Source organism: Pseudochaenichthys georgianus, chromosome 5 (assembly GCF_902827115.2).
Source record: "Pseudochaenichthys georgianus chromosome 5, fPseGeo1.2, whole genome shotgun sequence".
NCBI classification, from domain to species: Eukaryota; Metazoa; Chordata; class Actinopteri; order Perciformes; family Channichthyidae; genus Pseudochaenichthys; species Pseudochaenichthys georgianus.
The window spans coordinates 23,449,549-23,592,272 of NC_047507.1; the positions used below are offsets into that span (position 1 = coordinate 23,449,549).

The 142,724-nt window shown below is 40.1% G+C and overlaps 10 protein-coding genes and 1 pseudogene across 13 annotated transcripts in view; 4 read left to right on the forward strand and 7 right to left on the reverse strand.

Annotated features, from left to right (window-relative positions):
* The first annotated feature begins 998 nt into the window (after nt 1–998).
* Nucleotides 999–22,849, forward strand: kdm5ba (lysine demethylase 5Ba). Of its 2 annotated transcripts, none has more exons than XM_034082590.1 (27): nt 999–1,286; nt 5,858–5,935; nt 6,236–6,358; nt 6,508–6,678; nt 7,122–7,289; nt 7,586–7,679; nt 7,791–7,891; nt 8,002–8,160; nt 8,595–8,714; nt 9,355–9,513; nt 11,263–11,444; nt 11,612–11,774; nt 12,079–12,198; nt 12,497–12,691; nt 12,844–13,025; nt 13,608–13,732; nt 13,999–14,149; nt 15,460–15,580; nt 15,702–16,057; nt 17,210–17,348; nt 17,592–17,771; nt 17,863–18,024; nt 18,988–19,407; nt 19,996–20,086; nt 20,177–20,364; nt 21,018–21,329; nt 21,722–22,849. In XM_034082590.1, the coding sequence occupies exons 1-27, from the start codon at nt 1,134–1,136 to the stop codon at nt 21,857–21,859; spliced, it is 4,551 nt and encodes a 1,516-aa protein (XP_033938481.1). In that variant the 5' UTR covers nt 999–1,133; the 3' UTR covers nt 21,860–22,849. The 2 variants fall into 2 exon arrangements, with proteins under 2 accessions (XP_033938481.1, XP_033938482.1); XM_034082591.1 differs by having other exon boundaries at nt 7,164–7,289.
* Nucleotides 22,850–23,652: 803 nt separating this feature from the next.
* nelfcd (negative elongation factor complex member C/D) lies at nt 23,653–37,484 on the forward strand. Its single transcript, XM_034082489.1, has 15 exons — nt 23,653–23,850; nt 24,859–24,965; nt 25,270–25,379; nt 25,504–25,613; nt 25,921–26,028; nt 27,340–27,492; nt 27,576–27,706; nt 27,834–27,999; nt 28,085–28,219; nt 35,112–35,251; nt 35,807–35,921; nt 36,006–36,101; nt 36,559–36,699; nt 36,815–36,944; nt 37,160–37,484. Exons 1-15 carry the CDS (start codon nt 23,788–23,790, stop codon nt 37,192–37,194), a joined length of 1,740 nt encoding a protein of 579 aa, XP_033938380.1. The 5' UTR covers nt 23,653–23,787; the 3' UTR covers nt 37,195–37,484.
* A 243-nt stretch (nt 37,485–37,727) lies between these two features.
* ctsz (cathepsin Z) lies at nt 37,728–44,310 on the reverse strand. The gene is made up of 6 exons (XM_034082490.1): nt 44,048–44,310; nt 43,298–43,461; nt 42,910–43,089; nt 42,517–42,667; nt 41,448–41,610; nt 37,728–38,421 (listed from the first exon to the last, which is right to left on the reverse strand). Exons 1-6 carry the CDS (start codon nt 44,170–44,172, stop codon nt 38,296–38,298), a joined length of 909 nt encoding a protein of 302 aa, XP_033938381.1. The 5' UTR covers nt 44,173–44,310; the 3' UTR covers nt 37,728–38,295.
* A 1,334-nt stretch (nt 44,311–45,644) lies between these two features.
* Nucleotides 45,645–54,252, reverse strand: LOC117447161 (probable aminopeptidase NPEPL1). Its single transcript, XM_034083814.2, has 11 exons — nt 54,070–54,252; nt 52,247–52,417; nt 52,018–52,107; nt 51,830–51,911; nt 51,529–51,671; nt 51,183–51,260; nt 50,995–51,095; nt 48,689–48,812; nt 48,342–48,518; nt 47,757–47,867; nt 45,645–46,269 (listed from the first exon to the last, which is right to left on the reverse strand). The coding sequence occupies exons 2-11, from the start codon at nt 52,415–52,417 to the stop codon at nt 46,111–46,113; spliced, it is 1,236 nt and encodes a 411-aa protein (XP_033939705.1). The 5' UTR covers nt 54,070–54,252; the 3' UTR covers nt 45,645–46,110.
* Nucleotides 54,253–55,288: 1,036 nt separating this feature from the next.
* Nucleotides 55,289–58,663, reverse strand: LOC117446706 (cathepsin Z-like; annotated as a pseudogene).
* Nucleotides 58,664–60,169: 1,506 nt separating this feature from the next.
* On the reverse strand, nt 60,170–70,272 carry npepl1 (aminopeptidase like 1). The gene is made up of 12 exons (XM_034083747.2): nt 70,035–70,272; nt 68,429–68,614; nt 66,602–66,772; nt 66,373–66,462; nt 66,185–66,266; nt 65,884–66,026; nt 65,539–65,616; nt 65,351–65,451; nt 63,049–63,172; nt 62,702–62,878; nt 62,116–62,226; nt 60,170–60,631 (listed from the first exon to the last, which is right to left on the reverse strand). The coding sequence occupies exons 1-12, from the start codon at nt 70,182–70,184 to the stop codon at nt 60,473–60,475; spliced, it is 1,572 nt and encodes a 523-aa protein (XP_033939638.1). The 5' UTR covers nt 70,185–70,272; the 3' UTR covers nt 60,170–60,472.
* Nucleotides 70,273–76,204: 5,932 nt separating this feature from the next.
* On the reverse strand, nt 76,205–90,609 carry ankrd52b (ankyrin repeat domain 52b). Its single transcript, XM_034083623.2, has 28 exons — nt 90,444–90,609; nt 89,632–89,715; nt 89,133–89,211; nt 88,910–88,980; nt 88,607–88,807; nt 88,339–88,426; nt 88,050–88,192; nt 87,540–87,752; nt 86,739–86,817; nt 86,514–86,628; nt 86,243–86,325; nt 86,016–86,118; nt 81,973–82,044; nt 81,739–81,879; nt 81,541–81,597; nt 81,162–81,273; nt 80,980–81,051; nt 80,683–80,884; nt 80,458–80,545; nt 79,758–79,875; nt 79,432–79,651; nt 79,141–79,228; nt 78,955–79,038; nt 78,327–78,472; nt 77,885–77,967; nt 77,490–77,572; nt 76,997–77,088; nt 76,205–76,905 (listed from the first exon to the last, which is right to left on the reverse strand). The coding sequence occupies exons 1-28, from the start codon at nt 90,468–90,470 to the stop codon at nt 76,715–76,717; spliced, it is 3,135 nt and encodes a 1,044-aa protein (XP_033939514.1). The 5' UTR covers nt 90,471–90,609; the 3' UTR covers nt 76,205–76,714.
* Nucleotides 90,610–91,526: 917 nt separating this feature from the next.
* Nucleotides 91,527–117,984, forward strand: LOC117446652 (natural resistance-associated macrophage protein 2-like). 3 transcript variants are annotated; one of them, XM_034082964.2, is made up of 17 exons: nt 91,527–91,686; nt 97,181–97,265; nt 99,046–99,182; nt 99,890–100,009; nt 100,216–100,335; nt 101,046–101,152; nt 101,251–101,321; nt 101,403–101,470; nt 101,563–101,718; nt 108,081–108,239; nt 108,367–108,453; nt 108,815–108,934; nt 109,015–109,164; nt 109,292–109,365; nt 109,779–109,932; nt 110,613–110,666; nt 115,056–117,984. In XM_034082964.2, the coding sequence occupies exons 2-17, from the start codon at nt 97,232–97,234 to the stop codon at nt 115,116–115,118; spliced, it is 1,674 nt and encodes a 557-aa protein (XP_033938855.1). In that variant the 5' UTR covers nt 91,527–91,686; nt 97,181–97,231; the 3' UTR covers nt 115,119–117,984. The 3 variants fall into 3 exon arrangements, with proteins under 3 accessions (XP_033938855.1, XP_033938856.1, XP_033938857.1); XM_034082965.1 differs by lacking the exons at nt 91,527–91,686; nt 97,181–97,265 and adding an exon at nt 97,956–98,163; XM_034082966.1 differs by lacking the exons at nt 91,527–91,686; nt 97,181–97,265; nt 115,056–117,984 and adding an exon at nt 97,957–98,163 and having other exon boundaries at nt 110,613–114,019.
* Nucleotides 117,985–119,207: 1,223 nt separating this feature from the next.
* Nucleotides 119,208–121,977, forward strand: cnpy2 (canopy FGF signaling regulator 2). Its single transcript, XM_034083049.2, has 6 exons — nt 119,208–119,411; nt 119,606–119,712; nt 119,796–119,911; nt 120,101–120,298; nt 120,470–120,566; nt 120,760–121,977. Exons 2-6 carry the CDS (start codon nt 119,613–119,615, stop codon nt 120,801–120,803), a joined length of 555 nt encoding a protein of 184 aa, XP_033938940.1. The 5' UTR covers nt 119,208–119,411; nt 119,606–119,612; the 3' UTR covers nt 120,804–121,977.
* A 7,223-nt stretch (nt 121,978–129,200) lies between these two features.
* Nucleotides 129,201–135,224, reverse strand: LOC117447357 (EEF1A lysine methyltransferase 3-like). Its single transcript, XM_034084066.1, is given in 4 exon segments — nt 129,201–129,970; nt 131,997–132,110; nt 134,949–134,959; nt 135,061–135,224. Coding segments are annotated over 4 exon segments (687 nt in total). The 3' UTR covers nt 129,201–129,572.
* A 574-nt stretch (nt 135,225–135,798) lies between these two features.
* stx16 (syntaxin 16) overlaps nt 135,799–142,724 on the reverse strand; it is a 9,001-nt gene continuing 2,075 nt past the window's right edge. Inside the window, exons 2-9 of the mRNA XM_034083294.1 lie at nt 140,038–140,049; nt 139,819–139,926; nt 139,492–139,632; nt 139,033–139,195; nt 138,520–138,608; nt 138,044–138,187; nt 137,702–137,782; nt 135,799–137,382 (exon numbers count right to left, since the gene is read on the reverse strand). Coding sequence (XP_033939185.1) covers nt 137,281–137,382; nt 137,702–137,782; nt 138,044–138,187; nt 138,520–138,608; nt 139,033–139,195; nt 139,492–139,632; nt 139,819–139,926; nt 140,038–140,049 — 840 coding nt within the window. The 3' untranslated portion in view covers nt 135,799–137,280. The remainder of the gene's footprint in view (nt 137,383–137,701; nt 137,783–138,043; nt 138,188–138,519; nt 138,609–139,032; nt 139,196–139,491; nt 139,633–139,818; nt 139,927–140,037; nt 140,050–142,724) is intronic.

A 142,724-nucleotide genomic window follows, 5' to 3' on the forward strand; every position in this document is an offset into this window, starting at 1 on the left:
CTGTATTGCTGCTTATTCTTGGCAATTTCTCCGTTGTAAAAAAGACGTTTGATCCCAATCGGACAAACTTAAAGCTAAGTTTAAAATATATTTATATTACAGCACTTGTAATATAATTTTTTTTGTGTGATCCTAATTACCTTTAAATATGTACACTTGACCTTGAAAGACACCTGTCATATGTGCCCATTATAGTCAGTCCAACTCCAAAATCAACCAAGAGGAAGTTCAGACGAAACAGAGAACAGGGACATTCAAATCTGTGGTAGAGCAGAAGAAACAACTGCTGCTCAAATAAAAACAATCTGGGAAGTGTAACTGAATTAATTAAAAATGTGTATGTTTAAAACAGAAACAGCTGAAGTATTAACATATACTGTCTTCTCTACCAATCAACGTGCTCCTCTAGACCATTTAAAAACGAAGTTCCGGTCTGCGCGCATCGATCTAGTGGGTGTGTTTGATTAGGGAACCCATTGTACCGTCTGATACATCTATTATTTCGGTTTAGCCGGGCGGGGTAGGGAAGGGCCGAATACGTATAATCCCTTCTTTTGTGAAACTCAACACAGTACACCTGCGTGCCAGCAGGGTGAACAAATCAAACTCACCCAAAGGAGGGCAATCATCTGATAGGAGACCACGGAACCAATACACTACAATAATCCGTATTTTAAGTATTGTGCCCCCAAAGTGTCTACTGTTAGAGAGCTAACTCTACCTAACTGTATTTAGGATGACATATAAGTACATTTAAATTACGTTCAATGTGTGTTCTCAATAGTATATGACCTACATACATTTAACTGGTTCAAACAGATATCCACGAGCTTTATTTGGGTAGTAAAAACAAATATGCACCTAATCAGCATTAGCATTAGTAATGGTGTATAAACACTATGTTTGCGTGCGATAAAACCACACACTGGGTGTACAATGACAGTAGAATTTGTGTGTCTACTTTTTTGAGCGGATGAACACAGTCTCCGGCTGTCACCTCTCGTCTCCAACTAGATAATTCGTCTTTGAGTTGAATGAGTGGACATGAACTGAAAGACTAGAAATTAATAGCGAGTATACATCAGGCGCTTTTTGAAAACATTTCAGTTTACAGTCATAACAAAGATGCAACGATGACTCAACCACAGCTGAATGAGTTCATTCCCCCTCCGGAGTGCCCTGTTTTTGAGCCCAGCTGGGAGGAATTTGCCGACCCTTTTGCGTACATCAACAAAATACGACCCATTGCAGAGAAAACTGGCATCTGCAAAGTGCGCCCGCCACCGGTGAGTGTTTACACATGTTGACAGTTATTACACTTTTTCTGGCTTTGTGTTTTGCTCTCAGCTGCGGTGGATAATTTAGAAGGCAAAGTTGTGTTTTTAGACAGCTTTCAACATGGCGGATTGCGGCTCCGAGTTAACAGCTAGCCGGAGCTCGGACTGTTGTGTTTGAGACAACCATAGTGAGGCACTCTCATACTAATAATTCGGATGAAGTTTTTAACCCACGAGAAGACAGACATGTGTTTAGTAAAACAGCCGTCTTTCTGGGCACTATTTGTAAAAAATAAATAAAAACGCTGAAGTTTGGCTGTATGTAAATATAATGGAAAGTGTTTACGTTAGTATCAAACGCTTCCTGGACTGGGCGCACGGAAATCGGCTCACCAAGATTCAAACTAATAACGTATCCACTGCTTTTGAACAGTTTGTTGAATGTAAAGCACAACTTTACAAACAGGATTTAATGGATTTAGCCAGTATGAGGTGACCTAGCGATCGTTAATCAGGCCTCTTATAAAGCTGCAGTTGTCTAACGTCACGTACGTGCACGGTGACCCTCTGTGTATGGAGAGACGCGTTGGGCTCCACGGACACTCTGGTTCTTTTAGCTTTATCCCGTCAGAAACACACTTAAATACGGTTATTTTTACACTATTGACAACGTTGTTTTGGGAGATAACTTTCCGAATAACCTTATGATGAAACAACTCCCGGACTTATTATATGTATATATTTTTCCTCCAAATTGAAGCATTATTTTTGCCACATCTCCCTTAAACGAGTGTAATTTTTCCCAGGACAGATAAAGTAATTTCCACAATGGACAGAATTTAAATGATCTCCTTATTTCTGATATTGATGGAACAGGGAAGATGCTTATTCAAGGGTGTGTCCAAGCTTCCACGCAAATTAGATAAAGGGCACATTATACTGAATTCAATTATATAACAGATAATACCTTATTGTTTAATTTTGTCTTTGGTTTTATTGTACAAAGTCTGTCCTTTAAAATATTAAACATGCATATCTAGTAAAAATAAATGTACATGAAAATACAATGCACAATAGAAATTATTTTAAATGAGCACAATGTAATTGCCATGACTGATATCATATTGGCTGGCAATGTTTCAGTTTAAAAACATGAGGGTCCTGTTTGTATGTAGTCTGCCATCAGTTAACATTAGGTTCATCTTTATATAATGAAGTAGCTGTAAAAACTCATTTTGCAGAGTTGAACTGAACTACAACCCACAAAAGGATAGATGAGGGGGACTGCTTGGTGTTTGCTTGTCCAAAAGGAAAACTTGCATTTAAATGCACGGTTGAAAGTGTGCAACTAATGTAAACAAAAGAAGGCTTTGAGCAAAGATTGGAGCTGATAGTCGCTTCACATGGGATAGACGGGAGACCGGGGGGTGCTGGTTTCCTATTTACGGCACTATTTGGACTAGTGCAAAATGTCTTTATAAATACATTTTTGTATTTTTTAAATTGTGCAATTTTTCTTTTTTAATTTTGTATCTTTTAATACTTTTAAATACATGCTTCTTGGGTAATATTAAGCTGTTTGGCTCTTTTCTTGCTGTATCAAATGTACATATCTCCTCTGTGGGACGAATAAAGGGATTCTGATTATCATGAAGAGGTGGCGGAGTTATAGCCTACCACTCCAGCCTGAAAAGCTTTAAAGCCATCACAGCAAGCCGTTTGTGTTCAATGGCATCTTTATGAGGGGTTTTAAAATGAAGGTTCTTAAACTTAATACCATATGGTAAAAAAACAGCATGGCCCAAAAGTTCAAACAAGAGGCCTGCTGCTTCTTCTCCTCCTGAGTGTTTATACTGGTATTAAAAAAACAACTTGTATCAAAAGAAGAGAAAAGAAAATCACAATTTAAAACCTAACCATTTGTCCCACACTGTGTAAGCACCTTTGTCTACCATGTCATGCACCAGCATTTTCTACTGAACATCCAGACCAACATTTGGCTGCAGGGTGGTGTGTGGGCAAAACAAAACCAATAAACGATCTTAAATCCTTCAGCACTGTGCATCTGGGCGCATGAGTGTATTTCTACTAAAGCACATTTGTAGGTGTTTTGAGTTTGTTTTGTGTTTTTATAAAGAGGACGCTGGAGGCTTGTATGGAAAGGTTCACACAGTGTAAATATAACATCCTCTGTGTTTTAGAATTGATCTTGCCTGAGATCTCATTTTCTTTGTTTCCTTTGTCTCTAGCATAAACAAAAATAGTTTGTTTTTTTAAAGGGAAGAAGCCATTACACCACAACCTGTCTTCTATCAGTGATTTCTGCACACTCAGAAAGTGCACAGTATTTCCTCCACGGTTTGCACGGCTCACATTTTGACTGTAGATGTTAGTAGCACATATGCACATGTTTTTTTTTTTTATCTTAGAGCTCTTTGTGGTTCTCTACACACCAACAACAAAATTGCAATTACACTTTTAACTAGTGTGGTTATGCTTATATTTGAAGAACAGTAAAAAAAGAAAAAATTTCCACATGTTTTTAAAGTGATTGTTTTTCTTTTGTGCCAGGGCATTTGTGGTTCTAATCCAGCTTTGTCAACAGACGATAAGGTTGTGTTAATGCGGCCATTGTTGCTCCTACTCTGACCAGCGTTTCCATCGTAAGAAAAAGAGCCTGACCAGACCAGCCCAGTAAATCTTGTGTGCAACATTTTAGGCTTCTAATCACACAGTAACTTGGCATGCAGCAGATGGTCAGTTATAAGAACATGTTGAGTTTAAACAAAAATAACTATATGCCTCTGTTCCCATTAAGATGTACTGTGATGGTTAAAGTCTGAGTGAGATTCAGAGCTGGAGCCCCCTGATTTTGAGGCCACCTCAGTCACATGATCAGTTTAAACATCCAATTTGGCTCGTTCACTTTTCAACACAATGTAATGTCAGTTGGAGTCTGGCTCTAAGATGTGAGCTTGGTGATTTGAATGAAAACTTAATAACATTATTCAGTTACTATACACATGTAATAACACGTTAATGAATCCCCTTAAATGACACTGAACTAAGAGTAAATGAAAGCTTTAAAATGTAATCTAATAAAAGTTATTTCTAATAAACATTGTAGATAAAGGTTTTAGTCATTGCTTTTGAGAAATAATCTAAAATATGTACCTTGCCAACATTGCGGATACGAGCCACTTCAGGTCATCTTATTTGGATTGGTATTTACGATGCGGCCTGGTTTTTTAAATACACCTTCCTGAGCCCAGAATCTGAGCCATTAAATAACCAAACATCCAGTGGAAGGCCATTTAGCCTATTTAGACGTTGGTGTTTTTGAAAACATCTGAAACGGTGTGAAACTGGCGAATGCACCGTCAGCTGAGAATGATTCTTACATGCTGTTTGAAGGGCGAATCCGAAACCTGAAACTTATCTCGGAGATTAACATTTCTGTGTGTGCCACAGTGTCAGAAACGACTGTGTGATGTTGGAGATCTTTGAAGAAATAGCTGGATTATTCAGATTTAACATGATTAGAGTTGTGTTAATACAAACAACAACTCTTTAGCTACCAAAGGAAATAACTAGGTCACCATATACCATTTTCAACTTCCTGACAAGGACACATCTTCTCAGGTTGTTTTGAATTCTTCTGTAAATACTCTCTCTGGTGACCCATCGGCAGGAATGTGGTATCTCACATTCTATGATGTAAAACTGAGATGATCTTGCGGCCTCTCGGGGCCCCCATGCTCACTAGTGTCGCAGGAAGTTGTGGAGTCTAGTGTGAGTTGGTTTGTTTTGATAAATTGTGCAAGCATTTTAACATCAGACCTGTTGCTGTTTAGTCTGTCAGTACGACAGATGACGGGGTTACGTTTGCGTAGTTAGGTCCTTTTCATAAGACAGTCGGCAACAAAAGAATATATATTATTATATGTTTCATGGAATTGCATTCCGTTGACAATTATGTATATGTATTGATAAATAGGACAGTTTCATTGAAAGTCTCCAGTTTTGCCTCTAGTTTTATGTGTGCAATCTAATTGTCAACATTTAATCAACCATTATTAGATTATCCATGTTGCGCAGCATGGTTCCCTGTGCACAGCGTGTTCACACCGACGACACGCTACGACTTCCTGTACGTCTGCCTTTAATAAGAGTCTGTTGGTTTACTAGCTAACTGCACTCTCTTGGATGTGCACTGTGGCTATCGTCTGTTAAGTATTAGATTTTTAAGTATTTTTACAAATATAAAATGAAAGCAACAGCTCAAATATATTTCTCTAAATAAAAAGAAAAGCCTAGTTCTCTGAATAGTTTTATATTTATTTAAGGAAAGGTGTTTTCATGGGACTGTTTAATAAAAACAAATAACTATAATAATACCAGCCTTATCTCGGAAGTAGGTTTGTTTTGAGTGATTTTATTTAAACTACTCATCTCCTTGGGGCCTTGTATCACATGATATACTGTTGATGAACAAATGAAATTACAAAGAATTCTGTTTAAAGATTTGATGTCATCTTTTTGCTTAATAAAATGTTGTTTACCTTTTTGTTTTCTCCCAGCAATGGCAGCCACCATTTGCCTGTGATGTTGACAGACTGAAATTCACACCACGGATACAAAGACTTAATGAATTGGAGGTAAATTCGTTTTTTTAATAATAAATGATATCCACAAAATGCAAACAATTGAATTTGGAGTGAATAAAACAATTGTAATTTTTTCAATTGTATTCTTTCACTTTACATTTTAAGTCATTTCAACAATGTTTCACTCGTTGTATTACATTTACCTTGTTTGGGAATGTTCAAACAATATACAGCTTATAAATATCTTGTAAATATTTGTTATGCTGTATAGATTGTGTGTTGTCCTTGTTGAGAACTACATAAGAACATGTTCAATACGCAATCTTAACTTTTCTTTTTCTCTGCTTTTAGGCTCAGACCAGAGTAAAGCTCAACTTCCTGGATCAAATAGCGAAGTTCTGGGAGCTTCAAGGATGCACCCTGAAAATCCCTCATGTGGAGAGAAAGATTTTGGATCTTTACCAGCTGAATAGGGTGCGTGAAAAGTTGGGCTGGCTTTGAAATCAGGACTCTATAAAGGTGTATTTGTGTATGCAATCACAATGAAGTGTGTGTTTACATGTGGATATAAAACCACCTCTCCCGCATGGAGACTAAATGGGTCATTTCTCTTTTTTTCATAGCTGGTAAATGAGGAGGGAGGCTTCGATGCCGTGTGCAGAGAGCGGCGCTGGACTAAGATATCCGTCAAGATGGGCTTTGCTCCGGGGAAGGCTATCGGCTCTCACCTGCGGGCCCACTATGAGAGGATCCTCTACCCATACAACCTGTTCCAGACTGGAGACAATCAGCCTGTACGTCCCATATCTCTAACTATTCATTCCCAACTCTTTCTCTACCAGCTCAATACACTCAGTATTGGTAAAGTCCACATAATTATACAACATTTCAATCAATCTAGACTAGCCGAAACATCAACACGATTGTGCACCCAAAGCACAGCTATGGGGAAAAATATTGTAGTTGTTGTTTTACATTTTTTAAACTACATTTTATTCTTGTTTTATTTCATTAACATTGATATTTTAAAATAGTTGTCTTATCTTAGTCATGGAAAATAAGAAATATCACAAATATATTTGGTCATAGTTTTTATAACACTGTTTCACAAAGATGCTCTACACTTCCACATGTCTTGCTTAATGAGGTGTATTTAAGGAAATGGTGGGAGGATGTCATATTGATACCTATTATATGTTTCTCAGTGTGCAATTTGTTTTTTCGTTGACCTTAACAGCAGGTTGAAAGAAGTTTCACATCAACCTTTTCCTCCTTGCAGAGAGCCACCCTGACCAACGATACTAAGGATAAGGAGTACACCCCTCACGACCTGCCGCAGCGGCAGTCGGTGCAGCCCCAGGAGACCTGCAGCATCGCTCGCAGAGCCAAACGCATGAAATCAGAAGTGAGTCCCATCTCTCTCTGACACTGTAACTTATGCCGTGCATATAATAGTATGTGTATGATATGCAAATGTGTGTACATCTAGATGTTTAGACACATTTCATATTCAAATGCAACATACACATGGGTAGGCTTTGACAGACAACCATCTGTTTTGAACTTTAATAGTCAAACCTCTTGTTTTCACACCATTGTATAGTCTAAAATAGTATCCCTCATATTTTAAGGATCCTTTAATCAGTGCAAATGTTGTTCTCTCTGTCTGTTTCTCTCTGACTCTCACTGTGACTCCGACAGAGAGGCTGTGTGAAAACCGAACCAGGGGAAGTTTGTGAGAATCGTCCAAATCTCAGGAGGAGGATGGGAACATATGCTGGCAAACATGAACCTGGTGAGAACAAAGCAAGCTGTAATGCTCGGTGTATAGAGGAAAAGAGGTTATTTCTGACAGACTGTGTGGGAGAATCTTAAAGCCTTCATTAATCCGTCCTCTGTGTTTCAGTGCGGATGGCAGTCCCTGAGGTGAAACGGGAGCCCATTAAATATGAGGATCCAACAGTTTATGGAGAAACTGTATTAGACCAGAAACCTCCTTCCAGTAAAGTAAGTGCATCGTTTTGCATTTAAGTGTTAGCTTAGACTCCAACAAACACATCAAATGCAATTGCACATCACACATTAAAGCTTTGATCTCAATTGTGCGGTCTCCTCAGGTGGACCAGTACATGTGCATGGTTTGTGGCAACGATACTGCTGAGGACCGGCTGCTGCTGTGTGACGGCTGCGATGACAGCTATCACATCTTCTGTCTGATCCCCCCCCTCCACGACGTTCCCAAAGGAGACTGGCGATGCCCCAAGTGCTTGGCTCAGGTGAGCTGCAGCGCAGGGGGAACTCAATCCTGGCAGAGATGCTCCTAATTGGAACCAAGAGAATAATCATCTACGAGTTCTTCCTGAATTGTACACAACTCTCGAGTGTTTTTATGTTTTCCAGTTGTCTGTAAGCCCTGTTCTTGTGAAGGTGATATCTCAGGAACATCTGGAGGGATTTCTCTCATATTTGGGCTCAAGGAAGAACTGATTAGACTTTAGTGGATAAATGTCCGCGCACATTAGTGATCTCACATAATACAATTGTGGTCTTAACTCATTTGTTCATATTGTGACAATTTAAAATAAATGACTAACTGTGATGACATTTTGAAAAGACAAGGATGTGAACTGACTGTTTGGCGAAGGCATTCCACCATAATGCAGTAGTTATAGTTTAACTTTATTTTTCATCTTCTTCTTTTCTTTTTCAGGAATGTGGCAAGCCTGCTGTCGCTTTTGGCTTCGAGCAGGCCAGCAGGAGCTACACCCTCCAGTCTTTTGGAGACATGGCAGATTCCTTCAAGTCGGATTATTTCAACATGCCAGTTCATGTGAGTTTGCATCACTGGTTAATTCATATCCAATTGATTTAAATTATTCTACTAATTTATAAGGCAGATTGCGGGAGGTCTTTGAGGGAAAAAAGTCCTAAATTCTCTGTGTCTTCTGTTTTTATGACTTTTTTTTATCTTACACAAGAATGCTTTGATAAGACAGAGTCCTGTTTGTCTTATCTGATGTTGCTCCCCCTTCACACACACACACACACACACACACACACACACACACACACACACACACACACACACACACACACACACACACACACACACACACACACACACACACACACACACACACACACACACACACCCTGTGAACAACCCTAACCTAACCCTAACCCTAGGGGAGATAAGTCAGTGAGCAACAAGTTTAAGTCGATTATTTTTCCAGCCAAACTCCTGAATACAACACCAAACCCTTAAAGTTCAACATAAGATGAAAAACATTCAGACTGCTTGGTGAAAAAGATGACATTCTTGTCATGAGCCCCATCAGATGTATTCTGACGTGTTGCAGCGATAACAGTGATAACACAGGAACACTTCTCTTGATTTCTCTGATCTTGTGATGAGCTCTGGTTGCTGGACTAGTTCTCACTACCACACCATGTCTCCCGGTGTGTTTCAGATGGTTCCCACTGAGCTGGTGGAGAAGGAGTTCTGGCGTCTAGTCAGCACCATCGAGGACGATGTGACTGTGGAGTACGGAGCAGACATCGCCTCCAAGGAGTTTGGGAGTGGTTTCCCTTTGACCACCAGCCATTTCGAAGTCTCTCCTGAGGATAAGGTACAATCTGTCTGGCATGATGTATACTAAGTGTTTTTAGGTCAGAAAATATTAACGGTTCATATTTTGGTGTCTTTAACTAAATTCATTGAACATTACTGGAAATGAAAAACATATCATTATGAACATCGTTATTGGGTTATAAAGGGGAACGTTTGTATAAAATAGACATGCCTATCCAGGGTGTCCGCGGGGTCTTAAAAAGTATTAAAAGTGGATAAATCAATTTAGCGAAAATTAAGGCTATTAAACGGCATTTTCCAAGGTATTAAGAAGGTCCACAGCAACGACAACATGAAACACCCTTTAATTTACTGAAACAACATGTCGGGAAACCCTCTCAAGGTGGCCCCATGCATAGCGTGCCATAAAATGCTGCTTCTTATTTTAAGTGTCGTTGCCTTGCTCCGCTCTGTGGGGTGGGGGGGGGGGGGGGGGGTTCATCTGCTGGTGGACTACCTGAGAGATATACAGCAGGAGAATACGCCGTCCACCGCGGAGAATAAACAGAAGGGCAACCATGCTCCGGGGTCTTCTTCGCTGCTTTTGGTGTATTTTGTGGCGACAGCAGCGCCACTTACAGGTCTGGCATATGTACTACAGTGTTTCCAGCATTTCCAGCTGTCTAGTGTGAACGGACACGTTAATGAATCGAATGCGTGTGAACGGAAGACTTTTTTGCGTATGCGTTTTACTGTATGCGTCCTCGTGGAGCCGGGGTCCAAGCCAAACTATATCCGGTCACAGAGATCTGCTATTTTAAAGTAAGGTCAACACATATCGACCCTAAATATAGTCTATAAGAACGAGAAAAGTCTTAACATTATCGTTTTTTGTAAACATATGACATATGTGTGAGGGTGATGACGTCAGAGCATCGTCCTATGTGCCGGGCTTAGCCCCGGACAGCCCCAGCCCAATTTAACCCCTGGGTATTTGTGAGAGAGCTCCTATATGGCTGAAGCTCACCAAAGTTTAATATAGTTCAAAGTTTTGTCAATTGTTTTGTTTATTGGTCAAATACTGGTTTCTAATGGTTTCTGAGGAGTTTTACTGGAATGAAAGAGCACAGAGTACAGAAGCAACAAAGCAGCATACTGCATTAAACCTGACCTTCACAGAGAGGTTGAAGTTCATGTGGAGAGGAGGCTTCAGTAGTCTGTCTGCACTCTGTTTAGTTGTGCTATCTTACAATCAATATAGTAAATGTGAGGTAAAGTGTGTCGCCAATGTAACCGGTTAGAACTCGAAGTTGCGATGAGGTCTTAAAATGTATGGAAAGGGTCTTAAAAAAGGTCTTAACAGGTATTAAATTTGACTTCAGGATTCCTGCATATACCCTGCTATCCCCGATCAATGGTGGACTGTAACTGTAACATTTGTAAGTTAATAATAAATTATGATATATGTATATAGGTTAAGCTTCTTTTGGTACTTTAACTATATTTGGTTCTAATGCCTTTGTACTTTTACTTTAATAAGTTTTGAAATGGACTACTTCAACTTCTGATTGAGTATTTTTGAATGGAAGACAATGATTGGAATACTTCTCCAACACTGCCTACACAAATATTGATAATCAAAACAAAAATAACATTGGAATGTTGTCGGGTTTTTCTTGTCTGGTTGCTGGGAAACGTAACAACAATATGACCAGTTTTACCAGTGTAATCACTCTAATGCCCGCTGGAGAAAGCTTTATTTAAATAAGAATTGAAGTGGATATTGAGACCTGTGTGTGACCTGCAGCATTACCTGAGCAGCGGCTGGAACCTGAACAACATGCCGGTGCTGGATTCCTCCGTGCTGACTCACATTACAGCCGACATCTGTGGCATGAAGTTGCCCTGGCTCTATGTGGGCATGTGCTTCTCCTCCTTCTGCTGGCACATCGAGGACCACTGGAGCTACTCCATCAACTACCTCCACTGGTAGAGTGCACTCTATTGTAGTCCTTTTAACGTAGAAGTTCTCTCTTGGGGAGTAATTTGATACTTTAACAATAAATTCAGTTGTGTAGATTTAATAATTCTTCCAATAAATGTGTGCGTCTATGCTTTTGAACTGTTTTTACTGAGTGTTTTGACCGTATTTGCAGGGGGGAGCCGAAGACGTGGTATGGGGCTCCAGGTTACGCTGCAGAGCACCTGGAGTCTGTCATGAAGAACCTGGCACCGGAGCTGTTTGAGTCGCAGCCCGACCTCCTTCACCAGCTGGTCACCATCATGAACCCCAACACGCTGATGAACAACGGCGTCCCGGTAACCTGCTCTCACTCTCACTCGTTTATTATTCATAGCATTTAACTGTCTGAAACAAAGCAAGATCTTTACCTACTAAGTGTGTTGACGGTTACTATAAACCAAATATAATGCTCCTCTTGTATCAACAATGTAAATATGTTGTTATTAAAATCTTATATTAATACATTATCAAATCAAACTACCGTATAGAGGTTATAGGATTCAACGTGGTCTCTGTTTCATCCTAAATACTAAGGATAATTGAAACACGTGGACTGTCAAACCCTTACGTCTTTTCTTTTCTTGCTGTTCCCATTACTAGATCTATCGCACAAACCAATGTGCAGGAGAGTTTGTCATCACTTTCCCCAGAGCTTACCACAGTGGGTTCAACCAGGGCTTCAACTTCGCTGAAGCTGTTAACTTCTGCACCAATGACTGGGTAAAAAAACTCACTGGAAAAAGATTTCTCTGTTTTCACAATATCAGATATTTTGTTTATACTTCTGCAAAGTCATGGTGATTAATCATATTGAATGCTTTTAGTTTTTTGTAAAGAAATATGTGGGATTTAAAACCAAAGTGGTGAAAAAGCTGTAAATTGTTGATTTTATTTGTGTAGCACCTTCCCTGTCAAGATGCAGCCTATTACAAACTATTTTATAGACACAGATCATATTGGATAAACATCAGATTTTGAAGTTCAGACTAAACTCACTGGTCTCTATATGTCCTGACAGATGCCCATCGGCCGCGAGTGTGTGTCTCACTATCGCGACCTGAGCAGGTACTGCGTCTTCTCGCATGACGAGATGGTTTGTAACATGGCGTGCAAAGCAGACACGATGGATGTGGAGCTGGCGTCAGCGGTGCAGAAGGAGATGACCGTGATGGTCCGAGAGGAAGAACAACTCAGAGGGAAGATTGACAAGATGGTAAGAAGTTTATTTCTATGTCCACCCATTCTTATAGTTGAAAATAGATATTCAAAAGGATCCATTCGAGAAAGCCTTACACTTCTGAAGGAGATTTCCTGTGTAGTTCCTAACTCTCTGCAGCTCTAACGACTGTGATCTGTTTTCCCCAGGGTGTGGTGCAATCTCAACAGGTGGATTATGAAGTGCTCCCAGACGAGGGGCGGCAGTGCTGCAAGTGTCGGACCACCTGCTACCTGTCTGGCATCACCTGTGCCTGCAGTCCTGGCAAGATGGTCTGTCTGCACCACGCCCGGCACCTCTGCGGCTGTCCTCATAGCAACATGATACTCCAGTGAGTCTCCAGTAACCACAACAACTAAACACACCGCTGCTGAATTTATCTTGTGTGTGTTATTACTACTTTTATGAATTATCTGCATCAATTAAAGCTAAGTCTTGAATGCTAAATGCTACTTGTATCAGGTTATTTCCAAATGTATTCCTTAAAGTAACTTTTGTTTTGTTCTTTTCTGTACATTTAAATGAATTAATTCAGGAAAAACAATCGAACCGAATAACAGTTGCTTTATATTTCTGACAATTGTTCTTAAATAAATCATCAACCTCAACAATATTAAGAAAATCCAACTTGAAATGGGCAGCTTTGCTGAGATGGTGTTGATAAAGGGTAAAATAATGTAACTTTAAACTGAGGCACTTACTATGTATCAGCAAAAACTAGCCAGACTTTGAATGTTTGTCTGCAATGTAAATTATTCTATCACTGATTTAAAGAGAAAACAATTGTTCCATGAAACCAAATGGGCATTTTTATTACACTTTAATCTAAATATAAGATTTAAAACAACCTTATCCCGATAGCTCTTACAGTACAAATTGTGTTTTCTAAATCGTGTTTTGTCTTTCCGTGCAGTTACAAGTTCAAAATGGATGAGCTGTACTCTATGATGGCATCAGTGACGCAGCGCGCAGAGTCCTATAAAGAGTGGCTCTGTAGTGTGCAGGACATCCTGGAGAACAAAGGAGACAAGAAAAGAGGTAAGACAAAGTATTAAATATTCCGTTATACAAAACTCAGTTATCCCGAGTATATCCATCTAATTTTAAAGGTATTATTGTCTACATTTCCAATTCAAAATGTCTAAAAACTACATGACCTATATATATTTGTAGAATTGTGTATTAAAATGATCTCAAATGCTTCACACCATTGTATTAAACCTACTGTGAGCCAGCCAAGCTGTATTATATGACTGCACCTTATATTTTATATTATTTAAAAGTTTGTATTGCTTTCTGGTTAGGTTTGGAAGAGCTTCACGGCCTGGTGGAGCAGGCAGAGACGAAGGCGTTCCCACAGATCAGCCTCGTGGATCAGCTGCGTGTCATCGCCTCAGAAGCTGATAAAGTTGCTGCGATGGCCCAACAGCTTCTCAATGGAAAGAGACAGACAAGGTGCCACATTGAGAGGCTTGACATTCTTTTCATAATGCATCACATCCACATTGTTTAATCGAATATTGATGAACCGGTAGAGTGATCTTTTTAAGTTAAGATACTTCTCTGTCTTTGTGTTTTTAAATTACTTTATAATTGTAAATACTCCATCCAATCATTGTATGAGGTTTTCGGTGTTATTTTACTGTATTTTAAGGTTTCACCATTGCAGTTTGAGGATATTATGTTTTTTTTTATTTCAGCTGTTCAAATAAAATCAAATCAAGTTTTTGCTGTACATATAATAAAAATAGCCTACAGTAGAGACACTTTACAGCAAATACAACAGCACAGATTGTTCAGAATATCAGTATGAGAAAAACGACACCCTCTGTCCTTAGACCCTCACATCGTACAAGGAAAAACTTCCGGAGAAAACCCACAGTTTAAGGGGAAAAAATAGGAGAAACCTCAGGGAGAGCAACAGAGGAGGGATCCCTCTCCCAGGACGGACAGACGTGCAATAGATGCCGTGTGTAAATCGAAGAGATAATACATTTTACAGCATATAGACCGAATGTTAGGAAATGCATGTGTCTGTAATAAGAAGATGAATCCACGAGGATGTCAGCTACAATCCTGAGGAAGCCATCAGGGAAGCAGCATGACGAGACCCAAGGCAGGACCGCAGAGACAGGTTCAGCCACGACCCGAAGTCCACGACTTAATCCAGAACTCAGGATAGAGGATCCAAGACACAGGATTACAGCAAGAGGATCAGCCTCGACTCCGGATCCCGGCGTAGATATAGATACAAAACAAGAAAAAAGATTTGGCTGGGTTTATCGGAACAAGAGAATACACAGACAGAGAGGGAAAAGGTCATTGGATCAAAGTTATTCTTGATAACCCTCTAGAAAGATCTCATGAACTTCCCCACTCAATCTATCAAGACCCGAGCAGTTCTATTAGATATAGGATAAGAAACAGAGATACAGAGCACAACAACCTATCTCTTCGTCAGATGCACTCCCCCGCTTATCTAAGCGACTCTGTACCCCGTTACCCTCTACAAGGCCATAGACCAGCAGAGGGAAAATGGGGGGTGGGTAAGGGTAAGGGTTTTTAAGAATACACCACAAGGGTCTAAAGGGAAAAAAGATGAAATATATATAAAGTACTATATTTTAAGTAATCCTATCTACTATTCGAATAATGTATAAACTATTTAAAAAAAACTTTTGAAATCCTATGTTATGTTGAAGATAATCATGTCATTTTGATGATGGTTTTATAGATTTGTTGAACTTTTTCTTTTTTTATGTCAGGTATCGTTCAGGAGGAGGAAAGTCTCAAAGCCAAAACGAGTTGACTGTTGAGGAGCTGAGGTCTTTTGTCCGACAGTTCGAAAGCCTGCCCTGCAACATCCGACAGGCTCCTTTACTGAAGGTGAGTAAACTTGGATTGTGTTTACATGGCTGCCTGAATCTTAAATATCAATGATGTTGAATTGAGGCTAGTCTAAGCAGTCATATATCCGTCTCTGATGCCTCTTGAATGTGACTTCCAGGACCTGTTGACCCGGGTGGATGACTTCCAGCAGCGCAGCGAGGGTCTCCTCTCTGATGAGGCTCCCAGCCCGGCGGAGCTGCAGGACCTGCTGGACGTGAGCCTGGGCCTGGACGTGGAGCTGCCCCAGCTGCCCCTCCTCAGGGAGAGGCTGGAGCAGGCCCGCTGGCTGGAGGCCGTGCAGACAGCCAGCAGCCGGACAGAAAGCCTCTGCCTGGACACCATGAGGAGGCTGATAGACCAGGGGGTGGGCCTGGCCCCTCACAGCTCCGTGGAGAGAGCCATGGCTCGTCTGCAGGAGCTGCTGACCGTGTCGGAGCAGTGGGAGGAGCGGGTGCTCGGCCTCATGGAAGCCAGGTGAGGACAAAGAGGGGGACCGGGTGAAGCCCATAAACGTTGTGAAAATAGCAAAATAAGACAAATTAAAACCAGCACAGATTCAAACATTTTCACACACATATATTGGTTCTTAAGTGACAATAAGAGGAACTTGGAGTTGCTAAATGTTGTTTCCGATTGACTTAAAGGGGACCTATCATGCAAAATGCACTTTGTGATGTCTTTTATACATAAATATGTGTCCCCGGTGCGTCGGGGAACTCACGCAGCGTCAGAAAATAAAACCCTCTCTCTTTTCCTCCGTACCCAAATCTTTTAAAAACAGGGGTACAACGAGCGGATACAGATTTGCTGCCGATATGACGTCAAATCGGCAGAGGACCCACAGAAAGTTGCTATCAGAAACAATACCTGACGTGTTTTGGGCGTAATCTTGTCTTTGTTTACATGAGCAAGCCTCGCTAACACTCAGAGCTAACCTGTACTGGAGAGCACATGTGTTTTTAAAAAGCAGGAAATAAAAACTCACCTTGTGATAAACCCGCAAGAGAAAAAGCATTTGACCCCCATACTGTTTCAGAAATAATCTTTGATGTGGTTTAGAACAGGATGGCCTTTTATCACAGCAGAATTTAACTTTATCTCCGGTAGAATTCTGATCAGGCATTAGCTCCGCCTCCTCTTTTTTTTTTTTTAAGCTAAGGACCCAAAATCCGTGTTTCTCTAACAGGGCTGCAAAAGAGGGGTATGAGCAGTATGAGCCATGGCTACAATGGGTGATCTGTTTGGTATTTTAAGCAAAAAAACTTCAGTCATGTTTTGTATAGGTATGGCCCTACAATATATTTTTCCAATATAGCATAATAGGTCCACTTTAAAATAATGGCATCAGACCTCAAGTGAAACATGAAGTAAGCTTTAATGCGGTTAATTAAAGAGCATCATGGTGTTGTGACAGTGCTTGACCCACACAGACATTTTGTATGGAACCAGATTCAGGCATAGCAAGCAAGCGACTCATATGATCTGTTACTTGATCTGTATACAAACCCTTAAAAGATGCCCTTTTTTTAACTAAGAATCAAAACTGCAACACAGAAGAGAAATTATGTGACACTCGAACATTAGATATTGTAAAGAACCTGAACATGTGCTCATGTCTCTTCACAGACCATGTCACAGCTTAGAAACGCTCGAGGATGCCCTACAAGAAGTAGAAAACATCCCTGCGTATCTGCCCAACTGTCTGCAGCTGAAGGACGTCGTCACCAAGGCCAGGAAATGGCTCAATGAAGCCGAAGCACTTCAGGTAAAATATACTTCAAAATACCCTTCACTCATAAATGGGCGGTGAGGCCAAACTGAAAAGGTAGAGTAGAGAACTTTGGAAGGAAACCCATGTTAAACAAAATATAAATTATAGCAGTATTATAAGATAATTTACAAATGTGCCTTTGGATGCCCGTTGAACTTGATCAGTGCTGAATGTACTCAGAACTTGGCCTGAGATGGTTGAGTTTGGGTCATAAATCTTATGTGTGCACGCTAACAGCTCGGGGGTCGTATTCCTGTGGTGGACAGCCTCTCTGAGCTGCTTCTCCGAGCGGAGGGCATCCCAGCAAGGCTCAACCCGCTGAGTCGGCTGGAGGCCCTCGTCACTGACGTTCAGACCTGGAAGGAGAGCGCAGCCAAGACATTCCTACTGAAGAACTCGCCTTTCTCTCTCCTTGAGGTATAAACAGATATTAATATTTTTTCTCATTTCAAATCTGTGTCCCAATTCTAACAGGACTAATTAATATTGTATGCTTTTATGTTTCCAGGTGCTTTGTCCGAGGTGTGATGTAGGAACTGTACATCCAAAGTCGAGGACAAAAAAAGTAGCAAAAGATGCTACACCGATCAGTAAAAAATCTTCAACAAAACTGGAGTCCCTTTGTGACGTGGAGAGAGCGCTCTGTGAGAGCAAGGACTCCGCCTCTGCTGTGAGTGGAGCTGTTGTTGTTCTCAGTACAGCTGTGTGACTGTTAGATTAACTGAATATTAAGATTTCTCATAATAAATGCAACTGCATTATGATACTAACTGTACCCTTTTGTGTTAAAAGTGTTCTAAATTTGCAAGAAACCTTACCATCTTAAAATTCGTACTCTATTATGCTGATAAAAGGTGACTTGAACTGCAAGAAGTTCAGGTGACCTAGAGTCTGCTCATTGAAAAGCCTACCACACTTAGACTTTCACACTTAATACAGCGGCTTAAATTATTGTATTAATCCAAAATGACCCTAAATGACCTTATATGGGATATTTCTCTCTGGGGTAGAGAGTTTACAGCTTAATGTTACCGGTTCAATCCCTTCCCCCTCCTCTCTCTAGTACTATTCAATTCAAGCTGTGAAGATAAGATTTGAGTCTAATATTTATAGTAATACAAAAAAAAGACTGAGAAAGTAGTGACAAAACTGTCCTGTTTTGCTGCCGGTCAGACAACATCTACTCCCCCCAAAAACGACCAAACAGCCTAAGGGGCGAGCAGGCACTTTTTTTTACCAATATGCCCGCCACACAGCAACGAAGGGCAGTAGGGATTCCTCAGAAGTGAGCAGTTAAACATGATTGTTTTATTTTAAATAATTGAAACTAAACCAACACAGTGTAGTGATATAACCTTGAGAGCCTTTCCTTATTTTCTCAGTTTCATATTTGATTACACTGAATATCTTTCGGTTGGAGACTTGCCAACAAGATATTTAAAGATATGTATAGTCTTTGAATAAATGGGATGGAGATTTTTTACTATTTTTATGGCCTTTTTATGCGAATAATCTTAAAGATAACTTGAAAATCAATCGTTGATGAATGATATTGTTGGTTGTGGCCTAGTCATGAGAGTGTAATGTGACATAAGTGATTTGTTTTAATGAGTTGCCTTTGCTTTCTTGACAGATGGCCACTCTTGCTGATGTTCGCCAGAGGGAGATGGAGATCTTGTTGTCTCTGCGTACTTCCAATGAGTTCAAGTTCGTTCCTGCTGAAAACTGTAGTGCACTTAGTGTTTGCATCTGCCAAAAGGCCCCTTCAGGTGCCATGATGCAGTGTGAGCTTTGTCGAGAAGTTTTCCACTGCGGCTGCGTCACAACACCCCCCGACCTCGAGTACGGCCAGGCCTGGCTCTGTCCCCTCTGCCAGCGGTCGAGGAAGCCCCCGCTGGACAAAGTGCTGCCGCTGCTGGCCTCGCTGCAGAGGATCCGGGTCCGGCTGCCAGAAGGGGATGCCCTGCGCTTCCTCATCGAGAGGACGGTGCGATGGCAGCACCGAGTTCAGCAGGCCTGCACCGAGGGGGCGCTGGAGAAAGTGTCTAAGACGGTCAGTACTCTTATATTTGAATAGAAGAATGTCTTGATTGTTGTTGATTATATAATTCAGCATCAGAGTAGAAGTGGAAATCATCAAACGCCCAACCTTACAATATCATCATAATACTTAACTTTATGATATTTTTGGGGTGTATACATTTTGCAATATGCTGAATATTGTGATAACATGGAGATTCATTCAATGTTCAACCGCCAAATGTGCAGTTTGTCAACGTCTGCTTTTTTAATAAGATATTGTTTTTGTTGCGTTTCGGATTAGTTTCTGTGGTCTCCATCTTTGTTTTGACTTACTTCCTGCCTATCCAGCTGACCTCATCTGAAAAGACTAGCACCTAGTTGACTAAAAAAAGCAATTATAACTAAAGAGATTCATTTGTATTTGCAAACCATATCCTTCACATAATAAAATATATACTTGGCGTTCGTTTAATGTTACAATATTGCCAAACTATGTTATATTGATTTTCCCCCACCTCTTCTTCAGAGGGTCTGTTTGATTTATTAATGACATCACCATGCAGACACACCTGTCACACCTCACTGTCGGCATACTAAAGATGATTGTTTTGTGTTTCAGGGGAGAGTTGGACCTGCACTGTCTTCACATCTGACTCAGGAAATAAACGGTTCATTTCTCCACACGGATCACCAGTCTGTTCCACTCCAGGGTCAGTGTTGAAGCTTCAAGCCCTTTCCATCTTTGTATACTTGAATTATTTTGTTAATTTCACCTCTAAACTTTCCGACCTTTATCACAGGTCTTGGTCCGGAGCTGGAGGAGCTGATGGTGGAGGGATTCCTGCTGCAGGTCACTCTGCCTGAAACCGAGCAGCTGTACAGATACCTGCTGTACAAACTGTCCCCCCCGCCCTCACACAGCTCCCCCTGTGGGACCAACACAGAACCGGACCAACCGCCTCAGAGAGGGAGCCCCCAACACAACAAGGTAACGACCAAACACAGCAGAATTACTTGTTCTGAATCACACGGTAGTTTTTGTGATATTTATCCGGCTGAGACCTGGATTAAAAAAGGTTTTTTATATTTTGATTTCATTAAAATAGGATGTAAGAAACATATCACAAAGAATGTTTACCTCAATAATGTTATATATATTTTTTTTATTTCCCTATATATTTCTAATGAAATTGTTCTCGTTAAATGAAAATCTGAGAGCTCAGTATCTGGCTCTTCCTCAAAATCCTGACCGCGTTACTCAGTGCTCAGTTCCCTAAAGAGGACTATGGTTAATAGTTATTATTACTGGAAAAAGAGAAAGACCAAAACCCACTGTCTCCCGCAAATCACAAATACACTTTAGCATATATAACATAGTAAAGACTCTCAACAATTTAAATAAATAATAACATCTCTACTAAGAACAGAAACGATATATCTTTCTTCATTAAATAGACCACTTAGTATTAAAAAGGCAGAAGATGTGTTCTGTTGGCCCCTTACCTATGTGTGTTGCTCTACAAATTATAAAAACAAACAACTGCATGCATTGTGTTTAAATCCATTGTGTTTAAATGCATTGCGTTTAAATGCAGGCCTTAGTGTTGTTCAGAGTCTCATCATTTTTATGTTTTCACACAGAATGGAGTTTCTAGTGTAAAAAAGGAGCTGTTGAACGGTCAGAACAAAAGGACCAAGCGACGTAAGGAGAGCTCCGACTCGCAGCACAGCGAGAAGGCCAAGAAGTTCCGTAAAAAGAAATCCAAGAAGATCAAAGAAAGGAGCGAAGAGAAGAGCGACGAGAGGAGCGAAGAGAGGAGTGTAGAGAGGAGCGAGGAAACCAAGCGAACGTGTTCTCCGTCACACACGGTGTCCGACCACGGCGCTTCAGACTCGGATGAGGACTTCTCGCTGTGCGCTGCACCGTGGTGCAGAGAGCCAGAGGGAGACGAGGTTTGTTTTATTTCAGTCAACTACATATACTACAAGCACGTAGACCGGTCACAAGTTTATGGTATTGACTTATTGTACAATATAGACATGACCGTGATCATTTTTGCTGACCTTAATATTGCCTGTTGTGGTAACATGTGTGTTTTCTTACATACGAGTCATTATTTAGGCCAACATGATGCCGCGGACATTGCGTTTTTGGCATAAAATCTTCTAAAAGTGACAATGTTGTTTATCTCAATGATGTGTCCGACAATATATTGTACAACAACTGTATCTATTGGGACCGGCCTACATACATACTACTACCACTACTACATTAATGGTCGGTGTCTTTAACTGATTTATGTTGTTGTTTTGTTGATGTTTTTTTCTCATTATTTTGCTTTTAGGTAAACTGGGTCCAGTGTGACGGCAACTGCAATCAGTGGTTCCACCAGGTTTGTGTTGGAGTTTCTGCTGACCGAGCAGAGAAAGAGGACTATGTTTGCATAAGCTGCACACAGCCAGAGTTCGACAGAGGGAAATGAAGACCAAAAAGTGACTTTGAAGGATCAGCAGTTTTTGTTGCAAGCCGTAGCACTTAACGTGCACACCTGAACTCTGTGTGCTCCTGTTGCTTCTCCCCCTTTACCTTCTGGCTTGCCCTTAATGAACTTAGTGAACCTGGTGCTATTTACTGTTTTTATTTCCTCCAGAGTTACAAAAGACTTCTGTCACTGATTTTCTTCACATGGCTGATTTTTAAGCCAATCAACTAATCCTTTCTGCAACTTTCCAAGACTCGATGCAGATGTACAAAACAGCAAAATGTTTCAACAGCGCAGGGATTTTTCAACCAAAAACAAAATGACAATTTGACGTCACATTTTAGAACTGCTTTTTTTATTTTACATACATCTGAACAATGTGAAACTTATCTTTCTCTTGTAGAGTAAATATTATTTATCCAAGCAATAACTGAACTGATGAATTGAGGTTCAGTTTTCACCAGAGGTATATTTGTGCTCAGAATTTTTTTGAGAGAATGCCTTCTTGAAGCAAAAACCCTGAAGAATTCACTTTATGAATCCTATGATATTACACAGTTCAATTTTAAATGTGTGAACAGAACTTGTATCAGAAACCAGAGCATCTGTTTGTCTGAGATTGTTTATATAATACTTTCAAAAGTAAGCACCTAATATTTGCCCATATCCTTTAACAAATCATTGACTTCACCATAAAGTCTGGTTCCCTATTGCGCTGTCTGCAGAGGGAAACAAGAGTCTTGTCGCCGGGTGAGCCTGCGATTATGTTCACAAAATAATAATGAACTGTCCGACATCAAAGGAATGTACATTTTGTTTTAGGGTGGATTTTCCCTTTTATGGTTTAGATGAAAATATTGTGTTGACTTAGATTTAACACACTGTGTGATTAATTGCCACGGGTATATGACCTTTTGCTCCTTTCGGTAAATAATATAATTAATATGTTGCAGTTTGCATTATAAAATAAAAAAAATATTTGTTCCCATATGCCTGGACTCGTTCATCGCCTTGAATGTCTTCAAATGTGAATGTAAAATGTGTCGCCTGCCGGAGACCTTTGTGATTTGATTTTGAATACCTCTGAGAAACTCACAGTATCTTTTTAAAATGGAAAATGCTTTACTTCAGGACCTTAAAACAAAAGCAGGAAATAACTGTGTCTGTAGCCTGTGTGTATGAGGAAATACATGTTGTCTTTATCAGTTAATACCATTATGAAAAACACATGATTTAAAAAAACAAACACATTTTTGACAAAACATACTCATTATAAAACAACGCATTCTATAAGGTGTTTATATAGATACAAATACAATATATTTATTGTTATGCTTTCCATCGCATAAAACTCACTTTTAAAGACACCATGTGCAGTTTTCTTAAACAGACAAAAATATGTCGTTATCAAGGTGTATTGTACATATTGTGTGTATTGTTTTGTAATTGTATACATACTACTGGTACCTGTAAATGGAAAAGGAAAAAGAAACACAGCACTTCACATTGAAGAAAATGCCTCGACCCTATGCAAAAAATATAATCCTTCTATTGTTTTACTTACTTTTATGCTAGTCCTAATACACTGTTTAATGTCTAAACTGTACAATTTTGGCTTTAATAATGTATCGTTGTATTCTTTTGTTTTGATCATGATTTAAAGGTTTGCCCTAACATGTTGGATAGTTCATGTGAAATTGTTTGATATAAACAAAAGCGTTTAGCCTGAGGTGCCTTACAGACTGAACTCAGGGAAGAAAACACAGTGTACAGCAGGGGGCGTGGCCTGTTGCTCACTCACTCGCCATTTTCCTCCTGTTGTTGTTAGCTTGCTAGCTAAACAAGCTAGCATCATCCACGGTAAAATAAAGTCTGGAATAATTTACAGATTATTGTAGCTAGTTAAACGCTACTTCTCCCCCGCCAGCATGGACGAGGAATACTACAGCGGTGGTGGCCGAGACTGGGAGGGCACGGGGGAGGCTCCCATGGTGAGACTTGTTGCTGACCAGAGAGCACAGTTACTAAGCTAACATTAGCTTAGCAGCATTAGCTTCTCTGCAGCTGCACAAGCTACTGGTTTGTTGTGACAACGCCACATTACTCGTCAGCTAACACACAAGTGATGTGTAAAAAGATATGACAACACACTCATTAGATGTTATCCATTTTTTGAGCCGGCTACAGGCTAACTAACTTTTAAAAATGGCATCTAAAGTTGCACGTTAATTGTTGCACAGATCATTTACCATGTTCCTTACTACATGTATACTATTGTGCGTAACCTTAAATAGTATTAGGGTTGTACAGATTAACATTTGAAAGCCTGCGGTAAAAGCTTAATTCAAATCTAATTGTTGCAGCTCTACATTAAACATAGCAATTTGTAATTGTGCAAATATTTCCAAATTCACAGTTAGAATGTGTTATGTTTAATGTAGAGCTGCATCAATTATATATTATCATTAGAATAATCACCTACTATTTTGATCTGTTATTCGTTATTTTTCATTCAAAAAGTCAGAAAAGGCAGTTTTCATCCTGATTTTCCTCGAATATTTACTGCTTTTATCTTTTTAATACAACATAAAGCTGAATAAATAAAGACATCCCCTTGGAGTATGAGATACTGGGATGGAGATTTTTCACTATTTTCTGACGTTTTAGACTGCAAACGATTTATAAAGTAAATCCTTGTCAGATTCATCGATAATGAAAATATTTTTCAGTTGCTGCCTCTGTTTAATGTTGCACCTGCACATTGAACAGTAAAAGATAAAGAGCAACATGAAGCACCCCATAATTGTTGACAAGTCCCTTTTTGTTTGTGGACGTTAAGTAAACGTTCACCCTGTCAATACATAAAGTATAACGTTTTTTTATGCGGCACTAGTCAATCTTCCTCTGACATCTCAATGTTGTTACCAATTTAAATGTTTCTGTAAGCACAAGAGCCCATATTGAAGCATAAACTCATGTATCGATTTTTATTTGTGAAGGAATATGTGGAAGGGGAAAATGATGGGAAAATCCAGGAAGATTGCCTGCAGAAATTCTCCAGTAGGGATTACATCATGGAGCCTGCCGTCTTCAACACGCTCAAAACGTAAGCACCTTTGCACATATTCTATAGTGTTTTCTTCTATCAAGTTTGATTCTTGATTTTTTTTAATGCTTTAAATAAATTCATTTAAAGCTCCAAAACACTGAGGCTTCCTGGCTATAAACCAAATACTAACCTACCTAAAAACACACAACACCGTTTAAACTGAGAATGAGAACCCAAAATAACTGAACACTGGTCTGGCACTGCACAGGACAGGAATACTTCTGTGTTGGCCAATGTAAGATCAAACGACAACCCTAAAGACCCACTGAGAGTATAACGATTGAAATCATATTCTTTTCAGATATTTCCAGTCCGGAGGCTCTCCAGAACACGTCATCGCGCTTCTCTCTGAAAACTACTCTGCTGTGGCTCAGACCGTCAACCTGCTGGCAGAGTGGCTCATCCAGATGGGTAGGTGTCAGGCGGCTACATGGTCCTGCAGAATCTTCTGGGAAATAACTTCCTCCTCTGATTGTTACTTTCTTTGTCAATGATTGCCATTCATTAATATGTCATTTCTTTATTTTGACTGCAGGTGTAGAGCCAGCTCAGGTCCAAGAGCGAGTAGAAAATCACCTCAAGAGTCTCCTGATAAAACACTTTGACCCCCAGAAAGCTGATTCTATTTTCACTGTCGAGGGAGAGGTGAGATTTCTCAAGTGATCACACATCCTGAAGATGTTGTGTACAAAGTGTTTCCTAATTTGTTCTTGTGTATTTGCATCAGAATATTGTCACTTGTAATGATCAGTTCTGGTTTTTTTTGTTTCCTGTATTTATCACATCTTAACATCTAGGTTATAAATAAGCATTTTTTGCAAACTCCGACATGTTTACATCTGGTATTTGTATACAGTTAGTAATTAACATGCTCTGTTGCTAACACATAGATAAACAGTACATATAAGTTCAGCTTTAATGAACCAAACCAATCCACTGTCTTGTGTTTCAGACCCCTGCTTGGCTGGAGCAGATGATAGCTCACACCACGTGGAGAGATCTGTTCTATAAGCTGGCAGAGGCTCACCCAGACTGCCTGATGCTTAACTTCACTGTCAAGGTACGATCATATGAGGGGTTATACTGAGTATCAGTGAAGCAGTTTCTGGCCCTGTTGCTTTTGTTGACTTTCCTCATCAGATAAATGGGAATTAATGTTTGGTGCCAAAAATGTATGTATCATTTTAATTCAATCTTCCAGAATTATGCTTAATCTATAAAGATATTCAATCAATCAATTAATGTTTATTTATATAGCCCAATATCACAAATGTTACATTTGTCTCAGTGGTCTTCACAGTGTGTACAGAATATCAGTATGACAATACGACACCCTCTGTCCTTAGACCCTCACATCGTACAAGGAAAAACTTCCTGAGAAAACCCAGTTTAAAGGGAAAAATGGGAGAAACCTCAGGGAGAGACACAGAGGAGGAATCCCTCTCCCAGGACGGACAGACGTGCAATAGATGCCGTGTGTAAATCGAAAAGATAATACATTTACAACATAGTAGACCAAATGTTTGGAAATGCATGTGTCTGTAATAAGAAGATGAATCCACGAGGATGTCAGCAATCCTGTGGGAGCCTTCAGGGAAGTAGTATGATGAGAGTCAGGCAGGACCGCAGAGACAGGTTCAGCCACGACTCGAAGTCCAGGACTCAGATCCAGTGCTCAGGATAGAGGATCCAGGACACACGACCACAGCAACAGGATTAGCCTCGACTCAGGATCCCGGCGTAGATATGGGCACAAAAAAGAGATTTGGGGGAAGCTGGGTTAATCGGAACATGAGAGTACACAGGTACAAACAGACAGAAAGACGGAGTAAGGTGCCCCCCCCCCCCATCAGTCCAAGCCTATAGCAGCTAAACTAACGTGTCTACGTACATGCACTCCCTTAGGATAGGTTGAGGGAAAGGGGTAGCAAGTAAGAAGTAAGAAGTAGGAAACAGGTGGAGAGGCACGCAGGGAGAAAGGTCCCCACTGGAACCTGAATTGGTTAGAGGTAAGGAGTAGGTCTGTGGCTACGTTCCACACTCCCCGGCCGGGATAGGCCTTCTCTGCAACCTGTTACCCTATATATATATATATATATATATATATATTATCACCATAAATGTTTTACTCTTTGAAAAATATACAAATGGAAGATTTGTATGCTGGCAGCTTTAGATGTATTTTGGTAAATGATGTTGTCCTTTTGATAGTTCAACGCTATAAAGACTCAATATGTTCAGCTGCTAAAGTCACTGTGTCGTTGCCTCTTATTAATGTTGGACCATTTTTTGTTTTGTTATTTTTTGCATTCTTATGCCTGAAAACACTTTTCCGAAGCATCAGTAAGTGACATCATGTGTTTGTGTTTAGCTCATCTCAGACGCAGGCTATCAGGGTGAGATCACCAGTGTGTCCACAGCCTGCCAGCAGCTGGAGGTTTTCTCCCGGGTGTTGAGGACGTCTTTGGCCACGCTGATGGACGGAGGAGAAGAAAACCTGGAGAAGAACCTGCCAGAATTTGCTGTGAGGCTGCTAAACCTAATCTCATAATCCTCTGTTTGCTGCATGTGATGGTCTTTGCTGAGTTTCTCCCTCCTCTCCTGCAGAAGATGGTTTGTCACGGCGAGCACACCTACCTGTTCGCCCAGGCCATGATGTCCATCCTCTCTCAGGAGGAGCAGGGCGGGTCAGCTATTCGTAGGATCGGACAGGAGGTGCAGAAGTCGGCACATGAGCGGTAACTTCAACTGTTTTCTATTGTTTCAGGGTGTATCAATTATAGTTATTCGGAATGATTTTGCGGAATACAGCCAAGAATCAGCTCAAATCTGGATACTAATTCTAAGTTTGTGTTTATGTTACAGAGGTCACGATGCCAGTCAGATAACCCTCGCGCTCGGCACAGCGGCAGCCTACCCTCGGGCCTGCCAGGCGCTGGGGGCCATGCTGTCTAAAGGAGCCCTGAACCCTGCAGATATCACCGTTCTGTTCAAGATGTTCAGCAGCATGGACCCGCCTCCTGTGGAGCTGGTGAGGACGGAGTTTGTTTTTACCCTAACTGTTTCCTCTACATGCTCTTTAAGGGGCTGACATGTTTATTCTTCCTCGTCTATAGATCAGAGTGCCTGCCTTTCTGGACCTGTTCATGCAGTCACTGTTTAAACCTGGATCAAAGATCAACCAAGACCACAAACACAAATACATCCACATCCTGGCCTACGCTGCCAGTGTGGTGGAAACGTGGAAAAAGGTACAGAGAACAGCTGCTGATGTGTCTGTGTTGTTAGAGCTTGTTGAACTAGGTTCAGAATGAAGGCTAAAGTGGCCCAAATGAGGTTTTTTTATAATTAAATCGGATCTGTTCTATCATGTCATCTATTGATAACAAATTCAATCTGATCTTTTCACGTTTATATGAGTTCCTAATACAGGGTTGCCAACTTTGGGTACCTGGCTGGAGTGAGATTTTGATATCATGGGTTTAATTACACATATGCGCACTAAATGACTGCTATCGTGTCAGCAGCGGGACCTTAGCATATATATACAGGATATAGGATATATATACAATATATACAAATACACAAAATTGGACACAGACTATAAAGGGCACAAAGTTTCATTCACTAATGAAAGTCAAACACATGTTTGTTTCCACTGTTTTATTGTGTGCCTGTCGCGATAAGCAATTAATTGACTTATCCTACGATAAATTAAAATGAACTCGATACATTTTCATTTACATGAGGATGTGACTAGCAGTTCGAAAGGATGTACTTCAATTAATATTATATATTATCATTATGCAGAGGTGGAGTACTCGAGTCCTGGACTCGGACTCGAGTCGGACTTGAGTGCCGATTTTCGGGACTCGTGACTCGACTCGGACTCGCGCACTGATTGATGCGACTCGGACTTGGACTCGTGAATTCTCGCACAGGATGACTTGGACTCGGACTCGTGAATTTCCCCCCCCCCCCCCCACGATGACTCGACTCGTACATTGACGCTCCGACTTGGACTCGGACTCGAGCATATTTTCTCTGGAGTCTGATGTCCTCTATCCTGTATGGCGAGTTCACGTACTGGGCCCCGCTATTCCAGTCTAGAGATGTCTACAGACACACTCCGCATCGTGCTGTATGCTTTCACACATTCTGCTTCCACATTGGAAAAGAGCAGCGCAAAATGCTCGTTATGTGGAAACAATATAGAAGAGAAGGCTCCGTAACACATTACTCTAAGGATCGAGTTCAGACATATAGGCTGTCTTGAACACTATCATCAGAGTAACGTAATCTAATCAATAAATAAAGATTCAGCCGATAACGAAAGCACATACTTAACATGCAGAATGAAGTCATTTTGCATGCCAAGTAGCCATGTGCTTTCTGGGGATAAATCTTTATCGGTAAACTGATTTAACCCGTAAAAGTTCCTTCAAAATAAGAGTCCCGATCTTATTACTATCAAAATAAAAGTGCAAAACGAAAACTTTACCATAGGAAAATATTGGCATACAAATATAATCACTTCTCTAAAAGGTAACTCATTTTAAATATAGTTTATTTATATATAATAATAATATTAATATTAGAAATAAGCTTTATATTTGTATAGCACCTATTACAAGAATTGTAGCCAAACTCGCTTCACAGCAGTTCAATAGACAGGATAACAGCAATGTAGAGGAGCAGCTACATTTCAAAAACATATATCCAGGAAGATTAATACATGAAGACTTGTGACTCGGACTTGACTTGGACTCTTCTTAAGTGACTCGGAATTGGACTCGGACTCGAACACAGGTAATGATGACTCGGACTCGACTTGGACACTCCTTGGGTGACTCGGACTTGGACTCGGACTCGACTACGACTCTCCCTTGGTGACTTGGACTCGGACTCGAAGAGTGGTGACTCGAGGGTGACTTGGACTCGTGAATTGGTGACTTGACTACAACACTGTCATTATGTCAGGGGTCTAAAATGGTCATACAACGGTGCCGACAATATTATTGTTTATCGCAATAATTTCCTGGAAAATGTATCCAACAAAATTAATTATCGTGAGAGGCCTATACATGAAACACACAAACAAATCTACAGACTTACTCCAAACTGCCAAACATATTAATTAACACACTCTACTTTGGCCTAGTAGAACAATAAGCAGCAGACTTTTACTTTTTTATCATTTCTACTGGATCTTAGATCTGCGCTTGCGCAATACGGGTCGGCAGTTGCCAGAGAGTATTTGTGTTGGGTAATCTATGGTAGGGCTAACCCATACAGTGGTGGGAAGTCAGTATTTGCAATGTAATTACATACACGCTCCCCTTGACAGTGAAACGCCACGTGTGAAGTTTAGATTATTTCCCTGTCTCAATCCAAATTGAACTGTATGAAATAAAAAGGCACATTTGTCTTGTAAATAAAAAGGGCGACCTGGAGCCAATCCTGCAATTTACCCACAGGTGAAAGAGTTGACATGCTGAAAGCCCAACCCCTGTAGGGGGATCTGGGGGGATTCTCCCCCAGGAGATTTTTTGAAATACTAACATAAAATACACATTCTGGTACTCTCTTGAGAAGAAAAATAAATACATCTATTACTGCACGACATATTTAAACAAATGAATGCCATTTTAGTTTTTTGTTACTTTGTTCTGAAAGCTGAACCTGCTGCTCCTCACAGAGAGAAGAGGGAAGAAGCTGTGTTAATTACTTTACATTGTGGACAGTGATGTACCTGAACGCGTTCAATGAACGATCGTTCATGAACGCGTTCATATTTTGGGCGAACGTGAACTGAACGTACCGCTAGATGAACGTAATTGAGAACGCGTTCATTCTCAGCGCTGTATAACGGCGTTCAAAAGTGCGTTCATTCTCAGCACTGTATTATAACGGCGTTCAAAAGTGTGCCAGATTTCATATGCCTTTCAGCCGAAAACCCAGTTAAAACACACAGTAAACAGGCTTCAAAATAATGCGGAAAACCACCCAATCTGGCAACAGCAAGCTGCCTGTGACGCGTACGCGCCTGTCACCCCTTGCTGTCGCACTAAAATATAAATATACTAAATAATATATCAGACTCCTCACAACAAACAATGTGGAACCGCGGAACCGGCGAGCATTGAATGAATGAATGAATTAGTATGGACGAAGCCGAGAGCAGCTGCAGCAGCACTCGCTCAGAGTGAGACTCTACGGCAGGGGTGGGGAACCTCCGGCCTCCGGGCCGTATACGGCCCGCGAGACAATTTGGTACGGCCCTCGAGGTAATTTATAAACACACGCAAAAAATAAAAAAATGAAAGAAATCTAGACCGCAAAAAAATTAAACAAGCGAGTGCCTGTTTTTCCTGGCCAAGGCCAGGGTCCTTGAACACAACACGAGCCTAACGTGTCATCACGTGGTATATGTCTCGACTGACAGGGGTGCAGTTCTGACGGAGAGCACCAGAACGCCACTCCAGCACTTCGGAAATTGCAGTACCGATAAGTCCATACACATGCCGCAGTTTCTGCGTGTCTGTGTCTTTAGTTGAAAGCCCAGTGGCGATCTGCTCATCTGTCATACTGATCAGACAGTCAATAACTGTGTTGTTATCATTAGCATCTGGTTAGCTAGCTATGCTAACGAATATAAGAAGCTTTTTCTACAACCAGTGAGGTAAAGGCACATCTTTATATGATCATTATAGTTATAAAAAAAATAAGAGAATAAAGTAAACAGGTATAAAATACTATATGACAGTTATTAATAAAGAAGAATACAGTTTGAAAGGGGAGTGATTTGTCAAATATCCATAAATTAAAAGAAAATCTGATTACAGTTGTGTTTGGGTGTTGAGAGATGTGTCCATAGATCTCCTAATGTTGCTCTCAAAGTGCACCAGATTGATGCTTTTAACTTCAACATTTAAAAACAAATCTTCCCAGGGGAGCACGCCACACCCTGCATGTGCATGCATACGCGAGTCATGGTGAGATATCTGGATTAAGAGGTTGCTTTTTCTTTGCACAGAATGAAATGAATGTGCTGTGATTTTAGTTTTTTTAAGCAGAGGTCAATAACTTGTACGGCCCTCTGAGGATATTGTAAAAATTGAAATGGCCCTTGAGAGGAAAAAGGTTCCCCACCCCTGCTCTACGGCGTCGGCGTATGAGCATTTAAAAGAGTTTTACGTTAAAGTCAGTACTGACTCAGACGGAAAAAAATCAAACGTTTGCCTGTAAACTGTGTGCGCCCGGTTTGAAAAAGCAAGTCCGTACATCGACGACGTCGACAACAAACCTTAAACGGCACATTGAGAATAAGCACACGACTAGCCTTTCACGGTATGTGTGAGTGGCGAATAAAAAAGAGCCAAAACAGATCCACTACCACCCAAATCCCATTAACATCGTACAGGAGACAAATAATAGCTCGCAGCAACGTATTGAAAAAATAACTATAAACTATAAATTAGTTCATTTTTGAAACCATGAACTTTAGTTCAACATTTTGAATTATGAACTATGAACTAGTTCATTTTAAAATGTGTGAACTGTGAACTGAACTAGTTCATGTAGAAAGTGAACTTTCCCAACACTGATTGTGGATAAGGGTTGATAGCCCCCATTGTTCTGTGTGTCAACATGAAAGACAGCCCACACACACCTATCAATCATCAAACCGTGGGGTCTTATTTCATTACGTGTTGATTTCTATCAACACGTAATGTTGTATCGATGTATAGATGTACTACAGCAAACGTATTCTCCGTCGGGACTTCCTGCAACAACACCACGCCGTTATCTTGATTCTGATTGGCCAGAAGACATTATCAAAGATGTTCTATTGAGAAGACGATCACTACCTGACAAAAGTTTTCAAAACCGTTTCTAGTCTTCGGTATTCTTGTTTTTGGCGTGAGAATAGTTTGGGCAGAGTGAGAGCGTGAGATTGAGGGTGAAAGCGTGTGTCACACGCCAGATGCGTGAGAGTTGGCAACCCTGTGACCTAATAATAAGATCCAGGTTTTCTTTTTTTGCAATGCGACCTCAGTTTGAGCATGCAACTTTCACATCACTCTGGATCCACGTCAGTTTCAATGATGCACTTGTGGGAGTCTTGTGGAGAGGGGTGGTGGTTTATCTGCTGGTAGATATACAGCAGGAGAACATGCCGTCCACCGCGGAGAATAAACAGAAGGGCAACCATTCTCCGGGGTCTTCTTCGATGCTTTTGGTGTATTTTGTGGCGGCAGCAGCGCCACTTACAGGCCTGGCATATGTACTACAGCGTTTCCAGCATTTCCAGCGGTCTAGTGTGAACGGACACGTTAATGAATCGAATGCGTGTGAACGGAAGACTTTTTTGCGTTTGCGTATGTGTTTTACTGTATGCGTCCTCGTGGGGCCGGGGTCTAAGCCAAACTATATCCGGTCACAGAGATCTGCTATTTTAAAGTAAGGTCAACACATATATATATACAGAGATGGGGTCGTTACTAAAAAAAAGTAATATATTACATATTACATATTATTTAAAAAAAAAGTAATATATTACACTACTTCGTTACTATCTACATAAAGTAATTAGTTACTTTACTCGTTACTTTACTCGCAGGGCCGGCCCGCCCCTCCCTACAGGCAGATCACGCAGACTGCTAAAGTTTCAAATGTTCTCTTTAGTTCAGTTTCCATTGTCGCATAAGACTGATCCAGATAGCTCCTGAATGTTTCCCTATCTGACCATGGCTGTCCTCTGTCTCCTGCTATCTGACCATGGCTGTCCTCTGTCTCCTGCTATCTGACCGTGGCTGTCCTCTGTCTCCTGCTATCTGTATATTTTGCGCAGTCTATCTCTGCTCACGCTGTTGCGTCAGCGTGTTCTCCTGCGTGTTGGCCATGTGTTGCACTGGAGCCAGACTTCAGCCGAGCACGTACGAACTGCGCATGCGTGAGTGGCAATAACTCTCCTTACCAGCAGGCAGCGGTAGTGTGTATTCGTCATTCAAAACAAGCAACAACCGGAAAACAGAGAAGAAGAACTACGTGTGTGTGTGTGTGTGTGTGTGTGTGTGTGTGTGTGTGTGTGTGTGTGTGTGTGTGTGTGTGTGTCTGTGTGTGTGTGTGTGTGTGTGTGTGTGTGTGTGTGTGTGTGTGTGTGTGTGTGTGTGTGTGTGTGTGTGTGTGTGTGTGATATAAATAAACAACAGCTATGTGCGTTAGCTTCACCTTAGCATGTGTTCTTTGCAGGTGTTTGTTGAGGTTTGATTATGACTGATTTTAGAAAGTAACGAAGTAACGCGTGTCGGGGCAATGTTAGTAACTGTAGTGTGATTACTGAATTATAAAAGTAGCGCGTTACACTACTCCGTTACCGACAAAGTAATATTATTACAGTAACGCGTTACACCCAACTCTGTATATATATATATATATATATATATATATATATATATATATATATACACAGTCTATGGTCAACACATATCGACCCTAAATATAGTCTATATTAAGAACGAGAAAAGTCTTAACATATATATCGTTTTTTGTAAACATATGACAAATGTGTGAGGGTGATGACGTCAGAGCATCGTCCTATGTGCCGGGCTTGGCCCCGGACAGCCCCAGCCCAATTTAACCCCTGGGTATTTGTGAGGGAGCTCCTATATGCCATTACCCCGCTGAAGCTCACCAAAGTTTAATATATTTCATAGTTCAAAGTTTTGTCAATTGTTTTGTTTATTGGTCAAATACTGGTTTCTAATGGTTTCTGAGGAGTTTTACTGGAATGAAAGAGCACAGAGTACAGAAGCAACAAAGCAGCATACTGCATTAAACCTGACCTTCACAGAGAGGTTGAAGTTCATGTGGAGAGGAGGCTTCAGTAGTCTGTCTGCACTCTGTTTAGTTGTGCTATCTTACAATCAATATAGTAAATGTGAGGTAAAGTGTGTCGCCAATGTAACCGGTTAGAACTCGAAGTTGCGATGAGGTCTTAAAATGTATGGAAAGGGTCTTAAAAAAGGTCTTAAAAGGTATTACATTTGACTTCAGGATTCCTGCATATACCCTGTCACTTACTTATTTCCTTTCAAAATGCTCATCTATTTTCTTTTTGTACATTCTGTTTGACTGCAGAACAAGCGAGTGAACATCAATAAAGATGAGCTGAAGTCGTCTTCTAAAGCCATCGAGACCGTGCACAACCTGTGCTGCAACGAGAACAAAGGAGCCACGGAGCTGGTGGCTGAGCTGGGAACGCTGTACCAGTGCATCCGGTGAGAAGACCACGGAAACCCTGCAACGTGTTACTATTGTAGAAGAGGGAGGGAGGGGTTATATAAGAGACGAAACACGCTTCTAATGATCGCTTTGGGGGAAGAAATATTTATAAAAGGAGAATTTCAGTAGTTGGGTAAATAAATGAAAGATTGAAGCTCATGAGGGACTGAATGAGAAAAAATGTAAGATGTTTTCGATAATCCCCCAGATATTATGAAAGGGTTCCTCATCGCAACAGGCTTAGTATAATAACAAAAAAATCTGATATGAGTTTTGGTCCCATTTCCAAAACGGTCTCTATTTAAATACTTTGAGTATAAACATGTTACTTGTAAAACCAGTTTTCTATCTTTTGAAAAATGAGACGGCTGTGCAGGAATGTCGCCTGAAAAAACCAAAAGCAGTATGATTTAAATCAGGAAACTAAGATCAGGCATTCAGTGACAGCTTTTACCACAGCTGCTAGATGCTCATCACTACAGAAGTGTTTTCATTTGTATACAAAAGTATTAATATATATCGGCATTCTCACTTCTTGTTTATGTGTTCAGGTTTCCAGTGGTTGCTATGGGGGTTTTGAAATGGGTGGACTGGACGGTGTCCGAGCCGCGCTACTTCCAGCTGCAGACAGACCACACTCCAGTGCATTTAGCTTTACTGGACGAGGTACAGCATCACTACCATACACACACCTAAACATGTTATATTTCAGTAAGCAGCTAAATCTAAATGAATGCTTCCTCCACACAGATCTGCACGTGTCACCAGCTGCTGCACCCGCAGGTCCTCCAGCTGCTCATCAAGCTCTTTGAGACGGAGCACTCTCAGCTGGACGTCATGGAGCAGGTCAGTTAGTGTTACTGCAGCGGTGATGAAGCTAACCAAAACTAAACCAAGCGAAACTTCCCTTATTGTGTCTATATGCTATATCACAACAGAAAATAGGAGACAGCATGACTTTCTGGTAAATGACTATAAATCACAGTAATCCAAACACTTTACATTCCAAGAGATGCTGCAATCTCTTCACTATTAATCTCTATTTTGTTTTGGGGTTGTCAGTGCTTCTTACTGCAGTGTGTGTGTGTGTGTGTGTGTGTGTGTGTGTGTGTGTGTGTGTGTGTGTGTGTGTGTGTGTGTGTGTGTGTGTGTGTGTGTGTGTGTGTGTGTGTGTGTGTGTGTGTGTGTGTGTGTGTGTGTGTGTGTGTGTGTGTGTGTGTGTGTGTGTGTGTGTGTGTGTGTGTGTGTGTGTGTGTGTGTGTGTGTGTGTGTGTGTGTGTGTGTGTCCGTGTCCGTGTCCCAGCTGGAGTTGAAGAAGACGCTACTGGACCGAATGGTTCACCTGCTGAGTCGTGGCTACGTGCTGCCTGTTGTGGGTTATATCCGCAAATGTCTGGAGAAACTCAACACGGACATCTCCCTCATTAGATATTTTGTCACTGAGGTAACGACTGCTTCTGATCTCCATTAGTTTCTTTAAATGAAACGTTTGCACCATTTTAAAGGATCTTTGCTATCAAACAAAGCAACGGATGGTACTGAAATGTTTCTCTCTGCAGGTGCTGGATGTGATCGCGCCTCCCTACACGTCAGACTTCGTTCAGCTCTTCCTGCCCATCCTGGAGAACGACAGCATCGCGGGGACAATCCGCATCGAGGGGGAGCACGACCCCGTGGCAGAGTTCATATGTAAGTGACCTGCTAACATTTTAACTCAAGGATAATCTGATGAAGTGAGGACGCCATGATCAACAAACAAGAGCTTTGCACGTACTCAAAAATAAGGTGGTGGTTTTCACACAAACAGTAAAGACTGGGAAAATAACGTCTGTTTTTAAATGTGTTAACTTACTGCAAAAGCAAAGATATGTGCATGAATATAATGTAAACTCCCTGTTTTCCAGCTCATTGCAAATCAAACTTCATCATGATAAACTGATGTGGAGAGGACACTGGAGCAGAAAGACGATCTGTTCTCACCTAACACTCTGCTGGAGGTTGAAGCACAAAGCTCAGAGACTGACTGTTCAGTGTTTCCAGGAGAACGATTTCTTTTTTATCAGGGCAACAACCAGGAAAATGGCACTGAGCTGATGGAGAACTGACCGGTCGAAGGAGAAGCCCCTGAAGATGCAGCTAAACATTTTCTTTTTCACCTGTATATTTGATTTTTCTATATTTTATGTTGCCTCAAGTAGTTTTTAAATAAAATCTTAAATATGTACTTTCTTTCATTACTTTTTTCTTCAGTCTTATAATTAACGTAACATTGGGAAACACGTAAGTAGAGCTGAAGACAGACAAGACTAATAGTTGCACAGCAGTAAAACTTTTTCTCAAGTATGGATTATGGCCCCACACGTTAAGAGGACAAATAAAGACAGTTAATGACATCTATGCAGTAAACTGTGTAATAAGGTCACCACAGGACATATTTTACAGACATGTTTGAATCGGGTAAAGAGAGGAACATCAGTTTAAAAGTTGTGTTTATTGGCAGCTTTAAAAAAACTAAAAGCGTTTCCTTTTTTTTTTGATGTTTAGATTGTGTGAAAAGAATATGATATCAACGTATTCTTAACTGCATGTAAGGCACACTTTAAGCACCACACACTAAACACATTCAGTGTTGGAGCAGTGCAGGACAAATTATAAGCTGTGTTCTTTGGCTGAGTCAGCTTGCATTATCTTATCTAAAAAACACAGCAAGTCTTCTTGATGATGTAAACCGAAGAATGTCTAGCATCTTTCTCTAATATGGCTTTTCAGCAGGCTGAGCATGAAGTTAGCAGAAATTAGCAATGATGTGTTTCAGCCCTTCTGATAAATGTATATTTGTAATCACTGTCTGTGGTACGTTGATTCAAGCAGGTCTGAGATCCAGCTGGAAGACCATGGCACTGAACTGTGATCCCCTGATAACAAGTGTAGAAAATGGACCTCGTGAAACAAATCTGAACATATTATCTTTTCAACTTTTCAACATAAAAGCCTTCCCTCTATCAGAGACACGAAGACCTGTGAAGTGACGCTGGTTCATCTACAGATACCCCTTGGGGACCACTGGGTCTCCGTACATGCAGTCCTCCTCCAGCGCCAGGTTGTAGGAGCTTCCACTTCCTCCCTTGTAGGCGCTGGTCACGATCCTAAGCCAGCCCTTCTCCCCCTGTGGAGAGGGGGGGGGGGTGAAACAGACACAATTTTGGATTATTATTATTATCATTATATTTAATTTTTTCAAGTAAAAATGCTTAAGAGTTTTTGCTTGTCAATTGTGAGGCTGTGCCGGTTAGTGGTAGTAACTTTAACAAACAATATGTAATTGTCTGCCACTGCGAGTCTCAGTCAAATCAATAACAAAAGAGAGAGTTTGGTGACCTAGTGTGGGGCCATTCGAGTTTTTACAAATGATATATCTTTAATAAATATTGGTTTTGTTGAACAGCAATGAATTTAAAGATGTCAACACAAATTTGGAAAAGTACACTACAAAAAGGCCAATTTGTATTTTCTTGACATTTTATGGACAAAACAGCCGTCAGAGTTTAGCTAAAGGAAGCTCAGGATCAGGCCACTGTTATGGCGCATTTCCACTGCAGCGGGTAGCCCCGTTTAAGCGTCCTGGACCGTCCTCAAGCGGCCAGGCCAGTTTTTGGTGGCATTTCCATATAGCCTAGTACCGGCTAGCGGGTACTTTTTCTCTCTTTTTCCGGCCCCATAAAATCGTGGTTCTATCAGACCAGGCCAGGGCTGTGACGTCAACACTCGACTGCTGATTGGTCAGAGAGAATCGTCACAAGATCGCGCGCGAGATCATCCCTCGCGTCACATATATATCAAGAAGCAAGCTTGCAGCATTTTGTAAACGGAGGAGCTACAAAAATGGCAACGTCGAAGAAAAGCACACCGTGGTCGACCGAGGAGGTGACGACGTTCCTACATCTCATTGGGGATGATAAAATCCAGCGGGAGCTCGACGGAACAACGCGAAATGTGAAAGTGTTCCAGGATGTCTCTGCACAGATGTCCGAGCGCGGATTTTCGAGGACTTTCCTGCGATGTAGGGAAAACGGAACGGCTTTACTGGAGTCCCTGCAAGGTACGCTCACTTCTAACAAAGAAGTCTATTTTATCCTTACATTAATGTTCGACAACCCGTGGGGACTCGTGAGGAGGAACATTCCCGAACAACGGGTGATGGCAGTGTTCCGTCCACATCGTCAGTGAATCCAGAACGGACCCCAGCCGAAGAATCGACACCGACTCAACCACCAACACCGAGTGCCACCACGACACCGCAGCGTGTGGTTCTAGGTAAGAAATAGAAATGGCAAAACGACTGGAATTGTTTTTTTGTTTTTTTAAACCGTGGATCATCCATCGTCAGTAATTAAAATAAGCTATATCACTGTGTGGAAATGCTCTGTTACAAGTAAAGTATTAGCTAGTAAGCAGCTAGTACAGTTGTGTGTGACATCCTATCATATACATATATTTATATTCATTATCAACAGGCTGGACATAATGTAATTCACTTTCACAATCATTGTAAACATCTAGGGCCAGAACTTTCTTTAGTTCACCTTACTGTTGTTCTGTTTATACATGTTATTCTTATATCCTTGTGTGACCTGTACCTGTACTGTGTGTTTTCCTTATTGCTAATTATTATCTTATTGTCACCCAGGCAAGAGGAAACGAGGAGGAGAGGATCGGGCCCAACAGGAACGGCACCATGACTGGGCAGCGTCTCCTCCATGATACTTCAAAAAACCTTAATAGTTATTGTACATATTATATATTTTTTATCTAGTTAATTTTTAAATGCAACATTTGTACTTCCTTGTTTATTTATTTTCTTTAAAATGTTCATTTTATATTTACAATTCCATGTATATTTATGCTGGCTGCAATTCAGTTTTACATTTTTTATTTGTATTGTTTAATGGCATGCCTTTGATACAACATTTGTATTTTTATACTGCCATCAATAAAGTACTTCTTTGACTTATCTTATCTCTTGTTGATAATGAATGGCACCCAACATAAAAAAATCATAAACATACATGAATTTATAAAGCAATAACAAACACCATCAGTTAGGAAAAAGCCCCTTACTTTTAAGAGATTTAAAGCAAGAAATTGAGTTTTCTAGCTTGAGGTCCTACTCTAAAACATTATTACATGTTTATTTTGTAATGGTATTAAGAATACATGATAAATACATGTAGAAATTGCTCAATTGTAATACCCTCGTTCTACTACACTCAAACAACACATTCCTTATATATTTTAAAGACCAAAATAAACCTATAACCCATTCAAGCAAGCTTTTAACATGTCTAGAAGAAAGATTGAGGTTATATTTAATATATTATTTTATGTTGTGGATACTTTAGTCTCCATCCATGTTTACAATTGTCCACACTATTTTACACTTGCATTTATGAATATAGTTTTGCTGTGTTTTACACTTTAGTATTTATGTTTATAGTCAGCTTTGATATTTGCTTAATTGATTAGAAAGATTTTCTTTCCATGATCTGATATTTCCTCAAATGTTATTATGGGGCAGTACTTACTGGTGCTTGAATTTCAAATATTCAATTCAGATAATATTTGTTTAAAACATTTGACAAACACATGTATATGAAAAAAAAAAAGGATTTATTTATGTTCAATACAATGAATACAATGCAATGCTTGCTGTGATCACTTTCCTTCTTGCTGTGATAACAAGCCACACACCAAGAAACAAGTAAACGATCGCTTCCACATCCTCCATTGTTGTGTGTGTTTTGTGAGTTGTGTCGCATTGAAGATGACGCCACTGCAGTTTTACCCAGCGTCGCTCCGCCCAAAAAGCTGATCGCCCCGCCTACACTGCGTTGCTACCCCAGGTCCTAAAGTGTAATGGAAATGCGCCACGGCCTCGGACGGCCAGCGAGGCAGCCCGAGGCCTGAGCGAGGACGCTTAGGGACGCTTAAACGGGGCTACCCCGTTGCAGTGGAAATGCGCCATTAGTCACACTTGATTAAACCGCATTCACACAGTCTCAATGTAGCTGATAAACTGCGCTTCCTGTTAATAAATAAAACCTATGATATTTGTTCTTGAATTGACAAGATTTTCAGGGTTTTAAGTGACATCCTATTGCACTGTATGAAGTTCTTCATTAGATCAACACTTACCCATGGCTCTCCCCAGGAGTTGCGTACAATCCAGTATTCCACACCGTTGTCCACTCCCCACCCTGCCACTGACACGATGTGGTTGATGGAAGGATACTCCTGATATTCCATGTACAGACCTCCGGTGTATGCATCCAACGCGTCTGTGGCCATTATCCCACAGCTGGGGGAAACAAACAGGGCAGATTAAATATAAAAACAGAAAGATGTTGAAATACTGCACAACGAAACCAGGCAACAAAAAGAAAAAGGATGAGGCCAACGTCATGTTTACCAAATGTTACGTCCCTAAGTCGTTATGTCATTTGTGTGTAGATATGTTTCCCTCCTCCTGTGTGTGTGTGAGTGAGTGAGCAAGCAGGTGGTGCCCGTTAGCTGATTAGCTACCTTCAACCTGCTGATTGGTCCACCTGAAGAAGAGGGGAGCATTTAAGCTGCAGCCATGCAGTTCCTCTGTCGCTCTCTCTGACTCAACTTCTCCTACTCCCAACGCTGCCGTGTTGAGATCGCTGCCGTGTTGAGATCGCTGTCCTGTTGAGATCTCTGTCCTGTTGAGATCTCTGTCCTGTTGTGCTGTGTACCTACATTTTACCGGACCTTCTCTTCTGCTGTGAGACTGTAGGAAGAAAAGCTGCTAAACCTGTCTTTGTTTTTTTTTAATTGCAAAACCCTTTTTCTTTAGGATTATTCATTTTCTCCTGTTTTATGTTAGAGTAGGTAAGAAGCCTGTACGTTTATTTTTCTCATTGGTTAGGTAAGATATTTGTGTTAAAGGTTAGTTTGTTTTGTTACTCCTGTTTGCTATATTTGTAAAAAGACTTTCAGCATGTTTTTGTGAAAGTATTTTTGGATTTTGATTTGGTAATTAAATTACCAAACGCTTTCTCTGCCTTGGTGTCCATGTTCTTGGGAGTGGGGAGAGTGCAACTTTGTGCTGCGCCTAGGTTCCCCTGGGCGTAACATAATTGGGGGCTCGTCCTTCCGTTCTTTTCGTCGTGTCGGGTAAGCATTGCTATCTATTTTTTTTCTTGTACATTCTGGGCGTAACGCAAAATAAAACGTTTCAAACCTGACGGGTCCTCTGGCGTAGATCTCGGCCATCATCTTCTCCCTCCCGCTGACATCTCCAAAATCGTCCACTTTCCACAGGGTGTAGTTCTTCACAATGTTGCACACTCCAAAAGTGGTGCAGGTGCCACACTCATTGAAGGGTTTGCACTCTATAGAAAGAAACACAGAACATATTACAGCTCAGACTTTGGAGGTTAGTGTTGTCAACATTACTCTGTGCACCAAAAGACAATTCAGAATCACCCTCATTGGCCCAGAAAGTGTCTTAATATGGAATTACTAATGTAATAGGTTACTTTTAGACATAATGATCTGGTAATATTCATATTGACTGTGAATACTTACATTTTAAGAGAAAGTGTCTAATCTATTAAAATATAAAGTTATTTACTCTGGTCTTTAGCTTGGTAGTTGTTGCAGGTCTCATCTGGGATGCCATGTTTGTTGGCGTACTCCCACACTCCGCTGTGGTCTCCTCCGTGGCAGCTGCCGGCGTCCCCACAGTCCACCACATTCTGGACCGAGAGATAAGCAGAGGGCCACGCTCCTTTCCTCTTGATGTTGATACGATCTGGTGACACAGCAAACACAGAGAAATTAGAATTACTGAAAACCAGAGCAGTTTCTGTTAATCATTTCTGTGCAAAGAGGAAGTGGCACTTCGATGCTATATTCAAATGTGTCTGAAGAGTCATGTGAGGAGCTGCTATTTTACACCTGCTAGTGCTACGACCCAAAAATAATTGAGCCCCTGATCCGAAAAGCTATTTTATTCGTACCTGCCATGGCGCTGGTGCTGCCATGGGCCCAGCAGGAGCCGCAGTACTGGGGGATGTGCTGGTTGCGGGTCGTGCTCACAAAGTTGGTGCCATTGATGTTCCTCCAGTCCCAGGATTTGGGCAGTTCAGAAATGTTTAAATACTCATGAGGACGAGGCGCAGTCCTGTGAATGGAAAGGTGGTTAGATACATTAGATCTGTAGCAGCAACACACATTTAAGACTGCAAATAAGATTAATATTTGTATTAATCTACAAATTATTATCACAATTAATTATTTGGTGGATGATATTCCAAAACAGATGCTTAATGTCCAAGGTGATCTTAAATATGGCATTTTGGGATTTTTTAAATTGTTTACTAAGGCTATTTCCTGGAGCATATTGACATAACATGATTTCTGGAATAATGGAACTGATTGGAAGAGGACTAGGACCACATGATTTATTTTTAGGATGTAACCAAAAGTTGTTTAAACCAAATGTCAGTTCTGAAAACAGTCAGAATTCTGAGCTTGAATACAGGTTACTTTTGTTTATTTCCCTACACCTAAGTATTTGCATGACATAACGTTGTATAAAGACTCCCTCTGCAGAGGCTTGTTGACATGAAGTACCCTTACCTTTATGAAGCAACTAACAGCTATTACTAGCAAATGTTAGCTAGCCAGCTACATACATTACCGTGTAACTCTGCTACATAACCCCTAACTAACTTGTTATAAACATGTCTCAGATAGTTTGAACTCACTTTTGCCCGAAGTCGTGTTTCCTCGGGGAGCGGACATAACACGGCTGCTTCTGATTGAAAAACACTCCCGCGCTCACACAGGACAGAACGACCGAAAACAGGAGGACTAAACCGGTCAGAGCCATCTTTACACCGAGCAGCGATCGTTAAGCTTCCGTTATCGAGGAGAGGAGGCTTTCAGATGTCGCTAGTAGAGACGGTAGATACCGAAGCCGGTGAGTCTGTGGAGGAACTCTGTGCTGATAAACCATGTGATAAACCGATACCGAAACTGCAGTCATAACTCATGTGACCATAAATCACATCCCATATGCTTTACGAGGAAGTTAGGTTTTTTTGTTGCAGAAGGATTTTGTACATTACAAACTGGTTACAAGACAGGGAATTAACATAAAGATACTGCTACAAAACAATTGTACATAAACAATAAGCACTAGAAAATTAGGGCAGAATTATATGTTGTTGAAGAGTGTGAGTCGCTTGGTGACATGGAAGTAATTTAACCACAAATAGTTGTTTCAATAAAAAAAATGCAGAATTGCCTTTCATCAAAAAATATAAAAACAATTAAATCCAATAAAAGAGTTGCATCCTACTTGCTGCATTTATTTGGTATCCTTTTGGTCCAGTTCGATTCACTGGGTCACGTGACATTGAAACAATTTAATATATATATATTTCAATAAAAATATTTTTTATACAACATTTTCATATAAAGTATAAAAGCAATAAAACACACAAAAGGTGTGTGTCCTATTTGTCCAGTGTAGTTGTCAACAATTCCGCATTGTTAAATGGAGTCATTAGGTCACATGCTATGGCAACTATTTAAATCAAATCAAACAAAGAAATTGCTGCAAGGCAAAACCCTTATTCTTACATTTACAAGGCAAAAATATACTTCTGTTATGTAAAATATAGTAGACATTCAGTTGATTGCAAACTTTATGTCAGCAGTTTGAGTCAACCACTTTCATGCCCGTTCTTTGAAAGTCACCATTATAAAGATTTGTATCCCCAACTGTAAGATGTTGAGGTCTTCAAACCAGTCATCACAAAAATACCGGCAGAAAACTCTCAGAACTTGCACATAAAGTTGATGCCAATTGGTTGTTTTGGTGACTCCAAAACAACCAATTGGCATCAACTTTGTTATTTAAAAACAAATTGACTGACAGATGGTCTAATAAAAATAGGATTTCAGCAAAACTGACAAGTTATTTTGAAGAATAAACTTGAGGTGAGGAGTGCTTTAAATGTAATCTCTCAGCAAAATAAGTTTTCCTAAAAGCTTGTATGCACAAGATATGTGTCAGCATTTGTGAGTTTTACTTCACAAGCACAGAGGTCAGTTGGCACTGCCTTTATTGAAGGAGAACATGATTGTCACAAGGGTGGAAAAACCTACTTTTGCTTGAGTTTGTTGAATACTTAAAGTTAACTTCTTGTTTTTGCATTTTGTGCTGACAAAGCACATGTGAATAACTCATCGGACACAGTAAACACTCACTCCTCAAATTGGTCGACATTACACAACCCAATTATCAGCAGGGTGAATATGAATTTCAGTGGTTACCAAAAAAGAGAAACCGAGCAATTTTTCACAAGAACATGTAAACCTTTAATTCTTGATTGCATTAAAGTATCAATAACACCAATGCCTACTGATGAGGTGGATAGCAAAAACAAGGTGTATGTTTTACAAGATAAAACTTTACAGTAAAAGATGGACATTTACAAAATACTCTGCTGAAAAACAATTAAGATTTCTTATTTATTCTTTCATGAAGATTTTATAATCAATGCAATTTCATCAAGAGCAATTGAAAAATCTAAAAGCTATAGAGCTGATCAGTGCAGCAAGTGCTAAGTAATGAGGACAAATACCAGTAAGGGCCTGCTTTTTATCATGTATTACACACACCCAATTTACTGATGGTTTAGCAAACTTTTCAGTGAATTGTCAAACAAAGGAAGTTGAATCAGTTTTAAATGATTTAACTCTAACGGTATGATATTGGGTGTGTCATGATCAGGGTTGGTGGAGTTGGCCGCTGTTTGTTCTACACCAGTCTTCGCCTCTTGCAGTCACGCTCCATCTTGTCTTCAGACGTGTTGGTGGCTGCACCCAGAGGAGACACTTGGTTCAGCATGGAGTCATCTGAAGCCTGACCAAACAGGGCCATCAGCAAAGCAACGCCAAATCCTGTTGCACGCTCCCCCTGCAGAGACAACATACAGACAAATCATGGTTCAGGTTTCAGCGTCTTTACTGTAAACTTACCCTGAAGTTATCTTCTTAATGGGTTAATGTGACTGAGACATCCGACCTCGTTACATTTAACAAAAACAATGAACTGCTGATAAGAACATATACTGCAGGCTTAACTACAGTACATGTGATGAGTCTTATTGTTTTACAAGCTAAATCACAAGACCAGGACAGCGTTGGATCATTTTTTATAACCATTACAACCTTCAAGGAGGTTTGCCTGTCAGCAGGATTACAGGTAAAACACTGTGGCCCATGCTAGTAAAACAACTGGCACAGTCCAAAGAAGAACCCATTACATTACATGCATTATGTTTTGCTTTGGTTACACTCGGGTCATAAAAAGAAATGGAATTGTAGGTCGGAAGAGGTCAGTAGTATATCCCAGATAAAGTCAGCATAGTATGTCACAAATGTCCCAGAAGCTTTTAGAAAGGCCATGAAAAAGTTATAGTATATATATATATATATATATATATATATATATATATATATAGTAGACTACACTGACTTTTGTTAAGGACCCGCACATTGGCTAGAGGTTTTATATCAAAAGTTGGGTAAACGTGACCCTGTAGCAGAGTCCTGCATCGGGTCGGGTACCCGCGGTGACCCGCAAAAAAAGGTGATTCGCGGGTGGTATTTTGTCAAACACTTTTTTCCGGGTTTGGTTCTGGGTAAAACAAAGATGATGCGGGTCGGGTCACGGGTGTTGCATAATAAATATATTAAAATAATAATAATTTAGTTTAATGTTTAAATCCTCAGACCTCTCCCCCTCGGGACCGTGCATAATCATAACCTCTGCAGCGCATCAGTCTGCTGCTGTGCGCGCCACATTCGAAATGGCTGAGGTGAAGCTCTCTAGTGGAGAATACAGCACTTTCAATAACACTTCCTCAAGAGCGAAATCCAACGTCTGGGGGGCTTTTGGTGTCATCCTAGATGGAGAAAAGAACCAACATCCCACGCTTTTTGAGACAAATATGCAACGGCGTGTGTTAATAATTGCACGTTTTCACTGCTCATATATATGCGGGTGCGGGTCGGGTCGCGGATCTTGTGCCGACGGGTCGGGTTGCAGAACTAATTGGCAATATGTGCGGGTAGCGGGGCGGGTTCGGTATTGCACGTCGCGGGGCGGGTCTTGAAAATCAGACCCGTGCAGGACTCTGCCCTGTAGGTCTATGTGCACATCAACATCTGGCACAGAATACCAGCAGCTCAAGTCAGACAACGTTTGAACAATATTTACAGACTCCAAAGTTACAGAGCAACATGTAAATCGGTTCGTCACTCCTGTTCTGCTGCGGTGCATGATTCAGCTTAAGAAATATCTTGTCAGCAGAGAACAAGCATGCAAACAAGGTACAAAATAAATAAATCCCTAACTAATGGCCCAATGTCAGCCCAGCACACCAAAGCATGGTTACTCACAGCATGGACGGGGGAGGCGATGTCCACATGGACCCAGACACCTGGCCAATCAAAGCCCAGGTGGGAGCCGATGAAGAGTCCGGCACAAGAGCTCTGGGCGTTCTCCCGGTCCTGACAAAACAAGAAAAGGAAGATCATCAATACATGATAATATCAAATGAATTTATGCAACTTGAAATTGGAGACGCAATAATTAGTCCACTTATAGTTAGTAAACCATTTTGATAATCGATTAAACCATACATTAAGTTTTCATACCATAATGGCGGACAATACTGTTTTCAGCTGCTAAATATAGAATAATTCAAAAATAGCTATTTTTCCTGCTATAATAATCTACACTGAACCACTCTAATGGAACATTTCCAAAGACCTGCAAGATGAATTTAGGTTTGAAGTTTTTTTTGTTGCCCTTAAATTAGAGTTTCCACCACAACATATTCCAGAATGGCTCTGATATGGCCACAGAAAAACATTGTTGTAGGCTTTATTCGTACTAAACAAGCAGCGAAAGCCGGTAGAGAGGGTTAACAAAATTTAGCAAAAGAGCTTCAAAAACCTTGGGAAAAGTATGTTGCCACTTACTGCCACAGAGTTTTTCATGTCAGCCATGGCAGAGGTGAACTCGCTGAAGTGTAGCTCGGGGCAGTAGACCAGAGGGTGTGCCAAATCTCCGCTGCTGCGGCCGGCGCGCACGCATGCAACCTCCCACTTCTCACTGTTAGTCATCACCGCAGCATGGTACTTCCCTGTGGAGATCCCCTGCAGGTAAAAACAAACAACAAAGCTTATTAGAAGGTCAAGTTCATTTGATGGTTTTCGTCTTTTCAGGAGCTGTGTTGGTTAACATGTTTGATATCTATTCTCCTGTTATAGGGGTTGAATCGCCAGTTCATACTTGCCATGTAAAGTTGAACAAAACTATCACCCACCTGTGCCCCAGTCAGTGTGGCCATGTCCAGAATAATATCAGCAGAGAGGTCTTTTCTGGCATACACCACTCCATCAGCCAGCACCAGCCTGCCCTCTGCATCAGTGTTATTGATCTCCACTGTCCTTGAAAATAAAAACAGTATTTTTGAATACCAGAGCCCATATTTATTCCTGTTGATTTGTTATAGCTTGTAAGATAATATCCATCATGGTGTAAAAGACTGATGAGTCACAAGACTAATCCGTTCAGCTCTGGCGCAGTCATACCGTGACAGCACTTTCACATCAAATCATGTCATTTGATACATAGGGATGTAACGATACCAAAAACTCACGGTAAAATAATATCGCGATAAAAAGTCCACGGTACGATATTTATCGCGATATTGAAAAATAAAGAAAAAAGTGAATTTATTTTTGTATTTTTACTTGAATTTTTATTAAATAATAAATCCGATTTGTACAGCATTTTAGTAGGATAGTAGTATTTTAAAGTGTCAACAATATAATAATCAGACCCTGCAATAGAATAAATCAAGTTTCACTTTAGTTTTTCAAGTAACTCAATTCTAACGCACTCACTCAGCATCATCAAGGTTATCTTTCAGGAATATGAGCATGTCCACATTTCCAGGTAGAAGCTGGGATGTTTGGGCGTTAGCAATATCCCCTGTTGCGGAAAAAACTCTCTTGCTTGGTACTGATGTTGCTGGGGACAGAGAGATATGCTTTGGCCATGGGCAACAGCAGTGGGTAAAACTGTGCATTGTCTCTCCACCACTTCAAAAACAATACAGTTTTTGCCAAGAAGGTGAGGCTTATTGACAGAGATATAAATATACTGTTGTACTTGTCAATGTCTCTAGGTATGTACATTAGGGGTGTTGAAAATAATCGTTTCTACGATGCATTGGCGATGCGGACGTGGACGATTCGGTTATCGATGCAGTGACGGAAGATAATCGGTTATAGCGTAGTAACGTTGCTTCCTGATTTTGCGGCCGCGGCTTTTACTATAAACGTTTTTTTCTTCTGTCACTTTAATATCAAAATCGGGTCGGTGACGCAGAGATCAGGGAACAGATGTGACAGTGGCATAGCGGCACAGCTTCACCAAACACAGAGCAGTCTGCTTTATCCACCAACACAACACCACCAGTCCAGAACAACAGTAGAAGGACCCGCTCTGAATCACTCCGTGTCGCTGCGGCTCAGAGACACAGACAGGGATTTATGTTTTTCAAAAAATAAATCGCGTTACAATCATGTCAGGTTTTTGGTGGATTTAATTAAGTCTTGGATTGCAGAGTATGAATGTCCTCTAGCAATTTTCAGACGATACTTGTGTAAAGTTTGTGAAGGCAGGAGGAAAAAAGCTTCCGCGATCACCGTCTCCTCTCCGTTCCTCCAAGCCCCGCCCCCTCCCTGAAAATAATGAGTGACAGGCTGATAGTGACCCGAGAGAAACTTTATTATTCACTTAATCACTGAGATATAATGAAGCTAATTTAATCTCATAGATTCATGGGATTCATGTAACAGTAAGACAGAGAATGTAAGTGTGCACCCACATGCAGTATTTTTGTTTGTATATGCTATTGTAAATACTCCTGTTGTCTGCTGTGTTCAGACTCAAGTCCTGTGTGTGATGCCACATTCAGGACATTCAGTGTCCTTTTTTTAACAGAAGACCGTTGCTAGAAGCTGCAGCTAGACTGCAGAAGCATTCTTTTTTGTTTTTGAGAATGGAACCACTTCACACACGGAGGCTAGACCTATACAATTCATTTATTTTGGTTTATAAATTAATGTCAAGACATTTATGTTATTGATTTCTGAAGCACTTTCTAAATAATAAAAAGAGTTCATATGTATTTACTGCATGTATGCATTGATGAAAAATAAGCCATGTGCAGTAATATAGAAAATTGAGGATGCAACGGATTGGTATGAATCGTGATGCATCGGGATATCGAATTGAATCGAAAACAGGATAATCTTAATCAAATCGTGAGACCAGTGAAGATGCACAGCCCTAATGTACATGTAGCCCTGTAAATACCATGTCCTTTATTGTTATCTGTTGTTTTATGTTCATGTTGTAACCTACTTGCTGCCATGTTGGACAGGTCTCCCTTGAAAAAGAGATTGAATAAAGGTTTAAAAAAAGAAATAATAATAATTATAGAAAAAAAAGAAATTGCGGTATATTTTGTCAGTCTCACTACGGTATTGAGACATTTATTTACCGCGATATTCGATATATCGTTACATCCCTATACATTAGTATTAAAGAGAGTCTCACTTTCCAGAGTAGAGAGTATGGATATCATCAGGCCGTGTGGCTGTAGGTCCAACTGCATTCTCTGCGAGGCAAAACACTGCATGGAGGTTGTCTTTAAAGCCCTGGATCAAAGAGAGGATATTCTGATTAAAACAACTCAAGAGCTGCAGAGTGACAGAACAGCTGGGACAGATGATCCGAAAGCTCACCTGTTTGATAGTAGCTCTGTAAGCTCCCAAAATGGCAGCCGCTCCACCACAGTCTCTCTTCATTCCTGGCATTGAGGTCTAAAAGAAAAACATTTATTATATGCACTTCTAGCATTTATTGACCAGAAAAGGACCCAGCAGAACCAGAAAAACTTATCAGAAAACCATATCCCTGCAAATTAAGTAAGCTCAAGTGTTCCATTTGCATAAGGCACTACATAAACTGGTGTATGCCAGAGCAACTATGTGCAAACAGATAACTGATACAAGAATAAAAGCTGAACACATTGGCGTTTCACAGTGTCTGATGTTTTTATCACTTCTTCTCAGATGAAAACAGGATTACCTTTCCCTTGATGCTGAGTCCTCCGGTGTCGTACACGATGCCCTTGCCCACCCATGCAATGGTTTGGGTCGCACCTACTGGAGTGTGGCTCAGGACCGCCAGTGCAGGAGGATGCTCTGCTGCCCTTCCCACTCCATAGATACCTACAAGGTAGAGAGAAAGAAAACAAGGTAGAGAGAAAGAAAACAGATAAAAATGTATATTTACAACAAAAAACATTGAGATAAAAAGGCCAGATACAGTAAATGAGTTTTTCCAACAGGTCAGATGTCCCGTTATAAGATGATCACAGACAATGTACCTCCAAATCCTCTGTGTTTCAGCTCTTCTCCACGAATGATCACTGGAGTTATTCCAAGCTCAGCTCCCACAGCTTTGATCTCCTGAAACAGAAATGGATGTTTGTAGCAGGGGCAGCTCAAGCAAAATAAAAATAACCATGTTCTTGTTCAAGGGTCAACATTTCCAAAAGAGATGCAGTTTACTTACATCCAAGAAGTGATCTGTATTCATCTCATTGCATGGTGTGTCCACAATACGAGCTGCCATCCGCACTCCATGAGCAGCGTTAGCGAGACACTGAAAAGAAAAAATAAGTCTTAAGCTATGGCAGGCTGCAGTTCAAAAACATGCTATTTCTAAGTATACAGTAGTAGTCACATTTTAAGGACTTCAAAAGATTGTTAAAAAAAAAGAAAGGACCATCATCAAGAAGTACCTCAAGTTGTCCGACATCCAGAGCACTGTTCTCCTCCCCGACAATCATAATCTCCACGGTGACGTGTTTCTTCTCAGCCCTGCGTGAAGAAGTGGTGCGGCGAGAGAAAATGGGGAAGGCCCTGGCAATTGCACAGGAGGACGCAAACACATCTGAACGCTCACACACCATCTGGAGAGGGAAGTGACACTCATATCAGACACAAGTCACACAAGCTGCCCTTACCCTGGATGAGACGGATTCAGGTGAGGGAGTTTTAGGCCCCTTCACAAATGCACTGCAATCCTGAAATTGTCAAAACAAGGGAAATACTGTATGCAATCAATCATCAAAACATAATCTGTTTGTGTAATGTACGGAAAAGAAAATAGAGCCACGTGTACTCTGGGCATTCATCATGAGGGAGTGGGCAGGTTGATGACCTTTCTATCATGGATGGCATAAAGCCAAGAAGAAATCAAACGTCCAAAAGTCAAGAATGGTGATTTACTTGGATGGAAACTGGAATGTCTAACAAACAAACAAAGAGATTCGGAAACTTGTCTCAGTAAGGGTTAAGCATTTTGTCAGACAAATTTAAGGAGCCGCATGAGACCTGGTTGTTTATGGTGACTATGTGTGCGTGGGGCCAATGTGGACCTGGCTATAAAAAAGGATGGTACCCAGTAGGCCTGTCGAGATAATCATTAAATTGACTTATCGTACGATAAATAAAAATGGACTCGATAACTTTTCTGAGCTCGATAAATTGCCGTTTACATGCGTGTTTGTTTACATAAGGATGTGACCAGCATTTTAGCCAGGAGCGCTGTGGCTGCTGTCCTGACACACAGCCAGGTCAGGACACTCCGCGTGCAGCAGTGTAGCAGCCAAATGAATAATATAGAGACAAGCAGGAGACAACGTGTGACTTACTCGAGGGGAATTTTAAGTTAAATGGAAGTGGTTGCAAAACCTAATTCCACATCTCCGGTGTGGGAATATTTTGGATTTAAGCCAAATCAACGAGGCGAACCCACGGACTTGAATGAGCCGGGCGGTGTGTTGCATTTGTTTTAAAAAGGTAGCAACAAAAGCTAGCAATACGACCAACCTTAAACTGCACCTGAAACACAACCTACCCATTCCGTTTTCCCCCTGGGAGCAAACACGGCAGCTCGAGAGCCCCCACCTTCCCTACAGTTTCAAAGATGCATTTGCCCGACAATGTAAACATGTTGGTATTCCTTGCTCGAAATCTTTGAAATACTGTACAGATTTGGATATGGCCTGTTGAGGCATCTGGGTCTTTGTATGGACAGTGGACTGTACACTTGACTGTTGTTTTAAAGGAGTTTTTTTTGCTTGTGAGACAATGTGTGCTCATATTTATTATATATACGAGAGAGAGAGAGCTCTGTTTTCCAGCCCGAGTCTATTTAATTGATTGTGTGTGATTTTAATTAATTTGTTATAATTAAATGTATTTATTTTATTTATTTATATAATTTATATATTTCAATATTAAATCACATTTCATTTGCAAAGTTGAATGTTCAATACAAAGTTCTGTTTGAAAGGATGTACTTGAATTATTATTATATATTATCATTATGTCAGTGGTCTAAAATGGTCTTACAACGGTGCCGACAATATTATCGTTTATCGCAATAATTTCAGGGAAAATGTATCGTCCAACAAAATTCATTATCGTGACAGGCCTAGTACCCAGTTGATCCAGCCTAAAGTCCTCCTTGACGTCTTGGGTGAGCTGAGAAAAGGAAAACAAACCCTCATCCTATAAGGTTACAGGCACAGAACAATACAATTCCTTAGACACTGACCACAATACAGCGGTTGTTTCCTCCAGGCAGGCTGGAGCGAACCAGGTGGGACACAAAGTTGGCAGAGGACTGGCTGTTGTGCCTGCTGACACGTGGAGGCAGGGCAGCCACCGCAGCATGGTTCAGGTACAGAGGGCAGCTGTCCGTGGGGTTCGGGGTCAAACCACTGAGAGCCGCCTGCCAGATCTGAGAAAAGAGACAGTGGAGCAGAAATACATTAGTTGACTAAAGGATTGTTTCAGAGTAAACTTAAACTTGAAAAGGCAAATATGGACCACTAATATAGAAAAGAAAGAGATAAGTAGAACATTGTATTAGTCATTCATGGCTTTCTTTTGGCTTTGGACAATTGTTTGGGGCAATTAAACCATTTTTGTGTAATAAACAGCGTATCTAAAAATAACTGGCACATTGATTTATATTTAAAAAAATACCAGTTGGCTCTATATCCATTTGAATGTTAAGTTGTACCATCTTTCTGTATATTAATGTTAAGGATAAGAAAGCCAGGTACCATTCGTTATAAACCAAGTGAGGCTGTCATAATCAGTGTGTCGATGCCATCATAAAGTACTTTTTGACTTATCTTATCTCTTGTTGATAATGAATGGCACCCAACATAAAAAATCATAAACATACATGAATTTATAAAGCAATAACAAACACCATCAGTTAGGAAAAAGCCCCTTACTTTTAAGAGATTTAAAGCAAGAAATTGAGTTTTCTAGCTTGAGGTCCTACTCTAAAACATTATTACATGTTTATTTTGTAATGGTATTAAGAATACATGATAAATACATGTAGAAATTGCTCAATTGTAATACCCTCGTTCTACTACACTCAAACAACACATTCCTTATATATTTTAAAGACCAAAATAAACCTATAACCCATTCAAGCAAGCTTTAACATGTCTAGAAGAAAGATTGAGGTTATATTTAATATATTATTTATGTTGTGGATACTTTAGTCTCCATCCATGTTTACAATTGTCCACACTATTTTACACTTGCATTTATGAATATAGTTTTGCTGTGTTTTACACTTTAGTATTTATGTTTATAGTCAGCTTTGATATTTGCTTAATTGATTAGAAAGATTTTCTTTCCATGATCTGATATTTCCTCAAATGTTATTATGGGGCAGTACTTACTGGTGCTTGAATTTCAAATATTCAATTCAGATACTATTTGTTTAAAACATTTGACAAACACATGTATATGAAAAAAAAAAAGGATTTATTTATGTTCAATACAATGAATACAATGCAATGCTTGCTGTGATCACTTTCCTTCTTGCTGTGATAACAAGCCACACACCAAGAAACAAGTAAACGATCGCTTCCACATCCTCCATTGTTGTGTGTGTTTTGTGAGTTGTGTCGCATTGAAGATGACGCCACTGCAGTTTTACCCAGCGTCGCTCCGCCCAAAAAGCTGATCGCCCCGCCTACACTGCGTTGCTACCCCAGGTCCTAAAGTGTAATGGAAATGCGCCACGGCCTCGGACGGCCAGCGAGGCAGCCCGAGGCCTGAGCGAGGACGCTTAGGGACGCTTAAACGGGGCTACCCCGTTGCAGTGGAAATGCGCCATTAGTCACACTTGATTAAACCGCATTCACACAGTCTCAATGTAGCTGATAAACTGCGCTTCCTGTTAATAAATAAAACCTATGATATTTGTTCTTGAATTGACAAGATTTTCAGGGTTTTAAGTGACATCCTATTGCACTGTATGAAGTTCTTCATTAGATCAACACTTACCCATGGCTCTCCCCAGGAGTTGCGTACAATCCAGTATTCCACACCGTTGTCCACTCCCCACCCTGCCACTGACACGATGTGGTTGATGGAAGGATACTCCTGATATTCCATGTACAGACCTCCGGTGTATGCATCCAACGCGTCTGTGGCCATTATCCCACAGCTGGGGGAAACAAACAGGGCAGATTAAATATAAAAACAGAAAGATGTTGAAATACTGCACAACGAAACCAGGCAACAAAAAGAAAAAGGATGAGGCCAACGTCATGTTTACCAAATGTTACGTCCCTAAGTCGTTATGTCATTTGTGTGTAGATATGTTTCCCTCCTCCTGTGTGTGTGAGTGAGTGAGCAAGCAGGTGGTGCCCGTTAGCTGATTAGCTACCTTCAACCTGCTGATTGGTCCACCTGAAGAAGAGGGGAGCATTTAAGCTGCAGCCATGCAGTTCCTCTGTCGCTCTCTCTGACTCAACTTCTCCTACTCCCAACGCTGCCGTGTTGAGATCGCTGCCGTGTTGAGATCGCTGTCCTGTTGAGATCTCTGTCCTGTTGTGCTGTGTACCTACATTTTACCGGACCTTCTCTTCTGCTGTGAGACTGTAGGAAGAAAAGCTGCTAAACCTGTCTTTGTTTTTTTTTAATTGCAAAACCCTTTTTCTTTAGGATTATTCATTTTCTCCTGTTTTATGTTAGAGTAGGTAAGAAGCCTGTACGTTTATTTTTCTCATTGGTTAGGTAAGATATTTGTGTTAAAGGTTAGTTTGTTTTTGTTACTCCTGTTTGCTATATTTGTAAAAAGACTTTCAGCATGTTTTTGTGAAAGTATTTTTGGATTTGATTTGGTAATTAAATTACCAAACGCTTTCTCTGCCTTGGTGTCCATGTTCTTGGGAGTGGGGAGAGTGCAACTTTGTGCTGCGCCTAGGTTCCCCTGGGCGTAACATAATTGGGGGCTCGTCCTTCCGTTCTTTTCGTCGTGTCGGGTAAGCATTGCTATCTATTTTTTTTCTTGTACATTCTGGGCGTAACGCAAAATAAAACGTTTCAAACCTGACGGGTCCTCTGGCGTAGATCTCGGCCATCATCTTCTCCCTCCCGCTGACATCTCCAAAATCGTCCACTTTCCACAGGGTGTAGTTCTTCACAATGTTGCACACTCCAAAAGTGGTGCAGGTGCCACACTCATTGAAGGGTTTGCACTCTATAGAAAGAAACACAGAACATATTACAGCTCAGACTTTGGAGGTTAGTGTTGTCAACATTACTCTGTGCACCAAAAGACAATTCAGAATCACCCTCATTGGCCCAGAAAGTGTCTTAATATGGAATTACTAATGTAATAGGTTACTTTTAGACATAATGATCTGGTAATATCATATTGACTGTGAATACTTACATTTTAAGAGAAAGTGTCTAATCTATTAAAATATAAAGTTATTTACTCTGGTCTTTAGCTTGGTAGTTGTTGCAGGTCTCATCTGGGATGCCATGTTTGTTGGCGTACTCCCACACTCCGCTGTGGTCTCCTCCGTGGCAGCTGCCGGCGTCCCCACAGTCCACCACATTCTGGACCGAGAGATAAGCAGAGGGCCACGCTCCTTTCCTCTTGATGTTGATACGATCTGGTGACACAGCAAACACAGAGAAATTAGAATTACTGAAAACCAGAGCAGTTTCTGTTAATCATTTCTGTGCAAAGAGGAAGTGGCACTTCGATGCTATATTCAAATGTGTCTGAAGAGTCATGTGAGGAGCTGCTATTTTACACCTGCTAGTGCTACGACCCAAAAATAATTGAGCCCCTGATCCGAAAAGCTATTTTATTCGTTACCTGCCATGGCGCTGGTGCTGCCATGGGCCCAGCAGGAGCCGCAGTACTGGGGGATGTGCTGGTTGCGGGTCGTGCTCACAAAGTTGGTGCCATTGATGTTCCTCCAGTCCCAGGATTTGGGCAGTTCAGAAATGTTTAAATACTCATGAGGACGAGGCGCAGTCCTGTGAATGGAAAGGTGGTTAGATACATTAGATCTGTAGCAGCAACACACATTTAAGACTGCAAATAAGATTAATATTTGTATTAATCTACAAATTATTATCACAATTAATTATTTGGTGGATGATATTCCAAAACAGATGCTTAATGTCCAAGGTGATCTTAAATATGGCATTTGGGATTTTTTAAATTGTTTACTAAGGCTATTTCCTGGAGCATATTGACATAACATGATTTCTGGAATAATGGAACTGATTGGAAGAGGACTAGGACCACATGATTTATTTTTAGGATGTAACCAAAAGTTGTTTAAACCAATGTCAGTTCTGAAAACAGTCAGAATTCTGAGCTTGAATACAGGTTACTTTTGTTTATTTCCCTACACCTAAGTATTTGCATGACATAACGTTGTATAAAGACTCCCTCTGCAGAGGCTTGTTGACATGAAGTACCCTACCTTTATGAAGCAACTAACAGCTATTACTAGCAAATGTTAGCTAGCCAGCTACATACATTACCGTGTAACTCTGCTACATAACCCCTAACTAACTTGTTATAAACATGTCTCAGATAGTTTGAACTCACTTTTGCCCGAAGTCGTGTTTCCTCGGGGAGCGGACATAACACGGCTGCTTCTGATTGAAAAAACACTCCCGCGCTCACACAGGACAGAACGACCGAAAACAGGAGGACTAAACCGGTCAGAGCCATCTTTACACCGAGCAGCGATCGTTAAGCTTCCGTTATCGAGGAGAGGAGGCTTTCAGATGTCGCTAGTAGAGACGGTAGATACCGAAGCCGGTGAGTCTGTGGAGGAACTCTGTGCTGATAAACCATGTGATAACCGATACCGAAACTGCAGTCATAACTCATGTGACCATAAATCACATCCCATATGCTTTACGAGGAAGTTAGGTTTTTTTGTTGCAGAAGGATTTTGTACATTACAAACTGGTTACAAGACAGGGAATTAACATAAAGATACTGCTACAAAACAATTGTACATAAACAATAAGCACTAGAAAATTAGGGCAGAATTATATGTTGTTGAAGAGTGTGAGTCGCTTGGTGACATGGAAGTAATTTAACCACAAATAGTTGTTTCAATAAAAAAAATGCAGAATTGCCTTTCATCAAAAAATATAAAAACAATTAAATCCAATAAAAGAGTTGCATCCTACTTGCTGCATTTATTTGGTATCCTTTTGGTCCAGTTCGATTCACTGGGTCACGTGACATTGAAACAATTTAATATATATATATTTCAATAAAAATATTTTTTATACAACATTTTCATATAAAGTATAAAAGCAATAAAACACACAAAAGGTGTGTGTCCTATTTGTCCAGTGTAGTTGTCAACAATTCCGCATTGTTAAATGGAGTCATTAGGTCACATGCTATGGCAACTATTAAATCAAATCAAACAAAGAAATTGCTGCAAGGCAAAACCCTTATTCTTACATTTACAAGGCAAAAATATACTTCTGTTATGTAAATATAGTAGACATTCAGTTGATTGCAAACTTTATGTCAGCAGTTTGAGTCAACCACTTTCATGCCCGTTCTTTTGAAAGTCACCATTATAAAGATTTGTATCCCCAACTGTAAGATGTTGAGGTCTTCAAACCAGTCATCACAAAAATACCGGCAGAAAACTCTCAGAACTTGCACATAAAGTTGATGCCAATTGGTTGTTTTGGTGACTCCAAAACAACCAATTGGCATCAACTTTGTTATTTAAAAACAAATTGACTGACAGATGGTCTAATAAAAATAGGATTTCAGCAAAACTGACAAGTTATTTTGAAGAATAAACTTGAGGTGAGGAGTGCTTTAAATGTAATCTCTCAGCAAAATAAGTTTTCCTAAAAGCTTGTATGCACAAGATATGTGTCAGCATTTGTGAGTTTTACTTCACAAGCACAGAGGTCAGTTGGCACTGCCTTTATTGAAGGAGAACATGATTGTCACAAGGGTGGAAAAAACCTACTTTTGCTTGAGTTTGTTGAATACTTAAAGTTAACTTCTTGTTTTTGCATTTTGTGCTGACAAAGCACATGTGAATAACTCATCGGACACAGTAAACACTCCACTCCTCAAATTGGTCGACATTACACAACCCAATTATCAGCAGGGTGAATATGAATTTCAGTGGTTACCAAAAAAGAGAAACCGAGCAATTTTTCACAAGAACATGTAAACCTTTAATTCTTGATTGCATTAAGTATCAATAACACCAATGCCTACTGATGAGGTGGATAGCAAAAACAAGGTGTATGTTTTACAAGATAAAACTTTACAGTAAAAGATGGACATTTACAAAATACTCTGCTGAAAACAATTAAGATTTCTTATTTATTCTTTCATGAAGATTTTATAATCAATGCAATTTCATCAAGAGCAATTGAAAAATCTAAAAGCTATAGAGCTGATCAGTGCAGCAAGTGCTAAGTAATGAGGACAAATACCAGTAAGGGCCTGCTTTTTATCATGTATTACACACACCCAATTTACTGATGGTTTAGCAAACTTTTCAGTGAATTGTCAAACAAAGGAAGTTGAATCAGTTTTAAATGATTTAACTCTAACGGTATGATATTGGGTGTGTCATGATCAGGGTTGGTGGAGTTGGCCGCTGTTTGTTCTACACCAGTCTTCGCCTCTTGCAGTCACGCTCCATCTTGTCTTCAGACGTGTTGGTGGCTGCACCCAGAGGAGACACTTGGTTCAGCATGGAGTCATCTGAAGCCTGACCAAACAGGGCCATCAGCAAAGCAACGCCAAATCCTGTTGCACGCTCCCCCTGCAGAGACAACATACAGACAAATCATGGTTCAGGTTTCAGCGTCTTTACTGTAAACTTACCCTGAAGTTATCTTCTTAATGGGTTAATGTGACTGAGACATCCGACCTCGTTACATTTAACAAAAACAATGAACTGCTGATAAGAACATATACTGCAGGCTTAACTACAGTACATGTGATGAGTCTTATTGTTTTACAAGCTAAATCACAAGACCAGGACAGCGTTGGATCATTTTTTATAACCATTACAACCTTCAAGGAGGTTTGCCTGTCAGCAGGATTACAGGTAAAACACTGTGGCCCATGCTAGTAAAACAACTGGCACAGTCCAAAGAAGAACCCATTACATTACATGCATTATGTTTTGCTTTGGTTACACTCGGGTCATAAAAAGAATGGAATTGTAGGTCGGAAGAGGTCAGTAGTATATCCCAGATAAAGTCAGCATAGTATGTCACAAATGTCCCAGAAGCTTTTAGAAAGGCCATGAAAAAGTTATAGTATATATATATATATATATATATATATATATATATATATAGTAGACTACACTGACTTTTGTTAAGGACCCGCACATTGGCTAGAGGTTTTATATCAAAAGTTGGGTAAACGTGACCCTGTAGCAGAGTCCTGCATCGGGTCGGGTACCCGCGGTGACCCGCAAAAAAAGGTGATTCGCGGGTGGTATTTTGTCAAACACTTTTTTCCGGGTTTGGTTCTGGGTAAAACAAAGATGATGCGGGTCGGGTCACGGGTGTTGCATAATAAATATATTAAAATAATAATAATTTAGTTTAATGTTTAAATCCTCAGACCTCTCCCCCTCGGGACCGTGCATAATCATAACCTCTGCAGCGCATCAGTCTGCTGCTGTGCGCGCCACATTCGAAATGGCTGAGGTGAAGCTCTCTAGTGGAGAATACAGCACTTTCAATAACACTTCCTCAAGAGCGAAATCCAACGTCTGGGGGGCTTTTGGTGTCATCCTAGATGGAGAAAAGAACCAACATCCCACGCTTTTTGAGACAAATATGCAACGGCGTGTGTTAATAATTGCACGTTTTCACTGCTCATATATATGCGGGTGCGGGTCGGGTCGCGGATCTTGTGCCGACGGGTCGGGTTGCAGAACTAATTGGCAATATGTGCGGGTAGCGGGGCGGGTTCGGTATTGCACGTCGCGGGGCGGGTCTTGAAAATCAGACCCGTGCAGGACTCTGCCCTGTAGGTCTATGTGCACATCAACATCTGGCACAGAATACCAGCAGCTCAAGTCAGACAACGTTTGAACAATATTTACAGACTCCAAAGTTACAGAGCAACATGTAAATCGGTTCGTCACTCCTGTTCTGCTGCGGTGCATGATTCAGCTTAAGAAATATCTTGTCAGCAGAGAACAAGCATGCAAACAAGGTACAAAATAAATAAATCCCTAACTAATGGCCCAATGTCAGCCCAGCACACCAAAGCATGGTTACTCACAGCATGGACGGGGGAGGCGATGTCCACATGGACCCAGACACCTGGCCAATCAAAGCCCAGGTGGGAGCCGATGAAGAGTCCGGCACAAGAGCTCTGGGCGTTCTCCCGGTCCTGACAAAACAAGAAAAGGAAGATCATCAATACATGATAATATCAAATGAATTTATGCAACTTGAAATTGGAGACGCAATAATTAGTCCACTTATAGTTAGTAAACCATTTTGATAATCGATTAAACCATACATTAAGTTTTCATACCATAATGGCGGACAATACTGTTTTCAGCTGCTAAATATAGAATAATTCAAAAATAGCTATTTTTCCTGCTATAATAATCTACACTGAACCACTCTAATGGAACATTTCCAAAGACCTGCAAGATGAATTTAGGTTTGAAGTTTTTTTTTGTTGCCCTTAAATTAGAGTTTCCACCACAACATATTCCAGAATGGCTCTGATATGGCCACAGAAAAACATTGTTGTAGGCTTTATTCGTACTAAACAAGCAGCGAAAGCCGGTAGAGAGGGTTAACAAAATTTAGCAAAAGAGCTTCAAAAACCTTGGGAAAAGTATGTTGCCACTTACTGCCACAGAGTTTTTCATGTCAGCCATGGCAGAGGTGAACTCGCTGAAGTGTAGCTCGGGGCAGTAGACCAGAGGGTGTGCCAAATCTCCGCTGCTGCGGCCGGCGCGCACGCATGCAACCTCCCACTTCTCACTGTTAGTCATCACCGCAGCATGGTACTTCCCTGTGGAGATCCCCTGCAGGTAAAAACAAACAACAAAGCTTATTAGAAGGTCAAGTTCATTTGATGGTTTTCGTCTTTTCAGGAGCTGTGTTGGTTAACATGTTTGATATCTATTCTCCTGTTATAGGGGTTGAATCGCCAGTTCATACTTGCCATGTAAAGTTGAACAAAACTATCACCCACCTGTGCCCCAGTCAGTGTGGCCATGTCCAGAATAATATCAGCAGAGAGGTCTTTTCTGGCATACACCACTCCATCAGCCAGCACCAGCCTGCCCTCTGCATCAGTGTTATTGATCTCCACTGTCCTTGAAAATAAAAACAGTATTTTTGAATACCAGAGCCCATATTTATTCCTGTTGATTTGTTATAGCTTGTAAGATAATATCCATCATGGTGTAAAAGACTGATGAGTCACAAGACTAATCCGTTCAGCTCTGGCGCAGTCATACCGTGACAGCACTTTCACATCAAATCATGTCATTTGATACATAGGGATGTAACGATACCAAAAACTCACGGTAAAATAATATCGCGATAAAAAGTCCACGGTACGATATTTATCGCGATATTGAAAAATAAAGAAAAAAAGTGAATTTATTTTTGTATTTTTACTTGAATTTTTATTAAATAATAAATCCGATTTGTACAGCATTTTAGTAGGATAGTAGTATTTTAAAGTGTCAACAATATAATAATCAGACCCTGCAATAGAATAAATCAAGTTTCACTTTAGTTTTTCAAGTAACTCAATTCTAACGCACTCACTCAGCATCATCAAGGTTATCTTTCAGGAATATGAGCATGTCCACATTTCCAGGTAGAAGCTGGGATGTTTGGGCGTTAGCAATATCCCCTGTTGCGGAAAAAACTCTCTTGCTTGGTACTGATGTTGCTGGGACAGAGAGATATGCTTTGGCCATGGGCAACAGCAGTGGGTAAAACTGTGCATTGTCTCTCCACCACTTCAAAAACAATACAGTTTTTGCCAAGAAGGTGAGGCTTATTGACAGAGATATAAATATACTGTTGGTACTTGTCAATGTCTCTAGGTATGTACATTAGGGGTGTTGAAAATAATCGTTTCTACGATGCATTGCGATGCGGACGTGGACGATTCGGTATCGATGCAGTGACGGAAGATAATCGGTTATAGCGTAGTAACGTTGCTTCCTGATTTTGCGGCCGCGGCTTTACTATAACGTTTTTTTCTTCTGTCACTTTAATATCAAATCGGTCGGTGACGCAGAGATCAGGGAACAGATGTGACAGTGGCATAGCGGCACAGCTTCACCAAACACAGAGCAGTCTGCTTTATCCACCAACACAACACCACCAGTCCAGAACCAACAGTAGAAGGACCCGCTCTGAATCACTCCGTGTCGCTGCGGCTCAGAGACACAGACAGGGATTTATGTTTTTCAAAAATAAATCGCGTTACAATCATGTCAGGTTTTTGGTGGATTTAATTAAGTCTTGGATTGCAGAGTATGAATGTCCTCTAGCAATTTTCAGACGATACTTGTGTAAAGTTTGTGAAGGCAGGAGGAAAAAAGCTTCCGCGATCACCGTCTCCTCTCCGTTCCTCCAAGCCCCGCCCCCTCCCTGAAAATAATGAGTGACAGGCTGATAGTGACCCGAGAGAAACTTTATTATTCACTTAATCACTGAGATATAATGAAGCTAATTTAATCTCATAGATTCATGGGATTCATGTAACAGTAAGACAGAGAATGTAAGTGTGCACCCACATGCAGTATTTTTGTTTGTATATGCTATTGTAAATACTCCTGTTGTCTGCTGTGTTCAGACTCAAGTCCTGTGTGTGATGCCACATTCAGGACATTCAGTGTCCTTTTTTTAACAGAAGACCGTTGCTAGAAGCTGCAGCTAGACTGCAGAAGCATTCTTTTTTTGTTTTTGAGAATGGAACCACTTCACACACGGAGGCTAGACCTATACAATTCATTTATTTTGGTTTATAAATTAATGTCAAGACATTTATGTTATTGATTTCTGAAGCACTTTCTAAATAATAAAAAGAGTTCATATGTATTTACTGCATGTATGCATTGATGAAAAATAAGCCATGTGCAGTAATATAGAAAATTGAGGATGCAACGGATTGGTATGAATCGTGATGCATCGGGATATCGAATTGAATCGAAAACAGGATAATCTTAATCAAATCGTGAGACCAGTGAAGATGCACAGCCCTAATGTACATGTAGCCCTGTAAATACCATGTCCTTTATTGTTATCTGTTGTTTTATGTTCATGTTGTAACCTACTTGCTGCCATGTTGGACAGGTCTCCCTTGAAAAAGAGATTGAATAAAGGTTTAAAAAAAGAAATAATAATAATTATAGAAAAAAAAGAAATTGCGGTATATTTTGTCAGTCTCACTACGGTATTGAGACATTTATTTACCGCGATATTCGATATATCGTTACATCCCTATACATTAGTATTAAAGAGAGTCTCACTTTCCAGAGTAGAGAGTATGGATATCATCAGGCCGTGTGGCTGTAGGTCCAACTGCATTCTCTGCGAGGCAAAACACTGCATGGAGGTTGTCTTTAAAGCCCTGGATCAAAGAGAGGATATTCTGATTAAAACAACTCAAGAGCTGCAGAGTGACAGAACAGCTGGGACAGATGATCCGAAAGCTCACCTGTTTGATAGTAGCTCTGTAAGCTCCCAAAATGGCAGCCGCTCCACCACAGTCTCTCTTCATTCCTGGCATTGAGGTCTAAAAGAAAAACATTTATTATATGCACTTCTAGCATTTATTGACCAGAAAAGGACCCAGCAGAACCAGAAAAACTTATCAGAAAACCATATCCCTGCAAATTAAGTAAGCTCAAGTGTTCCATTTGCATAAGGCACTACATAAACTGGTGTATGCCAGAGCAACTATGTGCAAACAGATAACTGATACAAGAATAAAAGCTGAACACATTGGCGTTTCACAGTGTCTGATGTTTTTATCACTTCTCCAGATGAAAAACAGGATTACCTTTCCCTTGATGCTGAGTCCTCCGGTGTCGTACACGATGCCCTTGCCCACCCATGCAATGGTTTGGGTCGCACCTACTGGAGTGTGGCTCAGGACCGCCAGTGCAGGAGGATGCTCTGCTGCCCTTCCCACTCCATAGATACCTACAAGGTAGAGAGAAAGAAAACAAGGTAGAGAGAAAGAAAACAGATAAAAATGTATATTTACAACAAAAAACATTGAGATAAAAAGGCCAGATACAGTAAATGAGTTTTTCCAACAGGTCAGATGTCCCGTTATAAGATGATCACAGACAATGTACCTCCAAATCCTCTGTGTTTCAGCTCTTCTCCACGAATGATCACTGGAGTTATTCCAAGCTCAGCTCCCACAGCTTTGATCTCCTGAAACAGAAATGGATGTTTGTAGCAGGGGCAGCTCAAGCAAAATAAAAATAACCATGTTCTTGTTCAAGGGTCAACATTTCCAAAAGAGATGCAGTTTACTTACATCCAAGAAGTGATCTGTATTCATCTCATTGCATGGTGTGTCCACAATACGAGCTGCCATCCGCACTCCATGAGCAGCGTTAGCGAGACACTGAAAAGAAAAAATAAGTCTTAAGCTATGGCAGGCTGCAGTTCAAAAACATGCTATTTCTAAGTATACAGTAGTAGTCACATTTTAAGGACTTCAAAAGATTGTTAAAAAAAAAGAAAGGACCATCATCAAGAAGTACCTCAAGTTGTCCGACATCCAGAGCACTGTTCTCCTCCCCGACAATCATAATCTCCACGGTGACGTGTTTCTTCTCAGCCCTGCGTGAAGAAGTGGTGCGGCGAGAGAAAATGGGGAAGGCCCTGGCAATTGCACAGGAGGACGCAAACACATCTGAACGCTCACACACCATCTGGAGAGGGAAGTGACACTCATATCAGACACAAGTCACACAAGCTGCCCTTACCCTGGATGAGACGGATTCAGGTGAGGGAGTTTTAGGCCCCTTCACAAATGCACTGCAATCCTGAAATTGTCAAAACAAGGGAAATACTGTATGCAATCAATCATCAAAACATAATCTGTTTGTGTAATGTACGGAAAAGAAAATAGAGCCACGTGTACTCTGGGCATTCATCATGAGGGAGTGGGCAGGTTGATGACCTTTCTATCATGGATGGCATAAAGCCAAGAAGAAATCAAACGTCCAAAAGTCAAGAATGGTGATTTACTTGGATGGAAACTGGAATGTCTAACAAACAAACAAAGAGATTCGGAAACTTGTCTCAGTAAGGGTTAAGCATTTTGTCAGACAAATTTAAGGAGCCGCATGAGACCTGGTTGTTTATGGTGACTATGTGTGCGTGGGGCCAATGTGGACCTGGCTATAAAAAAGGATGGTACCCAGTAGGCCTGTCGAGATAATCATTAAATTGACTTATCGTACGATAAATAAAAATGGACTCGATAACTTTTCTGAGCTCGATAAATTGCCGTTTACATGCGTGTTTGTTTACATAAGGATGTGACCAGCATTTTAGCCAGGAGCGCTGTGGCTGCTGTCCTGACACACAGCCAGGTCAGGACACTCCGCGTGCAGCAGTGTAGCAGCCAAATGAATAATATAGAGACAAGCAGGAGACAACGTGTGACTTACTCGAGGGGAATTTTAAGTTAAATGGAAGTGGTTGCAAAACCTAATTCCACATCTCCGGTGTGGGAATATTTTGGATTTAAGCCAAATCAACGAGGCGAACCCACGGACTTGAATGAGCCGGGCGGTGTGTTGCATTTGTTTTAAAAAGGTAGCAACAAAAGCTAGCAATACGACCAACCTTAAACTGCACCTGAAACACAACCTACCCATTCCGTTTTCCCACCTGGGAGCAAACACGGCAGCTCGAGAGCCCCCACCTTCCCTACAGTTTCAAAGATGCATTTGCCCGACAATGTAAACATGTTGGTATTCCTTGCTCGAAATCTTTGAAATACTGTACAGATTTGGATATGGCCTGTTGAGGCATCTGGGTCTTTGTATGGACAGTGGACTGTACACTTGACTGTTGTTTTAAAGGAGTTTTTTTTTGCTTGTGAGACAATGTGTGCTCATATTTATTTATATATACGAGAGAGAGAGAGCTCTGTTTTCCAGCCCGAGTCTATTTAATTGATTGTGTGTGATTTTAATTAATTTGTTATAATTAAATGTATTTATTTTATTTATTATATATAATTTATATATTTCAATATTAAATCACATTTCATTTGCAAAGTTGAATGTTCAATACAAAGTTCTGTTTGAAAGGATGTACTTGAATTATTATTATATATTATCATTATGTCAGTGGTCTAAAATGGTCTTACAACGGTGCCGACAATATTATCGTTTATCGCAATAATTTCAGGGAAAATGTATCGTCCAACAAAATTCATTATCGTGACAGGCCTAGTACCCAGTTGATCCAGCCTAAAGTCCTCCTTGACGTCTTGGGTGAGCTGAGAAAAGGAAAACAAACCCTCATCCTATAAGGTTACAGGCACGAACAAATACAATTCCTTAGACACTGACCACAATACAGCGGTTGTTTCCTCCAGGCAGGCTGGAGCGAACCAGGTGGGACACAAAGTTGGCAGAGGACTGGCTGTTGTGCCTGCTGACACGTGGAGGCAGGGCAGCCACCGCAGCATGGTTCAGGTACAGAGGGCAGCTGTCCGTGGGGTTCGGGGTCAAACCACTGAGAGCCGCCTGCCAGATCTGAGAAAAGAGACAGTGGAGCAGAAATACATTAGTTGACTAAAGGATTGTTTCAGAGTAAACTTAAACTTGAAAAGGCAAATATGGACCACTAATATAGAAAAGAAAGAGATAAGTAGAACATTGTATTAGTCATTCATGGCTTTCTTTTGGCTTTGGACAATTGTTTGGGGCAATTAAACCATTTTTGTGTAATAAACAGCGTATCTAAAAATAACTGGCACATTGATTTATATTTAAAAATAATACCAGTTGGCTCTATATCCATTTGAATGTTAAGTTGTACCATCTTTCTGTATATTAATGTTAAGGATAAGAAAGCCAGGTACCATTCGTTATAAACCAAGTGAGGCTGTCATAATCAGTGTGTCGAAGTGTGTGTGCAGCTTGGAGGGTCTGAAGACTCATCACTTCAATATTAGGGGGAACGGTTAATTTGATCAAAAACATAATAATAATAAAAGAAGATGAGAGTTTTAAAACCGACAGGCTTCAAAGAGTCCAGCCTGTGTCACAATTGCCAGCTTAAGTATGGCATAGCACTTTTACCAGCCTGGAAAATTAAAAAGCAGAACTATAATGTTGGTGAATCATTGTCAGAGGAAATTGAGAAGAACAGACACTCTCTTTAGAGACTTTATAGACTGGCTGTGACCTTTGAACAATTACCTTTGGAGGACTTTGCACAGGGTCTAGACCTGTCAGTGCTACCCAAAACAAGCTTTCACTCATTGTACATTTGTTGATGTAGTTGTTCTTTACCCGAGTACATTTCTTAACATGTAATGCTACTTTTTACTTATACGCCACTATGTTTTAGATGCCAATATTAATTAATTTCAATTATTTTATACCTGTTTACAAGTTTCTTGGTAAATTGTGATTACTTATACAAACTACAAAACAACTAAATGCATCATTAGGCATTAATGTTAGACTACCAAGCAGTATACAAAGTAATTAAAATTGGCCCCATATTTACCTATGGTGAAGAAAATGTAGGAGACTGTGCACATAACATTTGTGCAAAAAATGTGCAACACGAATTTGAATTCAGTAATATTATATATAAAAATATAAATCTGAAATAAGCTTAACTCGAATAATATAACAATCTGAAATCAGATTTACAAGATAATAAGTAGCCTACTTACTTTCGGTTCTCCAAATACATTTTGATCTTTCCACTTTTGCAGTGTGTATGCATTTAAATGTAGTAATTGGTACTTTTAAAGTAAAATGTCTTAATTCCTCTTCCACCACTGCTTGTTGTTATATCTAATTGTCTAAATACCTGGTTCACTCGCGTTATATTCCTGGGACTAGTTAACCCTAGCGTGTTGTTCACGTTACATTCATTAAACTAGATTAGCATAGCGCTAACATTAGCTGTCACCAAACCAATCATCTTCATTGATACCTCTTTGCTAACGACCGGCTGCAGTTTCCCTTTGATTTGGCTCCAGGAGACCTTCTGCAGGTTGCTCTGCTGTCCGATGATGAGCACCGGGCGGCTCTGGGGCTCGGAGTCCCCGGCTGAAGGCTTAAACTCCAGCACCACGTTCGCCATCTTTAGGAGACAGCTAAGGGTAGCTAGCTGATGGTAAAGAAGACCAACTGCCGTTCACTGTGCAGCCGACCGGTGACGGCGGCCGGGAGAGGACAGTTTCATTTATAGAGGCTGAGCGTTTCCGCAATCTTTATCTACCTCTACCGGCAACAAGAAGCAACTACATCAAGATATAAATGAAGCAAAACCCCTCTACAGGATCAGAATCAATAATCTGGTTTATTGCCAACTAGTTTCTCACATAGCCAACATGGAATTTGATTCAGTGTATTGGTGCATTACTACCTGAATGTGTACTTCTGTAAATTGTGATCATTTTGTATTTAAAAAATACTATGTGCATGCCTTCTTTTTAATATAGTGTTTTATTTTCTTCATCTCTTTGTTGTTACAACCAGAGTTGGGTGTAACGCGTTACTGTAATAATATTATTTTGTCGGTAACGGAGTAGTGTAACGCGCTACTTTTATAATTCAGTAATCACACTACAGTTACTAACATTGCCCCGACACGCGTTACTTCGTTACTTTCTAAAATCAGTCATAATCAAACCTCAACAAACACCTGCAAAGAACACATGCTAAGGTGAAGCTAACGCACATAGCTGTTGTTTATTTATATCACACACGTAGTCTGTTCTTCTTCTCTGTTTTCCGGTTGTTGCCTGTTTTGAATGACGAATACACACTACCGCCGCCTGCTGGTAAGGAGAGTTATTGCCACTTACGCATGCGCAGTTCGTACGTGCTCGGCTGAAGTCTTTGCGGTGTGCTCCAGTCTGGTTCCAGTGCAACACATGGCCAACACCAGAGATGGGGTCGTTACTAAAAAAAAGTAATATATTACATATTACATATTACTTTAAAAAAAAGTAATATATTACACTACTTCGTTACTCTCTACATAAAGTAATTTGTTACTTTACTCGTTACTTTACTCGCAGGGCCGGCCCGCCCCTCCCTACAGGCAGATCACGCATCAGGGCTTTCAAGTTTTGAACAGAGTTCAGAGTGAGATTTTGGCAGCGGCGGGGCTTTGGGTGGGGACGGTGGTCTTATCTGATAAATGACACATAAATTCATACAAATAAAAACATATGTATGTCATTCTTAGTGAAGGGATGTGTGTGTGTGTGTGTGTTTTGTTGTAGGTGTTGGTGGCAACCCTCTCTGTGTCGGCATTAGAGTGAGGGAGCACTAGAACAAGTTGAGCTATTTTAGTGAGCCTCCCAAACTGGCTCAAACCGGTCACCTTTAAAAAAAGGAACCAAGAGACTCTATTACTCAAATGCTTTGCTTTTGATTTCAATTGATTATGTGTATGTCATGTGGTGCCAAATATTTCTTACCTTGCACTTGATTGAGGACATAGTCCCCCAAAACTCCTCAACATTAAAGGTGGTGGGATCTTGGGGCATGGGGATATCCATCAGCTGATATTCCAGGAACTCCTCACACACCTAGGTGTTGAGGAGTTTTGGGGGAGTATGTCCTCAATGAAGTGCAAGGTAAGAGATATTTGGCACCACATGACATACACATAATCTATTGAAATCAAAAGCAAAGCATTTGAGTAATAGAGTCTCTTGGTTCTTTTTTTTAAAGGTGACCGGTTTGAGCCAGTTTGGGAGGCTCACTAAAATAGCTCAACTTGTTCTAGTGCTCCCTCACTCTAATGCCGACGCGGAGAGGGTTGCCACCAACACCTACAACAAAACACACACACACACACACCTACAACAAAACACACACACACACACACACACACACACACACACACACACACACACACACACACACACACACACACACACACACACACACACACACACACACACACACACACACACACACACACACACACACACACACACACACACACACACACACACACACACACACACACACACACACACACACACACACACACACCCCTTCACTAAGAATGACATAAATATGTTTTTATTTGTATGAATTTATGTGTCATTTATCAGATAAGACCACCGTCCCCACCCAAAGCCCCGCCGCTGCCAAAATCTCACTCTGAACTCTGTTCAAAACTTGAAAGCCCTGATGCGTGATCTGCCTGTAGGGAGGGGCGGGCCGGCCCTGCGAGTAAAGTAACGAATTACTTTATGTAGAGAGTAACGAAGTAGTGTAATATATTACTTTTTTTTTAAAAGTAATATGTAATATATTACTTTTTTTTAGTAACGACCCCATCTCTGGTGTTGGCCATGTGTTGCACTGGAACCAGACTGGAGCACACCGCAAAGACTTCAGCCGAGCACGTACGAACTGCGCATGCGTAAGTGGCAATAACTCTCCTTACCAGCAGGCGGCGGTAGTGTGTATTCGTCATTCAAAACAGGCAACAACCGGAAAACAGAGAAGAAGAACAGACTACTGTGTGATATAAATAAACAACAGCTATGTGCGTTAGCTTCACCTTAGCATGTGTTCTTTGCAGGTGTTTGTTGAGGTTTGATTATGACTGATTTTAGAAAGTAACGAAGTAACGCGTGTCGGGGCAATGTTAGTAACTGTAGTGTGATTGTAAAAGTAGCGCGTTACACTACTCCGTTACCGACAAAGTAATATTATTACAGTAACGCGTTACAAAGTAATCAACTCTGGCCAACACGCAGGAGAACACGCTGACGCAACAGCGTGAGCAGAGATAGACTGCGCAAAATATACAGATAGCAGGAGACAGGACAGCCACGGTCAGATATGAAAACATGCAGGAGCTATCTGGATCAGTCTTATGCGACAATGGAAACTGAACTAAAGAGAACATTTGAAACTTTAGCAGTCTGCGTGATCTGCCTGTAGGGAGGGGCGGGCCGGCCCTGCGAGTAAAGTAACGAGTAAAGTAACAAATTACTTTATGTAGAGAGTAACGAAGTAGTGTAATATATTACTTTTTTTTAAAGTAATATGTAATATATTACTTTTTTTTAGTAACGACCCCATCTCTGGTTACAACGTAAATGTCCCTTTTGTGGGACGAATGAAGGAATTCCGATTCTGATAACATAAACAAAGTAAGATCATTTAAAAATGGAATAACAATGACAAATAATGGATTCAAGCAAGAAATATAATTTTCCAAAAACTACTGTACAAATATACAGGTAAGATTAACATAACAAAAGAAAATACAATAAAAAATACATTAATATGAACAGTATTAAAAGTTGAATTAAAAGTTCAGGAGCTGTGCACTATCAAACTTCATTGTGAAGAAACTTGCAAAGGTCCAAAGCACAAACTTAATTTTTGCAGGATTACGTTCCGCTGTAAAGAATTTGATGTTTTCATGTATTATTCATTTTTATAGCAAGTTAAGAACTAAACCAGTTTTGTTTACCAGATGAATTTAGAATCTACTCTATTAGTTTGATTTTAGCCAGTCATATGTAAAACTGGGTGTGCATTCAGAGGAATGTGGGTTTTAGGAAATATTTACACGCGTATTGATATAAAATGACCCATGTGTAAGCCACTAATCTGTTCAGTCTGCAGCAAAACGTTATGCTAAACACTATTAGAACCTGTCTCAATCAGACAAACTCAATTATCATATATTATATGTAAAAAACGCGCATATAAGGGGTTTCACTTTTTAGATCATACAAATGCACAACCAGCTTGTTGTTGGGTGTATTTGTAGATCAGCTGTGTGTATATACAGTCATGGAGCTTAAAAGGGAAAATGGAAAGAAAATTCTGCAACAACCCATCTTGTGGTAGTGATTTATTTATGTTCTCTCATATCAATGCCATCCACAACTAGATCACAGAGTATTCAAGCTGGGAGATACACCCTGAAATCTCAGTAAAAAGTACAGAAGACACATAGTTTGGGAAAGAGCACTTGCTCAAGACAAACATTAATCATTTCACTGTGCTTGCATTTAGAAATGTCAAACCATTTTCTCACAGTAATCCCATTCAAATGAAAAAAAAAAGCCCCAACTGATTTAGTGTCTCATGAAAGGTAACGTTGTAAAATGCACTTTTAAATGTTGTATATTTGCATAAACCTAAGGACACTATGTAAACTTTAATGTCGGAGTGCAAATAGTTTAAAGCCATCTTTAGATAACATAGCATATTTTACTAGGGAAAAATATAATTTAGCAAATATCTAAGTCTGTGTGTGCACAACTGTCAAATTATAAAAGGAAACAAATATTGAAAGCAAACCTAAATTTATTGCTGATTTATTTAAAAGGTGAAAAACTATTAATAAATAAACGATAACTGTTAAATGCTGTTATGTATTCAATAATATACTTTTATATTTCTTCGTGTTTCACAGTGATTGTTAGAGTCCTTAGATGCAAGTGGTTTATTTTCCCAAAGTTAACTGCACACTGACAACATTATAATGACAATAGATTTACAAAAAATTGCTGAAACATTCAATTGACAGGTTGACCTACTAAATATTTAATTGGCAATTTGATTATAATTTTTTTTTAGTAATTTTTCAAACAAAAATGTTCTGGTTACAGTTTCTTAAAGATGTTGGATTTGCTGCTCTTGTTATTTTGAAATCCATGGAAATTAAATATCTTTGGGTTTTAGACTGCTGACGAAGAAAACATTGATTTCAAAAGGTGTTAACTTGGGTTCTTAAAACTTAATCATGAAAAAAATAAACTATTCAAAACTAAATCAATAATGAAATGAATCTCTAGTTAAAGACATTGAAAAAGAAAATGAAATGACACATTTGCTAAAGATTGTTAAGCTCAGAGACTGAAATGGTTTTTTTTCCTGTGCTTTCAATGGTTCATATAGACATTTTTCATATCTGGCTTATGTGATACTCCCGTCATACATTTGTTATGCAACATATAGCTCAAATATGCTTTGTATTGCACTCACAGTACAGTACGCAGACCTGAGGTTAATTCTCAATCATTTGGGATTTTCAGGATAACACAATTAGAAAGGTTAACTTCATTTAAACGTAATTTTAAGAACTATATATACACTAGACTCTGTAAACTATACTATAGACATGCTTGGGACTTTACTAAACTGAAATGTAACTTGTATAAATCATGATAATATTAGAATAATAAGGTTTTTCATATCAGCTTACTGCCTGCTACACTCACGATAGGATAGAAAAATAGTCCTATTAATTGCATAAAAGGTTTAAAGCACCGATTTATTTTTTTAAACAAGTATATTAGGAAGCAATGTCTAATATGCAAAATAGCTCTTACTGACAAACACACACACGCAACACTAACACACAACCATCCGAGTACTCTTGCAGGTGTATCATCTGAAGAAAAACATGCAGATTTCAGGCTTTGCTGGTTAACGAGACTTTGACCCAATACTGACAGCGGACGGGGTTCAAGTGGAGAGGATGTGTCGTGTGCTCATGTGAAAACTCCCTCTCATTCAAATGGTTAATACTTCATTAAAATAACATACACGTGTGCTAAACTCAACTCACGTGGCAGATATATAATCTAAGAGGTCTGCTAATATTAGTAATGTGTAAGACTAGATTTTAGAGAAGCAATCGATGCTGCTAGTGCATAAGCACATAATGTGCAGGCAGCTGTCATCACGTGCTAGAGAAGAAGCGAGGCATGATGTGTGTGTGTGTGTGTGTGTGTGTATAGACTTTGTGTTACACCAGAGTAAAATTTCACTCCGTTGTACACCTGTCCCAGCCCACTAAGGCCTCTTGCGTAATTACATTAGAAGCTTATCGTATGATATATGGACATGTCTTTGATCATTCTTGCCGACTTTGCCGCTTGCATATTTGCTAACACAAGATGGACATTTTAGCTAACATGATGCCAACAGGCTTTTTCAGACCCTTACAAGAGTTCACAGCCCCAATTCTGTAACACACACACACACACACACACACACACACACACACACACACACACACACACACACACACACACACACACACACACACACACACACACACACACACACACACACACACACACACACACACACACACACACACACACACACACACACACACACACACACACACACACACACACACACACACACACACACACTTCGAGGCTTGTTGGTGTTTTTCCTGACGTCTACTGACCAGACAAAAAGGTTTGAAAGAATAAGACGAAAGATCCAAATAGACTTGGTTTCAAAGTTGCACTATAAAGCTCTGGTGTGGGAACATTTTGGGTTTAAGCTAAGGAATTAATTATTCTCTACACCCCCGTGCCAAATGTTCTATATTAATTTAAGTGCAATTTTGTATGCTGAGCCCGAGAGTCAATTTCTTTTTTTTTTTGGGTTGTGTGGTTTTAATTAGTTTATGTTTGAATTCTTAATTATCAATTTACTCCATTGCTCTTTAAAATGGGATACTTGCATTATTATGCTTTAATATCGTGATATTATATAAGTGGTATGAAATGGTCTTAAAATGACAATTATATCAGCGATATCTTGTAAAGCAGCAGTAATTATGGTGACACGCTTACAGGACATGCGGCTGCTGTGTTAGGCGTGACAGAGGTTACCGCTGGACCCACAGCTGGCAGCGATGCCGCAGTTCTTCAGGATGGGGCTGAAATGAGAGGCTGTACCGGCGCCGGCCTCTCTGGGGGGGAAAGGCTTCATGGTGGAGAGGATCAGGGCGAGACAGTCCGCCACGTTCTTGTTTGGGGCGCAAGCAAGAGCCGGTGTGTGGCCTGAAGAGGGACAATGGGTAAAGAATGATCATTCAGTACTTCAGAAACAAGGACTGCTTTGGTATTGGATTATATAAATATTCCTGCTTACCTTCCTGATCGACAGCCATCACCGCTGCTCCGCTGCCCAATAACACCTGCACTACAGTCGTCAGGCCTTTCCTTGCTGCTATGTGAAGAGGCCTGAATGAGAATCAAAGACAAGTATTTCATATTTGAAAAAGAATAGCACATGCAGTGCAACGGGGGTCAATGGCAGGCGAGTCAACATTAAAATCATGGACACATTTCCTTTGATGATATCAGAGTGCCTTTGTTTATTGTACAAATGTATTTCAGAGAATAAACATCTGCATCTTGGATGAACAGCTTGCAGCTTTTATTAGAGTAACCTTTAGTACATTATCAGAATGAATGTATAATTAAGTCTCAAACATTTTTCCACAAAACACTGTATTACGTACGTTATACTTGACTTCTGAATTTATACTGGATGATATCCTTTTTCATACATTTAAAAAAAGGTAATTGTTTTCCAATTTGAAAACAACAGGGGGCATGTATAGCACTTCGGGACGACTCACATTTGGAGAGTGTTGTTTGCTGCATTTATGAGGGAAGAGTCGTTGATCTCTCCGAGGATCAACAGGGCACACATCTCATGACCCTGCAGAATGAAACACATTGTACAATATTATTAAAGTGCATATATCACTTAGAACAAACGGCCTGGAATGTTATCGGTTGTCAATGCTGTAAATTACGATATTTAATTTGCATTCATTACTAAGTTTCACACCATTCAATGTTATAGCATAACAACACTATAAACAACTGAAGGGTACATTCAATTGTACTAAATAAGGAAATATCAATGAGATTTATGAAAAGACATTTGATTACATTTTAAACACACATGCAAAATGAATTGTTGTGCCATTTCAAGCATGCAGTGCATCTTTATGTGTGTGTATGTGACCTTGCTGCAGGCTAAGTGAAGGGCAGTGTTACTATTGACATCCACCAGCGTCAGGTCTGGCTTCGCTTTGTGCAGCAAGAACTCTGAAATGCAGAAAATAAGAAACCTTTCACAACAAGCACAGACCTTTCAAACATATAGCAACTTACAATCAGTGCAACTGGAGAACACATTTATATAGTGTTTTAAAAAGGTTCCCAGCAGTGAGGACTGTGAGGGTCAAAACAGTTCACACATGCTAAAAGGAAATGTAACAATACCTTTGTGCAATCAAGTGCTTGAAAATAAATGACAGTAGAGGGACCATGGATGAAAGAGGGACCTTGAGTATCTCTTGTAGAAAACATTGTGTCGTTTTGTCCTCTGCGTGAGCTGAAAATGGCCCTGGTGCGTTTTGAGGTTTATGATGCACATTAAGACCACACTCATTTCAATCACATACCAACAGCCTGAGTCTGTCCACAGTCAGCAGCAACCATCACTGCAGAGCATCCACAGAGATCCACAGCGTTGATGTCCGCTCCCTGATCCAGGACCAGCTGGAGCCCGGCAACGTTTCCTGAATGAGCAGCCGCATGCAATGGGGTCCTGCATTTAAATAACATGTGAAATTAAGGGCTGCAGCTGTCATTCTCATGAACAATACATCTCCAATTATTTTATAAATTAACTTATTAACTAAAAAAGTGTCCATCTCAGTTTCAATGTCAAGAGAATGTCTTCAAATGTTTTGCTGTCAGTCAAAAGACTTTCAGTTTAATATGATATAAAAGAGAGAAAAAGCAAAGCTTGAGACTTAAGAGGCTGAAAAAAGCACTTTCTAACATATTCTGATTCAGGCAAAATACGAAATCTGAATTATCAAGACAAGTTTCTCTTAACCAATATTTTCACAAAACAGACCAAATGGAGAGCAATAATCATGTACAGCCCTCACGATTTAGTTGCAAACCGTTGTTTGCAAAATGCATGCCTGAATTGAAAATAAACATTGACAATGTCAATCATCGTAGACTGATCCATAACGGCAGTGCTGCATTATGATTAGCTCAACTCAGAGCAGAACCCACCTTCCTTTGGCATCGCTAACTTGAACTATTTGAGGGCCAACAGTCTTCACTATCAGTCCAGCAGCAACGTCATGTCCATTTACTCTGTGTGGGAAGAACAGAGGTGTTACATTTTGAAAAAAACACATTCAATTTATTTATTTATAAAAAACATGTATGAGCATTTATTTGAAATACAGTACTCACAGAGCACAGTGCAATGCAGTGAAGAAATGTCCCTTCTGGTTGCTAAAAAGCTTGTTTTCAAGTAAAATCTGTAAACATCCTTCATGCCCTATAGACAAAGGAAACAAATAGATAAATCATCCATGTTCAAATCTAAAAAAAAGAACACTAATACAGAAATAGTTATGTTTTTTGCGATGGTCTTTTTAGATAGAACGTTTTTTTACATGAGTTGTAGTGACCACTAAATGGCAAAAATGAGACTTTGATTATATTGCATGAGTTGTTTGAGCGTTTGCTCTGATGTCTCACCGTAGTGAGCAGCCCAGTGTGTGGGCGTGTAGCCTCTGAAGTCCAGTATGGAGTCCAGAGGGTCAGCTTTCACAGCAGCCTTCAGCAGGGTCCGGAGCAGCTCTGTGTGGCCACGGGACGCTACGAGGTGCAGCGGGGTCCTTCCCTGAGAGTCTCTACACAGCGCAGAGGCCCCGTGCTCCAACAGAGCAGAGGCACAGTCCTCACTGCCTAGCATCGCCTGCAGCGGGAAGACACAAGATATGAGGGGAGAAGAAGACAAACGACTCTCCAAAGGGGCATGGCACTTGTTAGGACATGTACAGTAGCACAGCAAGTACACCTACAGCTCTGTGTAATGCAGTGAAGCCCTTCTTGTCCGCAGAGTCAGCCTTTGCTCCTTTCTCCAACAGGATGTGGACACAGTCGGTGTGACATCCCAGAGCTGCAAGCATGAGAGCCGTCCTGCATATGACAAAAATAATCATTGTCTGCTGTGAGGACATTGGAAAAGAAAATCCCAGGGGAATGTGGTTCAATGCATATTATTGTTGTCTCTTCAATTATTTTACACATTACAACTATAGCATAAACAAGGCAAAAGTAATTACATTTAAGGATAAACTAAATAACTGTATGGTGGACATGAACAAGGAAATACAGACTAAGGCGGTGCTTTTAAACATTGGGGATGGAAAGAGAGATGCCTGCACTTCAAACTGTTAATATAATAATAATAACAGTTTTTTTTACTGTGTCAGAAAAGTGAACATTGATTGGAATAATCAGATTGCATTATTAGTGTGCAGCTTTCAATTAGAAATACTTTGTTAAAGTTGCAGTCAGCAATTCTAATTCAACACAGTTTGTCAAATTCAGAGAATACCTCGTCACAGACCACGAGCTGTCTGTTCTGTATGCAAACCAAATCTGGTGTTTCCACAGGCTTGTAAAAGAATCATAATGTATATAAACACTGTATATGTCAGGTGTTTATCTAACTATCCAACGATGACATATTAAAGCAATACATCTGAAGTGACTCACTTTCCCTGTGTATCAGGACTGTCGATGACTTCAGCACTTTGTTCTTCATTGACCAATAACAGCAAACAGTCCATGTGGCCTTCAGCAGCTACACAGGAGGAAGCAGTCACATAACAAATCAGATTCACAAAGATTCATCACATAGAGGGTAGACGTTAAAACATAGAAATGTAAATCATTATTTCTTAACTATAAAACATTACTTTTCACTCTCGTTACACACACCTGCAGCATGGAGCGCCGTCCACTTGCGCTTCTGCTCCTTCAGGGAGAAAGAGGCTTGGTGCTTCAGCAGCACCTCCACACACGGGGGAAAGCCTCTCTGAGCGGCCAGGTGGAGGGCCGTCCTGCCTTCAATGTCCCGCACATCCAGACTCACAAGGGTCTCACAAAGCAAACGCAGTGCATCACAGTGACCATAATACGCCTGTGACAGCAGAATGCATAAAACAGTATTGTTAGAGGCTTGTAAACGTAAAGTAATAACTATCCAATGTATTTACTGATATGAATGCTACTCACAGCTAAGTGCAGAGGACTGACTGGAATATTACTCTCAACCTCTTCTAGACAGTTGAATGAAATCTCCAGCAGCTGCATGAGGGGGACAAGAAGAAACATCTCACACTTAAACTACTGTTGGTTGAGCCTGCAAGCACTTAACAATCATTTCAAAAATGATCTAAATCAAAGATACCACTGACCAGTTCCAGGTGCTGTTTGTTCCCATAAGCTGCTGCATAGTGGACGGCGCTGTAACCCTTACTGTTCTTCAGAGTTGGGTTTGCCCCGCTGTCAAGCAAGAAATCTAAACAGCTAAACACACAGAGCACAAGATTAAGAAAGGTGCTAAGGCAGGCAGACAAAGACAAAGGTAAAAAACGATATAGTAATCATAATACACATTTTTAACTCTGATGTTATTCTTAATTTGTTTTGAAATAATGAAAACTAAGGTTTGCTCGGTTACAACATGTCAACACAAATGTTAACATAATTCTAGATACAATAACAATGATATATAATGTGTTCTTTTACTTTATGATTACTAATATGTGTGATAGGATACAAATGATGACTTACAGAGAGGCTTCGTGTTCCTTTCCCTCACTGTGTTCAGACTCAGAGCTCGTCTCCCCCCTGTTGAAGGAAAAGATGGATCATTTAACAACGCACCTAGATGAATTGAGGATTAACAATGAAGAACTCTCCACATGATGTTGTACTTGCCCCTCTGAGCAAAGTGAGTAAAACATTGAAATGACAGTAAAGGTCCCTCACCCACAAAAGGTGTGTGAAGCGGCGGCGTAGTGCAGGGGGCTGCAGCCCGTCAGGTCCAGCTCATTGACAGCAGCGCCGGCTCTCACCATGGAGATGGTGCACTGGCTGTTCCCGTTAGCTGCAGTGTAGTGCAGAGGGGATCTGCACGGAGCAACAGGGAGACGGACAGCTGTGATATCAGGTAACACCAAAACAGATTTAAAGTTTTAGCAACAGATATTCAGCTATTCTTACCGCCCCAAATGATCCTTTGCATCCAGATCGGCATTGGCACTATTCAACAGCAAGTTCAGACAGTCTACATTTCTGTTGCAAGAGGAAAGAGTAGTCAGTAGTGTTTCAAGCAAATACATGTCAATTTAAGCAGAGCTAATAGCCAAAAATATACATATAATGTTGGAAAAGACAGATGTAGTGGCCAAAATCCTATAGAACTAAAACAGCCGCTGAGGCACTAGTTAGCGGATCTTACGCAGGGCAATGATCATCCATTTGTGCATTTTATTCCAATAACAAAATACAATGAACAGGTTTCATATATCTCTTTTCCTTAAGCCTTTCCTTTTTTTTCTCCACTTCATTTCCAGGAAGCTGTTGCCTGAAAACTATGATTATTTGTATGTTGTATGGATAGGATAAAAATAGAGTATAGCTCCATTTATTTATATATATATATATGTGTATATATATATTTAAGTAATTGTGCATTTACACAGGTCACAATTAGGGGCCGGAATGTTGGAGCTATATCTCTCTTTATATTATTTAATAGTTTAACATTTATTTACTTGCTGTTTATAGTGTTTATTGTAAATGTATTCTTAGTTAGTGTCATAAGTTAAAGTGGTTTCTATGCTTTTATTTTGAAGGCAGGTTTGGGCACTGGGTGATTAGAGCACCTGGTGTAATTTTATATATTGGAGACAGGTGGAGGTGGGAGCCAGAGCACTAGTAGGCACATGGTTTTTTACCAGGGTTTTCCAAGCCACACAGGGGATAGGCTTTATTATATTGTGACAATGTGAGCATGTAATATACTGATGTTTTTTTTAATTATCTAATTTTAAGAAAAACTATCCCATATTATAAAGAACACAACACTACATGCATAAGGTCTAAACCAGGGGTGTCAAATGCCACATCAGCATTATGGCTGCACTCAAAGGGCCTGTTGTAACTTTAAGACTATATAAAAATACATATATAAATATATATAAAATAATGTAGTATATTACATTATTGCCACTGCATTAGATTATTATTGGATACGAACGACATACGATACGATATTACTTTATTGTCAGATCAAGTCTGAAATTTGACTTACGTCACAGCAGCTCCATGTCCAACATCAACAGACAAATATGCATACACAAATACATGAAACACAAACATTTAACATAACAGCACAATCAGTGAGAGAAAAACATGCTCAAAGATGCTCAAAGAGCCTTCAGCGTGCATTTGGTCTGGGATTTAGCTCTGTATTTACTGTGAGGACTGACTGATGCACAAAGGAGTGCTTCAGTCTGACTTTATTGAATCGTGGGACCCTGTATCTCCGATTAGATGGTAGCAGTTCATATTCACTGTTCAGAACATGGTTTGGGTCGGAGATGATGTTGTTGGACAGCCTCACTAGGTTGTTATGATAGGCTGAGTCATAGAGTCTCTGACAGGGTTGACCAACAATCTTTGAGCAGATCTTTAACAGGTAGAGCAGTTTTGATTTTAATGCTGCCGACAGACATTTGTACCAGGTAATATTGCAGTACTGTAGAAAGGACATGATCACAGATGTAAAGAACAACAGAAGAATTTCTCTGCTCGCGCCAAAAGACCTAAATTCTTTGTTTTGTCCTTTTGTTCAGATAATCAATGTGATCCTTCCATGACAGCAGATGGTCAATCATTACACCCAGGTATTTGTATGAAACTCCCTGCTTGATCTCATCTGTATGGATGACAATGGGGACTTTATGGGAGTCAGATGGTGAGCCAAAAACAATTTCCTCAGTTTTCTTGGTGTTGATCTCAAGAGCATTGCTATCAGTCCACCCGACCACCTGATTTACAGCCTGTTGGTGCAGCTCAGGGTCGTCTGTGTTACTGAGAAGAGATATTATTGCAGTATCATCAGAGTACTTAATGATGAATTGATTTGGTGTGTTGGTACGACAGTCATCAGTGTAGAGAGTAAAGAGCACAGCTGAACTCACGCAGCCCTGGGGGGCCCCTACATTGGTTGTGATGGCAGATGACAGGGTTTTGTTAACCTTCACAAGTTGCTCTCTACTGGTGAGGAAAGCAGCTGCATACCAGTAGATCAGGTATGGATTTACTTCCATTTTGGCCATTTTTGACACCAAGATATCTGCTTGTATTGTGTTGAATGCTGATGAGAAGTCTAGGAAGAGGGCTCTTGCATAAGTGTTACGTTTGTCTAAATGTTTAGTGATGATGTGAACCAAAGTGGCCACAGCATCTTCCGTAGCGCACCCTTGTTTATAGGCAAATTGGTATGGATCCAGTTTGTCTTGTGTTGTACTGATAAGGAATCGGAGCAGAATTCTTTCTAGTGATTTCATAATCACTGATGTGAGGGCTATTGGTCTGTAGTCCTTATGTTCTTTTGGGCATGGAATTTTGGGCAGCGGTTTGATGTGGGAAGTTTTCCATGACAGAGGGATGGTGTGCGTGTCAATGGAAGCCTGAAAGATGGGTTGCCACACAGGAGCCAGCTCAGTAGCAAAGTTTTTCAGCAGAAAACCGCTGCACCCATCTGGCCCAGCCGGTTTCTTGGTGTTAGTGCACTGAAATGTTTTTCTGACCTCTTCGACACTGATGGTAATTGTGTCAGAGGAAGTAGGTATTATGGTTTTGAGCATTTCAGTGCACTTTGCAGAATTATCCAGTGACTCGAAATGGGTAAAGAACGTGTTTAGTTCGTTAGCAAAACAAAATTCATTTTCTGTCACAATGGGTTTAGCTGAGGGTGACATTCCTGTCATGGTTTTCATGGTGTCCCATACTTTTTTGGGGTTTTTGGCTTTAAAAGCATTTTCCAAAAGCTCTCTGTGTGCCAGTTTTGATTCCCTCAATTTGACTTTCAGTTCTTGCTGTCTGTTTAAGTGCTCCATAGTCTTTGTTTTTGAAAGCTATTTTCCTGGTATTTATAACTGTTTTAATGTCCTTGGTCACATAAGATTTATTATTTGGATAGATTTGTATTTCTTTAGTGGGAACAACTAGTTCTACACAGAAGTTGATATAGTCATTGGTAACAGTAGTTATTTCATCTAGTGAACCTTCCTGAAAAATGTCCCAATCTGTCAGATCAAAACAGGCTTTCAACTGTTCCCTACTTTCATTTGTCCATGTCCTTATTACTTTCTTTTCCGGTTTACTTCTCTTCAGTTTGGTCTTATACACTGGTATCATATTCACGACATTATGATCAGAGTTCAGTATTGGTGGTCTACATTTAGTCACATAGGCTCCTTTAACATTAACAAAGCATTTGTCCAGGATATTGTCTTTTCTGGTGTGATCCTTAACATACTGTTCGAACCCAGGTAACACAGTCTCCAGGCGACATTGGTTCATGTCCCCGAGCACTATTGCCGGTGCATCGGGGTGGCTGAGTTGCAGCTCATGGACACAGTCAGCGATGGATAGGGTAATAACTTCATAATTAACTACGTCTGAAAGCAGAAGTCTGGGGCAAATAATTGCAAGTCTCTTCAGCGTGCATGTCACAAAAGGATTTAAACAGAAAAGCCACATTCTGGAAAACAAGTCACAATCAAAAAACAGAAGTGACATTTTTTTAAAAAGGAAGTGACTTTTACAAAAAAAAAGTAACATTTTAAAAGAACAAAAGTAAAATTCTGAGAAAATAGTCTAATTTGAGATGCATTGTGGGACATGTAATTTATGGGCAATGTGCTTCTGTAAATCATCATGTAACCGTATAATAAACATATAATATTCTTTGCAAGCTCTTGTGGGGCCACAGAAAATGAAGTCACGGCCCGGATTTGGCCCCCGGACCTTGAGTTTGACACCCCTAGTCTAAACTAATGTAAAAGTTTAAAAATAATTCGATTTATCATAGCTGTATTCTTTGTGCACACTAAGCCTCTGTCTGCCACAAATCCTGACATGTTAACTGTTAATTAGTAAATGTATAGTGTTTGAGAATAATATATAATCTCCCAATACTCAAGTGTATAAATATTTGAATACACCCCTAATGTGTGTGTGTGTTGGCTCACCCTCCAGAGGCAGCTGCATGCAGGCAGGTCCTTCCATGGTCGTCTAAGACGTTAATATCATCCCCTGCTGACGGCACTTGAGACGGCATGATGTAAAACTGGCCTGAGCGATACACAACCAACAATAAGACTTTGTTAAGTGGAAACATATTGAGTCGTGTTAGTAAACATTTTTTTAAAAAGGAGATGATAAATTAAGGATTTTATAGACTCAAAGAGATTCTCACCATTGGACAATAACTTTCGACAGCAGTCTGGATATCCGTAGAGCGCTGCCAAATGCAGTGGAAGCATCCCATGAATACCCTGTCTTTGAAGATCATTACAAAGATGATTTAGTATTACATTTTGTATTGTTGGTTTGGAGCATTAACAGTGAATGTGCAGCTTAATCAGTTTTCTCCCAAAATACAAAATCATGTGTATCAAGTTGTGTAATAATGTTTATCATGAACAAAACCAAAGACAAACATGGAAGACTCTCAGGTTTGGCCTTACTTGGTCTTATCAGCACCGTTGGTCAGCAGAGTGCTGATCAGCAGCTCCTGACCATATCTGGCAGCAACATGAAGAGGGGTGTTTCCAAACATATCAGTGCAGTCGATCTCCCCACCTGTGTGCAGAGGAAGATGCGAGTATGTCATGGGTTTCATTTGAAGACATTGATGATCATTCAAGTTGGAGTGGATTGTGAGAGAGAACTGTGATGCTGGGCTTTGTTACCATTTTGGATCAGAATCTGAGAGCCTGTGAAGCGCCCGTGCATTGCGGCCATATGCAGAGGGCTTTTCCCTTCTTTATTCTGTCAACAGAGAATAAGAAAACATGTTTAGTTAAAAAAATGGCATATATACTTACAATCAGTACATGTTCTTTGAATCCTCTAAACATTGACTACAATCCAGTATCACTTAACACTTTCTTTGAAGCCCACATTTACTAACATGTACAGTCCTCAACAATCAACTGCAGCAGGACTCTGTGCTTTAATATTCCATCCGTTATGGTAAGTTGTCATTGAAAAGTAAAGTGCAGTACATCTTGATATAATGCATGTCATCTTCATTTTTTTGATTGATGTAGTAAATGAATTGTGATGCAATTAATTGTATTAAATAATCTATTAAGCATCTTAAGTGATGCACGTCATGATGCATTTTTATTATTTGTAATGCTTATAATGATAATTCATTATAAGCCTCATCTATAATGTTTTATGACTGTTAGTATATAAGAAATTATGTTTATAAGTGTAAGTGGTCCCTCGATTCAACACATCCCAGAACAAATGCATGCTAAAGGGTCTTTGAGCATGTTTTCTCTCAGTGATTTTTATGTTAAATGTTTTTTATTTTTCATGTATTGTGTCTTGATATTTGTCCATGTTGATGTTACAAATGGAGCTGCTGTGATGCAAGTCACATTTCAGACTTGATCTGACCAGTATTATCGTCGTATCGTAAAAACAAGAAGCATTTAATATGCATTGTAAATCCCTATAGAAGATAGAAGTGGTCTCACTACCTGCACGTTGACATCAGCACCATTGTTAATTAGCAGCTCGAGACACAGCACCCCGCTGGAAGAGGCGGCAGACAGGTGTAGTGGCGTGCTGCCATGGTGGTTGGGCAGATTGATGTTGGCGCCACAGTTGACCAGCTCAGAGGCCACAGCGTCCTGCCCCGTGTGACAGGCCATGTGCAGCGCTGTGCTCCCAAAGGTGTTAGGTTCATCAGTCTGAGAGATAGAGGAGGAAAACAATTGATTAGTTGATTAGAAGAAAAAACGCTAGTGATATGACAGCACGAGACTATGAAACACTGAAGTGTATTATCAGTGTAAAGTCAAGAGACCAAGAAAGGCCTGGAGGAATTTGTAAAAGGAGGAAAAAATAAGTCTGATTTGAAAGAGTTGGTTTGTTTAAAAATTCACATTTATATAAATGCACTTCACCCCTATGCAGAAGTGTTAAGCACATTTGAATATATGGTTCTTTACAGACCATACAGTACTGATATGACTGAGATACTTTACCTCCACCACCAGTCTCAACAGGTATTTGACCATGTCTAACTGTCCACTGGCAGCTGCAGCATGGAGCGGAGTGTAACCGCGTTTGTCCTTGCACGTCACATCCGCACCGTTTGACACAAGAAGCTTCACAACATCCACATGTCCTGAAAGAAAAGCTTAACATTAACCACAAGTCTCTACAATGCACAGACACAACACACCATCTTTCCTATTGGCCTGTTTGCAGACTTGGCTTACGAGACTTACATGCAAATAAATGTGTGTCTTTCTGTCCAATGTCACCACTTACCGAGGTGTGCAGCCCAGTGAATTGCCTGCCTTTCCTTCTTATCTTTGGCACTCACAGTGGCACCTTTTTTAAGGAGCAAGTTCACCATCTGCAGAAACATAATAAAATGGTTACTACAGTTGCAACAACTAGTCACAATCAATTAATCAGTTGACAGAATATCTATCCAAAGTCCTTGTTTGCAGCCAATATGATAAGTATCAAACATAGAGGATAGATAGTGACTTGGGACATGGAAAGAAATCAGGAGGAAGACAAACAACTTCACCTCTTCATGGCCGCTGTGCGCTGCGTGATGCAGTGGCGTCCTCCCTGACCTGTCAGCAACATCCATGCTGCACATGTGTGGTATCAGAGCTTCGGCACAGCCTGTGGCCCACTTTGCAGCTGCCATGTGTAAAGGTGTATGCCAGTACTTGTCCTGAGTGTTGACCTTTGCTCCGTGCTTCAGTAACAGTTCAACAGCTTTCTGAGGAGCAACACAAAGATAACATTTTGTCAAACCAAAATATCTTGTGGTCAAGTCCCTTCTATCCTCTGTATTTTTGAAATAATAAAAATGGGGACATACTTCATTTCTAGAGGCTGCTGCTCGATGTAAGGGAGTCAGCAAACCCCGGTCCTTAGCGTTGACTTTTGCACCTGTAACAGACACGAAAGCAAAATTAGATATATATTTTGACAACATTTCAGATCCTCTGTAGTTTACTAGAAAAGGGCAATACAAAAATATGCAAGTGTATGTAGATTCCATTTACTGTGATCTTTTTCAAATTAAGATAAGGTTTTTGTACCAGAAGTAATAAGTAGGTCCATAGTTTGGACATCCCCGGAATAGGCGGCAGCATGAAGGGGTGAGCTTTGTTCTTGGTCCTGAGAAAAAAGAAAAACAAACGTTTTAAAAAAAAAGTTTTTTAGGTTATACTTGTATTATATGTCTTTCTTGGTATATTCTGAAAAGGTTATCATAGTTATTTTCTAATTAAACTCTTTCCATATATATTTGTAATCAAAGTTACATTTTGCATCAAATGTTTCAGTAATAGTTGTTTTTCAAACTCGGCAATAACAGAAACATATATAAGCTTGAATTTAAATTAAAGAAAAGCTATGATGGCAGCCACAAAGTCAACTTGACTACAGCAGAACAATGTGTCATTATTTACTATAGCCTGTCATTAACAATTGACCCAAAATATGATATATTCTACTTTCACACAACAACAACAACAACAACAACAACAACAACAACAACAACAACGTTATAGCAGAGTAAATGTGGGACAATATTACCAAAGAATTGACATCTTCATTATGGTCCAATAAAAATGTCACTTCTTCTGTGTTTCGGCTAAAAATAGCCTGGACCAATGGAGACTGGAAGAGAGATGTGACATGATAAACAGACCAAAAACACCAGGATACTTTTGACATCACATGCAAATTAGGTGCAGTTCTTCATGTTCAGCACACTTATTTAATCTCACTCAAAGATACATTCATGGTTTTGCTGAGTTGTAATAAAACTGTTACATGTCGGATGTAAAGAGTAAGTAACAAGCTGCTCTCTGTGCATTTCCTGGGAAAATGTCATTGTCTCGAGAAACAATATTTTATTAGTAATAATGCTTTTCCTGTAAAGATTAGCACATCACGTTCAACTCAAAGCTGTTGTATTGCATTGGGATTTACGGACTGAAGTGAAATACTTGAGTTGTTTCAATCATGCAAAACTCCTACAACGTTTTGCAACTATTATATATAGCAATGACTTGCCTAGATTTATCTTCCACATATAACGTTTAGCAATCGTATCATACAAGTGATAAATGTGATTCCATTTAAAGATTACAATGTTTGTTTGGAAGGGTTTGTACTTCGTGTACCAGTGAGCCCAATGACCTCAATATGTGGTCTGGTTGCATTAAAAAAAAGGTAATTTCGAACATCAAATTAAAACAGTCTTGGTCTGCATTGCAAAGATTTTGTATCATTTACTAGCCTCGTAGCAAACTTTGCTCGACATGTTGCTAACATGACTAGCTGCACTGTTTGTGAGAAGTAACGGCACTGTTAGTTATCTAACATTAAGCTTTATTTACTACCTGGTCTTTGATATTTCTTATCTCCATGTCCAAATCACTGTGGAAGCTCCTTCATTGAGACTGGTTGTAAAGTTGACTACATGTCACTCTGTAGCAGCTAGTTAGCCTAGCTTTAGCTAAGTTAGCTGCTGGGATATGTGATGTGTAACGTTAGTTACCCCACAGTAGCCGGAATATCGCGAGAAGAATTAAAGAAACGTGATTTAGAAGCACTTTAATGTCACGTCAGAACCATGGTCAGAACATGCAAGGCTTCTCTCCCATTATACATCCATGATCTGTCCTTGTAACAAACGTCATTGTTTTTTTATTAAAATTCTAATTATACATAGACACATACACCCTTATAACATAAACTGTACGTACTAATTTATATTTAAAAAGCATATAGTAAATATACTATAGTTTATAGTATTACTTTTCTGTGGTCACTGATTAATTATTATATTATATTATTATTATATTGTTCACCTTACATTTTAAAACGTTTTAAATGTATTTCTTTTTATATTGCATTTCATTTTCCTTTGTACACACTGGTCTTTGACCTGCTGAATGTTGGTGCACAAACTGCTTATTTGCTTTTAACATAATTTACTTTTCGTTTCTTTACAAATGTTCTTTTAAATAATACGTTATAAACAAATTAAATTAACTAATACATTAAAATTGATTATATTGTATATAATAGTGTATAAACTAATTAGCCCCACCTTGACAGATTTAATGCATCAATAATTATATTTGATGAATAATCAGTACTTTCACCCTTGGTACTTGAAGTATATTTTTATGTCAATAATTTGCATCAAGTAAGATTTGGAAAGCAATACTTTGACTTCAAACCTATGTGTAAAGCCAAAGTATTGCTTACTAGTATACGAATACTGTATTATTCATATACTGTAATATTACTACTTTTACTTAAATAAAGTATCTGAGTACTTATTCCACTGCTATTGAAGCTGGTTGAGATGATTATAAGAATAGACGGCCTGACAGGCTAAACCCAGGGCCTACAAAGCTTACTCCTCGACCAATCAAAAGAGTTAAATGACTGCACATGCGCAGTAAGTCTTCAACTTACATTTGACATGGAAATATACGACTTTGCCAGAATTTAGCTTGATAACGTGCTACTTAGCTAGCCGCCTGGAGATTTACACAGATGATGTCAGTTTAAAAGCCGCTTTAATCGTCAAAACATAACCTGCTGTTGTACTCTCCCATAAAGTGAACACAGGTAAGAGTGTTTTCATACTTTGATAAAGGTAGGTTAGCAGATCCCACCTGACGGCTAACGGGTACCATGGAAACTAGCTCGATCACAATAATATAGTTACAGTAAAGCGACAGTGTTGGTGTTTACAGTTTTTATAAGCGTGTTTGTTAGAAGGGTTTTAAGTTTACATAATATATAAAGGGTTTTGTAGCTAGTTGGTTTGACTGCAGCCACATCACCATGTAGTTAAAGTTATCAAGACCAGGGGCCAAACGGTGAAGTTCTGGTTTGCTCCTTACTAATGTTACTTTGGGGGTTTGTCAAATTAATCAAAAACGATTGCAGCAGTATATGAATGACCTGTCTACTTAATTCTAAAAATACACAGATGTTGTACTTAAAGGCAAAATGCAGCAATTTAAAGAGATTACTTTGTACATCATGTTATTGTGAGCACTACAATCGGTGGGTTGACTCACGTGTCAAAGCTGGAAATCAGAGCATCATATTGAGTTGATGAAGTCATTAGGATACACTTTGACCCATATACAGTCATGGTTATATCATCGTCATCATTACATTTATTCAGATTCAACATGTACAACTGAGTTTCACCGTCTCACATTTAACGTGTATTTTCTGACAATTTAAGGGTAAGATGTTATTAACAGTAATTGACTAGACCTTGATACATTATTAAAGTGTATTAGTTGATTTTAACAGGTAAAGTGCACATTAATGGACATTTTTATAAATGCTAGTCAAGAGGCTATTTTTCATCTGTAGTCCCTGGACATAGCAACACAGCAAGCTCATGGCTTTATGTGAACAGAGGTAGGGATAACTTAGAGTCCCTACTAAAATGTAGTAGTACTTTAGGTTCAAAAGGTTCAAAGGTTGTAATGTCATACACAGCTACAGTGTAGTTGTGCAATGAAAACCTTGGGTCACAGGTTCCTCCAACATTGCAACATAAATATAAAAAAGACATTAAACGAATACAAAAAAACAATAGAAATGGTGCAAGTTCAGGAGTTTAGCAGTCTTTTGGCCTGTTGGATAAAACTGTCCCTGAGTCTGGTGGTCTTTGTCCTGATGCTGGGTACAGCCAGACGGCAGCAGACGCAACCGTTTGTTGCTGGGGGGAAGGGGGTCAGTATGTTTGTGACATAATGTGTGTGCAGGGTTCTTGATTTACTTTTTTCCCTGCAATATTTGCCTAACATTAAAAATAAGTTTTCTTAGATGTTTGCTTTGGCATTACTGTGTTGAGATTAGTTTTTTCTTGTGGTATAACCGCCTGCTACAGCATCCTTTTTAGGGGGTGTAACATTAGAGAATATTTGTCAGTTTGGGAATTGTCGTAGATTTAATGATTGTAAAAGCTGTTCGATGCAGATTAGGCTCCTATGATGTTTTTTGAGGCCAAGGCTTTTTGGGGAAGTCAGATGAGTTTGTGACTAAGCGATGAGATTTGTTACTAAGCTTACCACTTTCAAATGTTATATTATTTCCAAACTTGCTCGTACTGAAATTATTTCCACAAGCCTAGCTGTGTGGCAATAAAGGAATATCTCCTAATTTAAAATAGTCAATTCCAACTTTTTGACTCATGTAGGTGATGGCATAAGTTGTATTTCCTGAAGCTGGTGAATAATGTTGAGTCTAATATATGGATTAAGTTCTACCACATTCTTTGCCTCTGGGAAACCTAGTCGGAGTCTTAATCTCTTTTATTACCACCTACACGTGATTGTCCATGGAGTTTGAAAAGATAAGTGCCGACACATTTTAAAGGCAGTTGTACAACTTCAAGAGTGGAATTCGGGTCACACTGGGTCTGGGACCAGTACAACCAATACTTATGTCAGATAGCACAGTGTACAAAAATAACCTGACGATGTGTGAAAGTCCAAAACCAAGTCACAAGGTTCTGCAATAAAATGTATTTTTAATACACCTGTAGGTTGATCAAAAGCTGAACAGAACTAAGCTGATATATTCTTTAACCAGGTGATAAGACAAAGGCAGTTGACTTAAAACCTAAGTAAATACCTGCACACTAAAATCTCCTTTTCTAGTCTTACTTAACAGTCCTGTTTTGATCTTCATCTGGAAAACTTACTGTGAGACATTACTTGATCAACATGATCCTCTGCAAAATAATGTTTTTATTATTAACATTATCAGTCCGAATAATGTCTTAACCCGGGGGAGTTGTGTTTTGTGACAGTTTCTCCATTTTAGAATAATAAAAAAAAATACAATACAAATATATAAATGACCATTAGAAATGAAAGTAAATGTGTAAAAATAACATCACATAAAAACATTTATTTAAACATAGGTAGTATATAATAAGATGAGGTAGTCATTTAGTGGAGTGAGAGACACATTCGTTTAGAGATTTAGTGGAGTTGTTTTGATTTGATTAACGTTGGGAAAAATGATTGGAGAAAATTCCATCATCATGTGTGTCATTGTCAATGGTATTCAATTATAGGATATTTTTTACTAGTTTAGCTGGTTTGGTATCGTTTGTTTTTTATGAGCAAAGAAATCTTAGTTTCAAAATAATACCGCATTTCCTCATTTTGTACTCTTCCTAGTTAATTCACTCTGACTGCTGGCTGCAGCCACATGAGAACACACAACAATTAAGTGTCTTGAGATGCAGAAAACTGAACCATCCTGTGGCTTAGACCTTCCTTTTTGAAAACAAGCTGGTTGATTTATGTCCACATGATGTTTTGTCGAGAATTAGGGGTTTATATTTCAAGAAACACATTTGTTGTAAACTAATATAATTTCTCAAAATGTAATCTTTTTAAATGAATTGTTGCTGCTACTAAGCAAAGTACCCAGGATTGTATCACTTTTTATAAAGCCAAACACTACAATACAGAGCACATGTTGAGTTGTGAACCAAAGAAAGTGACACTCAGATGAAACCGTTGACCTTTAAAGCAGCTCTGTCTGCTGCCTCGTATGATCCCATAGTCACATGCTTTTTAAAGGAGCTACACTCTCAGTCTCAAATAACTTGCCGTTATATAAAACTGTTGTCTCTGTGTGGACTGAAGGTTTTTTCATAAAATGTTCGGGGTGTTAAGTAAAGAAGTATCAATTTTACTGTGGAGCCGAGTGTGAGAGGAAGGATGCATGTGGTGGAAGTGAAACTGGTGCCGGTGGTCTACTCAAGGTTCTCATTAAGGATGTGACTAGGGATGCACGATATTGGTTTTTTGAAACCGATACCGATAACTTCCTGCTTCTCAAGACCGATACCGATACCCGATAATAAAAAAAATGGTGTGTGTGTGTGTGGCCCGAGCAAGCGAGAGAGAGATCTTACGTGCATTGTTGTTGTTAGCATCTGGTGCTAGCTAGCTGCGCTAACGGATATAAGGAGCTGTTTAAATGAAAACAGAGGAGCGACATTTCGCCACAACTGCACCGAGCACTTGACTTTATGCAGGAAGCCAGACAGTGGGACATTGTACGAGAAGTCAGCATACTCAGCTCGGATACATGAACATGATTGCAGCTTCCAGGCAGCTCCGGTTCGAGCATATGCCTTCAGTTGCACATAGCTCCAACGCTCCTTTTTACGCAGCGGTCCAGACATAGACATCATAGCTACGGCGACACATATTCAGTTGCCAGTTACTTTTAGCATTAGGGCAGGGATATCTTTCAAGGTTTGACATAATGAATCGTGCTACTTCTAAATCCATAAAAGAATTTCAATTATTATTGGGAGTCATGTCGTTACTTTGTTGAGAATGTGACCATGTGTAATAAGCGGGATAATGTCCACATTGCACATTGCATAATGTGCTTTCATGCCGATCTAGATCCCTCCGCAAAAACAAAACAAAAAACGCAAGGAAACGCCCCTATAGGAAACGCCTCCTTGCTGCGGTCTGCAGCCAGACTCTATTGGACTGATCAGGTTCGAAGTATTAGGGAGCGCTGGATTTGTGAAGAACTCCCCTCTTCCTAAACCACTACCACAGTACTGGCAAAACGGGAGGAGCCGAGTGAAAAACAAGCGCCCCTCATCCCAATCCACCCACACCGCAGTATTTTTTTCTTTTTTTTTTACCCAAAAAATATATTGTATATTATCGGGGCTATTAATACTGGTATCGGGTTTATCGGGATGACGTCATAATTCCTAACAACATAATTATCGTGCATCCCTAGAAGTGACATCTCACATGCTCTTAATGTTGCAGAGTCATTTTTATGACTTCGACATTTTAATGAAAAAGTACATTTGTTATGACCCGGCTCAAAAGGCCACAACAAAAAGGAGACACACCATGTTGACGGTTAACAAAATATGTTTATTTAGGACAAACAAATCAAATTAAGTCAAAACCAGTAAAGTATGAGGTGTGGATGTCAGTGGTATCGGTAATGTAAATGCAGGGTGAGGATTGTATGGACATGTATGTGTGTGAGAGTGTTGAAGTGCACAAAGTAAAGCAACTGAAGAAACTCATAGTATACTCAACAAAACCGTGCCTGCAGGGAAAAGCAGAGAGCACAGACAGGAGCAGAGAGGCTTTAAAATAGCTGCAGAGCACCAGACCCAGGTGCCCTGAGTTACTGCAATCAGTGCAATCAATGCAGCCAATGCAGCACAGACAGAACAGCCACACCCTCTCTACTGATGGACCCACAGGGGCATCACAACATTACATGGCATTTAATGATGCATTCAGCTCCCAAGATAATTGCAAGTCATCAGCGTGTGACTAGAAATGTTCCTGACTTTAATTCTGCAACCAAAATGGCCGTAACTGAGCCCACACATAAATGTCACAAGGTATTTCTCTTGTTCTTTGGAAAGAAATGTTACTTTGTTTTAATCACTGTGGACTTGCAAACTGCTATGATATCTCTGTGTTGTTGTTCTTATGTTGTATTTATTATCATTTACTGATATGGCCTCTTTTGTCTAAAATAAATCAGAGCTTTGAACAGCTGAGAAAAGTTAGTTGATCAACGGCAAATTCGATTAATCAATTAATAAAAAGTCATTTATTAAGCTAAAATGGCTTGGAATGCTTTTTTCAGCCTAGAATATATGTATATTTCTGGCTTCTTTGTTTTATACTCTTTAATTTAGTTTGTTTAGGCTTTGGACTGACAGTAGTATACATTCAAAGACATCAGCTTGGGTTTTGAATCTGGGACAGACATTTTTCACAATTTTATAGACCAATCAATGAAACGGCATATTTGTTAAATAAATCGAATCAATATTGTTTTAATAAAAAAGGGAAAGGGCAAGACCATTTTGCAAATGTTCATGATATACATTCATATTTGCATTTACTGTTATTGAGAAAACCTGAAGTAAGTCTCTTTGGGAATCCAGTCATTTTAGCTCAATGGTTGTTTGAGTGCAAAGCATCACTTATGTGATAATTACTGTTTTACCTTCAACAGTTTTCATGCTCCTCAAGATGATGTATCTGTTGTTGTTGTTGTTGTATTCCAGGGAGGCTGATATTCATCCCTCCACTTCCCAGGGATCCCTCAGCCTGCCCTGATGAAGGCCGAGCAAGACGAAGACCTCCTGGAAGGTAAAGCTTAAGACAACAGAAATACAACCATCACATTACAGACACACCTTGTGTGTTCTCCAGCATTACACACTCTGGCCATTGGGTTAGGGCTGCAATCCTCTTTCTGTGTCAGCGTGCGTCTGACAGAGAGGCTTAAAACAATATTTTACTGAAGAATACTGAACACTGTTTTATATACATGTTGCCCCAGAGCCATGGCTTGACTTTTGAAAACTCAAACTCTCATATTTATAAAAAATAACATTTGTTTTCTTTCTTCCTTGGAATAATTTAAGTATCTGAATGTATATTGTGTAACACTTTAAAAACATATATCACAGTGCTTTACAACGCAGCATAAAAAATCCAATACAATGAAAAAATAAAGTATTAGATGAGAACATCATAGAAGAATAAATGAGGATAAGGTATATGATAATATTTTAAAACTATTAAAATTAGACATAAGGTGTATGATAATTTGTTAAAACATTAAACAAACATCAGACATACATAACATGTAATAAATAGACTAAGTCAAAGCACATTAAAAAAGGTGTGTTTTTAATAGACGGACTAAGCTGTGGCTTGCCTGATCTAATCTGGCAAATGGTTTAATCATTAAAGGGCAAACAGAGATGGCAGGTCACACTGCTATAACTATTTGTGCTATGGTTCGGTTTTCCTCTATGGAAAAAAAGAGCAGATGTGTGCCTTGGCGTGCGTACTTTACTTCTCTGTCTTTTGGGGCTCATTTTTAGAAACAGGATGTAAGAATGTCTTTAAGCGACGAATGACAACAAAAGTGATGATTAAGGCATTCACATATAAGCAGAGTCATTGTTAGGAGCAGCGGTCTGTGGGAGCAGCCGTCAGTTGGAAATGAAGGAAGGAAATAATGAAAGGTCCAAACTCAGTGAGTAGTACACAATGTTTTCTGGTATATCATTTGCCAGAAATGGTAAACACAAGAGTTAGAAGAGCTTTTTCTGCGATTTTACTCTTGTAAATATTGACTGTAATTATTTTCCTTTCATTGTGTTCTCAGAAAACATGTTTGTTGGTACATTGGGCTTAGGAGTTGAATAATGGGTCATAATTACAGGTCTTAACATTATTGTGTAAAGACAATATGAGAATATATTGAGAATATGTCGCTTCTGGTCATTAAAACTGTGGCTCAATCTTTAAGTCCATGCAGTAAGCTGCTGTTCAGACACGTCTAAGACGGAAGCTGTGTTTTGTCTTCTGTTCACCTTGAAATATCTGTTTTAGATTATATTTGAATGGCAGAGCTGTTGTTGTTCCTTGGGTATCTGCTGTATGTCTGCTAACTCATAAGACCTCAGCTCTTTAGAAAGTAAAACAAAAAACGGTTTAGTCAGAACCAATTTCACTTTGCTTTTAATTCATGCTAACCTTGCTGTACAATTTGGGTTAAGGTTAGGTGAACAGAGGTTTGAGAGTTTGGCTATGTTGAAAAGCATCATGTGCTGTTGCTAAAGTATTAGTCTAGTATCACAACAATTATTTTCTATTTACATTAAACCAAAAATAATTTATGGGCCAAATCTTGAACCCTTTTTACTACTAGGTACTTTTCTCCCACCTAGCTGTCAATACTAAAATCATGTAGCATGGCCAACTGCAACACTGTTGTCGCAATGAAATGTGTCTGTAGAGAGTTTATCATTAAACATTAGAAATGACTTTCAGAACTACAAAAGTGAAATCCATGTTTAAAAAGATATTTGTCATAATGGCACCAAATACATTTTTTCTTCTCTGTTTCTGTCAGAGGACTCCCCTCAGGAGAATGGAGCTGAGACAAACCAGTACAGCTCCGTCTCTCCTCCTTCCTCACCTGTAGCCCAGGATGAACCCTTCTCCACATACTTTGAGGACAAGGTGGCCATTCCTGACAATGTCAGCCAGGTAAGATCCTTATATTTCAAACCGGAGAGACGTGATTTAAGAATTACATATTTATTGTTTACACGTCATATGAATAAAATGATTGCCATGATAATACAACAGGAGAATGTAATGGTGTTTGGCGATTAGGCCCCGGTTTGCAGGATAATCATTCAGGAGGGAAAGCACCGCTCCGATGAAATCCACACTGACACTGGTGGTGGTGCTGAGTAGGTGAGACCGGTCTGAAGAAGGAAGGTTTAGCTTTGTCCTGGAGGAGACTGGAGGCGAGAGGGGTGGAGGCGGGTTGCGGTCATCTGCAAATGACAACTGACAGGGAGGAATAGCAGGCATTTAAGGAATTTAGCATGTGCAGCTATTGGCTGCTGAAGGGTGACGCCCTCATATTTAATGAGGGGGGAAGGGAGCCATCGAGTGACGTGTAAGTGACTCGTGTTAGGTCTTCCTTATTGAACTTGCGCTAAGCTTCATACCACTGTTTCATGTCAAACAAGCAGCAAAACACACGCTTAAGTGTGGGTATGTATGTAATCATGTATCATCATCAGTTTCAAAGATCAAGTATAATGTTTTAAACTTATTGGAGTTATATTATTTTTTTTGATTTTGGGAAGCTTAACACACTTTATTTTGGAATGTATACAACTCCATATCAATCAAATTACATGTTATCAGTAATGCCGAAATGTGACTTTTCCCCCATTCAGATGTTCAGCTTCCGTAAACTCTGGGCCTTCACTGGACCGGGGTTTTTGATGAGCATTGCTTACTTGGATCCAGGGAACATCGAGTCCGACCTGCAGTCCGGAGCTAAAGCCGGCTATAAGGTGACATTTTAGTATCAGTATTCTTTTATTTTGAAGGCAAAATGGCCTCTAGTCATGTGTTGTCTGTCTCTTGCTCAATTGTCACACAAAATAGGTTGCATCAACATACAGTATTTCTCTAAGAAAAGGCATCAACTTCATCATAGGTGCAATGACTTACATTTAGGGAAGGTGATTGTACTGATTTATTTGTCTTTGTGTCTCAGCTCCTGTGGATCCTCCTCGGAGCCACCATCATCGGGCTGCTGCTGCAGAGGCTGGCTGCGCGCCTCGGGGTCGTCACAGGCATGCACCTGGCTGAAGTCTGCAACCGCCAGTATTCCACAGTGAGCATTCAGCACTCATAACGCATATTAACTTACCCTTTCTTGTTGTACATTAACTTTTCATGAATGGGACTGAATGTGTGAGTGAGTTAAGAGTGTCAAAATGAGTGTTCCATTTTTGCTGTACCAAATAGAGTAAAGTTATAAACCTTAATTGATTATTTTCTTTTTTTTTTGCATGTCACTGATCAAGATTAGACTACAATATTGGTATCAGTATTCTACTATTTGAAGAATTAGATTACAAGGGTCGCTGTGTTTCAATGTCTCTGATCCAAACATTTCCAATACCTCCAGAGCCTATCCAAAATGTTTATTTTCCTAATCAAATATTCTACTTTAATTCATGTTTGTTGGTTTTTAGTTTTCCAAAAACAAAGTTTTCACTGCTGTCAAAGAACAGTTTGCCCTCCCCTGCTTGTCATACAAAGGGATGCCTGATGGACGAGTGACATTCTTTAGATACATTTGATTTGATGAAAAATCAGTTAATTCAATCACTTTATTTAACATTTTTCGTCGGGTCAGAACAAAAAATATGATGACAGTCATTAAAGCCTTTTTGGTAAAACTCAATAGAAGCTTTTAATATAAAACATCAACCGCAACAGCCCTACATTTTTAATATCCTGTTTTAAGAGCATTAAATGCTGCTAAATGACATCCTCTTCCACTCTCTGATTATATCCGTTATTTTATTTCTGTTTCAGGTTCCTCGGGTCATGCTTTGGGTGATGGTGGAGCTGGCGATTATTGGCTCGGACATGCAGGAGGTCATTGGCTGTGCCATCGCTCTCAACCTTCTCTCAGTGGGCAGGTACCATTAGAAGCGCCTGCAAACATTTGTAGAGATTTAGAAAGAGTATATTTCTGTAATGGTGAGGAGTTACTGTAGTTCTTCTCTTTCCCCTGCAGGATACCACTGTGGGCAGGAGTCCTCATCACCATCACAGACACATTTGTGTTCCTCTTTCTAGACAAATACGGTAGGGATTCACTTACTTAACATTCAATGTGTTATGAAAGCTGTGCTTCCAGGTGTTGATACAGTTTGTACCTCCTTGTAGGCTTGAGGAAACTTGAAGCCTTCTTTGGATTCCTCATCACCGTAATGGCTCTGAGCTTTGGTTATGAGGTAAAAGTCTCTTACAATGTCCTGGATAGTTCAAGTGTTTATTGACAGCTGTCAGATTTTGACAGATGTGACTCTCTTTTGCCTGTGCGTAGTATGTGGTGGCAGCACCAGACCAAACGGAGCTTCTGAAGGGGATGTTCATCCCTTACTGCGCCGGCTGCGGGTCTGTGCAGCTGGAGCAGGCCGTGGGAATTGTAGGCGCCGTCATCATGCCCCACAACATCTACCTGCACTCAGCACTGGTCAAGGTTAGTAGTACATTTGTTTTTATTCAGAAAAACTAGTTCTCATTCATAACACTCCATTCGATGTCTCACTATGGGATGCGCCTCATCGCGGAGCAAACGGAAGCATCAATCTCATTACGCCAATCCTGATTGGCTGGTGATCTTGACGTCAACGTCAGGGAATCACCCCCTATAAGTAGCTTGTGCCACGACGCATGCGTCATTCAAACACCTCCTCTCAGAGCGCATCTCTATAGTAGCCGGACAAGCTTAACGGTCCACAGACTGAACCCAAATATAACCATTTCGGTCGACGGGCGCTCGCCGGCTACTCCTTCTGCTTTGCAGGAAGACGGTAATACTAACGCCAGTTAGTATTGAAATCGACCTCGCCCTTCTCTTCCCCGGAAAGTAAGGTAGGTCCGATTTTTTTTTTCAAGCTAGCAACACACATGTTGCTAGCTAGCTTCCCCTTACTACCGACACCACGGTAGCGAGGACGCTTTTCTTTTTCTCTCTCACGGAGGAGAAAGGGATTAGAAGTATATTGACACACAGTCAATATTCTTTGAGAACAATGGACCCACACCGTCCCCTTTTCTCCGGATTAATGACGGGTTGGTAACACTTTTCTCTCAACGACGTACCTGTTACGAGCGGGTCCTCTCCACGCCACGAGGCGAACAAGATGGACGCCTCTCCCCCTCACACCAGAAGAGTCAGGGACTCGGAGGCTCGGTCATGCGGCTGCGGGTTGAAGATAGCAGGCACAGACTCACACCAGATCTGCTCGTCCTGCCTCGGGCTGAAACACGCCCAGGAGGCTATCTACAACCCCGGCTCGTGCGGGCATTGTGCCCGTTTCACCCGAAAGAGCCTCCACCGACGGCTAGCACACCAAGCTAGCTTGTTGGAACAGGACTCCCTCATGTCCACTGATTCGCCGTTTGGCAATCAAGACACGGGGGCGTCCGCCGCAGAGACTGAGCCCCTCACTGTGTTGGTATGGGGCTCACTAACAGCGGCAGCTGCGGAACCGGGATCCCACGCCGTGTCAGGCCGGGACCCGGTGGCGGCAAGAGACGCGGGAACGGAGCCCCACGCCTCACCAGGCGGGAGCTCCCAGCGAGACCTCACCATGGTCTCGCCCACGGAGGATGTCCTGGAATTAGACTACATGGAGGACGAAGAGGACACCTCTGAGTCCTTCCTGTCTGATTCTTATGAGCAAGAAGAAGATATCTTCATGTCATCGGCTCAAACGGCAAAGCCGGGAGTGATGGCTGCTCTCCCGGGCGATAGCACACCAGCTTCGCCCTGTCTGAGCATGGACCTGCAGGCCGCGTGTCAGCGCACTGCGTCCAGGCTAGACATCCCGTGGCTCGAAATGGCCAAGGAGACCACCAGGTCCCGTTACGAGGGGAAACATTCTCCCCAAGCAACGAGGACAAGGAGGCAACTCCTCCCGGTCTTCCCGGAGATGTTGGATGAGGTGTCGGTCTCGTGGAGGGACCGACCCTTTAGCAACAAGGCCCCAATCCAGGGTGCCTCCTCCCTAGACTGCAACGGTATGGAGAGGCTCGGCCTGCTCCGCATACCGCCGATGGAACTGCTGGTGGCAGCCCACCTCCTACCGAGGATGGGCCCGTCACCAAGCAGGAACCCCACGCTGCCAGCGAAGGTGGACCGTTTCCAGTCGACCATGACTGAACGGGCCTACAGAGCCGCAGCGTTGTCCGCCAGGGCTCTGAACGTTTCCTCACTGCTAACCGCATACCAAGCGGAGCTCTGTGAGGATATGTCGAGTAATCCTGGACCGGCCGTTCTGGACTAGTTGGCCACGGTCACAGACATTTGTCTCCGTGTCCAACGCTGCGCCGTCCAGGCCACGGGCAAAACAATGGGGATCATGGTGGTGCAGGAAAGAGCTTGATGGCTCAACCTCACCAACCTCCCAGACCGGGAAAAGGAGGATGTGCTTGACATGCCCATCGTTCCCGAGGGGATTTTCGGCTCCGCTCTTGCCTCCATGCAGAGGAGATGCGGGTCGAAAAAGAAGGAGGACGAGGCCCTCCACCTCTGCCACCTCAGGCGCAGCCAACCCAGAATATCGGCCAGCAGTCGAGGAAGAAGAAGCGAGCTGCGTGACAGCCCCTCCTTCCCTCTGTGACAGAGCTGGAAGTCTATGGTTCCCCAGCTCTAAATGTGTTCGAGAGATGCCTCAACACCATCCTCAAGGCCGCATAAACACATGTCACACACTTATTGATTTTTCTGTCATAAAACATTTTACGCTGACGCATCCAAGCTTCGAGCCAAGGGCGCAGCTCGAAAAAATGAAAAGAAAAACAATAAAAACAATAAACAGTCCGTCAACTGTTCCCCTTCTGAGAGCAGCTACGGCCTCTCTCAAAGGGCGGACAATTGACGGGTCTGTGAAGGCACCACCGTCACGCGCATGCGCAGTGCCGGCTGGGGTCGTGAAGGCACCACCGTCACGCGCATGCGCAGTGCCGGCTGGGGTCGTGAAGGCACCACCGTCACGCGCATGCGCAGTGCCGGCTGGGGTCGTGAAGGCACCACCGTCACGCGCATGCGCAGTGCCGGCTGGGGTCGTGAAGGCACCACCGTCACGCGCATGCGCAGTGCCGGCTGGGGTCGTGAAGGCACCACCGCCACGCGCATGCGCAGTGCCGGCTGGGGTCGTGAAGGCACCACCGTCACGCGCATGCGCAGTGCCGGCTGGGGTCGTGAAGGCACCACCGCCACGCGCACTGCGCATGCGCGTGGCGGTGGTGTAGGGGCACCACACGCATGCGCTGTGTCGGTGGGGATTGTCGAAATGGGGCACCACAGTGCTCAGACACTGGAGGGCCCCATAACACAACAAATAGAGACTCAGAGGGGAAGAGACGTGACATCTCAGCTGGCTCTAAGGAACATACAGCGGGAGATGCTCACGACATCTGCTTGGGTTTCTCAAGACAGTTACACGGAGCTACAGACTCCAAGTCACCGTCACCCCCCCTCGCTTCTCGGGCTATCTGTATTCACAAGCCCGGAGAGAGTCAACCCATATTCTGGAGAGAGGGATTCTCTCTCTCCTAGAAGGGAGGGTTCAGCGGGCGCACGTAAATCACCCGGAGCTTTTAGCGGTGTTCCCCACCCTAAAACGCTTTCTGCCTTCTCTCAGAGGACACCATGTCCTCGCGAGGAGAGACAACACGACCACAGTATCGTGTATGAACCGCCAAGGGAGGTTGCGTTGTCTCCAGTCACACACTGGCACACAAACTGATCCCTTGGAGCGGCAGACGTCTCCTCTCTCTGAGAGCGACGCATGTACCAGGAGTGATGTACCTCGGGACAGAACTACTGTCCAAAAGTGCACCACTCTATGCAGACTGGACTCCACATCCAAGGATCGTGAGTCCGCTGTGGGTGCGTTACGGCAGAGCCGCGTTAAATCTGTTCGCATAAAGAGAAAATGCTCAATGACAGCTGTTCTCTTTAATGCACGATTTAAACGCACCGTTAGGTGTGGACGCACTCGTACACGATTGACCCCGGTCCGGGTCTTCTGTACGCGTTCCCACCCCTGGCTCTGATACCCCCAACTCTGGCCAGAGTGAAGGAGCAACGCCACACACTTATCCTGATGGCTCCGCCCTAGCCCGCAACGTACAGGCTGGCGGAGATATATCAGCTGTTGTGCGGGCAGCAATGGCAGCCCCCACTACGCAGGGACAGATTGTCTCAGGCGGGGGGGGGGGGCGATCCTTCACCCACGCCCAGAGCGCGGGGAACTATGGGCCTGACCCGTGAGTGGTACAATCTGAATACAGTGGGACTCCCTCAGAAGGTGATGAACACTATTCAAAGTGCGAGAGCTTCCTCCACCAGGTCTCTTTACGACTGTAAGTGGAGGGTGTTTGAGGAGTGGTGCCTTCAAGAAGGACACATCTCCTTTCAATGTCCTGTCGGGGTGATTTTATCATTTCTACAGGACTTGATCGATAAACAGAGCTTTCTCCACGATCAAGGTGTACCTGGCTGCTATTGCTGCATGCCATGTGGGCTTTGAGGGTAAGACGGCTAGCCAACATCCTTTGGTCTGCCGTTTTATGAAGGGAGCGCGCAGGCTCCTCCCTGTCTCCAGGTCACTGGTGCCCTTATGGGACTTGGCAGTGGTTTTAAATGGGCTCAGAATGACCCCATTTGAACCCCTGGAAGGAGCTGACATGAAACATCTGTCACTCAAGACAGTGCTGTTACTGGCCCTGGCATCCGCCAAGCGGGTCAGTGATATTCATGCGCTGTCTGTACATCCTTCATGCACTCAGTTCGCCCCAGGGCAAACGAGAGTGTTGTTGAAGCCCAACCCTGCCTTTACACCAAAGGTGGTTGGTTCGTGTACCCCGATTGACATTGAGGCATTTCCTCCGCAGCTGGTTTCCTCCGGGGAGCAGCAGCAGGATCTGTTGTGTCCAGTCCGTGCTTTACACACATATATGGACAGATCAAAGGAGCTTCGTCTTAATGACCAACTCTTTGTGTCCTGGGCTAACCCTCACAAGGGCAAGCCTGTTACTAAGCAAAGGCTCTCCCACTGGATTGTGGAGGCAATTGCTTTGGCCTATACGAGTCAGAGTTTGCAAGCACCTTCGGGTCTGCGGGCTCACTCGACTCGGGGCCTGGCTACATCCTGGGCTTTGTTCAAGGGTGTTTCCATCCAAGATATCTGTGCAGCGGCGAGCTGGTCCTCGCCGCTCACTTTTGTCCGCTTTTACAGGCTAGACGTCTCCGCTCCAAGCGTGGCCCGAGCAGTGCTGGGCACCTTGTTGAGTCGGGACTCCACCTGTTAAGTTCTGGTTGGTTGGTGATTTTCGAGATAAGCTCGTCTGGCAATACGGGAGCTACAATATCCCATAGTGAGACATCGAACGGAGTGTTATGAATGAGAACTATAGGTTACTTACGAAACCCAGTTCTCAGAGTAACATGCAGTGAGATGTCTCACCAGACGGCCCTCCTTGCTATGGTGAAGCGAGAAGAGATGCTTATTTTGAATGACGCATGGGTCGTGGCGCAAGCTACTTATAAGGGGTGATTCCCTGACGTTGACGTCAAGATCACCAGCCAATCAGGATTGGCGTAATGAGATTGATGCTTCTGTTTGCTCCACGATGAGGCGCATCCCATAGTGAGACTTCATGTTACTCTGAGAACTGGGGTTACGTAAGTAAACCTATAGTTTTGTTTTTCTTACTAAATAGTTTGCACAGTTTTTATTTTGACAATGCAGAACATCATTGTTTGAGGTCAACTTTATTGTATTGGCTAAAAAATGTAAAAGTACTAATTTTTGTATTACCTCTGGGTCAATTGTTCTTCACTTCACTTCCTGTTTATTTCTAAATAAATGTTTATTATTAATACTATAGCTATTAGTAATATTCATACTAGGGCTGCTCAATTAATCGTATTTTAATCGCAATTACGATTATGGCTTGCAACGATTACGAAAACAAAAATAAGGATTATTTTTGTATTATTATTATAAAAGTTTTCTTAATTTTTTTTGTATTGGTTTTTCAATTGAGTTATACTTAAAGTTCAGGGTAATCAACTGTTAAAAACATACTGTTAATTTTTTTTTTAATAATCGTGATATCAATTATTGACCCAAATAATCGAGATTATGATTTTTGCCATAATCGAGCAGCCCTAGTTTCTAGCAAAACATCTTTAAGAGATGACATGAACAGCCCTACCAGCATTTGCCATGGTGGCCAAAACATTTTTATTTGGTCTTAAATTGTAGTTCAACATTTATTTCCTGTTACATCTGGACCATGACGGTGGGCCAGCCTTTAATGTTTAACTGAGTGGAATATGTTGAATATGTTTTACCAAAATGTTGGCTATATGTTAAGGAGTTTTCAGTAGGTTGTGACCGTGCACTACAACATTTATTATTTTGATATTATTTATTTAAATGTAGATATGAATGTATAATTTATTTTATTTTATTTTGTATTGGTTTTTCAGTTGATTACCCTGAACATATAATTCAACAGTTAAAAAGTTCAAAATTATTATTTGTATTTGTTTTAAAGTACAATAAATGGATGTTTTCAAAGTCAATGAATAATCACATTTAAGAATCGCAATTATTGACCCAAATAATCGAGATTATGATTTTTGCCATAATCGAGCAGCCCTAATTCATACACATTTTTGTAAACTGTGAAGCAGTCCCATTTGTCCTACACAATATAAAATAGTATATTCAGCATTATAAATGCCATTTTTAAAGATTCTTAAAGCAGATGTTGGTTGTTTGATGGTTGTGTTATTCTGTTTAATTCCTTTTATACAAGTCTCGGGATATTGATCGGAAAAATAAGAATGAAGTAAAGGAAGCCAACAAGTACTACTTCATCGAGGCAACCATCGCTCTGTTCATCTCCTTCCTGATCAACGTCTTTGTCGTAGCGGTCTTTGCCGAGGCCTTCTACGGCAAAACCAATAATGACATGGTGAGAATCCTGCCCTCTTTACTCTTCATACTAAAACCAAAAAAATATTTTCTGTTAAGTACGGTTGACCCACATTGTGCAGAGCCAAGAGTTGTGTCTTAGCATGTGTTTGTGTTCCTGGTTTCAGAATCAAAAGTGCAATGAAACCGGCCTCCTGCCAAACGATTTCTTCCCTCGTAACAACGAGACACTGCAGGTGGACATCTACAAAGGGGTACGTCCTCCCAACAGTAATATATAATTGTGTCTTGACATATAACGTCACTTCCTATAAATAAAAACCAGATATACTTACAGTATTGGTGCATAGAACAAAATCTATATTTTTTTCATGATGTATTCGAGAGGATAGGAACGCATCGCAGATCTTTTCATGATATTTGAGATGTGTCTCAATTCTGTGTGGGTTCCCTACGACTGTACATACTTATTATGTATATATATACGTAGCGTTTTTTGCAGTTAATATACAATAGTGTACGAACCTGCATTTTAACTTAAGATAACCATCTCTCCGTCTTGTTGAAGGGATGAATAGATTGATAACTTATTTCCGTGTCTGCTTGTTTGCTTAGGGAATTGTGCTGGGCTGTATCTTTGGACCTGCAGCCCTCTACATCTGGGCCATAGGAATCCTGGCAGCTGGACAGAGCTCCACCATGACAGGCACTTACTCTGGGCAGTTTGTCATGGAGGTAGGAGTGTGTTTTGGTACCTTGAAATGTTCATAAAAAACAAACATAAGTGCTCAGGTTTTTCTTTTGTATTTTCGAAGGGATTCCTGAACCTTCGTTGGTCCCGTTTTGCGCGGGTTCTGCTGACCCGCTCCATCGCCATCACTCCTACACTGCTGGTCGCCATTTTTCAGGATGTTAAGCATCTGACGGGGATGAACGACTTCCTGAACGTTCTTCAAAGCATGCAGGTCAGGAAGAATAATTTGTGAAAGCCCTTATGAGGGAAAATGTGTGACTTTAACCCACTGCTACTCTGTCCTATTCTGTCGTACGAAACTGTAAACATATTCACTGACCTTTCTTTCTGTTCAACAGCTTCCTTTTGCTTTGATCCCAATTCTGACCTTCACCAGTATGAAATCCATTATGAACGACTTTGCAAACGGAATGTGAGTAATGTGATTTATTTTTATCATTAATACCTGACTATTCAGGATGTTTTAGTATCAAAGTTAATTTAACTTATAAACCAAAAAATGGAAGGGAGGAAATCTTTCTTTGACAGCCTTTTTTGTTAAATGTGTTGTGATGGGGGTCTGTGTTTACTTATTCATTGAGAAATCATGCAACTTCTTTGCTCAAGGTCATGTGAGTGATTCTGTTCTAGACAGTTTTATTTGAAACTGAATGTTCCTCTCTTTAACAAGATATAGGATGATACTCATCCAATGTTGTTTTCTGACAGGCCAATATTGGATTATGCAAACTAGGAATTTACTTAGTGGTTAGATGGAACACTTTCCAGGAAGCTGTTAAAAACCAGTTATTTCTCAATGGTCTAATGAACTGTCTGTTTGTTCAGGGTGTGGAAGATTTCAGGAGGCATCGTCATCCTGGTGGTTTGTGCCATCAACATGTACTTTGTGGTGGTGTACGTCACGGCGCTGCACAGTGTGCTGCTCTATGTCCTCGCTGCTCTGCTCTCCTTTGCCTATCTGTGCTTTGTGGGCTACCTGGTGAGTCGGATGAGTACTTCTCATTATTTGGTTTTTAGTACTTTGACATTTGGTAACCTTTTTTTTTTAATGCAGACAATGAATCAGTGACGAGCATAGTAGGATAAACCTTTTGATCTTGATCTTGATCTTGCTACAGAAAATATGTGGTTATACCACAGTGCTGCCAACCTAGTTTTCTTTTCCCCATATTAACCAATAGTTACAATCACCAAAATTAATAAATCCATTGTAGTAATTAAACTTATCTAACAATCAATATATGTCTTATTTTCATTCTTACATTTCTAATTGTGAGAACAAACACAGTGAAGTGCAGACAACTGAAGAAATTAAGGTTAATCACAATCAAACTCAACCAGGATCCAGTAATCCAACATTTAAGGTGCTGCTAATCTGAAATCGGTAGCATGACCAATTTAGTTTACTAGGTATACAAATAGTTACTTACTTACAGATGATAAAAAAAAAAGAACAGTTTGATTTATTTGTGATGTATTGTTCAGGGTTAGGGTTATGATGAAATACATTTTAGTGTTGAAAACTGTCTAATGTATTTAAATGTTCTGTTTTAGGAATGTTTAAGTGAAACAACATATTTTGAAACAACATATTTCTTGCATACCCTGTTGTGTCTTGACTCCCCCCCCCCCCCCCCCCCCCCTGTGTTTTGTCTGCAGGCCTGGCACTGCTTGGTTGCCCTGGGGGTTTCCTGCCTGGACTTTGGCAGCAGGGTAAGCAATCCACCTGCCATGTTGATAGAGGAGCACTCTGAATACGACTCGTAGTGCCGAACAGGACAATAACCACCAGCATTCCTCTTGGAAACACTGAGCCCTGTACACAACCCAGACTTGTGTAGTTCATGGAGCATGTTGATTTTGTGTAGGGCTGGGTATCAGAATGTGGTGCTACTTAGGTACTCAACAAACTCAATTTATAATGCACCAGCACAATTAAGGGCAGTGTTTAATGCTTGATAAGGAAATATATCTGCATCATTTGGCAAATTAATAATTGTTACAATCCTTAAAGGCAACAACTATGATCACCTCTGCTTGTAAGCGACATACTTTGACAGAAATGGTTCATAACATATATTCTCCATTGACGTTAAACCCAATTTTTTGTAAAATGAAATCTCAAAAGAAACACTCCACACTGTCTTCTTCACTTTTTGTCAGCGATATTTTTTTAATAACTTTTCTGTTCACAGACCTAACGAATAATATGAACAGAAACGTTATTAACAAAGGTCCCTGACTGCAAGTGGAGATCTACAGAAAGTGCACCAGCTTTTTTATAACATTTTATCAGACTTTTTAAAAACAAGCACCTCAGTTTGTATTTTCACCCCATCTTTATGAAGACATTTCCCGCAGTCTCTGTGCTTCACATAACTTTGGACGTCATAAGGAGGATGATGGAGATCAGTGAAGGTTAAAGGATTTAGACAGGATGATTTTAGACTATTATTATTAGTATTTTGTAAATGTTATATTTTCCTGCATGTGAGAAGCAGAAAGATATGCAGATCTGATTTGTTGAAAGATTTGTTGTTTCTTACCATTGTTTCCAATAAGTATTAACAGACCTAACTGTATACCTATAACAGTTAAATCCTTCTTTTGCCTGATTATTTGGCTTGTTCTCTAAGACATGTAAAAACTGCTAGCTGCATCCCGCACTCTAATCTCTGTTTACCTTGATTACCTCCGAGGGTAGTATTATTATTTTCACTCCGTCTACCACAACATCCTCCATTGTCTCATTCCTCTGAACCGTCTCTGTAGCTGTTTTGATTCTTTGGATTTTTGCATCTAACTATTTAATAACAATTGTCAAATAGTTCTGTTAAAGCAACTATATGTACCAAAAATCACCAAATGATATCCAGCCCTAAATGTACCCAATTTGATTATTATCAGCTGATTTTAAATGGGTTAAATTCAGTGGTTATCAGCCCCATAGTCGGACGGGGCCTGCTACACCCACTATAGGTTTTATCACACGTTTGATCACCAGAAGAAGGAAACCAAGAAGATGACACCTACCTCTAGTGACTTTAGCAAATATGACAAAAGCAAAGGCACGAGAAACTCCATTAGGGGTGGGGGATGTGAACAGGGAACCATTACCCAGGAGACTGGTGTTGGCGCCCCATCTAAGTTCACAATTTGTTTTGTCTTTTTGCTTACATCTTATTATTTCGCATAACACATCTTTTCTCCTAGCCATAACAAAGCAGTTTGGTTGCATAAACCTAAACGACTATTTTGTTTGTGTTGTTGTTTTACATTTGCACGCATTAGAACGGTAGCGATAACCACTGATAACGGCCTCTTAATCAGCCGTTAGCCTTCAAATTGTGTGAGCTGATTCCTGTCTAACGTGTCACAGTTTTAGCATCATATATTACCATACTCTTCATTTGTCACGTCCTAGTTGATTCTTGGTTCTGTAAAGTCCAGAGTTGAAAGATTGTACAACCAAGCCTGTCAATGGGGATTTTTTTCAAATCTAAAAATTAGCTTTGCATTGTAAAATCCAATTTGAATGGCTTAAATGGAGGACCGTTATTGTCTGACAAAGTCTAAAGAAGAGTCATTTAAAAACCTGCTGTAGTGCTGCATATTGAAAACTGTTGTGTTAACCCCCTTTGATGTAAAAGAAAAACTTTATCCACAAAATAATAATTTGTAAATCAATTTCACACCCTGTGTTAACTTTAATACTTCAGAAAAACTGAGAAAGTGTTTGATGAATTGTAGTGAATGGGGGCCGCATTTAACAACAGCAAAATGATATCAAAACATCTGTTATGTGGAGGGTTTTTTAAAAGTATGAATTTACTGAAAATGCATGTTAATCAATGTGTTTGGGAAGTAGTGAGCATACGACAGGATTAAAAGCCTGCGCCGAGTTATGTGACAGTTGGTGAGCTAATGTTTTTTTAAATAGTTTTGCTGTTATTATATCCGGCCAACTTTACTTCAATATATGAGTTATGATATAGAAAGGTCATGTTGTGTGTGAAGTATCTCTTTTTAACAGACTCCATTCAAGCAAAGTTACATATGACAGTCACCCCTTCCTCTTTTAGTGCCTAAATAATCAGGATGCCAGTGACTCTCAAATGCTAAAGTGAGCTTATCAGTGAACAAAAGCTTAAGTGTGAAGGAAGATAAGCTTGTAGTATTGTACACGAGTTGCATCATACATTCTTAACTGAGTTTAGGTGTTGAATAAAGATCCATAGAAGTATTAAAACCATGATAAGCCTCTAATTCAGAATGGTTACCTTTGGGAAAAGCTACATGGAAATATATTGTATAAAGAAGAGAATTAAAAACATTAAAAAATGGTCGAAATCTTTAAATCCATTACAAGGTTACTTGTAATATATATATATATATATATATATCCCATGATCCCCAGTTTTCTCAGAGGGTTTCCGATCTGTAATCCACCTTTCAAACCTCAAAGCAGTCATATTGTGGATAATAAATAGTCAAGTCAGATTTATTTGCAAGTAGTAAATGTTGATGCTGAATTGGGTGCACTGCATCTACAGTGTGTCCACCAATTCATTTAAGACTTCCTTTTAGAAATGAAAAATGTGTAATCTGTTTGACTTCGTACATCTGTGTTTGTTCTCAACACTGTTGGTTTATTTTTTTAATGTGTGTGTTTCTTTTACTAAGAATAAAAGTCTTATGAGAATTCAAACTTGTTTAGAAAAAATGGAATATTCATATTTTCATATAAAACGAGTGCCATCGTTTCTGCTGTCAGCCTCTGATAGATTACAGCTTTAATTTCAATAATTGTCAAACTCCGAGAAACTGGTCTCGGGTTCAGAGTTCTCCAAAGCTTTCATAAAGTTACTCAAGGTACTGTAACTGCTGACACACAGTGTTTAATGAATACCTCATGGCTAAAGCACATTGGACTTTTCCAGGGATAGATTCGATGTAGATTAAGATATTAATTTCTGCTCTTTGGGATTGAATGAATAAGTGTCTTTCCTTGCAACGTGATAAAGCACCCCATGTGTTCAAAAATAAATGGGAAAGTATGGATATAAGGACATTTGTTGGCGTCTTCTGTATGAATGTCTAAAGGATTTATACATGAAAGGGTTTCAACTACAAGTCTATTTTAAATAGAGAACATTCTTGATTGTATCATACATAAAATAAATCAATACCTCAGAAATAACTAGAGAATTGTCTTTTCGGCAGTCTTGTAATGTTAATTTTATAAATAAGTACTAAACTTGATAACTTGCGCTACTGTACTGCTCATTAGGTGGTGATAATGTGATAAGGTAACACACAAGGAAGTTGTTTACGTTCCTTTTACCCAGATTGAATGGTGACATTTTAGGATGATGGCAGTTATCGTAGGATAAATAATACATTTTCAGCGCTTTCCTGGATTAAATGAGGAAAGTTGAGTTTGGAAAGTAACAGTTTGACCTACTGTAAGGTGAGCACCATTAATGAATCTGTCATTTTAAAACAATCAAATTAAAATTGTGAACTGATTGCCAAATTATTCTTTTTGATTTTACATTTTCCTTGCGTATTTCTTCTACATTCTACTAGGTTTATATTCCTTGAAAATAATTATAAATCAAAACGGTAAATTACATAATATAACATTGATCTACAAGAGCATGGAGGCTTTTACTGGTCATAATGAGCACGGTGTGTGTCGCTGGCATGTAACAATAAGTAGTTTCACAAAAAGATCCCCTGCAACTATTTTGATGATCATGACTTTCGGATTTTTGTCCGGTTTATATTAAATGAAGCTGATTATCTTTGGATTGTAGATATACAAAACAAGACATTTAAAAACATCAGCTTGCACTGTGTTTTGCAGCCCTATAAGCATGTCATCTTGTGTTTTTTGTGTGCAATGTATGAAGATTAAGTTCTGAATAATTTCCTAATTGTAAAACCATTCATTAATACGTGAACTTGAGAATCAGACGAATACGGCATGGCGTGGCCAAATCATATGAAAACATGTCCTGTTATCCTGGTAAAGTAATGCTTATAGGATTGACATGTGTAGTTAACCATTTGTATTAAATTCTATCCTCTCTCTTTCAGATGCAACTGTCCCGGCACACTGACATTTACCTACTGACTGACATGGACACTGACACTGGTTGAGAAGAAGGAGGACGAGATGTGAGCAGATGTTGATCTGATGACCCGACAGTAGCGAGGGACCACTGAAACCCGGCCAGTATGTGCTAGTCTTCACCTCTCTGTGCCTAGCATGTCTTTAAAGTGTCCTTAAAGTACACACTGTGTTGTACACCCAGTAATGTGTAATCCAATTGAGGATGCTTTTTATTGTAAATGTTTTGTCAATCTCAGCCAAATAGTGTTAATGCAAATAATGGTTTAATATCTCGGAAAGATGTTTGTTCCTGTAACAAAGCAAACTACATCAAGTTTAAAAATTAAAAACACCTCTTAAAGTCCAATATAACATGTTTTGCCAACTAGACAATACTGTGAGGAACATGCTTTCTACACAGACATTGCACAATAATAAACTTACAATTCCACATCATTGAGAAAACAGTGAATTAAATTCAGAGGGGTTCAGAGACAGTCAGCTGTTTTCAGAGGATGCTGCACTTAGTGTGCCGCGGACCTAAAATATTTACAGCACTCTGCACATTTCATTCAGTCTTCTTGGTTTAGCTGAAATGACATTAGAAATATATATATTTATAAATTTGCCATGGTTACACAGCCCTGTGACAGAAGGTTCTGAAAAGTCTGATATGAATGTCAAGATGTTATTTAAAACATGTTTTTCATTTGGTAGGAACTGAATAGCTGTCCTTGTTTAATTGTATGTGATTCAAATCTTTCATCAAGATGTTATTAATATTAAACGAATAAATTGTTTAAATTAATATATTGAATATCTATATAACCCTTGACAAATATACAAGGTATTGATGTGTGTTTATTCACACTTTTTCCTGTGCTTTATACTATATGAAAGAGTGACAGTTTAATGTCATTTTATACACAGTTATGCATCTATTTTAGGTGCTTGGAATTCTGTTTCTTGGAAATAAAGTCTATATATCCTTTGTATGTTTCCACAACATATTTCCAATTATTTGAAGGACTGGCTGATTTTAAATTATTCAACAAATGCCAGTGTGTAGGATTTGAAAATGTCATTATATTGGGGGTCTTTGGGTGTAGTAACTTAAAGACACTGTGACAGCAGACACTCACTTAAAACGAAATCATATTACATGTATTCAGTAAATGTATACATTCCCATATCATTTATTTATGATTTATTTTTGTCATAAATGTAAAGTTAATGACTGATCATTTCTAAATGCAGCACTTGAAGTTTGATCCCTAAAAAAGAGTTTGCCTCCTATTGATAGATGTTACATCTTATTTATCACACACACATGTACATCACACATACATTTATATATTTATATGAATAGAAAAATGTGGTATCTCTATTATATCAACTTAATTTACCCCTTCTCAGTTAAGCTTAGGTCAGTTTGTCTGAGATGTTTTTATTCATGTGTAGTTATTTAAATAAAATGTTTTGATAAATGCCTATTTGGCCTGTACTGTATGATGTTTTGCTTAGTTAAGTTTAGCATTTTAAAATGTTTGCTTGGCTTCTATTTTGGGATATTATGTGGCTATAGATTTTCTTTATTGAGTTAAACTTGGGCAGGGGTGGGATGTGTGCTAAATGGCATTATGTTACAGAACAAGATTGCATTGAAATGAATGTGGAAGAACAAGATAGAAATTGGCACTGTGGTGCAAAAGAGTGAGGTACATACAGTAAATGGTTTAAATGTGAAGTGAAGCAGAACAACACGTGTTCATTTTATCTCAGGGCTTCCCGTGTCCTGGCACAAATTTGAGTACTTGAAGTTTAATAGAGGAGACAAGTGTAAGCAAAAGTGTGCTTGTGAACCTCACTCACTTGACACCTTTTATAAGCAGAAGAAAACTGAAATTAAAATGAGAATAGGACAATGAAAATGATATGAAATATATATCAAATTAATTCTAAAAACTCTTTAGTGGTTAGATGGATTTTGCCGGTTTGGGCTGATATATACACCTTTGACCAAATTCTATACTGAACTTCTGTGTTACTGTGCAGACGACCAGTGTGCCTCCTGAATTCACCACTGTGCCTCATTTCTACAATCTATCACACACTATTCTGTCAAAAAAACATTTTTTAAAACCAATACAAATCATTGTTGTTACAACACAACAATATTATGTTTAGTAAATCAATAGCATCTTTGTTAAACTATGTGTAGTAGGGTTGAGGTGTAGAGAGGGTAAGATTTTTTTTCAGATATTGTTTTGTGCATTTTTCATCATACTTTTTGAAAGACTAATATTTTTGTTAGGAAATGTATCTATTTTTTACACTGCAAGATGTATCATATTCTTATGTGACAATTTATATGATTATAATGACATGTCATGCCAAAACAAACACCAAATATTTGTGCAAAAATTGTTTTTTTTTAAAGATTCTCCTGAAAAAAACATTTGTTTTCAGTGATGGGCTAACAGCAGAAGGTAATGCTTAGCAGTTTGCAAATGAATTGGAAATATGTCACTGCAGGCCACATGCATTTGGTCAGATGTATGCCTCTTTATTTGACCTTCAGCCTTTCTAATAATCTATCTTCTGATAAAATGTATTAAACAATTGGTTATACATTTGTTGTTTTATCGCTGCATCATGTGTTGCATTGTAAGTAGTGTAAAGGGTCTGATTATATGGGAACACTTGTTTGTATTGTCAGCGACCATTTTTCTGGCTCCATGGTCAGACAGGAAATTGGTACTGTGAAAATTCAGACTTTACTCAATGGTTTTCTGATAGGGTTCTTCTTTTGTCATCATATCTGTTTATTTTCAATGACCTTACTGCAATCTCTTCTATATGTACAAAAACGTTTTTTTCTTGTTGAATAAAAAAGTTAAAATACCTAAGAAATGTTGTTTATCAATCTGTGATATGTCTTATTTGAGTGAAAAACATCCCTTGTGTTAGGGAATAATTCTCCTGGACTCCTAGATATCTAACCTTTTTGCCCTTTGACGTTTATGACCAACCCTGACGTCTATTATCTCCCTTAAGGAAAGGGGCTGCTTCAGCCATATGTTGTTGTTCCCAGTTTCTGACAGGGCAACTCTCGGTCACAAATGGTTTATTGTTGTGAGAACGCTGGAACACTTCCTTCTCGGTGTTTGTGGACTCCAAGGTGTGTAATCTTCGAGGCCATAAGTGTCAGACGCAAGTAATTCAGTGTTCCCAGCTGTTTAGGCTATCTCTTCAAATATGTTGATTACTCTCTGTGAACCAGTTAAAAGGTCTAGCAAGAGAGAGGCTCTTCAGAATTGACGTGGCAACTCTCCCGTGAAGTCAGAACCTCTGGCTCTGGGACTTGTGATGTGAATCCTCCGGCCGATACTCCTAAATAAACCATCAGTGTTTGACATCAAAGCTCCAGCTCACCCCGTGTCTCCTTCATGAGTCGGTGACTCCCACTGCATTGCTACACAGAAGTTTCCCCCACACCTTGGGCATGCTGGGTTTGAGTAATAGAAATCCTATAGTAAAACATGTATTCACACTCTGCTGCTTATTCTGCAGCCCTGCTAAGCAAATCTTTATGTTGCTTTTTATTTTGTTTGCAGAAATTAGTTTAGATAAGTTAGATATAAGTTTTAGACTACTCATTGCCCGAAATGTGAACATTTACTTAGTTGTAACACCCAGTTTAATAAATGTAGAGAATATAGGAAAGTAAAATATTTGGTTGGAAATATATTCACTGTTTCTGAAGAACCAATGCCTATTTAAATGTTCTCTGAAGTGTAAAACAATAACTAAATACAAATGTTACAAATAAATAAATGTCAATTTAATAAAACATACAAATAATGTAACAACTAATGGTTGAAACGTAAACAGTTATAACAATACTTTGAATTAAAAGCCAAATTAAAAAGCTGTAAATAAATATTGTCTCTTGGTTTAGTGGGCCCTTGATAAGTGTCTATAGGTAGATGGCTTAGTTAGATGTCATCAAAGTGTATATTGCAAAGAAAATGACACCACAATGATCCTGCACAAGTGTTTGTCTTCAGTTCATTTCAGTCGAAAACTTATAGTTGAGCCGCCATAAAACCAACAACATCCCTCAGTAGTGACGGAGGTCTCGTCTGTGCTGAAAGGTTACCTTGGTTAATTTACAACACTAGTAGCCGTTGGCATCTTCCCGGCCACGCGAAGGCGCTGTCTCGTGCGCGGCTCCCTCCTGTCCAGCGGCTCCGGTGCCTACGTCACCACATTCCACTGAATGCGATGTAACAGCGTGTAAAGCGTGAAGGTGTCTCACAAAACACTACAAGAAACATGTAAGTTCAAGGAAAAGGTGACAACATTTGTGTCTTTGTGTCATGTTCTTTTTATGGTTAATGGTAGTCCGACTAACAACATTATAGTAGCTAGCGGTGGCTGCTAAGGCTTAGCTAACTTCTTACAGTCACTTCATTGTTTCTTGTGACGGATAATAACACCGCCTGTTTGTTGTGGTGTAAACTGTGTTTAGATGCAAGATGAGGGAAGCGGCCATCCTGTTCACACCGTGTGTGTTTCTGTGTCTCTTCCTGAGCTTCAGCCAGGCAGCAAGACAGGGACAGGACATGAAATGTGGAGGTATGTGTCTGTATCTTAAGCTCGCTCTTTGTTAAGAACAGAAACGTCCTAATGCCTGTCTCCTCTCCCCCTGCTCCCTACAGCGTGCAGGGCTCTGGTAGATGAGATGGAGTGGGCCATCTCACAGGTAGATCCAAAGAAAATGATCCAAACGGGATCCTTCAGGATTAACCCAGACGGCAGCCAGTCCATCAGAGAGGTGAGGATGCAGCACAGCCACGTAGTGACGTGGCCAAAACCCCCTCTAACCCACTCTGTAGGATGCACCACTTTAAAAAGTCTCATACATTTACCAGACATGTCTCCAATCTTATATATTAAAGCTTGTTTTATTTTTAAAGCAGGGTTGCAATAATTGAAAGTTTTGAATGATGATTGATTCAACCAGGTTCCCCTGGCCCGCTCTGAGGGAAACCTACTTGAGCTGATGGAGACTGTGTGTGAGAGGATGGAGGACTACGGTGAGCGCAGTGATTCTTCCTCAAACAGGAATTCCTACATTAGGATAAAGTCTCGGACTGGTGGAGCGATGGACCTTTCAGAGGCTAAGCTGGATTCAAGAGTTACAGGCAGTTTAAAATTTGCAGTAAGTAAAACATTTCATCGAATATTCAAAGCAGGCACCTGTGTTCATGCCCTTGCATAACATTCCTTTTTTGGTATTGATAATAAATATTTTGGATGCAACCCACAGCCTAAAGTCGTGTGACTTTTACTATGTGCAGCTTGTAACAGTTTTTTAAATGTTTTTCTCCAGTGTGAAACAATTGTTGAGCAGCATGAAGATGAAGTCATTGAATTCTTCGGTCACGAGACAGATAATATCAAAGACAAACTCTGCAGCATGAGGACAGGTATGAATCATTTTGATTGATATTTATTTATTTATCTTTTAATGCTGAGTTTTACATCTGATCCCTCTGGACCCCAAGCAATGCTTTAAAGTAAACATGCCGTGTATGGCGGTTTACAGGTCTATTGAACATTTTGTTCTACTGTAGTGATTGTATTTTATTTAATTATGTTCATGTCCCGTTTGCTTTGCAGACCTCTGTGATCACGCTCTGGAAATACCCCATGATGAACTTTGATATCATCTCACCATCTGAAACAGAGACGTCGGTAGCCGTAATGTTTTCAGTTGTCTCATCACCAGTTTACATTATGGGTAGTGGTAGAAGATGTATACAGTTACTATGAAATATACCTAAAGATCCACCTGCAAATAAAAATGTTACAATTTAATAGAATTGAGAAGAATAGAATAGATTTAAGGACCATTTTGTCATTTTTTTTAATGTATCTCTTTGGACTATCCTGTCACTTATTTATATACTGTAAGTTATTTTACAATTTTTTTTTTTATAGTCTGTGTTTTATATAAAAATGGCCTCCACATACTTTTCATCCGATAAAACTGTGAAACTGCACAAATGAAGTTATACTTCTGAGTGCATAGCTACATGATGTCTTACAGGATTAACTGTACATTCAGCAATATCATTGAATTACACCGAGGTGGAAATGTGGTCAAGTGGTCCTTAAATCTTTATTCATTTGCATTGATAAATCCAGGAAGAAGTGCTTTGATGCCTACTCAACAATGAAAGTGTCATTTTACAGTTCTAGTTTATTCTTTATTGAATGTCGACAAGATCACAGGAATAACTTTCTGATGTACAATTTGAGAATAATTAGTTTTACCAAAGGACAAAATATGCCTTTGATGTCAACACTCTTGAAATATGAATCCCATGTAGGCCCCTTGCTATTGATTTCATATTTGTCTGAGTCCTCTAATGTTTACAGTGATTTTTTACAGAAAATGGTTTACTTTCCGAACACGCTGCCCTTCCGATCCAGAGCAGAACATATCGTTATACCAACACAAAAAGTAAAAAAATTATTTTAGAATAGTTTATAGATTTAGGAGTATGTAATCCAGCTGCAATCACCTTTAATCACAATATTTAAAGCGTTTTTTAAATTTGTATTTCAAGCACCAAGAGTTAAGTTCTGTTTCCTCTTGTCTAGTAAAACTCCAGTGTAACACCACCAGAGTGTGCTGTCGTCCACAATCTGATAGTTGAGTCCAAATGATTAAGATCTCAGTTGGAGAGTCTTCATGCTGTACTGTAGATGTAGATTAAAAGTATATTTGGTATCATGTATTTTCAATGTTTGAAAAAATCCGAACATGCTGTCTTGTGAACATTCTTCTGATTTACTGATTACTTTTTATATATAAACTTTGTAAGACCTTTGCATCTGTTTTGTCTTTAATGTCAATTTATCACAGGATTACAGTTCATTCTTGACCTTGGACACCAGATTGACTTTTTAAGGATTTGTGTTAATGCACTCTATTATTTTTATTTACTTATAATACAGAACAATGGCTAGATTTCTGCCAGAGATATCACCACACCATTACATCACTTCAAATAATTAAATATTATTTTACTTCCACTAATTTCACACCCATTGATTTACCTTAAACATTGTGGAGCAGGGATTTTTCTCCACTTAGTCAAAGTTTGGAAAAAGGCCCGCCCCAGCACCCTTATGATGATCTTATCATGATTCCATAAACACTCAACAATTAAAACACAATATTAAAATGTCGTTGTTTGACATAACTTCAGATCAAACACGGAAAAAGGTCTAGATTTTAAAATCAGATAACAGTGAAATCCTCCAAAACTACTGTATCTCTGAACCATCTCTTCACCGAACCACACACAATTAAGCTTTACTATTTGATCTGATTTGGTGTCACGAATGTCAAATTCCTACAATGCTATAGTAAAACAACAGTAAGTACATCAATAGTTATCACTAAAAAATAAAGCTCAAACAGATTTCACCGAAAATCTGCTTAATTGCTTCAGACACAATAACATTAGATGTAATTGTTAGTTAGATATAATAACGTTGTTCACGTTTTCTTTTACAGACTCAATTTCAATGATTGCTTGATCTGAAACCTCTGATGTCATGAAAACCACACTGTCATTTTCTTCTGGCCCTGTTTCTGTCATTTCCACTGCCCTGCTGGCTATATTCTCCACCTCCATTGGGTACGTTTCCTTAGCTGCACCTTTTACTTCAGCACAGCTACATTGCTCCTCCTCAGCCACCTGAAACCTATCGCCATCACCTGTCTTGCTTTCTGTCCCATCATCAAGAGGCGTTTCCTCAAACTCGTCTTCTTCTGCTTCAATAACGGTGTCCCCAGAGCCGTGGCTGCTGAAGCTGCTGCAGGACAGAGTGTCTTCTTCAACATATGCACTTGGCTCTTCAGGACGCAGATCCTCGTGGATTTGTTCCACCTCTACATCCTCACCACTTCCTGCTGTTAAAGCATTGTGTTGCCATGATCCATCAATGACTATCCTCTTTGATGATTTTATGCCCACTACCACGTCTGGTAAACCCAAGTCCTCCCCTCCATTCTCTGGATCCCACAACTCACTTACTTCCTCCTCCTCATTCTCAGAGTCAGGCGCTGTATGTTTCCTAATACGATTCACCGCATCCCACAGAGACATTGGATACTCAGGCTTTTCCTTGAGTGTTAAGTCAGGGTCATAACTTCCACTTTCCTCTTGTGGATGAAGACTTGGAGAGCTGGAAGGCAGGACTGAGGGTGAATCAGTGCAAGATGAAGAAGAGAACTCAAGTGGTTCTTCACAAGAGTCCAGATGAAGAGGAGGAGGGACTGTTTCTTGAATGCCAGCAGCGGTAGCAGCATCAGGATTGAGAGCTGAGGGACAGACTGAGCTCATTTCCAAAAGAGAATCAAACTCTGAGACTGTCTTGTTTGATGTGTTTGGTGTAGAAGAAAGCTCTGATGGGGATAGCACATCCGAAGCTGATTGAGACACCTCGCAGCCTGAGTCTGAAGGTGAGGGAGGAGAAGAGTGAAAGGGTTCAGAGTGTGGTTGAATGTCCATTTTGATCTCTATTTGAGATTGAGAGTCATTTTCTGTGGATTGGGTCTGTTCCTGAAGATCTGTAGGGTCCTCATCTGCGTCTTTGTGTGATTGCTCCTCAGTCATTAAACTCTCTTGTATATAAGAATCCTTTTCTTGGCCATTATCAAATGTCTGCTGTAAAGCCTCTGTATGAGTTTCACTGTCAGTTACATGTTCTTGAGATATTGACTGATCCAAACAATCTGTAGGATCCTCGTTGACTTCTTCTGGTAGCTGCTCTTCAGTCATACACATATCTTTAACACAAGCAACATCCTCTACTTGCAAACATTCAAGTTGTTGCTGCAAAATGTCGACCTCTTTGGCCTTTTCTTGGGTTGGTTCAACTGTTTGTTCCATGATGGGGTCTGTAGGACTCTTATCTGCTTCTTTTGTTTGTTGTTCATCCGTGACATCGCTCTCTTTCACAGAAGCAGCATCATCTGTTTGGCCACTTTCAACTTGTTGTTGTGACACTATCTCTTCTGTTATTTCTTTTGCCACGTCCTCAAAGGTGTCACTGATCTCATGTATTAGCTGTGACGTTTCACCCTCTTCATCCTGTACCTCAATATCGGACACTGATTCTGTAGTTTGAATTATAAAATCAAGAGGAGAAGGGGTTGGGGGAAAGTCAGTAGATGCAGGGGATAGGGAGGAGTTTTCAGAGCAAGGAGCATGACTTTCTGCAGAGTTGAGGGCAATCAACTCAGGATCAGGACCCTCCTCTATTTCTGAATTTGAAATATGCAAAAGATGTGTAGGATCAGAAGATGAGAGCATGAGAGGTGGATCAGGGCTTGGTGCTTCAAAGTCTGGAATGTGTGAACACAAAGAAGAATTAGAGAGGTCGTTGAATGGCCATAGACACTGAGAGGGATAATGGGGAGAGGTATCCTTTTCTTCCGGCTCAGTTGTAACAGGTTTAAGGGGATTCTCTGTCATTTCAATTGCAGATAAAGCTTTGATGTCACTTTTGAGTTGTGAGTCAATGTTGTTCTCTCGAGACGTATTAGACACTTGATCCTGAGGTCCTGCACAACCCCTACCATCTTCGATGTCCGCCTGGTCATTGGCCACATCATTCTCTTGCGAACAAACATCAACCTCAGTTTTGACAGCCTCAAACTGATTCGGTTCCTCTTCTCTTTGGTCATCTGGGATTTGTTCATCAATGTCTGTATCTTTAATAGTAGAAGGTTTAACCTCCTGGTTCTCCACACAAAAGCCCAGCAATGATGATGCATCTTCAGGTTGCTGCATAATAATGCAGTCGAGAAGAGGGATTCCTAAGATCCTTTCAGCGCGCTCCTCCAACGTTTCCTTTTCAAAAACGGATGAAAAGGACATGCCGAGGGAAGATATTATACTTTCTTCCTCGTGTGCCTTTTTCTCCATAGGATCTGAGTCAAATTCGTTCTTGAACATGTCATTAATGTGGAAAGGCTTTGGTTCTGTGTTGAGGTCGTCCTTATCCATCTGACTGTTTGATTCGAAACATTCAGTAGAGGCGGTCGATTGAAGCGGACTGTGTTGGGTGAGTAAATACAGAACATGCTCTTCCTTAGGCGAGGGAATCTGCTCCATTTGAAGAGAAATACAGGTTGCGTCAATAAGCAGTGGATTATTACTGTCCTCAGATTGTGGGTTTTTCTTGATGTCAAGTTTCCTTACTTCGACATCAATTGGATGGACTTCACCAGATTCCCCTTGGTTGAGCAGAACATCTGATTCTCGGTCCTCACTGTCTGCTTTATAACACGTAGATGACCTCTCAGTTTCAGTCCTGCTTGAGAAAATAGGCTCCCTCCACAAAGGATATTTTACTGGCAGTGACTGAGCAACTTGTCTCCCAAATGCAGAATCAAAACTATTTGTTTGCGCTTCTGCTGGAAAAAGATCTGTCTTAGCTATAGTATCCTCAAGCATCTCACTTTCTACACAGGTTGGTGCCTCCCTCTTTGTAGCATCAGAAGTATTTGACTGCTCTGTGGGTGTTGTTGCTCTGAAGTCTACCTCATCAGCAATTTTGTGTTTTTGGTTATAGCCACTATTGTCCCATATACCTTTTGAAACACTTCTCAATTCTGTGTTTGTTTGCAAGGAACAAAGTGGCAAAGAAGGGGTTTCTGTGGTGCCTGCTATTCTCGACACCAGGCAAAATATGGTCAGTCCGCCTGTCTTTTTGTTTAATCTAAACTTTCTTCCTTCAATGACTTTTGAGTATGGCTCCTCCTTGTTAATCTTTGTATTCTCAACTGCTTGTAACACTTGTGGCTGCTGCAGATACGACATACCCTCGTGCTGCATGTGTGTTTCCTGGGCACTAAAATGGCTTCTTGCCTGTAAAGCACCTGTCTCCTTTTGTTTGTGTTTTAGTCCTTCAAGCTCTGGAAAGCTTTTTAGCATCCCAGCTTGTTTTATAAACTGCTTTTTCTCCTGCAAATCTACACAGACATCCTGCTTTCTGAGTTTGGGCTGTGACAAGTAGGTTTGTCTCTTACCTTCCTGCTCCCAGCTCACATCACACTGGTTCAACACAGGTGAACCTTTATGTGGGCTGTCATAGGGAGGAGGGGCAATGTATCCAGGAGGTTGGCTGAACATCCTCTGTTGGTAGCTAATCTTTTCTTTCATGTCCAACATGTTGCTTGTGTCGCTTGCAGGAGTTTGTAATGTATAATAGTTTGGAGCTTGTTGTCTGCCGCCTCTGTCCCACAGTCCTGATTCTCTGATGTTTGCAGATTGTCTGACTTGTTGCAGCGCTTCCAGGCGAGGATCTGTCCCACTCCTGCTCTCCCTCCCAGGAGCCCTGTTGCTCTCCTGAGAGGTGCCCCTCATCTCTGCCTCTATACGTCTCCTCCTTGGAAGTGAATGGCTGTATCGTGCTGCCCAAGCTTCCAGCTCCCGATAGCTGCTGTCGCTCCTCTTTGCAGAAACTTCCGTGTTGTATCGGACAGGACCACAGGGCTCCCACCTTCTCTGCCACTCCTCCCTGAGAAGTCCTCTCTCATATTCCCTCGCTGATTGAGCTGCTGTCCACTCTCTGTCTCTGGCTTCCTGCGGCTGATGGTCTCCCTGGTCCTGGTGCTGCTGAGCGTGCCGCTCTAGAATAAAAGGGAAGTGAGAAGATGTGGCAGCAGCCAGATCTCGGTCGGTCCATTGAGTGTACTCGTGTGGAGCCCCTCCTGATCTTGATCCCGGTACAGTCCAGTAACTGGACTCCCTGCTTTGTTCCTGCTGATCACCGTAGTACAGTGGATAATGGGGTACCTGATGTCTGTCATGGTGGCTGCGGGTGAAATGATGGAAAATGTGTCAGTAAATTAGAGTAGCTCCAGCAATGTCCTTCTTCAATATCACATTCAATTTGTATGTGTTTTAGAAACTCATCGCATATGGCTCTTTTTACTATCACCTTACATCATAATATTGTCGAATGCTGATATCCCAAAACTTAAAATAGTGTGTTGCTTAAAAGTATTCAGTTTATATCAGGAATGTAAAACAGCCATCTATAGATATTCAAGTAAAGTATCGTCAATTGTTGTCTTAGTCAAGTAAAGTACAAATGAAATTTACATTTTAAACGTATTCACAATTACAATGATTTAAAGAGTAGCAGAGCACTACACTCACCTATGTGAACAATTTCTCCCAGAAACAGTTGCATATTTGGAGTATAGAGGCGACTGTCCCTGATTCTCTCGCCAGCACTCCATCTTTTGGTCTGATGCACAGATCTGATTCATGGTAGACAAAGGATTATTTATTTGAAGCCTTACCTGAAATTCAGATAATGGAAATGGAAAGATGGATACACGTACCTTTAATTCAAGTTTTCAGATACATTTCCTTGATGCTCATGAGGGGATAAGAGGTCTAATGAAATCCACAAACAGGACAACTTGTTTTAAAAGGACGCTGGTTTTAGGTCCCCCTCCCACTCCACACACACACACACACACACACACACACACACACACACACACACACACACACACACACACACACACACACACACACACACACACACACACACACACACACACACACACACACACACACACACACACACACACACGCGCACACACACACACACACACACACACACACACACACACACACACACACACACACACGCACACGCACACGCATGCACGCACACACTCACACTCCCATGGCACTGTAGCACATCCTCCTGGAATTTTATAATTAGGTTTTTAAATGCCCAACTTTAGCTGCATAATTTCTCTTTTTTTCTCCTTTCAAATCTTTCTACTAAATGCATGAAGCAAACTAATCGATTTAGTGCAAAAAGAGACAATATACTTTTTTATTTTATAATTGCCAGGGTTTCCTGTTTGCTCATACATCACTATGGTCAACATTCTTCAAATGCAGTTTTCTTAACTTTCCCCAAATAATCATGAATGAAAACAAAATCAGTGATCCGCACTTTTGCATGGCACTCGCGTGGGAGGCGTGATGGCGAGCAAACTGTGCATGAAGATAGTGATCTGTTGTTTTGTCGGCTGAATTGTAGTGGAGGGAGAGACAGGCTGTCTCCCTTTCTTTGAAACTCTGCAGCGTAACAAACAGGCTTTCCTTCTGTGAACAGAAATGCTGTACATCAGCAGAGAGCAGGAGAGAGGGGATGAAGTACGTACAGACAGCAGGCTGCAGGGAGGGCAATCTGTTGATGTTGACAGAATAGTTGGGTGGGGATGAACTTTGTTTTAGGTTTTAAGTTTGAGAATGTTATTTTTTATATATTAGACCCAGGTTTCGAATTAATGTCAAGACTGAGCTGACGTAAACCTGCAGTAGTAATCACAGTTTAAGTTTCATTAATAAGAAACGTTTTGTATCTTTCTGAACTACAATGCTTGATCATGATAATGAAGATGTTTGGTGAGGATGGGTGTTGATTTTCGATCTAAAGCCCCTGAAATGTATTTTATTATAACATTAAATATTCATTACTACTGTATATGAGCAACAACAACACAAATCAATGACTGTGTCGGATTGTGCGAGTGTGGTTTGATATCTGATAGTAAGTGGCTCAGCAACTAGTTACAAATAATCCAAGCATGTCATTCAAAAGTGTTTTAACCCTGATGCATGCAGGATGTGATGCTAGAAGATACAAAAATACAGAAATATTTTCTAAAAGTACATAAATCTTTTATAACTTTGGTAGAATATGTAGAGTTCATGGACCCGGTCACTCAGTGAGCAGCTAATGGAGAACATTAGGTTTTCAGGGCCTTTAAAGGGACAGTTCACCCACAAATCTGAAATTAAAATGTTTGCATTTATCTGTAGTGTTACTTTAAATCTAGATGGTTTGTTTGTGAGATTGTTGGCAATATATGCTGTTGAAATGTCTGCCTTCTCTCCATTATAATGGAATAAGATATATTTTGGCTTGTACTGCTAAAAGTGCCAACACAAAACATTTTAAAAACTCAAAAGCAATGTGTCTTTAATGACCGAGTAAATCAAGATAATTGTGAGTTACAATAAAATACATTGTGCATGATAATGACGACATTAAGTTATAATGAAAAAATATAAACTCATAAGAAAAACCTGACAGGTGATTATGAGCCTGAAGTGGATTCCGTTACGGTAAAAACAAGTTGCTACAGATTGTATATCCAGATCATTGTAACAAGATGTAGTTGTGACAAGTTGCAGCTGAAAGTAACATTTTCTTTAAATGCGTTCTACCTATTTTGGGTTGAAGACTGACATTAGATAATCCAAGATGATAGATGTTCATTTTGTATAACACTTCTTTAAAAATACATTTTTACTAAAGGCACAAATGTTGATTACAGTAACACAGCCAAGTCTTGCAGGTGGTCCCTGCTGTCACTGGTCTTTCTTCAGAGATGCCTTGTAGATGTTAATGTTTTGATCGTCATCATGCTGCACAAGCTCCACATTACATATTCTTGGGAGATATTCTTCAAAGAAACCTGGAGTCTCATGCTCTTCTCGCATTTTGGACGAAAGATATGCCACGGCTCCGTTCTTGCACAGATGAGCTAGTGTCTCCTTTAGCAGGGGGAAGGTCTCTGGGAGGTACATAATATCTGCACAGAGCACAAGATCCCAGTTAGAAGAGAAGTCCATGTGGTCCTCACCCCAGGGCAGAGGAAGGGCATTGGGAAGGGATGTGGGCCAACCACTGGACGGCCTGTTAGCAGAGACGTTGGCCTGAAGCTGTGGGAGAACCGTAGGAAGGTCTGTGAAGGTCAACACTGCACCTGGAAACAATCAGAACCATGTGAGTCCTATGTGTTGTCAATAGGCTTGTCACAATAACTACTTGTGTCAGGCAATATTTTGTTTTTGTTGAAATAACTGTGATTAACAATATTATTGTGATTTTAAAACTATCTTATGCCACTGATATAATGATATAATGATATAATGAACAGAGCCTCAGGGCTCTGTTCTTGGTCCTCTCCTCTTCTCCCTGTACACAAACTCGCTCGGATCTGTCATTAGCCCGCATGGTTTTTCATACCACTGCTACGCTGACGACACCCAATTAATTCTGTCCTTTCCCCGCTCAGAGACCCAGGTCGTCGCACGTATCTCTGCTTGTCTAGCTGACATCTCTCAGTGGATGTCCGCTCATCATCTCAAGCTCAACCTTGACAAAACTCAAGTGCTTTTCCTTCCGGGAAAAGATTGTCCCTCTCTTGACCTAACTATCAACATCGGCCCCTCTGTTGTTTCCCCGACCCAGACTGCAAGGAATCTGGGTGTGATCCTAGATAACAACCTGTCCTTCACTGCAAACATCGCTGCTACAACCCGCTGCTGCAGATACACGCTTTTCAACATCAGGAAGATACGCCCCCAGCTGACCCAGAAAGCGACCCAGCTTCTGGTCCAGGCTCTCGTCACCTCACGCCTAGACTACTGCAACTCCCTCCTGGCTGGTCTACCTGCATGTGCCATCCGACCTCTGCAGCTCATTCAGAATGCAGCGGCTCGTCTGGTCTTCAACCTTCCAACATTTTCCCACACCACGCCGCTCCTCCGCTCCCTCCACTGGCTTCCGGTAACTGCTAGAATCCACTTCAAGACACTGGTACTTGCGTACCATGCTGCGAATGGGTCTGGCCGTTCCTACATCCAGGACATGGTTAAACCGTACACCCCAGCACGTGCTCTACGCTCTGCATCAGCCAAACGGCTCGCTGCACCCTCGCTGCGAGGGGGATCCAAGTTCCCATCAGCAAAAACACGTGGGTTTGCTATCCTGGCTCCAAAATGGTGGAATGAGCTCCCCATTGAAATCAGGACCGCAGAAAGCTTACACACCTTCCGGCGCAGACTGAAAACTCATCTCTTTCGACTCCACCTCGAGCGATAGAACTATTAACAAAGCACTTATATACTAATAAAGGACTGGCTTATCTAAAGCCAGTTGAGTAGCACTTGAAACGATTGGCTCTTTGAAACCTGATGTTCTTATATGATTCTGTTTTCTTCAAGGTTGTGTCTTCCTGGTCGAATGTACTTATTGTAAGTCGCTTTGGATAAGCGTCAGCTAAATGCAATGTAATGTAATGTAATGTAATAATATTAATCTGAAAGGGAATGATTGTGCCAGAGATTACAAACAAGTTTACAGTAATTAACAGTCATAAAAGCAAAGTGTATCGGTTATAACACTAGATAAAGAGAGTTTAAGTAAAAGTTTGGGTAAGTAAAAAAAAAAAAGTAGAAAATTAAGATAAAAAGCACTTACACCAGTACTAAACAGACTAACAAAAAAGTAAGATGCATTTAGTAAACTAAAAAAGTAACGTATAATGCGCATGATAGAGAGTAATGGTGGCAATGATATTGAAAAAGTAATAAAGAGGAACATTTGACAGAATATTGAAGAAGCAATATTGCTACAACATGATATGGATTTATTATTATCATGGTGTAGATATATTATTATTGTTCTCATTGTCCAATGTTTATATGTTTTGATTTACAGAAAGATGCAGCAAATAAAAAAAATATATATATATTCAGGTACTTAGACATTCCCAGGATGTTTAACAGTGCTGGTTAAGTGACAGCAGCACCTGCTGTAGTACCTGCAGCAGGTCAGCAGCGCCTCTGGTGGAAAACTGAGGCTAGGCTTGAGTGAGCTAAATAGAGAGACCAAGCAAACATACTGTAGCTGAAAACAAGCCACCGGGTAATTTTCAGGAGCGTGAAATGCACTCATAATATTTATTCAAAAAACAAATAAAATAGAAATGAAAGGTAACAACAAACCGAGGCGTGCTGCCAGGATGCCCACCACCCCGGTCGCTGCTCCCAGCTCTATGATGCACTGCTCTCTCAACTTCACAGACTGCTCCTCCAAGTAACCACCAGAGCCGGACCGACCTATTAAGCGACATAAGCGGCCGCTTAGGGCCCCCCAGCCACTAAGGGCCCCCTAGCAATTTTTATTTTATTTTTTTATCTCAGTACACCGTCGCCTTGATAAATATGTTTCATTAATTTTGTTAATATGCCTAGATTGCCTACTCTCAAAGCCATGTATTATATTATTGAGTCAATCATATAATACATTAACTGTGTTTTATCTGAACCTCATCATCAGAGGATGGCAGGATTGTAATTTCCTGTGTTCAGTGAATGCAACAGAGGCAAGGCACCAGACCAACCAGAGAGTTGAATGGAAATAAACATCTGTCTTATTGGCTGACAGGTACCTATCCTGTGAGCTGTGACAATGTTTAAAATAAACTGTCAGTCGGACTCAGAGTTTTTGAAGATGGACATAAGAACGTTTTTTCTTAAAAAAGACGAAGATTCTCAAGTGGTGGCTCACACAACAACCCCAGAGCCACCACTTGAGCCAGGTAAACAAGGTATGTAAATGTCAGTAAACTTCCAAGTTATGCAAACATGTAAGCAAAGCATAAATTACAGCTACGTTGACGTTACTTTGAATCGCGCGGGTAAGCTAAACCGTTAGCTATATCTGGCTATAGCTAGCCAGATATTTTAAATAAACACTTTGTCATACAATCTAAATGTAATGTTTTTTAGCGTTACCTGGGGCCTCATTTATAAAGGGATATACGTTAAAAAAATGGCGTACGCCAGTTTCTACGGAATGTTTGCGATTTATAAAATACTAACTTGACGGGGAAATGTGCGGTCCTCCACGCAAAAACTAACCCATGCGTACGCACTAAGCACAAAAACGGGAGAGACGAGAAACTGCGACACCGTTGGCAGAAGGAAGATTGGAGAGAAATATGTGGAAATAATACCATAAATAAAATGTTACCTCTCATTTATCATATATGAAGAATTCATTTTCAAACATTGATTAAAGCCAATTTTAAAATGATTAAACAAACGCCTGTTTGAGACTGCTCGGTGCACACAAAAACATAACTTGGAGAAATAAATAAATGCGGATATGTTATTTAAAACCACCTCGAATATGTTGTGTTAATGTTATGAAATGTTTTCTCATAAATGATGCGGTAAGCAGGAGGACAGAATTACGTCTCAACTGACGCCGTTTTGCATTTCTATAGGTTGTAGATACGAGCATGGTTTTATACTATCACGTTTAATCGTGTTTTATGCCGTTTGCCAAGACTTGATAAGTCGCTCGTAAAACACAGGAGGTATGGAAACTAAGAACACCATATGTGGTAACTTGTACAGCTAATATAACACAGCACATTAGTTGTATTTCCTTTAACTGGTGGATTATGGATATATAGTTGCTGATCGAAAGCTGGAACACAAACCACCAAATACAAAAAAACAATTCAGATCCAGTCGTCATGACTCCACTCCGGAGGGATTCCCCGATCATTTCTTAGAGTGTCTTATCAAGGGGGTGTCTCCTGTCCCCGGTACAAACACACTGCCTGAGGAAGGTTATGTGTATTTTTGTTGTCATTAACCTTTTTCGGACCACTTATTTATTTATTTTGGTGACGATCCGACCTCCATGCTGCTACTCTGGTTCAAACGGCATCCACCAAACAATATGATTTATCTCGACCTCCCCAAAATAACCAAAATCTGACACGGTGTGAGATGTCTTTTTTAGCTGTTCTGTCGTCATTTCCTGCGATCTTCTTAATGCAGTCAGTCAAAATGAATGAATGAATGGGCGTTTATTTGACTATTTATAGGTAAATATGGGCGTTACGTGAAGCAGCGCCGCATTTCGAGTCGATTGTGATTTATAAAGGGAAACAGGCGTAGGACGTGCCGTACACACTTCCCTTGCCGTTGCGCAATGTTTTGTGAATCGGAAAATGTCGGAAAATGTCTGTACCTATTTTTTGGATTTCTACTACGTAAGCAACCTTCCCATGTGAATCCTACGCACAGCGTTATAAATGAGGCCCCTGGTGATTTCAAAGAAAGCTCAAAGAAAATGTTGACTTACTGTTCGACATGAAGCTAGAAGCTACCTTACAGTACACAGTTGATCCTGAGTCCTGTCAGTTTAAGTGTTTCATAGTTAGCTTAGCTAAGCATCAACCTAGTACTGAAATATATGGATGTTATGTGACAGTATTTCTGAGAAAAAGTCAGCTGAAATGGCGGCATAGTTGCCACTGCTTTACGTGTCGACAGTTTGAACGTATTTGCAGCAGTAAATGTGGCTGTTTGACCACTGACGTTGCCATAACAACACCTGAATTTAAATGTGCAACCTCTTTTTGTGACAGATTTTTGCATGAAATTATAATTCTTCTGAATGATATTCCTATTGACAGCTAGTTTATATGTGAAAATTATGAGATGGACAGCCAGAGAGAATACATGAAAAACAGTTATGAAATACTATATGACAGTAAAACAAGAATACCGTTTGAAAGGGCAGTGATTTCTAAAATATCCATAAAGGAAAATCTGTTTACAGTTCTGTTTCATATGGGTGTTGAGAGATGTATCCATAGATCTCTTAATTTTGCTCTCAAAGTGCACGAGATTGATGCTTTAACTTCAATATTAAAAAAAAAATCTTCCTGGGGGAGCATGTCCCGACCCCCCTAGAGGAGGTTAGGTCCATGGTGTTTACATGCTTATTTATACAATTGATGTGCTTATGCTAACATCATAAGACAAAAGTTGGTTCCGTGTTGTGTGTAGTGAGAACGCGCTAGAGTGAGGGGGGCCCCTAAGCCAAAGCTCGCTTAGGGCCCCCAAAAGTCTAGGGCCGGCCCTGGTAACCACACAGGTGTAACATTATGCACACCAGAATACACCCCACATCGTTAGATAATGCTTAACCTGGTATAGCTGATATGTTTTTATAACGCCATTATAAACCAAGCTGTCTTTTCTTGCAGATTCCCAGACCCGGGAAGCCACGCCGAGACTGGCCCCGAACACCTGTCTGATGTTCAGCTGCTGGCCGTACAAAGTGTACACGGTGTCCTGAGAAAATGTCTCCGCAAACAGACTGTCTTTAACCGGGAACGGGTCGTCAACTTATCCTACACAAGTCATGGTTGGTAGCTACATACAGTCGCTCACTTGGTGTAAAGTCTGCTACTCAGTATTGTCAGGGTTGGGAATATACAAGGCTTTTACATACTTAGCTTCCGGGTTACAGGACGTGACAAGAAATGAATTCTGAAACACTTTGCGCCACACAATGAACAGTCTTGAATAATTATGTAACCATTAAAAAATATAAACATGAAAAACTTTGCCGTTATATTTTAATATACTTACTTGTAGCCTACTTATGTAGTAGCCTTCACTGTAATAGTAAAGTGTACCACTACTGTATCATATTATATAATTTGTATTATTCTGTTATGCTACTATAATACTATTTCACTGTAAATTATGTTTTATATTATCGTTCATTGAAGTTGATTCTATATTTTATTGTACAGCATTTCATTTATGATGCTATAAAACAGAGAAGAGCAGCAAATCCCCAAATTAAAAGCGATTTCAATGATTTATCAGTAATAATTTACAAGTAAATAGTTAATATAATTAAGTCATTAGATCACCCAATTATGTAAGTGGTATCTTTGCATCAAGGCTGCCGTTCAAAACACACAACACATTTATGTTCCAGGTTTATTTTAAAAATCGTTGCAGTCTCCTCACCTGTTTGTTGGAAAACAAAACTTAAGTAGAGTACCACTAAGACATAACAATTGTTCACACATAACTTTACATCAATGACAGATGATTTGACAGGTGTATAAAGTGTAGATTTGAGCACAGATATGTTAAATAAAGCTCTTCATAAATCAGCGCATCCGTCTTACAGAACACAAGAACATGTAAAGAAATTCAAACGCAGCCAACTGAAATGTAAAGTGTTCGACCTGAAAAGAAAATCACAAGTGTCTTCATTCGTCTGCTTGTGTTGGTCTACATCACCGTTTTCTCAATGGAGTGAACAATAACAACCGTTTCATTTAGACTACAGATATATACAGTCATTCTGCAACAGACAGAACACCTCTTAACCTCTTGATTATTGAAGTTATTAAAAAATAAATAATTATTTTCATCATACTGACGTCAGTAGCATTACATCCATGACAAAACCACCCTTCTCCCCTCAGGCCTCAATATGTGCAAACTGCAAGGGTTTTAAAAAGGTAGCACTTTAAGCAAGGACCTTTAAAACAAACTACTGGGAGGGCACAGGCCAAATAACGCAACGGTAATGAAAGGACAAATAATGTATCCGCTTTGTGATTTGGATATGATCCAAAATGTAATGTTCCTTAGCCCATGCTACACCTTTCCACCAAGTTTCATGAAATTCGGGCCAGTAGTCTTTTCGTTATCCTGCTTACTATCAAACAAACAAACTGCAAGCATAACCTCCTTCACTCATTCAAAAGTGCAGCATATGTAATGATTTCAAAAGTACAATAATCTTAGTATTATTTTTAAATTGTGGAGTAAAGGGATACAAAAATAGATGGTCCTTAAACCAAAAAAAGAAGAAGACTATTCTAATTAAATCTGCTATCATCCAAATACTAAATACTCTTTCAAGGAACAATACTGAGCCAGGACATAAATGTACTATCGGAATGAACATGGATTTGCAGTGAAATGAAACTAACTGCATATTTCTGTTTCACAAACATTCTTACTTGTCAAACGTTCCTCACAGAAACAAAATGACTTTAGATTAAACTGGACAGAAATTATAACACTCTGCTTTAGGATTTAAACATTGGTCTTAAAACACCAACGTTCTTTTTGATTTGTTAAGACACATTTGTCAACATAGTCAGGCTCAACAAACTTCTGTCACAGAGTCTTGGTGATTTGGGTGCGAGACACTTGATAAAATAGCCAGGGCTCAGACAGATTGATTGTGTCTTTCATTAAAATCAACCTATTATCTCCACACAGCCCAAAGTGCACCTGTTAAGGGGACGAGGAAATCTTCTTGACGTTTCCTGCTGGGTATGAAAGGCAGTCAGCTTTGTTTTGAGCAGAACTGAGAGCAAGTCCAAGTCCACACAGATGCACAACAAACACCCACACAGAAAACAAAAGCCAGAGGAATGGACAATTAAAACTTTGTTCCAAAAAGTATAACAATTAGAACCATGACTATGACGAAGAGGATCAAAATGACCAGCATCTTTCGGTTTTTCTTCTGATACTGTTCCGCCTGCAAAGGAAATTAAAACAAAAAATGTCAAGCACTGTATTTTGCTGTCTTTTCATCTAATGAATGAATGAAAGGCAAATCATTGAGCTTCTTTCCATCATGCAGTGAATTGAGATCAAAACAGAGATGATTGTTTAAAAGGTTTGTAATTCATGGTAAATTAAAATCATAACGCTGTCTTTTGTCTTTTGTTTTCCCCTGAAGTTGGAAAAATTATTAGCATCTGTACAAGTGTGACAAAAGATTAAAAAAGAATGGTGACTATCACCTAGCTAAAAAAGTGAAAATGTGTATCAGGACATGAGCCCTTTTCAGTTACCTTTTGTAACTGTTTCACTCCCTCTTCTGTTTTCACACAAGCCTGCTCCACATTGAAGTCAATTCTGTCGAGAACGGTGCCCTATAGGGAAAATAAGAGTATTGTTAGCAGAGGAAAATCATTTGAGTTATTTTACACAAAGGTAATGTAGTATTTAGTGATAGGCAGCGACTTCAGTAGTTCAGTAATTGTCCTTCAAGCTCTGTTGTTACACATATAAAACATCAAAATACTTTAATTGTGGAAGTCATTAGGGCAACTCACGGACAACCTCATGCCATAATACTTATAAAGCCTATTTATTATTTCTGTGTGTTACTGTGTCAGGACTTCTTAAAATACCTGTTCCACCACCATTCCAGCCAAGTCCCGGAATATCTCATTCAGATCTGAGATGGACTGCACTATCTGTCGGATCTCCCTCTCTCGTTCCTCCACCATAACTGTGTTCTGTTCCACCAGCATCAGCTGGTCGTCTGTGAACCCCTGATTGAAAGAATTAATAGAAGTAGGTGATTTTATGTAACACAATTAGACATGTAATCTTCCTCTTAAATAACACACATTATTTTAATTTAACTGAAAAAGAAAGAAAAACAAGCATTACATATTTTGTTCCACCCATATGGAAAGTGATAACATGACACAGTAGACCTGCATTAATAACTCAATGGGTATTAAGGCTTTTAATGGATGTTTTTTTTTCTTATCTTGTCTGTTTCATGTTTATAATATAAAGTATCCCCTTTAATTGTTCTCTATGAAACTCTTAAATTGGGTTTACTTGAATGAGTAAATACATGTTATTGGATAGTCACCTTGTCATATACAGCTAAATCTTCATCCTCTTCCATTAGGGGTCCAGAGTCAAAAAAGTGCTTTGATCTCTCCTCACGATTCTTCATACCTGAATTATAAACCAATAATCAACCCAAACGATCAACTTGAAGATAAAAACATGAGCTATAATCTTGTTAATTGTTACAAATATCTGAGAGGCAGGATGAGAATTCAGAAACACCAATCAGACAGCAGAAACTCTGCATATCTCCGTCGCAAACTGAAAAAGCATCTATTTAGATTGTACCTTGGCCATTAAGTTCTTGCAGAAAAAATAAAGTACTTTTAATACTTACTACTTCATGTAGGCCTTGTAACTAATTCATCAGCACTAACTATGGTATGATCTTGCTTGAAGTGAATATATCTGCACTTCCCTTGTTGTTCGGAGTTGGATTCTTTATGGTTTTTGCACTTATTGTATGTCGCTTTGAATAAAAGCGTCAGCTTAATGATATGTAATGCAATCATAGCTTCCATGCAGTCCTTACGTTTTAAGTAGCCGGACTGCGTGTGCCTGAAGTTGGTGGAGAGCTCCTGCAGGCTTTGAGCCAGCGAGGACACCACGTTTCTCAGCAGCCTCTCCTCCTGCTCGGTACAGTGGCCACAGCGAGTCTGCAGTCCCGTCACAGCTCGCTGGCACCGGTGAAACATCTGCAATCAACACAAAGATAGTGAGTGAACAGCTACTGGTTTCCTTTCAAACACTTAACATGAAATCAACACCACAGACTGTATTATGCTTATATGACTTTGGGCTCAAGCTAAAACGTGTTCCAGGTCTGGATAAGTATGAAAAAGGAGGATGGAAAATATTTTTTTCCCCCAAACTAGTGCCCATATTCTGTTTTCGAAAATATATATTTTCCAAATCCTAAAAGCATTGGAAAGATAGCAATTGTATTATTATTTCTAAAAGCATTATCTCTGTTTCTGGTAAATGTCTGTACCTGTGTTATCTCCTGAGTAGTGATTTCTATGGCATGCTCTTCCTCACTACTGTCATCAAGTGTAGGTCGATTCATATGCTTGTCATGAAGTAAAGCCAGATCCTTCATCTTCTGCCGAACCCGAGTGATTTCATACTGGATCTGAAAGGGAATACACAGCGGTTGAAAGCCATGTGACATTACTCATACTCATTACTTAACCTGTTTTAATATACAGGAACAGATGCATTTTTGAGTATTTGTTCTTACAAAGAGGGATACTGTATTTATATGTCAACCTTTAACAGATACGTCTATATATTTCTGCTTTAATCTTAAGTATTTCACCTCCTCAATCCCCTCCGTCCATTTGGGAGGCAGCCTCTTTGTGACGCCAATGGCTGCTTCAGGATCCAGACTAATCCCTGACACCAGGGCCATTCGGTCGTCAGCCAACTTGAAAACACAAATTATAAATGATTCCATTAAAAACGTTTTCTAAAATAAGTCAATATGATGATGCATCAACATGTTTTGGTGTAAATAATTAAAGGGAAAGAACAGTACCTCATCGAGCTCCTAATATGATTGGCAGATAGCAGATGGTCCCATCCAATAGAAAACAAGGAAAAGGAGAGAAGGACAGAAGTAACAGAAAGTTAGCCCCAGAAAAATCAGCAGTTAATACCAGAAAAGTTATTTTGCATCCACTCCCCTACTGTATATAACTAATACATTTGAAGTATAACATTATAATTGCTGTACAGCAGAGGTGCATAATGTCTGGCAGTTGAATTGAGAATCATTTGTCCTGAGTTTACATGTGTGTATGTGCAAAAGTGTAAATCTAGAGTGAATGCAAAGATGGGCTACATCACATTTATCTAGAAAATATGTGCAAATGATTCCACTTTAAACAAACCATTAGGTGTAAGAAACATAAAGCAAACAAGAGCAGGACTTAAATATGTAATAGAATATGAAACAGACTGGGCCTTATTTTGGATAAATATGTCTCTCTTGTGTCTTGTCTTGTTTGAACTGACAAGGCAAGTTTATTTATATAGCACCTTTCAGTACGCAACAATTCAAAGTGCTTTACAAAATAAAATAAATTCAAGAATAAATACAGTAAAAACACATTATATAATGGCATTTTACAACAGGCTTTTAAAAAGGCAAAGATAATAAGGAGGAGGACTCGAGCAGCGGCGTTCTGAATCAGCTGCAGCTTTCTGATGGATTTTTTTGTCAGCCCTCTGAATACACTATTGCAGTAGTCGAGTCTACTGAAGATGAAAGCATGGAAAAGCTTTTCGAAGTCCTTCGGGTGATAGTATGCAGATTTAATAACTGTTGAAATGCAGGTCTGAGTCCATCACTACACCTAGATTTCTAGCTTTATTAGAGCCTCTTGTGCCTTCTGGCAAAGTCAGTTATTTTAAAACAGCTTTAACAAGTTGAGTGTGTGTCTTCTAATGGCAAACACTGTTGTTTTAGTTGATTCAGTGCCTTTTAGTCACTGCAAATATATTTCAGTCTTTGTGAATAAATGTTATAACTGCACTACTGTAAAAAGAATGAATCATAATCTCAATACTGGCTAATGTAAATCTAATCTGTGACCTTGGTTGGAAAGTGCAGATAGAACACAGCTTTACAGCACCTATGAATGAACTCTGATACAGGGACATTGGGACAAAACAGACACTGGAAGACAAATACTATAGTAAGACACAAACGTTATGTTACATGACACATAGTGTGGTTGGAACAGTGTAATGTGTGTTCTGTGTAGGGTTGCACAATTCCGGGAATTTTCAAAGATGGAAACTTTCCATGGGAATAAACTGGGAATTTATGGGAATAAACGGGGAATTTATGGGAATAAACTGGGAATTTTCAAAATTGAAGGTTGGCTCTTCATAGGGAACTTAAATTTAGGAAAGTATATTTGAGCATAATCTTGACTAAAACATTCAAGTACACTTGAATATCCATGCCATAGCACACTGCTTACTGCATGGCTATTGGGACCACACAAAGGTTCGCAACAGGCTCACAAATGTGAGAGTGGAAAAACTGGTTGGCATTCGGGCAAACCTAAGGCTCTTTGAGCCTGACACAGAGCCATCCTCAACAAGGCTGGACAGTGACACTGAAGAGGAAGACTCAGAGTTGGATGTTGATGAGGCCCGGGAAGAGCCCGTTGACTGAAAGGGTTTAGCAAAAATGGAGAGGATTGCTTGAAGGAAGATTTGCATGTTTAATGGCACTTTTTGGAGGGAGAAGGGCTCTTTTCATTTAACATTTTGAATGGGACTTTGAGGGGATTTTTGGATGGGGGTGCATTTTTGTTCATTTTTTAATGAGTGGGGTAACATTTAACTCAACATTCCTGTTTTCGTTCTTCAATGAAACAAATAATTGTTCAATAAAATAATTAAAATTAATTTTGCATCGAATATTTCCAAAATTCCCCAGCTTAACTTCCCATGGAAACTTTCCGCCCCTTAGTTCTGTGAAGGGTCAATGGAGGTCTAATTAAAGAGTGAGTGAGTCTTTACACCAGAGGAGACCATCTGAATACAGGTGTTTTATTCATGGCCCTTTCACTATTTCTCACCACAGCTTTTAGAATTGTGTATTATTAAACTTTATGAGAAGTGAATATGGCAAAAACAGCAGTTGCACCATTGAGCATGACATATTTGGTCCTAAATGGCCTCACCTCAGGTTAGGAGAAGTCTGTGGGTATATTATAACCTTTAATTCAGAAGCACATTTTTGCATAGCGATATCCAAATATGCAATATGCAATATGCAAAAACACAGCGATGTGTTCAGTGCCTCTGGATGTACAACAGGGCTGGGTATTGGAACTTGATACTTTTAAGATGACGGCAGAATTAAACCAGTAACAAGTTGTATATACGTTGATATAACTTATTATAAATTTGATCCTTTTTGTACTCATGCCGAACAAAGGTTCTTTGTAAGGTTCTCCTCGCAGCCAATCACTGCAAGAATTATTAGATTTATTGCAACAAGTGATTGGACCGCTACCGCAGCAGATACAAGACTGTGGTGGTAAAGTCAAGCACAACCACAGTCATACTGAGTTTCCATCATGATATACTGTATGTGAAAGGGCTACAAAAATAGGTATCAAATGAAGTACTTCGCAAATTAAGCACGCTCTTGTGTAATACTGGTATCGTGTTTTGTAAACTGATACCCTGTTGTGTAATAGA

What these genes read in the sequence shown, in the direction of transcription:
- kdm5ba (XM_034082590.1), top strand. Translation starts at nt 1,134, where the DNA reads ATGACTCAACCACAGCTGAATGAGTTCATTCCCCCTCCGGAGTGCCCT. An exon ending in ATTTCAACATGCCAGTTCAT is followed by an intron (nt 8,715 to 9,354) that starts GTGAGTTTGCAT and finishes GGTGTGTTTCAG; the next exon opens with ATGGTTCCCACTGAGCTGGT. An exon ending in GAGAGCCAGAGGGAGACGAG is followed by an intron (nt 21,330 to 21,721) that starts GTTTGTTTTATT and finishes TTTTGCTTTTAG; the next exon opens with GTAAACTGGGTCCAGTGTGA.
- nelfcd (XM_034082489.1), top strand. Translation starts at nt 23,788, where the DNA reads ATGGACGAGGAATACTACAGCGGTGGTGGCCGAGACTGGGAGGGCACG. An exon ending in TGGTGGAAACGTGGAAAAAG is followed by an intron (nt 28,220 to 35,111) that starts GTACAGAGAACA and finishes GTTTGACTGCAG; the next exon opens with AACAAGCGAGTGAACATCAA. An exon ending in TTAGATATTTTGTCACTGAG is followed by an intron (nt 36,700 to 36,814) that starts GTAACGACTGCT and finishes TTCTCTCTGCAG; the next exon opens with GTGCTGGATGTGATCGCGCC.
- ctsz (XM_034082490.1), bottom strand. Translation starts at nt 44,172, where the DNA reads ATGGCTCTGACCGGTTTAGTCCTCCTGTTTTCGGTCGTTCTGTCCTGT. An exon ending in AAACACGACTTCGGGCAAAA is followed by an intron (nt 43,462 to 44,047) that starts GTGAGTTCAAAC and finishes TTCCATTCACAG; the next exon opens with GACTGCGCCTCGTCCTCATG. An exon ending in CAGCACCAGCGCCATGGCAG is followed by an intron (nt 43,090 to 43,297) that starts GTACGAATAAAA and finishes CTGTGTCACCAG; the next exon opens with ATCGTATCAACATCAAGAGG.
- LOC117447161 (XM_034083814.2), bottom strand. Translation starts at nt 52,417, where the DNA reads ATGGTGTGTGAGCGTTCAGATGTGTTTGCGTCCTCCTGTGCAATTGCC. An exon ending in GACTCAGCATCAAGGGAAAG is followed by an intron (nt 51,261 to 51,528) that starts GTAATCCTGTTT and finishes TTTTTCTTTTAG; the next exon opens with ACCTCAATGCCAGGAATGAA. An exon ending in ACATGAAAAACTCTGTGGCA is followed by an intron (nt 47,868 to 48,341) that starts GTAAGTGGCAAC and finishes TTGTTTTGTCAG; the next exon opens with GACCGGGAGAACGCCCAGAG.
- npepl1 (XM_034083747.2), bottom strand. Translation starts at nt 70,184, where the DNA reads ATGGCGAACGTGGTGCTGGAGTTTAAGCCTTCAGCCGGGGACTCCGAG. An exon ending in AGCCGGTCGTTAGCAAAGAG is followed by an intron (nt 68,615 to 70,034) that starts GTATCAATGAAG and finishes CTCTTTTCTCAG; the next exon opens with ATCTGGCAGGCGGCTCTCAG. An exon ending in ACAGAGCTACTATCAAACAG is followed by an intron (nt 65,452 to 65,538) that starts GTGAGCTTTCGG and finishes TCTTTGATCCAG; the next exon opens with GGCTTTAAAGACAACCTCCA.
- ankrd52b (XM_034083623.2), bottom strand. Translation starts at nt 90,470, where the DNA reads ATGGAGATAAGAAATATCAAAGACCAG. An exon ending in TAAGAAATATCAAAGACCAG is followed by an intron (nt 89,716 to 90,443) that starts GTAGTAAATAAA and finishes TCTCTCTTCCAG; the next exon opens with TCTCCATTGGTCCAGGCTAT. An exon ending in ACACTGGGCTGCTCACTACG is followed by an intron (nt 79,229 to 79,431) that starts GTGAGACATCAG and finishes CTTTGTCTATAG; the next exon opens with GGCATGAAGGATGTTTACAG.
- LOC117446652 (XM_034082964.2), top strand. Translation starts at nt 97,232, where the DNA reads ATGAAGGCCGAGCAAGACGAAGACCTCCTGGAAG. An exon ending in TTCCTGACAATGTCAGCCAG is followed by an intron (nt 99,183 to 99,889) that starts GTAAGATCCTTA and finishes TCCCCCATTCAG; the next exon opens with ATGTTCAGCTTCCGTAAACT. An exon ending in CTCTGAGCTTTGGTTATGAG is followed by an intron (nt 101,471 to 101,562) that starts GTAAAAGTCTCT and finishes GCCTGTGCGTAG; the next exon opens with TATGTGGTGGCAGCACCAGA.
- cnpy2 (XM_034083049.2), top strand. Translation starts at nt 119,613, where the DNA reads ATGAGGGAAGCGGCCATCCTGTTCACACCGTGTGTGTTTCTGTGTCTC. An exon ending in GCAGCCAGTCCATCAGAGAG is followed by an intron (nt 119,912 to 120,100) that starts GTGAGGATGCAG and finishes TGATTCAACCAG; the next exon opens with GTTCCCCTGGCCCGCTCTGA. An exon ending in ACTCTGCAGCATGAGGACAG is followed by an intron (nt 120,567 to 120,759) that starts GTATGAATCATT and finishes TTTGCTTTGCAG; the next exon opens with ACCTCTGTGATCACGCTCTG.